The 122,326-nt window shown below is 38.5% G+C and overlaps 3 protein-coding genes across 3 annotated transcripts; all 3 read left to right on the top strand.

Annotated features, from left to right (window-relative positions):
* Positions 1-12,758: 12,758 nt before the first annotated feature.
* Positions 12,759-13,880, top strand: LOC131680527 (uncharacterized). The gene is made up of 3 exons (XM_058961242.1): positions 12,759-12,772; positions 12,830-13,714; positions 13,782-13,880. Exons 1-2 carry the CDS (start codon positions 12,759-12,761, stop codon positions 13,707-13,709), a joined length of 894 nt encoding a protein of 297 aa, XP_058817225.1. The 3' UTR covers positions 13,710-13,714; positions 13,782-13,880.
* On the top strand, positions 13,751-67,292 carry LOC131680526 (uncharacterized). Its single transcript, XM_058961240.1, has 9 exons — positions 13,751-13,945; positions 14,003-14,821; positions 34,009-34,149; positions 41,646-41,739; positions 65,566-65,934; positions 66,002-66,443; positions 66,505-66,580; positions 66,656-66,740; positions 66,799-67,292. The coding sequence occupies exons 1-9, from the start codon at positions 13,751-13,753 to the stop codon at positions 67,239-67,241; spliced, it is 2,664 nt and encodes an 887-aa protein (XP_058817223.1). The 3' UTR covers positions 67,242-67,292.
* A 19,145-nt stretch (positions 67,293-86,437) lies between these two features.
* On the top strand, positions 86,438-95,191 carry LOC131683555 (venom protease). The gene is made up of 6 exons (XM_058965617.1): positions 86,438-86,648; positions 93,755-93,844; positions 93,911-94,352; positions 94,414-94,489; positions 94,571-94,655; positions 94,714-95,191. Exons 1-6 carry the CDS (start codon positions 86,537-86,539, stop codon positions 95,151-95,153), a joined length of 1,245 nt encoding a protein of 414 aa, XP_058821600.1. The 5' UTR covers positions 86,438-86,536; the 3' UTR covers positions 95,154-95,191.
* The last annotated feature ends 27,135 nt before the right edge of the window (positions 95,192-122,326 follow it).

The following is a 122,326-nucleotide window of genomic DNA, read 5'->3' as shown; positions in this document are numbered from 1 at the left end:
ATGTAGAATGTTGTTACAGTACTGCTGATTGATTTTTATGAAGATCTGACATACTGTGTGGAAAAAAACTGCTTTTTTCGTTTGCGAATTTTGCGCATTCTCTGTGCAACCTTAAGGATTTTATAAAAGCGAGCTGCAAAATAACTCTCCCTTGTCTAACCATGTACCTAACATGAACAATTATAAAAATACGCTTTTCAACACACTAACCTTCCCGGTGTGCCACGGAACTGCTTCTTGAGGAAGCTAGAACATTTTCCATTACAATTAAGCCGAGTTTTTGATGGAATGCCATCTGTAGTTCCTATTTTATGCGAAAATATCGCCTCTTTTCTTTCTTTTCGAAATACTCTAATTTTTCTTCTTCTCATTTTCAATGCACTTTTTCAAATTTACTTAATCACTCACCACTGCAAAAAAAACATCCGCGAGACTTTATTCGGGTACTAACAAAACATCAATGTTTTGCCACTGTGCAGATTACCGAAGGAACATGTCTGAGAACTTTCATTTGTGCGTTTGAATTTTCACTTCGAATTCCATTTTTCTCAATGTAAACAAGCGAGTCGGTGCCTAGCAACTAGCGTGCGTTCCTGGCTTCCACATATTACATGAATCACACAACGAACCGCGACACAGCGACCGAAAATAAAAGTCGCAAGGACAGAATATGCTTGGTAAAACCCGTTTTAAATATATTAGAATATAAAAACCGGATATAAACTTCAACTATACAAATCGGACAGGGACTCTCCTTTGTAAGAGTTTGATAAAAAAAACTTTTAATATAAAAATCGGAAAAAATAATTTCCGATTCTTACAAAGTAGTTTTTTTAGCTCACTTTTAATCTTGAACCTTACGATATATGGATGCTCCTACGTATGATTTTTTTTTATTTGTATTCGGATTTTATGGTTGGTTCAATTTTGCCGTGTTCTACGGGTGAGAACTTTTTAAGCGACTCTTATGCTGAAGGATCTCTGTCCGATTTTTACGCTTGAGGTTCATTTCCGATTTTTATATTCTAATATGCTTGAAACAGGTTTTACGAAACATGTTCTGTCATTGCGACTTATATTTTCGATCGCTCAATACAACCACGATTTTTGAAAACAGCGAAACTCGCATTTGACCCAAACAGAGAAAACGGCAATGACATTCTCGAAGTTTTGTTTTAAATGTTATTTGAAAACTATGCCGATTATTATACCAATTATTAAGCCAAAATGCTCACCATAGGGGAGGAGAGGATAGAGAAATTTGTGACAATTTGTTACATGGGGGAGGGAGGAGTAAATTTCGGGCATTTTCGCGTTACGTAATTTATGAATGCTCCCTAATTCTGAGCACCACTCTTACACTTTCGACCAGAGTTAAACATATTCAAATTCATTGAATGAAAATTGATCATATTCAGCGGCATTCATTTTCAATATTCAGTGACGCAGCTGAAAACGTCAAACGAACAAATTGCCCATTCATTCATGCAGATTTTCATTCGTCTCCGATTATTACACGAAGCGACCGTGCAGCAACGAATCAAACGCATCAAAGTAGGCCCTGGCACAATATAAGCGATGATTATTGTTGTTTCATATACTTTACCGGCATTTGAAAACATTTTCCTAAATAATTAGTGAAATAAATATATTGTACGATGTTCAACTGAATGAATATCATGGATATTTGAATGAATATTTTTTTCTATTCACCGCGAGCAACAGGTTCAGTTTTCAGCCGTCAAAAAGAGCTTCGATTATTTTTAACTTTCGACTGCTTTCGACATTTTTCAATTAGTCAGTTTTAGTATCTCATTTGTGCTCGCATTGTCATTTAGATTTGATCTACTCTAGGATAAATTTAGAGAATTGAAAATAAAAATGATTTTTCGATCAAAGTACGCTAAATATTCATCACTCATCTTTTGGTTATGTATTCGATTTCGTGCATTACATACACAATATAATTTAACCCTAAGTGGGGTAAAAAATATTGAACATGTAAGGGTCGCTAATACCCCATATAAATCCTCTTTATTTCCCCCATGGCTAAATTGGTTTTATCACATGAATTAGTACAAAATATAATACATGGCTTCATTTAAATTCCCAAATATTCATTTATTGACTTTTTTCAACCAGATTCCAGTTTTCTGTTGTGGAAGATGTGGCAACACGGGCAACACTCAGTATTCCCAATTGGCATCGATTACAATTGGAATTCCGCATCAAGGTTTTTCTTGTAATTAACTAGTCATCTTATCTTTCATTCCAGCTTGCAGATCGATCATCCTAAACTTTTTCTTCATCTAGTTCTTAGTTTTCTATCATAATGGCTCGTTCCATATGTTGTTGAGCTGTTTATGCCTCTTGGTCCTCTAATTATTATTGAAATCTTTATATTCTAATTAACCCTAGAACGTTACACTCACTTTTTACCTTAGAAATTCTAAGTTGAAACGTTGCACTGGGGTACAAACGTACCCACGCGTTCAGGGCCGGCAGAAAGCGTGGGTAGTATGGGTAGTACTACCCACTCGAAAATAACCGAGTGGATAATTACCCACTCGAAATTTTGAACCATTTCAAAAAATTTAGATGCGCAACGCATGTATCTCGCACTACACACATTTGAAAACATCGTTGTACTACAATTCCATTTGCATAAACGAACGTGATTTAATATGAATTTAATGTAAGCGTGTGCATTGCGAAATAGGGAAAAAATCCATACTAATGGACCCCTCACCCTATGCTTTCTACCCACTCGGGCGTAAAGTGTTTCGCCGCCCCTGCACGCGTTTGATCGCAATTTCGCAGGTAAAAATGCAAACAAAATGAAATGTATAATATATCATTTTTTTTTTTTCATACGTTTATTTGACACGGCATTTGCAATAGCTTTTTACGCCAGTTTCTTTTTTTACATAGCACGTTACAAAAATCCTTAAGACTAATTTTAACTATACTAGTACTTTGTCTAAAACTAACACTGAAATCACTTTATTGTTTGCTTTTTTCCTTACATTGTTGTATTTCATACTGATCTAGTATTTTCGGGTGTATTTATTTACTTTTTTTCTGTTATTGTCTAAATTTAAAAACTAAATATTCTAGGACACTTTAATTGGTGAATGATTAGCTTTGGATGAGAGTATGAGGAGATGAATTTAATTAAATTTTGACAGACGCTGTTTTTAGAAAATGATAGATAAGTTCCATGTATAGAAGATCGCGATACGCCAGGATGTCTCTAACAGGAACATGGATTGGTCTTCCTCGGACTTGTAAAGAATCTACTAATTGTGATCTGGCTTCACGATATTCAGTGCAGGACCAAACAACATGCTCAATGTCATGGTAACCTTCTCCACAAGCACAATGATTACCCTCAGCGAGCCCAATACGACGGAGATGCGCATCTAAAGTATAATGATTGGACATGAGCCTAGACATCACACGGATGAAGTCCCGACTTACATTCAATCCTTTGAACCATGCCTTCGTTGATACTTTAGGGGTAATTGAGTGTAGCCATCGTCCCATATCTCCATTGTCCCAAGATGTTTGCCAACTAGCAAGTGTCCTCTGTCGAGAAGCGCTATAAAATTCATTGTAAGCGATGGGTCTTTCATATATTTCACCATCTAGTGCACCAATCTTGGCTAAATTATCAGCTTTCTCATTGCCCGCAATAGAGCAATGGGCGGGGAGCCACACTAGGGTAAATTTATAACATTTTCTTGTCAGGTTACTCAGAGATTCTCGTATCTTCCCCAAAAAGAATGGATCGTGATTATCAATCCTCTTTGAGCGTAGAGCTGCAATTGTGCTGAGACTATCAGTGAGGATAAAGTAATGGTTCGGGGGTAAAGTATTAATTATTTGCAAACTATAGTGAACTGCTGCTAGTTCCGCTATATAAACAGAGGCGGGTTCTGCAAGTTTGAGAGAAATTGAAAAATTATTGTTGAAAATACCGAAACCAGTGGCCTCACTGATTCGTGACCCATCAGTGTAAAACATTTTAAGGCAGTCTATGTGTTGATATTTACTTGTGAATATTTTAGGGATCTCCCGCGAGCGTAGATGATCCGGAATTCCACGAATCTCTGCTTGCATGGACGTGTCGAAGAATAAAGTGGATTCAGGAATATCTAGTATATTGACGTATGTGGGAACATACTTAGCAGGCGTTATTTCTTGTGACATGTGATTGAAATACACTGTCATGAATCTGGTTTGGGGTTGAAGCTCGACAAGTCTTTCAAAATTTTCAATTACCAGTGGGTTCATAACCTCACATCGAATAAGTAAACGAGAAGAGAGATCCCAGAATCGGTCTTTTAAAGGAAGAACTCCCGCTAGTACTTCAAGACTCATCGTATGGGTCGACTGCATGCAACCTAAGGCAATTCGTAAACAGCGATACTGTATCCGTTCCAGTTTAATAATGTGAGTGTTCGCAGCTGAACGGAAACAGATGCACCCATATTCCATTACTGAAAGTATTGTTGTTTGATACAATCTTATCATGTCACTTGGATGAGAACCCCACCATGATCCAGTTATTGTTCGCAGAAAATTTATCCTTTGTTGGCATTTCGTTATTAGATACCTAATGTGGCCTCCCCATGTGCCTTTAGAATCGAACCAAATTCCAAGGTATTTAAAAGTCAGGACTTGGGCTATCGTTCTACCAACCAACTGAAGCTGAAGCTGAGCTGGATCACGCTTCCTTGAAAAAACAACCAACTCTGTTTTCTCCGTAGAGAAATCGATGCCTAACTTCAAAGCCCAACTTGATAAATTATCCAAACTATCTTGCAGTGGTTGTTGTAAATTTAAGGCTTTTGGTCCTGTAACAGAAACCACGCCATCATCTGCAAGTTGCCTTAGAGTGCATGGGCTGACAATACAATTATCAATATCATTCACGTAAAAATTGTAGAGAAGGGGGCTTAAACAAGAACCTTGTGGGAGGCCCATGTAACTTATTCTGAATGTTGCCAAATCGCCATATGAAAAATGCATGTGCTTTTCTGACAATAAGTTGTATAAATAATTATTTAATATTGGTGAAAGACCACATTGATGTAGTTTCTCTGAGAGAACATCAATGGAGACAGAGTCGAATGCTCCTTTTATGTCTAAGAACACAGACGCCATTTGTTCTTTTTTTGCGTAAGCTAGTTGGATTTCTGACGAAAGTAGCGCCAGACAATCATTCGTTCCCTTTCCCCTCCGAAAACCAAACTGGGTATCTGATAGCAAGCCGTTCGCCTCAACCCAATTGTCGAGACGTCGTAGGATAATTTTTTCCAACAATTTCCTGATGCAGGATAACATTGCAATCGGTCGATACGAGTTATGATCGGAGGCTGGTTTTCCCGGTTTTGGAATAGCGATAACTCTCACTTGTCTCCAGTCGTGCGGGACAATGTTCTGCTCAAGAAGCTTATTGAATAAATTCAACAAGCGTCTTTTTGCTAGGTCAGGCAGATTCTTCACCAAGTTGAATTTAATTCTGTCTAGTCCCGGAGCATTATTGTTGCATGAGAGGAGTGCAATTGAGAATTCCATCATTGTCAAAGGCGAATCTATGAAATCGTTACTTGTGGGAGCATCGCGAGTGATTTTCTGCGCAGGAGCAGAATCGGGACAAATTTTCTTGGCAAAATTAAATATCCAACGATTCGAAAAATCTTCGCTTTCATTAGTCACGTTTCGATTCCTCATTCTTCTGGCTGTGTTCCAAAGAGTACTCATTGATGTTTCTCTTGACAAGCCATTAACGAAGTGTCTCCAATAACTAGATTTTTTGGCACGACGTATACTGTCAAATTTGTTTTGCAAAATGAAATAATTTTCAAAGTTCTCACGTATACCCCCTTTCTGTTTCATAATTTCTTTGTAGGCAACTTGTTTAGCTTCATATGCATCAGAGCACTCTTTGTCCCACCAAGGATTAGGGGGCCGTCTATTTATTGTCATTCCAGGATTGCATTTCGTTTGGGCTTGTTCTGCTGCTTCAATAATTAAACCCGCCAGGAATTCATATTCTTCGGTAGGGGGTAGCTCTTCTGTCGAAGCAAGAGAAGTGGAAATTAATGTTTCGTATGTTTTCCAATCAATATTTCGTGTTAAGTCATAAGGAACATTGATTGAATTCGTAAGGCCTAATTCACTGTTAATTGAAACAACGATTGGCAAATGATCGCTACCGTGAGGATCAGGTACAACCTTCCACGTGCAATCTAACCGAAGTGATGTCGAGCACAGAGATAGATCTAATGCACTTGGACGTGCAGGAGGTCTGGGGATGCGTGTTGTTTCGCCAGTATTTAAAACTGTCATATTAAATTCGTCACAAACATTGTAAATCAAAGAGGATCGATTATCATTGTAGAGGGAACCCCACAATACTCCGTGCGAGTTGAAGTCTCCCAGTATCAGACGCGGAGCAGCCATGGATTCCACTACCTCAAAAATTTGACGTTGTCCAATTTGAACTTTGGGAGGTATATATATAGAAGCGATAGACATGTCTTTGCCTTTAATGTTCGTTTGGACAGCAACAGCCTCAATGCCCGCAAACAAGGGGATGTTAATTCTATAGAAAGAATAGCACTTTTTAATTCCTAGAAGCACTCCTCCATACGGGGTGTCTCGGTCTAGGCGAATAATGTTGAAATCATTTAAGTTGAAATTAATGTTTGAGGTAAGCCATGTTTCACATAGAGCAAAAGCATCGCATTTTAAATTATGCAGTAAAATTTTTAAGGAATCAATTTTAGGTATGATACTTCTGCAATTCCACTGTAAAACAGTGATGGAATCTTTCATTGGAGGAGGTGAATTACCCATTGAAAGATACAATCGCTGCAAGGATGGGCCATTGAGCAATCAGCTGCTCTAAAAATGTTCTAATTGTTGGGAGGAAAGCTGAAAGTATACTCTTTAGTGGTTCAGAAATATTGAATGCTTTAAAAATCCAATCAACAATTTCAGAAAATTTCAATAATCCTACCCCCGGCTGAGGCTCAGAGGTAGTCGAAATTTTATTATTTCCAGTAATGGTGTTCTGTTTGGATTGTACGTTCCCAAAACCGGGCGGAATTGATTTCGGTTTTGAATCGGAATTTTTCGGTTTTGGGCGCAGTTTATCTATTGGTGGAGAAATTTTAAGGCCCTTTCTTGGCAGCTTGGGAAAAGAAGACTGTTTTCTTTTTCTGGAATTTCCGGGTAAAACAAATGATGTACCTTCGCACGCTCCGTCAGAGTCAGACTGTTCCGAAAATAGAGATGCGTAAGTGTTTTCTAAGAAGATGGGTTTAGGGGTAGCATTTTTCAACATTTCTGCATAGGAGCGCTTAGACCTCTCCTTCAAGGATCGTTTAATTTTATCCTCACGCAATTTATAAATGGGGCATGCAGAGAGCTCATGTGAGTTTTCTCCGCACATTAAACATTTTTCTGAATTTTCATTGCATGTATCCTCTTGATGAGAACCCCCACATTTGCCACACCGTGCCTTATTGGAACAGTAAGTGGCTGTGTGGCCAAGCTGTTTGCAATTAAGGCAATTCATTACACGAGGGATAAAAAGGCGAACAGGGAGACGAATCTTATCGATAATGACATAGTTGGGCAGCGCAGACCCAGCGAAAGTCACTCGAAATGAGTCAGACAGTCGATAAACTTTTTTATCTCCTTCGTGTGATACTGAATGCAATTGCTTGCATTCAAGTATTTTTACGTCTTTAAGTATGGTGTCTTTGAAACGACCAACCCCATGCTTAACTAAGTCATCAACAGTCAAACTCGATTCTGTGATGACCCCATCAATTTCAATTTCCTTTGAAGGAATATACGCTCTATACTCACGCGTAAAAAGCTCGCAAGAAGCAATTGCATTGGCTTGTTTGAGACTACCAACGACAATGCGTATTTTATCTTTATTGACTTTGACGATCTCTTTTACATCCGAGAATCGCGAAGTCAAATCTTTAGAAATTTGAATAATATTTAGCGCCTTTACTTTACGCCTAATAAATACAATCCATGGTCCCGTTGACGACTCTGGGTAAATTTTAATTCTAGTCGGATTTACATTTTCAGCATAAGGCTTAGGGGGAGGGTCTGGTACTCGTTCTCCCATCTCTTCATCCATTTTACCTAGCAAGAAAAACTATCACAAAAAGGAATGAAAAATATACCTGTTATACCTGTAGAACACACCTCATGTGTTACGTTGTAAACTCGGTGCCCGTTGTTTGACAATGTGACACTTGCTGTCCTTCTTCGTCGCGTTGCTTCTTCAGTAGAGAAATAGTCCTACCTGCAACACTTCAAAACTCTCTCCGATTAAGCTGCTCGTCGGTATCACCACCACAAGCGCGCTCTCTCCGTTTCCACCACCTCGGTAGACAAATGTGGCTACCTGTGGCTTGCTGCGAAAATCCCACTGTCGATGCGGCACTTTTCGGTGCCACTTGTTTTCCTTATTCGTCGTACCACTTCTGCGGTAGACAAATAGAGCAAATGGGTCTACCTGTGACGCTTCCCTCTCGTCGATTAGAATTGCCCGACGACACCAATACACTATATTTTTTTCTGTGTGTACAGGCACGATCACTGTCGATTTCTGCCACCGCGGTAGGCAAATTCGTCTACCCGCGGTTTGCTGTCAAACACCACTTGTCGAGGATGCCGTTGACCACGCCTCCGACGTATCAACTGTCGACTCACACTTAACAAACTGGTCTCTCTCTCTCCCACAACAACGCATACAGCGTCCCGCACTCCGTCACTCTCTCGAGAACAAAACCTTCCACCTGGAGGCACAACCGTCTCGGTCGGTTGCAAAAACTGTTATGAATATATCATTTTCTTCGTTTTTTAATTGCGAAAACGGCTATGTAGGTAAAAGTATGGAATTTATTGAATCAATGATACTTAAAATTGGCAGAAAGCGTGGGTAGTATGGGTAGTACTACCCACTCGAAAATAACCGAGTGGATAATTACCCACTCGAAATTTTGAACCATTTCAAAAAATTTAGATGCGCAACGCATGTATCTCGCACTACACACATTTGAAAACATCGTTGTACTACAATTCCATTTGCATAAACGAACGTGATTTAATATGAATTTAATGTAAGCGTGTGCATTGCGAAATAGGGAAAAAATTCATACTAATGGACCCCTCACCCTATGCTTTCTACCCACTCGGGCGTAAAGTGTTTCGCCGCCCCTGCACGCGTTTGATCGCAATTTCGCAGGTAAAAATGCAAACAAAATGAAATGTATAATATATCATTTTCTTCGTTTTTTAATTGCGAAAACGGCTATGTAGGTAAAAGTATGGAATTTATTGAATCAATGATACTTAAAATTGGCTTGAGCAAAAAAGTGAAAAAATTGCGGTTATTATTTTTTGTTACAAAAATTATAATTTTGCGAATTTTCGGTATAAAATGGAATTTTGATATTTTTAAAAAGTGCAATTATTTGAAAGAGTAAGGGTTGAAAGCCCGAGTTTCGTAAATTCGACGATATGGGGCGGAAATTGAAATGAAAAAAATATTTCTGACCGGTAACATGCAACTCTACTATTATTTGCAAGCCATTATTTTGAAAAACTACTGAAAAAAAGACATCAAAAAATAAAAATCTGTGTAAATGAGGACGAACATTTTTTCTACTTCAAAATTAAATTAAATTAATTAAATAAATGATTACATAATACTAATTGTTGCATACGTAGTAAAACAACCATTATTTAAACTAGTATTGTCACGAGTAACATTTCATTATTTAAACTAGTATTGTCACGAGTAACATTTCCACTGGCAGCACGAAACGCTAACGGCAACGGTACACTAGGGTACAAATCTACCTCACGCCAACTTTGACTCCCGCCTCCACGAAGGCCAAAAGCCAAGTGGCTTCACCACCTTTTCCTACTCTTACTATGAACTTTAAATTGAATTATGGTTAGGGTCCCAGGTCTGTAAATGCTGAGTTCTTGTTTTTACATTTTAAAGTATCGTTCTTACTCTGATTCAGCAGGAAGGTCTTAGCGAACTCCGTGAAAAAATCCTGAACTAAAAAAGGGAACCGGGGAAAAGTAGGGATTCGATTAGATTAGATATATGATATATATATATATATATATATATATATATATATATATATATATATATATATATATATATATATATATATATATATATATATATATATATATATATATATATATATATATATATATATATATATATATATATATATATATATATATATATATATATATATATATATATATATATGATGTCTGCAGCAATTTTTTGGTAGTGACATTTGATACAACTTTGCTGAAGACCCAAAGTCTATCTTAATTAGTTTGCAAACTCAATTTCGTATATATAGCTTATAGGTGAATTAATCACATAATGGTATATTTCTATAGATGCACAATCATAAAGGCAAGAACTTCTCCGAACAAACTATACATCTAAAATTAGCGGCTTAGACGTTATTAATTTTGAGCCCGAAAACGACGTTTTAAAACACTTTGCATCTGCCTTCTACAAAAAAGTTACAAAACAGCTACTTTTACAAGCAATTGAACTGTTTATGTATGCTGCAATGGCAAATTGGAAGAAACATAGTTCATGTAAAAATGTGTCAATATGGACAAGATCGAATTTAAGATTTCAATCCAGTGAAGTGAACAATCTGATTAAGTAATAATAATGCTACGTACCGTAAAACGGGGTATTTTTGATCACCAGGTTAAATTTGATCAAATGAGACTTTTTTCTGTAGCGTACGATAAGATTAATCCCTCTAACAAAATCATCGAAAGAAAATACAAACCTTATTCTAAACATGTTGAGCATCTGTCGGCTATGATTATCTCATCATTTAAGGATATTATACATGCGAGCCACAACAAAGCTCCTACGCCACACAGACCCCTCTCCCCTGCCTAGCCATGTATCTGACATGAGCAAATATAAAAATATGTTTTTCAACACACTAACCTTGCTGGTGTGCCACGAAACTACTACTTAAGGAAGCTAGAATATTTTCCTATGCAATCAATCCGAGTCTTTGACGGAATTCCATCTGTAGCTCCTGTTTTGTGCGAAAATATAACCCCTCTTCACTTGGGGTTCCTTTCGAAACACTCTTTTTCTCGTTTTCATTGCACTTTTTCAAATGCACTTTTTTCACACACCACTGCAAAAACACTCGCGAAAATTTAATCGTTTACTAGCAAAACCTCAAATTTTCTGCTAATGTACAGATGACCAAAGGATTATGTTCGGAAACTCTCATTTGTGCGTTTGAATTTTCACTTCAGATTTCAGTTTTTTGCTAATGTAAACAAGCGAGTCGGTGCCTAGCAACGTGGCTTCCACATATCTTCACCTTAATGTACTTTTTATGAACACTTTGAAAACTACATATCTATCCCCCAATTCCGGATATACCGATCTAACAGATGCGTACATACATGCACACAGGCGATATTCTAATTTATTGAGCTGAATTGATTTGTATACAAGAATCAGCCGTCCTGGCATCGGAAATAATCTTCTTAGATTGAGCGCTAGATGCAAAAGTTTATTATGTAACTAAAGGATAAAAACATATTTTTCAGATTACCTTTTCCATGACAACCCTATCTAGAATACGAGTTCCTGAATAGTGCAAATTGTAATTAGTACGTCACGGTTTCTTGCGTGTAATGAATTAACCATATCCCAGATAAAATGAATAAATTTACATCAACGGGAAATACTCTAGTGCATTAAATCTAGAATAACTGGATCCTTACGTTTTCTAGCGTTACTGCCACCCTAACGATATAAATGCAAAAAAGTTAATAGGATATTCCCTAATAATTTGATTATATTCTTTACCGGAAAAAAAATTAACTGGTGACACATTAACAGGTGATATGTGTTACGAAAATAGTCCAACCCCAGCATTGCACAATTCGACACGATATCGAGTTTTACAGTACTTACCGTTGGTTCACCACGAGCAGACTATTCGTGGGAATAATCAAATAGTCTATCAGGTTGTTGGTAAAATTAAAAATTGTCGCAGGTTAATAATTTTGATGAAATGATTATTATTGGGTCGATTTTGATCGCATTGGATATTATACAGGCCATAGAACAAAGTAAGTAAGCAAGGAATTCGAAATCGATGTACAATGTCATTGGCCATTCTACCCAAATTGAATGCAATGCTGTTTTATTATTCTATCAGAAAATAGGAGCACATTGACCGTGAACTTTTGTATCTATCCAATTCTACTCTTGACATGCAGGAAAATCACCGCGAACACCGTTTTTTGTTCAATTGTTCTGATCGACCGTTGTAAAACCACTTCACGCGCCATGTGCCGCATCATGATCATGAGCTTTATGCTCTAGTAAATTTTCCAATATTTGCTTGTTTGAAGAGAACTAATAGTGCTAATGTTTAAGCTTAAACGATTGTTTAGGAATGCAGTTTGTCCAAAATTTACGTTCGGCATCCATTTAAGTCTTTAGGTTTTACTCAGGTATGATTAATGTACCTATAGTTATTATTGCACAATGACTTCAATTGAAACAAAAAAATTGTTGCAAGTGACATTGAGTTTTTATCATAGTTTTCCCACAGCTTTTAGCATATGCACATCATTTACCATTGATGAATGGAAGCGTAGTGCATTTATTAGGTGTTGATATGCTCGGGGACCGGTTAGTTTTATTCGATTGGTCGTGTAATACGTAACGGTTGGTTAAAAGTGTGTGAAGTTTTTCAGTTATGTCAGTTGCCGAAATATGTTGGAAGCTGTTACTGTTCCCATGGATTGCCAAATTGGGACAATGGAAAGAAATTTGTCTACTGCAATTTCAGACGACAACTCCGTTTCCTTTCATCACACTACCAAACGGATATACGTTTCCTTCTTCGACAGCGTCACCGTTCACGTTTATACCTTTAACAAATAGTACCACTACATCAACGACCACTACACCAACGACAACTACGCCATTAACGTTCAGCACAGCAACTACTGCTTCAGTGACAACCAGCAGTACCACACCCCAAAGCACAACGATTAGCTCCTTCCCAACGACCTTCCCGCCGCTTACATCAACTACATTTCTAACAACACTACCGACAAGCTCATCGACCACAATTACTACTTTTCCAAATACTCAAACAATAACCCCTCCACCATTAACTAGCCCTACGTTTTCTACTTCGACTGGTTCTTCTAGCACGACATCTCGAGCCACTCAAACTATTTCCACGCCTTTCTTGACCTCTACATTTGCTTCTTCACTGTTTCCGACAGTAACGTTCACAACTCCCTTTCCTACCAGCACTATTCCTGGCGGTACACTCACGACGCTTCCACCAATTACCACAGTAACTAGTGTTTCATCTTTACCTACCTTCCCTATCTCCGTGCCTACACTCCCTTCACCTATAACAACGTCCACTTTCCTCACCACCACAAGTTGTTCCTCGGGACCAGTCACTTGTCCACCAAACCTCCAAACTACAACATTCGTTAGTACTTCAACAGTTCCCGGCATCGATCCCAGGCCATTACCCCGGCAACTGTACAATGGTTGCCCCTGCATTGATGTGAGACAGCTTTTTCCCTTTTTCTATTTTCGGTAATCTAGGTAAATTTGTTCTAGCCAGTCATTGCTCATCTTGAAATGGTGATTGTCGTTGTGTTTCTATCAACAGATGACGCTTGTTATACTCCTGGTGGACAGCCCGGAATTTGCATACCATACGCCAACTGTGATGTCATTGTGCGTCTTCTGATTCAAAACTCTCAGAAACGTGATCCCAATATAGAAAGTTACGTGCTCCAAAGTATTTGCGGGAATCGAGATGTCTCACAGATGGTAGGAGATGTGAATTAACCCGACAAACTGTCGCTAGTTAAAGTCTATATGCTTTAGGTGTGCTGTCCTGGTCTCATATTCATTCAACAAACCACCCCTTCCTCCGGATCGTTTTATTTCTCTTCAAATGTACAAACTAGTGGAGCAACCAATGGTCCTACACCGAGTAGCACCGCTCCTCAACAGGTGGGGCAGTACAAGCTACCAACGAATCCTATCGACCAGTGCGGAATGTCCAACGTATCTCATTCGCGCATCGTTGGTGGCGTAGATGCTCAGCGTGGAGCTTGGCCATGGATGGCAGTGTTGGGATACCGTTCGAGCACTTTTGATCTTACGGTTGGTCCGAAGTTTCTTTGTGGGGGTACACTAATTACGATCAGACACGTGCTAAGCGCTGCACATTGCATTCAAAATCAGTTGTACTTCGTACGTCTGGGAGAGTACGATATCACTAACAACAACGACGGAGCAAATCCCGTGGATATTTACGTAGATCGAACTTTCATTCACGAGCAGTACAATGCAAAAACGATCCAGAACGATATTGCTCTCATTCGTTTGCAGCAAAATGCACCACTGTCCGAGTGGATCAAACCTATCTGTTTGCCGGTGGAGGAAGCAATTCGTTCGATGGATTTGACCTATTACTCACCATTTGTTGCCGGTTGGGGAACGATCGCCTTTCGAGGTCCCACTGCTAGCAGGCTGCAGGAAGTGCAAGTGATCATTCTGCCTACGGACCAGTGCGCCTTCAATTACAAGCTGTACTTTCCTGACCAGGTTTTCGATGATAAAGTGATTTGCGCGGGATTCCCCCAGGGCGGAAAAGATTCCTGCCAAGGCGACAGTGGAGGTCCGTTGATGTTGCCGCAGGTGAGTAATGTGCAGTTTTCGTATTCGTACCTTTAGTACTTATAGGGAATAGGATGTGAAAGGTATAGCTCATATGTTATACTATACTGGTTCAATATTATCATTACTAATATTTACCACGTTCATTTTCTTTATACTGATCAGAAATAGGCGATTTTTACCTACTATGGGAAGCAAACGAAACGAGATCGTTTCAAATTCTTGCGACATAGCATCATAGTAGTATTAAATTATCGCGACAAGATAGCATCCTAGCGCATCTTTTCGTGGCTTGATATAAAACAATATTTTCGCGCATTTTATAAAACTTTGGGATAGCTAATGTTACATCAAATCATAAATGCCATAAATCAATACTAACTCGTAGGAACACAACGCAGCAGATGTGTGGAGAAATAAATACATCCATTAAGGTGTGGTTATAATTTTAGCAGGATCTAAGATTGATCTTTTTAACGATAGATAGAGATAACTGCTTACAACGAAGTTGTAGAACAACATATTTTAGACAATTTTGCTGAAGCCGTGCAAGCTCTATCTGTCATACTTTCCATTCTACAAGAAATTCAAAAGTACGCCTAGGGTGTTCCTTAAAAATGATAAAACCGTTCTTATTCACATAACTTTTGTAGTTTTTAATTTCTCTCGTCTATAACCTAAATAACCCAAATTGTACAGCTTTCTCGATTGAAGTAGTAACAATAGCAGCGTTGCCTAAGTGTCATGTATCTAAAATGTTATTTTAAACGCGTAAGATGCCAACGTTTGGGTGTTCACTAGTAAAACAGCTACAGCTATCATATTTCTTATAAATACACTTGGAAAGTTATATTTCGTTTGCTCAATTCATGACGAAATAGTGCTCATAACTTTTCAACGATATGTGGTTGCTTGAAAAAAAAAAAAATAATTCGCCCTAAAACAAGCTTTAAGTTGTCTGAAGATTACTTCAGTTAAAATTAATACCGCAAAATTCAAATAACTATAACGTTTTCTTAAGAAACACCATAAACCTTAACTTTAAATTTCTTGTAAAATGAAAAGTGTGACGGATAGAACTTATATGTCTTTGCTTCCCGGGACATCACTCGGGGCAAGTTAGTTGCTTTTGAAGTTCACATAAGCCGTGTGAACTGTTTGGAATTTTTTATGCCTAACTAGTACTAACTTGGGTACTAGTTTAGATACATCGTCTAGCTTGACACCCAGATGGTGCTAATTACTGACGAGATGAATTCGAATCACAAAGAACAAACTTAATTTTAAATTAGGTTTTGTGGCCTTAATGTGCAAATTGGTCTAATCCAATTTTTCCTTTTAGGAATAATTATTTCACAATGCCAGGCGTATGGCTACCTAGCCATAAGACAAGAGTTCGTTTTCGTTTTCTCGTCAGCAAACCAGAGCTTCTGATTTGCTTCCCGGGACATCACTCGGGATAAGTCTAAGGATAAGCTTTTGACGTTCACATATGGTCGGTGTTATGTCAGACAGGACTAAGTGACAATATATCGATTTCGAGAAAAACGAGTTTAAAGTTTGAATCGCAGCATCTTTTACATTATAATTAAAAAATAAATGTTTGCCCTAATTCTTGTTTATTGTTACATATTTCAAATCTGGCAAAAGTCAGATGTAGCTGAAGAAATTCTTTATCCAGTGCTATCATTATCTCATTTTTTATTTTTTGCGACTTAGTCCGGTTTGACTTAACACGGACCATATGTAGTTTGAACTGTTTGGATTTTTTGTGTCTAACTAGTGCTAATTTAGGTACTAGTTGAGATACATCGTCTAACTAGACACCCAGATGGTGCTAGTTACTGTCGAGATAGATGAATTCAAAACAAAAGTAAACAAACTTAATTTTACTTCAGAACAACTTTTAATTGATTTTCTAAACAAATGTAAAAACGTCCTCATTTGACACTATTGATCTTCCTTGACAGTGAATTTAGCCATATGGGTTAGCATTTTTAACAGTTAACCCAGCCAAAGGATAGGGGTCAAGGTATTTCAATGGAAGGTTTGGTGGTGATATTTCAATTTTATAAAAAAAAAAATTTGTTTTTTGCGTACAAAAAAGTAAAAAAAAATCGATTACGTATCTATAATGTCAGCTGCATCGGAAAAAATCAAAAACAGCATGACTTAATGAACCAATTGTCATTATGTATTTCCAAAATTCCAGTGATTTTTTTCTCTGTATAGTCTTCGAAAGACTCAAATGGTTTATAGAATCTACAATTCTAATAATCGAAATGAATTTTATGAGCGGAATACAAAACCCCGCCCACAACCGGGATCAGTGGACTACACACCTAGAAAAATTTACGTCGAATCAAAAATAATATAGTTTTACATTTAATTTTAATTTTACATGTTATTGATTTTTGTAAATCACGTAATTTCATTCAAGATTCGGAGTTGGTTCTTAATGATTATGAGGGTAATTTTATGTCACTACGCATGAAAATTACATTTTTCATATCGAATTGAACGGAACTTGGTTATATTTCGTGATATCGTGAATTGCGGTTTGTTAAATAGTGTCATTTTTTTTAAATTATTGTGCCTTTCAAGCTCGAATTGCGATTATATGACTTAACTCGAACAGGCGTGTGACAGCCGCCTATATGAATTCATAGGAAGCTTTTTCCTTGAAGCCCTCGAAAAGCACACAGCGGCTAGAAAAATAAACATTCAAAGAGAATACCTAGGATAGGAACTGCCAACTCTGTCTCCTGTTTTTGAACCAATTCTGAACCAGCTCGTGATTGGACGAAAGTGACATCGGCAAACGTTCGGCTTGGAAACTAAAAATATTAAAGGGCTGCTTGGAAATCTTGTCGTATTGTGATATAAAACATAAAACAACGATTGTTTACTGTGTTATTTTTTTGTTTTCTCGAGATACCGCTTCCTTTCCATAACATCCGTCTGTAATTATGAAGTGCAAGGCATTATTTGGCAGACGAAATCAAACATATTATCCAGAACTGAAGTTCCCGGTAGCGCGGTTATCGTGGATTCTGTTCTGTGTGCGAAATAATGCGGAAATACCTCTTTTCGAAATCAAACCGAGTAACAGGCTGTGTAGCGTAAGTATAAAAATATATTGAACTTCATGTAAAAATTGTCTTTGTTCCAGTACCGAGTAAATTGGGAGTACTTTGGAGCAAACCAGAAGAAAGTTATCCCGGAAATCGCTTATTGTTCTTCCTTTGGTATGATCGATACAGTTGAATTTTACAGTTTTCAACTGCATCGATCATCGGTGTAAATGGAAGCGTGTATTTTCTACTGCTGCTTTCTCCGAAAAAATCACATGAAGTCCTGGAACAAACCTATAAATTGTTCCAAAACAAAAATTAAACCTTGCAGAAAAGTAGTTTTAGAATATTTATAATAAATCCGAACAGAGCAGATTATTCTTGTGACAGAGGTTGCTCGATTCAGAAAACAACTTACAAAAATGAAGAAGCATGGAGATATTTTTCGTAATGTCCAACAACAAATATATATTATTTTGTTTGCTGTATTCCGATGGAACAAAACGTTATGATCGTTTAAATGCGGATATAAAGACTGAATCTTTGATTTTTCCAGAAGCGTGAATTTTGTTTCGTGATATAGAACAAGATTCAGGTTTGAACACTGCTGCTTGAAATTACCAACAAATTCTTTTTTTTTTGGCTTTTCATTAGTTTCAACAAATATTTCGTTTGAAATAATAAAATCGTGGTAAGTTTAACCGAACAAACAAGTTCGAAGAAACAAAAAATTCTTTAGTATTAACCAAAGGAGAGAACAACTCAAATTTAGTTAAAATGAAACAAAGATTCTGTTGGTTTTTAATAAACGGATCAGTTAGATCTAACAATCCGAATATTTTGAAGGAAATTCAAAAAACAACATGTTCAACAAAAATATGCCTAATATTTTGAATGGACCTCTCAAAGTTTCATTTTCAAAAGTTATCTTGTGAGAATATTTCCTTGTAATGAAAATTGGCGGCAGACCTCGACATCTACCTGTTGGCTCGTTGTGGAGGCTAGGTCAACCGCCGAGGACTAGAACGAATAGATCGCGGCGAAGCGAGGAGCTATCAGGACAAAACTGGGAGTCCTTTGGTTCACGAAACGGATATCGGTACCAAGAGAAATTCCGTCACATTCTGTAGTCCTTGACTGACGGCAAACGTGGACTGGAGAGTGTGCGAGAAGTATCCCCATATCGACCAACAGGCGATTCCAGTGGCGTAGCCAAGGGGGGGTTTTGAGGGTTAAAACCTCCTCCAAACCAAAATATTTGAATTAAAGAAAAAAAAGTTTGATGCTGACTAGTTTATTAAATATTCAAATAATAATTTTGGAAGTTTATTATCGGTTCATTACATTGAGAATTTAATGTTTTAAACGTTATGTGGACTTTTTGTAAATTTTGAGAATTAGATCTTGTAACTAATATTTAGTCCTATAGTTGATAAATCATGTAAATATCAAGCAAAATAGCTCAATGAAAACGCCTACATAGAAACTGATGAAAAATTGCGTTTTACGCTTGTCTCTAACAGGTCAGAATCGGGTTTTATATGCATTTGATTTTTTTGGGTTATAACTTATATAAATTGCCCTTAGCTAAGATTGGTAATAAAAAAATTTACATGTTTTTCGCTATTTATGGTGCACATTGAACGGCGCCAAGATTGCATAATTTGGAAACCATCAGCTTTTGGTGGTTTAGTATTTAGCAGCATAATTTTGTTGATTAATTTTTCCAGTTGGATGCATTGCTAATTCCAATCAAATTTGTTGTCTTCAGCCAAGTTTTCAAGAATGTTATTGCAAATAGTTGAAGATATGGATGCAACCCGTGTTTGTGCATTATAGGCCATATTGCACTACGAATTCCCTTACTAACGGTTATAGGCGGCAACAAAGAATTTGGGAGAAAACCTTGTAGATGACATTTACTATCCTAGTATGCAAAAGTGACTTCAACGCCACCTTGGTCAAATTTAACTTTTTCGTATTTTTAAGATCACTACGAAAATTCGCATCTTTCAGTGCAAACGACTTCAAATTAAAATAAAAAATAACCTGTTGAAATGCGAAAAACAAAGTGGCGAAAGCATGCTTTTACCCGCACCATGCAAGATTTGAAAATTGATTTCCTGAAAAATATACTCGATGGCATTTACGTCACCTTTGCATACAAGGGCAGTTCAGTAATGTGATTAATCGGTAATTAGTTGCAAAAATCCCGCTTAACACCATTTTTATAGATGGGACATACTACTCCCTACATCCTATACTTCGGTAAAATCTCCTCCTTCCAGATCTTCAAAAGCACCCAGTGGAGTGCTCTAGCTAATTCCTCTAATCTGTGTTTGAGTAGCTCACATGACAGCTGATCATTGCCGTGCGGTTCAACTGTCCTATTTTTTCATGTATTTTAGGTAGATCCGGAATCTGTCGTCGACTGCGCGCTTCGCTATTTAGGTGTTCGTCATAATATACTTATCAATCGTGAGAATTTCTGCACATTATTTATAAGGTGTATAGACTATCCTGTGTATTAGCGGGTCGGGTGACTACCCAAAGCCGTTCCCTGAGTTGTTGGTTTTTGTACATTTTTTTCCTGCTCAGATTGTTTTTGAACATTTTTTCATATACAAAAATATTCTACTGACCAACGGTTAAAAGTGCGGAGTTTAATTGTTAAAATACTCCGGAGGTCAGTTATTGCATACGTAAATTGAATATTTAGTTAAGTTTTTCATAATGTTATCTTTTGTGGACTGCAATCTTAAATTCTTTTTGTGAATTTTTGTGATGAAAGGGACGCAACACCGATTGTTTTGGTATCCTATGTGCATCTAAGCTTTATTTAAAGTTAACTCCGGAACTTGTTCCCAACAATCAACAAATATGTAGAAACAAAACACTTCGTTTCACTTTCTTATCAGATATAATTGAGTGGAAACGGACAGTGATGTTGAATCTATACTTCTTGCCCATCCGACTTTCAATTGTTACACTTACGAGCTAATTCCATTAACCAAACGCGCGATGCGTAAAATTGCCTTAATGAAGGAATAAATGCATCTCAAACACGATCAGGAAAATCTCGCAAAAAGGTGAATAAAATAACTAAAACACCATAAAGAAAATTAAGTTGCGACAAAAAGTGTTTTCCAGAAAAATTTTGGATCGCTGAACACGAAAATCATACTCAAAAATCGCTTCCAAAGAAGCATTTTCGAGTTTTTTCAATCACTTTTTTACTTTTGCTTTAATTTTTTGTTACAGAAAAACAATTTGTCAATATTTTCAAGATCTAATGTGACAGGTAAATTATTTTATCAATTGCTGCACCTGATGAAATCTTTCGTATTGTTCACCTCTCTTCGCCACAAAGGAAAACTGTTAACATGTTTTTGAGTGATTTTTAATAGCCCCCTCCCCCATCGAAGCATTTCGTCACAAACCTCTAAATACCTCCCCCTGGTAATTACGTAGTTTGACGGTAACCCTATCCCCACCCCCTTGACCCTTAAAAAATAAAAAAAAGATGTTAGTTCGATTAAACGGGTAAGGTTGTCGTGACATCAGGTCAACCTCTATTCCCTTTAAAAAAGTTACGTAGCATGACATGACCCCTACCCCCAGTCGTCACACATTATCACAAACTACAAAACTCCCCCCTCCCCCATATAATGCTACGTCATTTATGGATGGTCCCTTACTACAATATGTGAAATGAGAAAATATTAATGTTCTGGTCGATATTGTAAATCACCTCGCCGCTGACATCGAAATTAGCGCAAGTCATCCCGGCCTCAATTTTTATCTGAAATCATAATACAAGACATTTATTACTTGTTACACAGTTTTGAGAAGACGCCGTTTAAACTCCAGCCAGCTCGGCGCAGCGGCCTCTTTCAAGCGGCATACCATCCACAATTCCGAGAACAGGCTTTTGAAACTTTGTAAAAATATTCTCAAGGCTTATATCTATCAATTAAAAAACAAAAACAAAAAAAAACGATTTCTTGAAATGTCTTGAGTGAGTATCCCCCTTAAACTACTTTACTTATAATACGTTACCTGCTACTTGATTATCTGAGAACAAATGTTTACTCAAAAGCAATCGATGATCGCTTAATATAACTTTATATAATCGTGCAATCTATATTCAAAGTGATTTCACAGGTGGATGTTTACAAAAGAGTATCATTGAGCATAGGATTGTTTGGTTCCGCTCTTCGTGAGACGATCGCCCAGCCATCGATGCGGAAATAAACGACCATTCGCACATGTGTGACAAAGTTTCTGACGGGAACCCCCGGTTAGCTGACCAAACAGATTTTCGCATGAATCATGAACGTTGCGTAAAGAGTACATAGCTACCTGTACTTATCAAGCTGTCATTATTACGAGTTATGCTCTTTTGTAGTTATAACAATTACAGCAATGATGAGTTTGCCGTTTGAAGTCGATTATTTCTCGCTGTTTTGTTTTCACTTTCGAGTGTTTGTGATCGATGCGTAAAGGAAATTGTTTATATGTTTGTGAAAAGACTTATAGGGGAACATGGGGAGACTTGACCAGGTTTTCAGTTAAAACTGCATAAATATCTAAAAAGGCCTTCAATCCCTCAAAAGTCATTGAGAAATAATGTACAAAGTTATTGTGCGTCTTCATGATTTTTTTGCAGAATTTGTAATTTAATTTTCGAAAAGTTACAAAAGTTTTTCTGAGATCGTTTTTTTTTTGAATTTTGAAAAATTTTGAAAAATCATAACAAAAATAATGACATATAACATACTGTAATAATTTTTTTCATATTGTCAAGATCTTTGGGCAGCAGTAAAAAATATAAAAGGGTTTCATTTGATAAATTTTAATGCATTTCTTTTTAAAGATTAACTGTACTGCTTGCATTGCGAGTTGACACAAAAGCAGTCCTACTATAGCTAACTTCGTTTAGTAATACTAAAATATAAAGACTTATGTTTGAGGTGGGATTTTTTATGGCGTGATTAGCATTAGCAGTAGATACCAAAGCATAATAAATATCAGGAATTTTGTATCTTTCTTCAGCTAATTGCCACTTGGTCAAGTCTCCCCATAAAAACTTGGTCAAGTCTCCCCAACATTAACGATCAATGTCATTCAAATTCTAGTAATAACTATTCTAATGTTCCAATTTATGTAAAATCATTTCACTACTTCACAAAGATTAAGATGGTATATTAGTACATTAATAGTAATTAGTAGTCGAGTAGATATGTCCATACAAAGTTTGATAAAAAATTACATCACTAAATGCAAATTTATTATTCAGGTAATATTTTCTGTAAGGAAATGATTTTTTATTCCAAACTTTCAAAATTACCTTAAGGGATCGAAACAAGTATGAAAATATTTTTGAAAAAATTTTAAGAATCGAATAGAAGACTAAAAATAGAATTTTGCGCTTAGTCAAGTCTCCCCATGTTCCCCTATATTTTACCATGAATAATTTTTTGGTGGATTTGCCTTTTTAATAATATACAACTGCCTTTATAGAACTGATGATGTGCGTAATTATGAAGTAATGGTCTGAGGGTAACGTGTCAATGATTCCAATCCCAAGTAACAATTCAGGTTTTATAGCGCACTACAAGTGCAATTTATGTTTTAAGAATGGCTTCAAGAGTACCATAAAACCACAATTGTTACTGAGTTTTAAGACGCGGTGGTGCTATGATTGCGGATGCCGAATTCATTTGAACCGTTGACATTTTATTCTACATTGCGCATTTTTTAAAAATAAATAGTATTTCTTATTATCTATCATAACCTAACATAACATCTTCTCGTAGCTTTAGAGTCGAACTCTACCCCGTGATGTGTAATCTTTCAAACTGAAGTGATTGTTTAACATTAACATTGACGCATTAACAGATGTTCTGTTGGTCCACGCTTCAGCTAGAACTTGCTCAGACTTTCCGAGAAGAATTCGGTTTTTTTTTATAAAATATTTTAGCCAATAATTCTCGGGGTCATTTCACATTCAATGATTGAATGATGACAAGTTTTGATCAAAAAAGGTATTCGAAAGTGCGAACTTCAGGTATTATCAGGGATGCTGAAAATGCCCCCCAGCAAGGAAAAGAATCCAAATCCGAACTGGTAAATTGTGTACGCAGGATTCGATGAACACAAGTTGAGATTGATTTTTTATTTTATTATTTTTTTCCAAATATATTGAAAACTTCCACAACTTCAGGAAAACTTCTAAAACTCGCGTAAATACCATAAATAACACTGACTTCAAGGAGGGCCTCTTCCGGCCGAAAAAAAAGCTGAAGTGATTGTTTGACGCATTAACAGAAGTTCTGTTGGTTCACGCTTCAGCTAGGACTTACTCAGACTTTCCGAGAAGAATTCGAAACCTAGCTGAAAATCCCAAATAAAATTACGGCAATGGTCCTTGCAGAGCAGCTTTCAATGTTATTCCAACAATAACTTTAAAAATATTTTTAAATTTTATAGGGGAAAGTCTTAGCCGACCTTGCGCTTCCCACAAACAGCAAAATTAAATACAATGTAATGATACGATAACATTTCTAAATGATTTCAAATTCTTCTGAAAGATACTGAAATAATGAAGTATCAGATATACGAGCAGAACAATTTGTTTTTTCGACAGCATGGTAATGGATAAATTTTTTTGGTAGTAGAAAATAACGATTAAAACCTGAAAATCGTTGATCTCGGGAAATAGTGGGCATGAGGTACTGGGTATTTAATCCTTGAATGGCGAAAAAATACAGAAACTTTACATAATCATTCTGAAGATAGATACATTTGTTTTAACCGTTGTGTGTCCGACGCGGTACCCGGGTACCTTTTTAAGTTTCAATTAATTAAATTCCTATGTTTTATCCATAGCTGGAAATTGAAACTTTGTGACATCTTAGAACTTCACTAAGTCAAGCTTTTGGGTTAATAATATTGTTGATATAGTAAGGGTGGGAGTGAGGAGGTGCTCCTGATTTTTTTACTACGTAACAGGCCGACGTGGGTACCCGGGTACCCACAAAACTAAAATGCCCGTAACTAAAGTAATATCCAACCGATTTCGATACTTTTGGCCGTTTTGGATTCAGGAACTTATCTACTTTTGGACTTGATAAAAATGAATCGGGTTACTTCATTCGGTTCCCGGGAATCCGGGTTTCCGGAAGCAAGTTCCAGTGCTGGGGTACTATTTGCGAACTTCAATGGAATACTAGCAATATGGGTATCAAAATTCTTGGAATTGCATCAGTAGGTTGTATCTCGTGGTTTTGGAACCATTTGGTGGTTTGACCCCGGAACGGATATTCCGGAGCAGGTTCCCGTGGGGCCGTGAGTGGCCATTCCATTCCAATTCTATTTTTCAAATTGCCATAGGGTCCCGTAACAATAAAAAACAGACTTCCGAGACAATTTGAAGAGTTTTGATACTCATATTGCTAGTACATTATTAAAATTTACAAATCATATTCTAGTACTGGAACATTACTCCGGAAAATCCGGATTACCAAAAACCAGATCCATTATTCCGGTACTATTATACAGAATCAAAAAGTGGATGAGTTCCTGAATCCAAAATATCTAAAAGTGTTCAAATCGGTTAAAGGAAGCCATAGTTATGAGCATTTCAATTTGTGGGTACCCGGGTACCCACGTCGGCCTGTTAAGGCTCAAGTTACCTCAAGGCTTGGTAGTATGCGTAAGAAAAATTGTGTTCAGCTTTGCCACCAGATTATCCATTTAAACCTTTTCAAAACTCTAAAAGAAGAATATCAGTCGATTTATTAGATCATCAGGATTCAGTTCATGCAAAATACCTGCTGAAAAAACCATCGGCTTAGCTGGATGGTGCTTTTGAAAAAGTGGCTGTGATTTTTTGTCACACTACCACACCGAGCTGGGGTACGCAACACAACTGCGCAATGAAAAAACCATAGCCACTTTTTCAAAAGCACCATCCAGCTAAGCTGATGGTTTTTCCAGCAAGTATTTTGCATGAATTGAATCGTGTTGATCTAAAAAATTGACTGATATTCTTCTTTTAGAGTTTTAAAAAGGTTAATATAGATAATCCGGTGGCAAAGCTGAACACAAATTTTCCTGCGCACACTACCAAGCGTTCAATTCTAACACATGCTTAAAAAAGGTAACTTGAACCTTAAAGGTGTTTTTTGTTGGACACATAACTGTTAAATTTGTATCATGTTGGATACGACGGACACAGTAGGGTAGGGAAAGATGGACATATTTCTTACGCTAATACAAAGCAGAAAGCCGTCAAATTGCATACCCTTGGGCTGTTTTTTGTTATCGCTACATTGTGATGTACTTACAGAATACAACATTTATTGGTCGAGAAGCGTCTCACTCTGCCCTTATCCTATGTCCATCTTTACCAACGATGCATGCTCATATTACCCACCCCAGGTGCTCATCTTTCCCATACCACTTTTTAATTGACGATTTTGGGCCTATTTTTCATAACCATTTTTTTTCTGTTTGAAATTTTATTAGTGACGACTTCGATCGCAGTAGGCGACGATGACGGATGAATTTTTTTCTTTGCTTCGCGTGTGAAAACTTTCCGAGTGGAAAATAATAATTTATTTAATTGTCACCATGTGAATAGAATACATAAATGTTTTAATATCACGACATGCAATATCATGTGAATTCGAGAATACGTCTGCGTCTGAAGATGAATAAATTTATCGTATCATTATTTTGATGCCGGGTGGTGTAGCACTGAACTAGCAGTCGTATGGTGAAAGTTTAATTGAATTAAATGAACTATTTTGCTAAAAGCAGAAATCCGCTTTTGTGATAAATTGCATAATACATAAGTGAATTTGATATAAGTGCCATCCTATACTAAGAAGAAGGCTTTGACGTAATCTGAACGTGTTTTCTCGCAAAAAAAAGTTCTTGGTGCTGCAATTCTCGGCTTTTTTTCTCGCGCTGAGGAAATTTGAAAACTGTGCTGTACTCTTGCACATTCGAATCTGTTGCGTTTAGCTGTCTCCATAACAGTATACTTAGCTTAGTGAAAACGTCAGCATCGGTATTGGTCTGTTAGTGGTTTGCAGTCAAAACCAAAACCCGGATCATCATCGATGCTTTCTTCGTCAACTTCATCTGAGACTTTTTATTGTTGCGGTATCCCATCTAAGCGGAATGCTCGGAAAAAGTAGTATAACGATGGTTCCTGAAAGCTGCATCTGTTACAGATCAGCCAAGTGAATTTGGTGAGATCAATCTAATTTATAATTAATTTTTATTATCCATTTACTTGAATATTATATAAATCACTCCAAACCCAATCCCATTTCCTTCCCTACTAACCAATTCTAACATCCGTAATGCCTATGAAGATTGCGTGGGTTTCCCGCATCTTCTTAAGTAGGTATTCAACTAACATTTCCTTCCTTTTGGCGATCGTAAGGACATGGCCAGGTGTGCAGTGAACTATACTATTGTATAAACAGATTTCACTGTATCAGCCACCCATGATGAGTGCGGTCGTTTTTGCTATGCTATGCTATGTTATTTCTGTTTGAAATTTTATTAGTATATTGATGCAACATGATCTCAGAACACGGTTTACGTACAATTTGCGAGCAATGTCGAATCGAATTTGCTATTTAACCTTAAGGCTTAAGTTCCCCTACTAATTGACAGATATAACTGTAATTTAATAAATGATATAATTCCAAATGTCATTTCAAATTAAAATGCTTTCAACTTTAACTAACAATTTATCAATAAATCAATAATTACTTGGCGAATCAACCTTCGACGGTGACTAAAGGGTGTGCGGAGTCAAATTGTATCACAAGAACAGGTTTGTCAAAATTCACCCATTTTACCCATCGTTTTAAAACTTTCAGGGAATAAAATAAAACATTTCATTAAATTTTTTCGTTGCGCGTCGTTTTCTCTTAACACTGCTCATAAGGTCTTTACAACACTTATAATATAAATTCGTAAATATAATGGTTTCGATCATGCAATGCACGAATTCATTCGTCGTTTTCTGCAACGAAGTATTTTCGTGCATTGTAAATAGTAGGTTTCGTTCATTTCATGAACAAGAATGGCCGCTTGATGAACGAAAGCTTTCGTCAATTTTACACATTTAATATACACTGCACGAATGTTATCGTTGATAACAACATGATTTTTCGTGAATGAAACGATTTTTTTTGTTTATTTTAATACACGTTTGTGTATATTATGAACCATTTCGTTGGTCGCACGTATTCATTTCGTTTATTTTAGAAAAGTTTTCAGTCGATCTTTTGGGATCGATGTTTGACAACATCGATTTTTTTAAATTTTATAAAATCTATGTGGCCAAATCGATTTTATTGTAGCACGAACAAATGACCGCTTGATGAACGAAAGCTTTCGTAAATTTTACTTATTTAGTTTGCATTGCACGAATGTTATCGTTGATAACGACATCATTTTTCATGAATGAAACGAAACGTTTCGTTTATTTTACTAAACGTTTATGTATATTACGAGCGATTTCATTGCTCACTCGAAATTATTTCGTTCATCTTAGCAAAGTTTTCGTATTTATTAGCATATTATTTTTTCAATCGATATTTCAGGATCGTTTTTTGACAACAACGATTTTTCAACTAACTAAAAGGATCGATCTAGCAACATCGATTTTATTTCAACCTGCTCACCTCTATTGAGGACTAGAAAGCTTGTGGTATGAAGTAATGGCCGCTTGATGAACGAAAGTTTCCGTAAATTTTATATATTTGGTATACATTGCAGAAATGTTATCGTTGATAACGACATTATTTTTCTTGAATGAAACGAAATGATTCGTTTATTTGAATATATGATGAACGATTTCGAAGGCAGTACTAATTCATTTCGTTTATCTTAGAAATTTTTTAGTCTTTATTAGCTTTTTGTTGTTTTCTGTCGATCTTTTGGGATCGATTTTTTTTTAATCTAACAAAATTGATGTGGCCAAATCTATTTTATTGTGATACGAAGAAATGGCCGCTTGATGGAGGAAAGTTTTCGTAAATTTTGCTTATTTAGTGTGCATTGCACGAATATTATCATCGATAACAACCTTGTTTTTGGTGAATGAAACGAAATGTTTCGTTTATTTTAATAAACGTTTATGTATATTACGAACGATTTCGTTGGTCGCACGAATTCACTTCGTTCATCTTAAAAAAGTTTTCGTATTTATTAGCATACCTTTTTTCATTCGATCTATTAGGATCGATGTTTAACAGAGGCAACAACGATTTTTTTACTAACTAGAAGGATCGATCTGGCAAAATCGATTTTATTTCAACCTGCTCACCTCTATTGAGGACTAGGAAGATTGTTGATCAACAATTATCTGACGTATAGCAACAATGACTCCATATTCTACCTCTATTGAAGCTCTTTTGACGTTGACGGTTTGACGAATGGTGCTCGTAAATATCATAAAGATATTCGTATATATCAGCGAACAATTCGTTTGCCGAACGAAGCTGTTTCGTAATAAGTTAACGAAAGTCGTTTCGTGGTTTTCACGAAAAACTCTTAATAAAAAATAAAAGTGTTTCAATTAGGGTTGCCACCCCTCCGGGTTTGACCCGGAGACTCCGGATTTCGGGAGCGATCTCCGGGCCTCCGGGTTTCACATCAATTTCTCCGGGTTTGGTGGGAAGAATATTTTCATTTTTTTGGAATTAATTCGATTCTTTACAAAATATTTAAAAAGTCTAAGTTAACTATTACTCTGTTTCAGTTTTTTTAGACTAACCTTCGTTTCAAGGTGGTGAAGATGAGTTCACCAAATATAGTAGTATTTCGCTATATGCTACAATTGAAATGTAGCATCCTACTAAGTCGCTCAAAATGAAGTAAAAAAGTCATTTTGGTGCAATTTTACTAAATCACATCACTGTTAGTGGTGTTTATCGACCGCTGCGCCAAGGTATGGAAGATTTAGCCAACTGACTAGGTCAACATCAAACGAGTTATTCTGGTGTTGTTGCTACTCCTGCAGCAACCCTTAACTGTGGGCTAGGGAGGTGAGTTTTGCCATTTTGTTGTGACCTCTGGTGATGAATAACCGACACCACATAGTGCTTCCCATATGATGCCGCAGCCTCTTTTGCTCTCCTTTTCCTGTTAGTTATGGAGGAGAGCAATGCTCGATCGACTTATCCTCCACAGCGAGAGTTGGTGCTTTTGTATTCTTGAAACTTAGTCGGGGAAGTGAAATACTACACCAGATTAAACCAACAAAACCGTTCATAAATGTGAAAAATTTACAGCTTTACTGTAACGTAGTAATAAAAAGCGATTAAAGTGCTCTAAAATGCCGAGCAATCGCTTTGATTCCAATTTCCGTCTAGTTCCACTCAAAATCTACCACCCCCCAGGTCAGTGAAAATCTCCGGGTCAAAGCCTCTCCAGAGGTGGCAACCCTAGTTTCAATAGAACTACGAACGATTCATTATATGTACGAAAAATTCGTATATATTATGAAAACTTTCTGTGCGAAACTAATTCCTAGCGATTTACGAATATATTCTATCAGTGAACGTTTGGACCAAGTTGTTTTTGTGTGTTTCTTTCCTCATTTCTGCTCCCATCTTCACTTCCATAGGATGCTTCCGGAGTGCTTGTTTCATAATGGCCTTGTACCTCTCAATTGGCCGCTGTCCCGGTAACTTCCTTAGCCTTTTATCACTCTAGACCATCTTTCGAGTAACGGCACGAGGCTTAATCCGGCCAGAACAGCGTAGGGCTAACGAGACACCTCAGAAGTGGAAGTTGATACCTTTGAAGTCATCTTTCAAGTACATTTCAAGTACGGTGGTCACCAACGGGGTGCTCCGTTTTTCACACGTACAAGTTGCCTGCCAAATCATGTATCATGAAATCATAAGAACTTCAGATCTGATTTTCGAGGCACTTATTTGTCAAATATCGGAATGCTGAGGCTTTTATTGACACAAGCAAAACATTGAAAGAAATCAGTTTTTTTGACATTTTTTAACATAAATTTTTGTGTTTGTGAAATATATCACATTTATATTTTGTTCGCGCAGAAATAATCATTCACTGTAACTATTCCTCATATTCCTTTGCTGTATAAAATACGGTAAGCGAACATTTTTCTTGGAAAATACTGCATGCAAACACTTCTTTACCCTTTTAAAAAGTTGCTCTTGAATCAAAATGATCTGATTGACTGTAGATGTTTTGTCTTCCATGCCGGTGAAACGTATAAAGTTTCATCGGAATCGAAGTCGGTCACGATTTTAATGATTTTCAGACGTGTCTTGGTGGAATTCCTCAGAATCAAAATGTGTAAACCATGGTGATTTCTAACTGAATTGTTCAAAAGAGTATTCCCTTGATTACGTTTATGTGAAATTTCTGCAGTGTTGGTGGGGATTAAAAAATGATTATACGCGGAAATCCTAACGGTCATATTTCAGTTTAACTTCGACAAATCGGTAAAAAACATAAAAGATAATCCAAAAACAAAATATTGTTTTTCGTCGACATGAGATTTCCCAGAGTCACTCACTACAATTGCAGACGAGACGAAAAAATGTCAGCGACTCGTGATTCTGATTGTGATATTAAGTATATAATTCAGATGTGGGGGCGTAGGGACTTTATGGTCGCGTTTATTTGTGCTCACTCGAGACCGCGTTGATAAGCTTATCAGTGATAGAGCGTTCGTTAAACTATAAGGGCGTTTTTGTGTAAGCAAAATTTTGGGCGTAGTTGCGCGTGGATGATAGTGATTGCCTATTCGTCTTTGTATCATCGCGAAAAGCTTGGGCGTCTGTAAGGTAACGTGTGCGCTCGCGTGGTCGTTTGCATGTAGCGCATCACTAAAGTTTGCGATCATGTTGTTGTGTTGTCCTATGGCTATGAGAGTCATTTTTTGATTGGTCCAAGTGAAGGCTTGAGTCTAGACTGCTAGGAGTGACCGATTACACGGTGCCAAAAAATGAACGTACTTTTAAAGTGATTTGTTAAAGGTTGTAGGTCTGGTAAAATACAACGAAAAACCACGTTTTATCAATTTAATATACTCTTTAAAACTTGATTTATGAAAAAAAAACTATTTTTCAGGATTTTCGGCATGAACAAATTTTCTATGCTGTCATTTTTCAACCGATTTTCAATTTTTAAGTGACCTTTCCAACGGTATGCTATGTTATGTTCTTTTGTTAAAAGTACTATGCAATTTTGGTATAACAATATGAAAGTATCCTTAGGATGTTTCACTAAAAATATGAAAATTGTTGAACATTTTATTAGAAAGCGTCTTTGTTTAATAGAAATTTAGAGGGAACATTCAATTCCGCATCCAACGACCTATTTATCAATATCAGTTGCAAAATTGTAGAGTTATTAATTTATTTTCAAATTAGAAACCTGCTCGCATGACTTTTAAAGGGTCGGTCTTATATAAAATTTTCAAAAAATATTTTTTTGCTCGATTACGTATATACAGAGCCGTAGCGTGACCTTCTCGCGCCCTTGGCGATGTCTTAGTTTTGCGCCCCTTTGGTGTTAACTTTGTCATTTTTTTAGTTCGACTTTCGAACAATGATTTTGTATGTACATGGAGTATTGTCAGAGAATATGCTGCGGTGAACATCCGCCAAAGAAGGACTTCAGATGTAAAGGTTTAAAGAATTTCACATAGACTTGTGAATACAACAATCCACCAACACAATCTCGAGGAGTAGGTGTTTCAGTTCGATAGCACCAAGTTCTTTCGTGAATTGGAAGGGTCAAAGTAATTCCCATGCCTTCGAATTCTTTAATTTAGAACCTGACTCAGTTTCTCTTGGAGCAAAAACTGCATTAGTTTTGCAACCCTTTGATGTTTACATTCTCTTCTTCTTCAGTGTTCAGTTCATTTGGAAGTGGCACGTTCTCTTGACATATTTCATGATTTATCCTCACAACAATCAAAAAGCCGGTCATGATTTCAGCGCCCCTCTGAGGCTGGCGCCCTTGGCGGGGGCCAACCTGGCCAACCGCACGCTACGGCTCTGCGTAAACATTAAAAAGTATGTGTGTGAACTTTGACTTTGAAATTGGCAAAAACTAACGGAAGATATATTTATAGAATCCTATAGTGCGAAATAATACCTCACTAACCCCTTAAGAGTTCATGGGAACAAGATTCTAATTTTGAAAAAAAAAAATAAAAAGTGACATTTTTCAGCCAATTTTAATGAAAAACAGGTCGTTGGATACGAAATTGAATGTTCCCTCTAATTTTTTATTGAAACAAAGACGATTCGTTAGAAGAATGTTGAGCAATTTTCATAATTTTCATGGAAAAATCAAAAAATAATGGTAGTTTTCATATTGTTTTTCAAAAATCGCTAATGTTTTTTGGCACAGATAGATTCGAAAAATCGTTTCTTTTTGCTATAAATCAAGATTTTGAGGGTATACAACATTTTCATACATTATTTTGTGTTCCATTTGATGCGATCTACAACACATACTAGATCACTTGAAAAGTACAAAAACACTGTAGCACCGTGTTAATGATCGCGCGAGCAATGGTTTAATGGTTGAGACCACGTTGGTAAATATATAAGTTCTAAAACGTTCACTTAATTACCGGGGTGTTTTAATGTTAGCGAGATCGCAAGTGTAAGTATGTTTGAATAATTTTATGTTCCCGTTTGGTGGGGTGGGGGAGGGTGATTTCAGTGAAATTTTATGATAATCACTTTACTTTTGTTAGTGGAAGATATAGAGTTTAACTATCGTCGAAAACATGTCATACTTTTAAATGTTCTTTGCCAAAGACACCTTTTTACTGAGCGGTGATGACGGTTTCTCTACCCCTTTCCTAAACTCGCAGCTACATTTAATTTTTACAAACGATGAAAACGACCCACCTTTGCTGATTAACCGATAAATGTCCTGTATCGTACAAACTGGAGACTATAAAGATTTCTGTCATCAGAGGCGGTTTAATTTGTAAATGTCTTGCGTTAAATTTAGCTTTTAAACTAGCTATCTCATTTTCCATAAACACATTTCGTCCTCTTTATAAGTGTTATTAATCTAACATTTCTTCAACAGCGTTCATCCAACGGCCAGTACTATTATTTCAACCTGATTGGAATAGTTTCGTACGGTTATGAGTGTGCAAAGGCCGGATTCCCAGGTGTCTACGTGAAGGTCAGTCCTTACATTCCGTGGATTGAATCAAAGCTGAATCTGTGATGATGACGGCACCACCTAGCGCAGTTTTTGTCAATGACAGTGAACTGAACGGTGTGAGTAATCAAGTCACCACGAGTCGAGAATCAATAACACTAAGGACAGTGACCTTCAAAAATGTCAACAGCGACGTTGCATAGCTTAGTTCTGAATGTGTTTTCTGACGGATATGAATAAAGTAATCTATTCCTTCTGCAGCAGCGTGTGACTAAGATCGGTAAAGTGGTAATAATTCGCAACCATGCAGCACGTTTAGATATTAGTATTCTGAAATCGTTTGTAAATAAATGCACCGATGCTTGATTGTAATCATGCAGATTGACTAGCACACATTTTGGATCTATGAAAAAATAAATGTTTCCAAATTCACGTAAACAGATTGCATTACTATAGTTACTCTTATTCTAAGATGACAATATGTGATATAGCACTCAGGACCGTCTCTATCCGATCATAAATATATATTTTTCGATCATTTTGATGTCACCTTCAATGTGGTGACATATCGTAATCCTAAATCTACAAACTGGGACCTCTTTTTGGAAAACTTGGCGACTAAATTTCATGGATATTTTCCAACAATTAGTCAACTAGACGACTTAGATGACGTCGTGGATACGACAAACTCATTCATATTAGCGTCCTACGAAGAAGCTTGTCCACTTCGTACTGTTAAATCGACTAGGGGAACCCCTTGGTGGAGGGCTGAGCTTGAAAGAATGAAGAAAGTTATGAGAAGAGCTTGGAACCGGCGTCAGCGTGATGACTCCAGGGCTTTCAGGTCAGCTCGTAGTGCATATAAGAAATGTCTTAGATCTGCAGAACGGGTTGGCTGGCAAAGCCTATGCACTAATGTCTCTAGTCTGAACGAGGCTAGCAGATTAAATAAAATTCTCTCCAAATCGAATGATTTTCAGATGAACTCCTTGAAAACCAGAGATGGTGTTTATGTGACGGACGAAAAAGATGTTCTTAATTGTCTCTTCGACACACACTTTCCAGGTTGTATCGATCCGGAGTTGAACAATGTTCACAGATCTCATTCTGGTGATTCGGACTCGTGGGCGTTAGCACGCACATTGGTTTCCACTGAATCGGTCAAGTGGGCAGTTGACAGCTTTGCTCCATACAAATCACCCGGAAAAGATGGAATACTTCCTAGCACGGGATTGCAAAAGGGATTTGATATTCTTAAACATGTCTTGAAAAAGATTTTGCTTTCCAGTCTTGCTACCGGGTATATCCCGAAAGCATGGCGAGAAATAACTGTTAGATTTATTCCCAAAGGGGGGCGCTCAAGCTATGAAGAAGCCAAGAGTTTTAGGCCTATCAGCTTAAGTTCTTTTCTTCTGAAAGCTTTGGAACGGATAATCGATCATCACATCAGGAACGTTAGTTTAGTTGAATATCCACTGCACAAAATGCAACATGCATATCAGTGTGGGAAATCTACGATCACTCTGCTTCACGATGTTGTTTACAACATTGAGAAAGCCTTCTCGCTCAAGCAATCTAGCTTGGGTGTATTCCTAGATATTGAGGGTGCTTTTGACAATGTGTCCTTCCAGTCTATTCTGGAAGCGACGCGCGGTCATGGGATACCTGCATGTATCTCAGGTTGGATAAACGCAATGCTTAGTAACCGCATACTTTGCTCGTCACTGCGACAGGCTGAGATACGGAAGTTGAGTATTTGCGGTTGTCCTCAGGGCGGCGTTCTGTCACCTTTGTTATGGAACTTAGTAGCTGACGGCTTGTTGAAGAAACTCAATGAGCTTGGATTTCCAACCTACGGGTTTGCTGACGATTACCAAATACTAATTACTGGATTTTGCATCGGAACAATCTTTGACTTAATGCAACAGGCATTAAGAGCTGTCGAACAGTGGTGTCGACAAGTTAAATTATCAGTTAACCCAAGCAAAACTTCAATGGTTTTTTTCACGAAGAAGCGAATAACAACCGGGGTTCGTCCCTTGCAGTTCTTTGATTCTGAGCTACTGTGTGCAGATCAAGTCAAATACGTTGGAGTCATATTGGATTCCAAACTGAATTGGTCTGCTCACATTGAGTTCAGAGTCAAGAAAGCGTGCATGGCCTTCGGGCAGTGCAGACGAACTTTTGGAAAGACCTGGGGTCTCAAACCTAAATACATCTATTGGATTTACATGACAATTGTACGTCCAATACTGTCATACGGATGCCTTGTGTGGTGGCAGAGGGGAGACGTGGTGACAGCCCAGTCAAAGCTGAACCATCTGCAAAGAATGGCGCTCATGGCGTTGACTGGTGCTTTCACCACGACTCCGACTGCTGCTCTTGAGGCACTTCTAAATATCAAACCATTACACATACACTTAAAACAAGAAGCACTATCATGTGCATACAGACTGCAGGTTACTGGGCTTTGGAACAGTAATCATGTTGATCTTGCTACCAGTCATACACGATTGTGGTCACAAATGGTTACATGGGGTGAAGATATTCTTGCTCCCAGCGATATTACACTCACTTGTAGTTTTCCTTACAGGACATTCCATGTGAAGATTCCCTCTCGAGAGGAGTGGTTGTCTGGCTTTAGGGAAAGACAACAACAAACGCAAGTGGTTTGTTATACTGACGGTTCTCTGATGGAGGGACGTGCCGGTGCTGGTGTCTACTGTCGTGAAATGAGATTGGAACAATCTCACTCACTAGGTAGATACTGTACTGTATTCCAAGCAGAAATCTTTGCGATTATGTGCGGGGTGCAATCGGCCCTTCAACTGAGTTTGTCCGGCAGAGTTATAAACTTCTGCTCCGATAGTCAGGCTGCAATCAAGGCCCTTAGCTCAGGCAAATCCCGGTCTAAGCAAGTGATCGCGTGCCGAACCCAAATCGAACAACTAAGCATTGTCAATACTATCTACCTTGTCTGGGTCCCCGGACATTGCGGTATTACTGGAAATGAATGGGCTGACGAACTGGCCAGGGCAGGTTCAGCGATTGACTTCGTTGGTCCTGAGCCCGCGCTGCCAATTTCGACAAGTTGGATAAGGGAAAAAATACGGTCCTGGGCTTCGTCCGAGCACCGAAATTATTGGAGAAATCTACAAACGTGTCGCCAAACAAAGGCGTTTCTAGAACAACCATGCCCAGTGGTTTCGAAAAATCTCTTACATTTTTCGAAGCTCCACTGCGGCATGCTGACCAGGGCTTTAACCGGCCACTGCAAACTCAATTATCACATGGCAACTATTCAGCGCGCTGAGTCTTTTTCATGTGATCTTTGTGAATCCGACTACGGAACCTCATATCATCTGATATGCAACTGTCCAGCGGTAGCGCAATTGCGATTTCGAGTCTTCAGCCGTCCTTATATAGACGAAACCATGTTTGGTCGACTGAAACTCAGAGACATACTAAAGTTTCTTATCCAATGTGGTAAAGAGCTTTAGGCTTATTCGCAGGCAAGTTGAACTACTTGTGAGTTTAACTTACCTGTTGTTTATTTTTGTTTTGTGCTGTTATTTTTCCCTCCCTTCCAATTCTAATTCCCCACACCTCCTTGTCCTTTCCTTCCGCTCAGGAAATGATGAAAACACACGGCAAGGCACAAATCCCCGACTACGTCCGGGGAACGTGCCATTTGAGCCAATATATTCTGATTCCTGATTCCACCACGAGTCGAGAATCAATAACACTAAGGACAGTGACCTTCAAAAATGTCAACAGCGACGTTGCATAGCTTAGTTCTGAATGTGTTTTCTGACGGATATGAATAAAGTAATCTATTCCTTCTGCAGCAGCGTGTGACTAAGATCGGTAAAGTGGTAATAATTCGCAACCATGCAGCACGTTTAGATATTAGTATTCTGAAATCGTTTGTAAATAAATGCACCGATGCTTGATTGTAATCATGCAGATTGACTAGCACACATTTTGGATCTATGAAAAAATAAATGTTTCCAAATTCACGTAAACAGATTGCATTACTATAGTTACTCTTATTCTAAGATGACAATATGTGATATAGCACTCAGGATTATGCTCTTATAGCGAATAGTGTGGGTGTGATAGCTACTCAAAAAATAATGGAAATAGATCGCTTCTGAATGAAACCGTTGAATTATTATAGCTATTTATCCATGTGGAATTCGAATGTGTGTTTCTTTGGTATCAAGTGTGTCTCAAAAAGCACAAAATCTCTCTTCATCAACTTTAGAGTTGATAAATACGATAGTGTATGTTTAGTTTAGTATGGATAGTTGGCGGGGTGCAACATGAGCAAAATGTGTACATCAGAGGGTTAAGTTGTAGTCATTTAAGTCGTATATCAGTATATCTGAACCTGCCACTTCACCAAGCAAGCGAATGAGACATTCAATAATTACTGGATATTCAAATGAATGCAAATACTATGCTCAACAACCTGAACTGCAGTTCGAAGTCGGGATGCAGTGGCAGTGATCGTGTTTAATAAATCACGCCTTTATGAATATTTACATAGTTCGGCGTTAATCGATGTATGTAAGCTCCATCACTGTTTGTTGATTGATTTACGTTGCTCGCCGAGGTACTTCTAAACTAATACAGTTATTCGTTCACTCGTAGTCAGATGCATGTACAATGTTGCGGTTTGTTCATTTACGAACAAACAAAACATATTAATCTTTATTTATGTTTCTTAAAAATCTTCGTGAGCCACAGTATACGTTTAATAATGTAATTATTAATCAATTAATTAATTATTTAATTTATAATACATTTATTTTTCAATCTTATTTTTTATTTGTTTGATTGTTTATTTGTTTATGTATATATGTTTGTTTATTATTTTATATCCATTGAAATTAGAGTCTAAAGCGATACAAAGAGTTGAAAAAGGCCCGATTACAAATTGGTAATATTTCACAATTTTCCTACTTTATTCGAGAAAACAACGAGAAGAGTTACTGTCATTAAACCTAGAACGGTTTTGTGGGGTATATTTGTACCCCAGGGCTATTTGCAATTCCTGTTATTCCGTTACGGCTTATTTTGACTGCAAGCAAGGGACCATCCATAAATGACGCAGCATTTTTTAATGATTTTCAACATCTCCTCCCCCATTGTAGCATTTCGTCATAAACCTCTAAATACCCCCTGGTAATTACGTAGCTTGACGGTAACCCTGGCCCCCCTTGTCACGTAAAAATTTAAAAAAAATAAAAAAACGATGTTAGATGAAACGGGTAAGATTCTCGTGACATCAGGTCAACCCCTATTCCCCTTTAAAAAAGCTACGTAGCATGGCATAACCCCCTTACCCTCCTGTCGTCACACATCATCACAAAATACAAAACTCTCCCTCCCCCTTATAACTCTACGTCATTTATGGATGGTCCTCAATCTTTATCCTAAATCAATTTGATTATTAAACTTCCATTAAAGCAGGTGCAACCTATTTGTTTCACCTGACCAACTTAAGAGTTCCTGCTTAAAGTTTGTCTGGGGTACAAATGTACCCCACAATACCGTTTATTATGTTTTGTCATCTTTAGTGTTTTGTCATGTGTACATAATTCGGAAAATAAAGGACTTCGACAAGGACCTTTTTGTGAAAGCACTTCGTGCTGACAGCTTCGCTCCAATTTCGATTGTTGATGAGCTGTCGGAAATATTAGCGAGGATGTGTGACGTATCAGTGCCGAGGAACTGCCGGCGTTCGGCATATTGGTTGAACGATAGCCTCAGCATCCTTCGTGCTGCCTGCCTGAAAGCCAGAAGACGCGTTCAGAGAGCATGATCTGATCCAGTCATAGAAAGGTATAAGGTGACATACCGGGCGGCTAGGACCGCTTTTTAACGCGAAATAGTGCTTAATAAGTTCATCTGCTACAACGACCTGTGCAGAGAAGCAGACGCTAATCCCTGGGGCAACGCTTACCGTATCGTAATGGCTAAGACTAAGGGTTCAACGACGCCAGTTGAAAAGTGCACTGACAAATTGAAAATTATCGTGGAGGGTCTTTTCCCGAAGCACGACCCAACCGCATGGCCACCTACACCGTACGTTGATGTAGGCGGTAGTTCTACTGAAATGCCTGGACGATGGCTACTTTTCGGACAGATGGAAGATCCAGAAGCTGGTGTTGCTACCAAAACCAGGGAAGCCACTAGGAGATCCAGCATCCTCCCACGAAGTAATACCTTGACGTAGTTCCGTGGGGAAGAAGGGCGTATGGTTGTATGTATATGATTTATGGACTCCCAAACGGCTTGATCGATTATCGTAAAAATTTATACATAGTAGGCATTTGTTGTGGAGCGTATTTATGTCATATTGGTTGGGGACTATCTGCCCGCCAGCTGGCTCTTGAGAACAAATTGTATTTTTCTCCTATTTTTTTGAAAGTCACAGCAACGGGTATTATCTAGTATGATATATATTTTTTTGTTTCAAGTGTTTCTGCGTCGACACGCACCTCATCAAGTTCGTGGATGACGAGCCATTGTGTTTGTGCTCAAAGGATGTAATAGACATTTCCACAAATATGTTCAACAAAACCAGCTATGCAATCGTAGTTTGGAGAAATGAGAAGGGCACAATTGCACTACTAGGTGGATAAACACAGGTATTTTATTATGTTTTTTGCTCGAAATTAAAAGGTTTAAACTTTATTTTCCTCCTCGACATCACTGTGTGCCGTGATCAGTGGCGGATCCAGGGGGAGGGTCCTGGGGGTCCGGACCCCCTCCGACATTTTTTAACCTTTTGCGAAATTTTAAATTAGTTTTAATTTTAAACTAGTTTCAAACATAAAATCATTTGAAACCAAATTTTACCACCAAAACTGATTTTCATTGAATGAGCTTTTGACGTGTAATTTATTGTACAATGTTCATTCCAAAATCAAAATTTCGGACCCCTCCCGAAATTTTTTTCTGGATCCGCTTCTGGCCGTGATACGTAAAACTCTCCCATTTACGATGTATATGGGCCTGCGTTGTTCGTATTTTTCTGTCAGCATGATGCAACCATTTTCTCGTGACCGATATTAATTTTCAAATTTATATCCAGGCCAAAAATCAAAACTAAAACCAAAATTCTGTACTAGCTGCCACGAAGCATGGTGATATGCTACGTATTTCATCTTGACAAATACTGTTACTTTTTACTAATCCCAGTCCAACCATCTGTCCATCTATACTGTGATCATCATCCGTGAACTTAACCGGTTGTACACCCGAAAGTTTGTTTTGTGCGGTAGCCTCCGACCACCTACAGCCGTCTAGCACTTGCTAATTACTGAACTTGGCGACGATAGTGCGGCCCGCGAATGTGTTGGTGGGAAGCGTGTAGTTTGCCATTCGCGATTCGTTTATATAGATTTGCTTAAAATTGTTAGTGGTCGAACGGGTTTAATTTAGTTTCGATGCGGCTACCGATCACGCTAGAACGTTCGGGTTTTGATGTGATAGGAAAATAATGTGATATCAGATCAGGTCTTTAAAGTTTATGTTATACAGGTTAATACAAAAAAACAAAAGTAAGAAGATTGCCCATCATGTGGTTCCTGGAGTTGGTGATTTTTTCCGCACTAATTGTGAGCAGTGTACATCCGCAAGGTATTATCGTTTAGGATTATCAGTGAAAGAATCGCAACAGTGATACCGAAACCTTAAGAACGAAATAGTTACTGTAAAAGTGCATCAAACTGAATTAGCCTTGTTGTAAAGTTTGCATAATTTCATTATTTCAGTTGTGAAGGGAAAGATGAGCTAGTTATAATATTTCGTCGAACAAACTTTTCATGGAATGTCTGGTGCATTGTATTTAAAATAATAGCGCTAAAATCAACAGGATATCAGCATATCCGTGTCCCAATTCAAAAAAAAAAAAAAAATATACATCTTCTCCAATATCAGGACACCATAAAGCAGACTACTCACCTCATCACTGTGCGACTGCGCGAGGCAAGATCATTGAAAATCCTTGAAACGGCAAGGTCTAAAATCTCGATTTGGCTTTCGTTTAGTGGCAAACAACTTCGTTAATTACATATCTGCTGTGGTATGCGTAGTTATGTCAACTGGGTTAGTAGATATTCTTCCCGTTCGCCAAAAGCCGGTTCGTTTCTTTATCACGACTGGTTGATGTCTTTCGTCTGTTCTATACATATGTTTTATATGTATCGTCATCGTGGGGCATCCGTACTCGTGTTCGTCATTAACGTGTCTGGTACGCATTTCCCAAAACAGTCGCGGTTGTGCTTGATCTGTTTTGCTTGCGATGGTCGTAAACAAACGAATTTGATCATTAAAGTTTGGATTTCCTGTAATACTTATTGTCTCTTATGCACGGATATTTGTGGCTACTTAATTTAAAGACTCTATTCACGATTGAGAAATTAAATCACATACTTTTAGCAGCATTTTATTATTCAGGCGAAATCTTGGCGGGAATAATATTTGTATTTTTTCAATCTCCGAGTCAATGTAATTTGCTTACAATTTTTGAGATGTTGGAACCTATTCACACTTTCACCATCCATAAACTCACTTGAGTCTCTGTTCCTTCACTTGCCGCCCAGTAAGTCCATCCGGAAAATAAACCGGAATCGGTTGGGTCACTGGAGCCGGTCACTGGAGCCAGCCGGAATTCCGGCTGGACATACTGGACGGAAGTTACTTTAGGTAATGTGACTGCTGGGTGACCGTCCCAGGACACCCGAATGACTAATGGCATTTTGAAAGCTCCACACGAAAAATGTAAAGTGACTTCGAATCATCTGTCACTAACCCGGATATTCCAGAAGAGCATCGTTTTGATCATGAACAAGCGTAATAGGTTGAACCCACGTGTAGGTAAAAGAGTGAGAACCACTATGGTGAAGGATGATAAGAGGGTAGGGTCAAGAGGAGATGGAAAATCAGAAAACGTTATCTTTTATACATAAAATAGAAATGTACGGTATGATTATAATTATTTGCTGAAGTAGAATTATTCAAACGCTTAAATGGGGGGACCCGTTGCCAAACTTTCGGCAGGAATAAGACCCGAGGTTTTGAACTTGAATAAGTTTCGTTTTATTGAATGGTATAAGTAGATCCGCTAGCTGATCGGAAATATGCACAATTGTGTAACTAATTAAATAGAATATACGATTACTACAACTAACGAAAAAAAGATTTTATGAAAGCAGTCATTAACTGCGTTCTGATTGGTAGTCTACTGTTCGACTGGCGACCAAACTTTTATTGCATAAGCGTTCGTCTCAGGCTAACGAAATTTTTGTTTGGTAATCATTAACCCTCTGCTGTCCATCCCCGTCTTTTGGCGGAGTTCATTAGAATCGCTATAAAATGGACCATACACGATTTTGTGCTGTCAACCCCACTGAAACCTCATCAAAACATTCCCACCTGTCATACGAATAAATTATCTGCTTGTTGAAATCATTATATAAAATAATAAGTTGAAAATTTGAGGGAAACTATTCAATTGAAAAATTATCACACATATTAAAGTTTTCAAAAATTAAAAATTATTGGTAAGTTACATTACAGCAGTTCTTTGCCGTAGAATTGAAATGTGGTCGTGCACTAACTTGTAATTACACTTATGAGCTAAAGAAATCACCTGACCAAAAGACGGTTTTGGGTAGCTGAGCGAAAAAATTGCGGCTTCGAAGTACTTATCATTTTAAAATTAAGGTGTTCATGTGGCTCTAGTTCTTTCAATTTTTGACCGATTTCAATAAAACCACTTGCAAATGACCGGGAAATTATTCAAGATTTATTGACTATACTTGTTGGTCGGGTCAGAAAACCGGTTCTGGCTTTACAAAGAAATTGGTGGAGTCTGTTAGAGGGCCATGTGAGCCATATTCAATACTCATATAATTTTTAGCTCGAAGTGCGCTTTAGCATAACCAAAGTATTAATAAAAATCATAAATGTCGACCTTCTGAATTATTTTGGGGATATATTAGCTAGTTTTGGGCAACCTAGAAATGATCCCTGGTTTCGCGGTTCAGAGGGTATGTGTGGAACTTATCTAGAAATGACTTGTAGTCATCAGTAGCATCGTAGCAATAGCCTTGTAGTTGTCATGTATATTAAGAATCGGCTGTGAAGTCTGTTGAAACTGAAAGTCAAGTTCCAAAACGGAATGATAGTGTCAAAGCTTTTAGATACGGTTCCAGGAGGCATTGTAAAGGACATTCACATAATATCGAACACCATGTCAAAGTTCATAGTCATTCGTATAAAATAAATGATAGTACTCTAGATTCCATTCCTGGTGCATTCGTGATTTTTTCGAATATGCTCAGACCGATTCCATAAAACATTGTAGAGGAAACATCCAAGAAGCACAACTGGTATAAAATATTTGCACTTAAATATTACTGTAATGTCAAATTACACTAAATCGATGATCAATGAATAATAAGCATTTTAAATTATCCGAATACTTACGGAAACTTTCCAACCGAACCCGGAAATTGCGGGTTCTTCAGACCGCCTGTTTGTGGGAATATTACTGTCATCCCGAGCAAATTCTGATGGGTTCAAAAATAGAAATACCATGAATCTGGCCCGTGCCAAATTTCAAAACCATCAAAACACCGTAAAATGGACTCGAAAACTCATGAATAAATCCGAATATGGTTTATATATGGGATCTTCCGGATCATGCTATTGGTATTTTCATGGGTTGAACCCATTTCAAACACTAACAAAACACCATGGGGGGGGGGGAGGGGGGTGAATTTGGACCATGATCACGGGGGAATTATTTTCGTTTGCTCGGGATGTGCCAGATAAAATTAAATCAATGCGACGATCAATGAACAATGCAGTTACATTTGTAGTCAGCTACGTTTTGTGTGAACACAGTAAGACTGATTGCGGGAATTCTAGAATCCGGTTAAACGAGCCAACAATCGTTGATTAATATTCCTGATTGATCATTATCTTTCCATTTCCAACCGAGTATATCTGTCGATTAAAACACCAGATAAGATTAACTTGGTGCCTATCGCGATCCTATAGGAAAACATACTGGAAATCGGAAACTGAGGCCACAGACATCCATAGGTGTGTGCACAAAAACTGGACATGTTTCCGTGATGTTCATCCCAGAAGAAACGCATCTCAAACGTTTTCGAGAGAATAAAATATTTTAAAGTTTTTTTGATCCAGCTGCCAAACCCCGCCTTTTGGCGAGTTACATGTTTTGAGGTTTAACTGAAAAACCCGTAACTTTCGTAAGTCGGCAATATATTTTACGGTTTTCGCATAATAAAAACACACAAGAAAAAAAATCAGTTTACGAATTCGTGAACTGAACGATTTATGAAAATCGTGACCAAGAAATTGTGAATAATAAACATGTAAACATTTGCGATAAACTAAATATGGCCATAGATTCTGAACTTGCGGATTATAACTCAAAAACGGAACAGCAGATCAAATCTCGTCCAAAGAATTTTTTCAACTACGTCAAAACTAAATTAAAATCAGACAATTTCCCATCAAAAATGCACTTGGATGACAACGTACATGATGGTTCGGAAGAGATCTGCAACCTATTTGCAACATTCGTCAAAGAAATATATACGACTTTTTCTGAACAAGACCGTGATCGCGATTATTTCACAGTTCTTCCCGATTTTCCTATAAATATTAGTGTCAATCATGTCATAGTGGAAGACATTTTCAATGCTCTAAACCATTTTTTTTACAATGGAGAAGACCTTTACGTCCTAGCCCAGTACACGTGCTATTGGTAGGGTCCAATCTACCACACGGGGTGCACTGGGGGCATGTCGGGCTCGAATGGTGACGCTGCCATTAATACCGACTAAACTCCATTGGGCTCCGCCATCATTCCTCCCAGGAACTACCTCTCGGTATTACTTCTGGGGGGATGGCTGTACTAAATGTACTCATTCACTCTCACTCACGCGTTCATACGTCCTGTATGAGGCTTACTTGGGTGCTCTCTCAATCGCACTTTGATTCACTCTCAAACACTCCCACATGAGGCTGACTTTTGTGCTCACCTTTTTCGTTCCTTGCGAGGCTGACTTGTGTGCTCACCTTACTCATTCCTTGCTAGGCTTACTTTTGTGCTCGCCCCACCCATACCATGTGAGGCTGTTTTGGGTGCTCACCCTATCACCTGATTCACTCTCGATCGTGCCACTCTATTGTACCTCTGTCACTCCCCCTGGCATCCCATGTGGGACATTTTTCTTATGCCCCACTTCTGACATACCATGCGAGGCTGACTTGTGTGCTCACCTTTTTCATTCTTTGCTAGGCTGACTTTTGTGCTAGCCTCTACCATACCATGTGAGGCTGACTTTTGTGCTCACCCTTAACATGCCGTGTGAGACTGACTTGGATGCTCACCCTTTCACTCCTCTGCCACGCCATGAGGCATCGATAGCTAAGTCCCAACATACTACGCTACGACCCTCCCGTCTTGGCATGAGGCAGTCCATTTATACGCCTATACACTCACTCTTCTGTCTTGCTTCGGGGTGGCTGGGTTTACCCCTTACGCGGTTGCCAGTCGCTGCGCCAAACCTGCCTCGGCATGAACAGACCATTCACTCCCTTTTTTGCGCTTGGCCTTTTTCGCTCCAGCTAACTAGTTAGCCGTGCCCGTCGTCTGTTGCTCGGTTCGCCAGATTACCTGTAGCCTACTGGCAATCTGGATGGTAGCAGCCGAGACTGCGTTCCACTTCTCCACCGATTGACACATCCGCTGAATAAGGGTATCAGGGGTTGTGTCCCAGCCACAGACGTCAAGCATTGCTCTTCTTTCGACGTCGAACCGATGACATACGAACAGTATGTGTTCGGCAGTTTCGTCTACACCTGGGCAGTCCGGGCAGACTGGGACCTCCGCGTGCCCGAACCTGTGAAGGTACTGTCGGAAACAGCCATGGCCTGACAGGAATTGTGTCAGGTGGAAGTGAACTTCCCTATGGGGTCTTCCCACCCAGCTCGATATGCTAGGTATCAGCCGGTGGGTCCACCTACCTTTCGAGGAGTTGTCCCACTCACGCTGCCATCTGGCGACCGAGGCCACCCTGGTGCGCTCGCGGGCTCCCCTATTTCCACGTAGCTCAAAGCACTCCTCATCTTCCCGAATGACCAGCCCGACTGGCATCATGCTCGCTATCACGCAGGATGCATCGTGTGATACCGTGCGGTAGGCAGATATCACTCTGAGGCACATCACGCGGTAGGTGCTCTCCAGTTTCTGTAGGTAACTGGTTACCCTCAGTGCTCTTGACCATGACGGGCCGCCGTACCTGAGGATAGATACGGCAACGCCTGCCAGTAACCTACGTCTACTGGCGCACACCTTTGAGCTGTTGGACATCATTCTCGATAGAGCCGCAACAGCAGTCGACGCTCTCTTGCATGTATAGTCGACATGGCTGCCGAAGGTCAGCTTGTCGTCTATAATGACTCCGAGAGACTTCAGACTTCGCTGTGAAGTGATCGCGACTTCTCCCACATGGATAACTGCATGTTGTGCCGACTTGCGGTTGTTGACGATAACTACCTCCGTCTTATGATGAGCGAGCTCCAGGCCTCTCGCGCTCATCCATTCCTCCACCGTGCTAATCGCGTGTTCTGCGGTTAGTTCTACCTCAGGAATTGACTCCCCGTAGACCTCCAAGGTTACGTCGTCGGCAAAGCCGACGATCTTGACCCCAGGAGGGAACTTCAGTCTCAGAACCCCGTCATACATGAGGTTCCATAGCACCGGGTCTAGGATCGAGCCCTGCGGGACTCCGGCGGTAATCGGAACCCTTTTCTGACCGGCATCGGTCTCGTATAGCAGTACGCGGTTCTGGAAGTAACTTTCCAAGATCCGGTACAGACCCACCGGTAGGCTAAGCCGGTGTACCGAGAGCGCGATGGCATCTCAGCTTGCGCTGTTGAATGCGTTCTTCACGTCAAGTGTCACTAACGCACAGTATCGAATACCTCGCCTTTTCCGTTGGATCGCTATCTCGGCATTATTTATCACTGAGTTGAGAGCGTCCACTGTGGACTTACCCTCCCGAAAGCCAAACTGGTTGCTTGACAGACCGTCCGTACCTTCCGCGTACTGGGTGAGCCTGTTGAGGATGATCCTCTCAAGCAGTTTGCCAGTCGTGTCGATCAGACAGATTGGTGTGTACGCCGATGGGTCGCCTGGCGGCTTCCCGGGCTTCAGCAACAGCACCAATTTCTGCCTTTTCCATCTATCGGGGAAACGGCACTCGTCAAGGCATCTCTACATAGCTAGCCTGAACATATTCGGGTTCGCTATGATCGCTGCCTTGAGAGCGTTGTTTGGAACTCCATCCGGCCCTGGAGCTTTGTTCATTGCTTAGGAATTAGCCACTGCGAGTAGTTCTTCATTCGTCACTGGAGCCACCATTTCGGCCGTGCCCGCACTGTCTCGTAGTGCAGGTGGCCAGGGGCTTGTGGCTCGAGACGGGAAGAGTACTTCGATAATCGTTGCCAACCGGTCCGGAGACCGTTCTGGGGGTGAGGAGCCCCCTTTGGTCTTTGCCATCACAATCCTGTAAGCGTCACCCCACGGATTCGCGTTGGCACTCTCGCACAGGTTGTCGAAACACGCACTTTTGCTGCTTTTAATGGCCTTGTTAAGGGCCAATTTCGCAGCTCGAAACACTTCACGGCGGTTCTCTCTTGCATCCTCGGTGCGAGCTCTTTGCATCCTACGTCTAGCACTGAGGCAGGCTGACCGTAGAGCTGCAATCTCGGCACTCCACCAGTATACCGGGCATCTGCCGTTTCTTGGCATTGTTTTTCTCGGCATAGTGGCGTCACACGCGCGTGATAGAACAGCTACCAGCGCATCCCCGCTTAGACTGTCGGTGTTGGCCTCCAGTCACAGGGCCGCGGTGAAAGCTTCGCTGTCGAAGTGATTGGACTTCCACCCGCGTACCTGACGGGGATCTCCCGCCCTCGGATGCTGCACACCATAGTTGATCCTAAAGCGGATTGCTAAATGATCGCTATGGGTGTAGCCTTCGTCTACCCTCCATTCCATGCCTGGAGCCAGACTCGGGCTGGCAAATGTTACGTCAATCCACGCCTCCACTCCGTTTCTACGGAATGTACTAGCGGAGCCATTATTAGCTAGCACAATATCGAGTTTCGCAAGCGCCTCCATTAGCGCTTGCCCCTGCTATTTGTACAGCGGCTGCCCCACTCCGCTGCCCAAGCGTTAAAGTCTCCCGCTATGACTACCGGTTTCCGGCCCACTAGGTCCGACGAGAGCCTGTCGATCATCTGGTTGAACTGTTCTATTGGCCACCTTGGTGGGGCGTAGCAGCTGCAATAGAACACACCATTGATCTTAGCAATCGCCACACCCTTAGCGGAGGAGTGTATTACCTCTTGAACCGGGAACCGTCCCGTTGTACAGATTGCCGGCAGGGATGCGGTACGGGTCTAATAAGAGGGCGACATCTGTCCTCGACTCCGAGACCGACTGCCTCAGCAGCTGTTGGGCTGCTGCACAATGGTTAAGATTTAGCTGTGTGACGTTCACGGCTTCTTCTTATTTGCCTCGCCGAAGGGACACGAAGGTCCGCCCATAGCATGTTTATGGGCTTGCTTCTTAGCGGTGCAGATAAGGTACTTGTACGCCTTAGTGCAGCCCCGCTCCTTATGCCCCTCCTCGCCGCAGCGACGACATAGTTTGCTCCTGTCTATGTTTTTGCACTCGTAGGCTTTGTGGCCGGACTCAAGGCACCGATAGCACCTATCCACTGAAGGCGGCTGGGGTATGCTAATTGGGCATACCGACCAGCCGATCTTTAGCTTCCCTTTCTCGGTTACCGTTTTGGCATCCGCCTTCAGTAGCCTGAGGTAGGCTACTTGGGTGCCAGAGGGTCCATCTCTAAATCGCACAGAGGCTCGCTCGATTGTGACGTCGCATTGTTCCTTAACGGCTGCGACGACATCTTCTGCGGTCGTGAACTCGTCCAGATGCTTGCACTGGAGAGTCATTTCCGCCCCTAGCGACCTGACTTGGGCGCCTTCACCAAGGACCTCTTGGGCCCAAGGCCTTGTATACCGCACTAGATTATGCGCCTCGCTTCAGCACCAGAAGTATTTCTCCCGTGTTGGTGCGTCTCACGCTACGCACATCTTGCCCAAGGGCCGAAAGGCTTTCGGCCGCCTTCATCGACTTTAGGACATCGGCGTATTTGTCCTTGTCGGTTTTTAACCACATGGCCTCGCCTCTGTCCTTGGCCTTCTTCGCGGGCCGCGGTACCTCCGGTGTCGGTGCCGGCTTCTTCTTGGTGACCAGCGTCCAGGGGTTATCGCCCCCCTGCCCTGGTCGGGCCGGGTTGCTGGTACCAACGCTCTGCTCAGCGAGGTCACTCTCGCCCTCGCTTACCTCGGCCCGACGGCGTTTGGCCTTAACGGTTGCACGCCGTATGGTGTCGGTTTTTGCACCCTCGCCTGGCGACTTCCTAGGGCGCTTCGCGTTCGACGCCGTCTTGCGATTGCCCTTGCCCTTGCCTTTTCCCTTCGAGGGGAACTCGGCCGCCGCTTCGAGCGACGTGGCTGCTCCATAGAATGTGAAGGCCACTGTCTGAGTGCCCGTATCGACCTTCTCTTTTCCCTCCCTCTTGGAGGCCACTGTCTGGGTTTCTCTGTCGGACTTCTCCCGACATTCCACCCTCTTGGCATAAGCCTGCTGTTTCTGTCTTGCGACACGAACAGTTTTTCGGAGTTCCAGGAGACTCTGTTTTAACTCCTTGCTTATGTTTTGCTTTGCGCTAGTGTACTCGATTATTGAATCGAGCTGCTCCACCACTTTGCGCATTGCAGATAGTGGCCCGTCCGGTGCGTTGGTAGGGCTATTTCCTACCGCTGCTGGGGGGTCACTGGTGCTTTCAGATGCAGCACTCATCGCTCCACTACTCTCCCCACGGGAGGGAGACTTCGCCAAACCACCTCTAGCGAAGGGGTTTGGCACCTCCGACTGTTTATTGTTTTTGTTTTTGTTCTCCATATCAGATTCCACGAGTAGCGCGAGAATAAATGTCCGCCACGCCAGAGCTCCGCATTAGCGTGGTAAGGGACGCTTACTGTGGGGGTTGCCCAGGTACCCCACAGGCTCCGTTAACGATCGAGCATCTTTTTCACCCCCTCGATCACTCATCCCTCGGCACGGGTCGCTTCACGCCTTGGAATTGGGGTTATGACCTACCTTGCTTTACGTGGTGACCTCGGCCCAGATTATCACAACCATCCTCCTTTACCAGGGCTTGGGACCTGTAGTTCTGGTTCTCAATTGTTCCATGTACGTATTTTATTACAGGCATGCTACTATTGAGATCCGTCATTCGCTAGTTTGCTTTAAACCATTTAGATACATCAAAAGGTTCTGGCCCTGATGGAATCCCACTATTATTTATGAAAAACCTAGCAACCGACAGTTCCCCAAAATATGGAAAAAATCTTTTTTAGTGCCTATATGGTCGGTGTTAAGTCAGACCGGACTAAGTCGCAAAACATCAAAAAATGAGATAATGATAGCACTGGATAAGGAATTTCGTCAGCTACATTCGACTTTTGCCAGATTTGAAATATGTAACAATAAACAAGAATTAGGGCTAAAATTAATTTCCAATTATAATGTAAAGGATGCTGCGATTCAAACTTTAAACTCGTTTTTCTCGAAATCAGTATTTTGGCACTTAGTCCGGTCTGACTTAACACCGACCATATATAAATCTGGCAGAAAATCTGACGTACGTAATTAACGTGGGGTAGTCATAATCTCCTGTATTCCGAATCTTTTCGAATCAATCATTAACGAAAAAATATTTCTTTAAATAAAAAACAGAATTACTAACCTCCAGCATGGCTTATTCCAAGGTCGTTCGACCTCAACAAACTTACTAGAACTGATTAACTATTCACTGATTGCAATGGATAATGGAAACTACGTAAGGGCACTTTATACAGACTTTAGAAAAGCATTTGATCGCATTGACATCCCAATGTTACTTTCTAAATTGGCAAAGATCGGCATTGAGCCTGACCTACTTACATGGTTAGAATCATATCTCTTCGAACGTCAGCAAATAATTAAATTTAAAGGAAAGCAATCTAATCCAATTAAAGTCACCTCAGGGGTTTCACAAGGCTCTCATTAAAGCTCTCCATTGTTTATTTTATACATGAACGATATCTCTTTCATTCTCAAAAAACTGAAAATATTAATTTATGCGGACGATATGAAACTTTACTTGGAAATAAGAAACGCCGAGGATATTAATACATTTTAAAAACGAAATACAAGTTTCCCACATGTGTTGCCAAAACAAAAACCTCTTCCAACTGAACGTGAAAAATGTTATTCAATAACCTTTTGCCGAAAACGACAAACACTAAATGTTGAGATTACCTTAGGAAATTAGACTGTAGTAAAATGTGAAAGAATTAGGGATTTAGGAGTTATATTAGATTCTAAGTTAAATTTTATTGATCATTATAACACAATTATACAATAGCTAACAACATGCTCAGTTTTATAAAAAGCTTTAGCTATCATTTTGAAGATTTTTATACAATAAAAACATTATATATTGCATATGTTAGGTCGATATTGGAATATTGCAGTATTATTTGGTGCCCTTTTTCAAGCAAACATGAAGAACGAATAGAATCGATACAAAAACAGTTTTTATTATTTGCTCTTCGTAAATTAGAATGGACAACATTCCCTCTGCCATCTTATGAAGCTTGCTGCTTGCTTATCAATATTCAAACATTAAAGGAGCGTCGCGAATTTGCAATGCTTTCGTTCATTAATAATATTGTTTCGCGTTGTATCGATTCAGCTGAAATTTTATCCAAATTGAACTTTTATGCACCTTCACGATAGCTACGAAATCGAAGTACATTTTCAATAACTTCTTTTCGCACAAACTATGTAAAATATAGCCCCATTAATCGAATGATGTGTATTTATAATCAATATTGCGACTCAATTGATTTTACAATGTCTAAGCTAAAACTAACATAATATTTTATACACAAAAGAAATTCTAACGCGTAAGAGGATGATTTTATAAAAGCCGAAATTGCTTCATTTATATTAAATTTACGGTATATAAACATTAGTAATTAAGGAAGAACCGTAGTCTACATCGATTGACGAAATAAATAAATGTGATCCATGTTCATGGCAACAGCACTTTTATTCTGTGAAATATATCATGAATACGATTTATGGTTCTCAACGCAGTTTTCGTTTTCTGTCCAGACATCACATTTAACCTATTAAATGGATAACGATGTTCGAGGTCCTAATACTTTTCTCATATATACTGCTTGTATTTATGACTGGACACTAGCAGATGTACGTTACATGGAAAAGTGCATAAAATAAAAATTAATTCACGAATAATACTCCAAATTTTTTGAAATAGTTCACGTGAAAATTTCATTACCATGTTGCATGCAATTGAAAACATTTAGAATTAGGTATATTCCAAATATTTCAAGCACACAAAATAAAACGTAAATCATGTTCTAGGAATAATGCACCAGTTCACGAATCCACGAATATTACACACTTAGCCAGCCAAAAGTTGTTCAGTAATTTCTTTTGATGACTTGAACAGTAAAGTGATATTTTTACGGAGCTGACAGCAAATGGTTTAAAAAATTGCGGTATAGTTTTCATTTTTTAGCGATTCTCAGTAATTTTTCGAACAATTTGCAGAAACCCGCAATATTTTTCACTGAATTTATCAGCACTTCTGTTTTTTTCGGTACATAAACATTATCCAGTGAAATACTGACTGATTGTTCGGCAAAATTGTACCAACATTACTGAACCTCGTCAAAAACTTACAAAACAGGTACAGCAAATCATCTGTCAAGTCGCCAATTTCAGAGAAAACTGCTGACTGACCAGTATTTTTTGACGTTTGGAGAGAACGAATTGCGGAGAATTCGGTAACGGAATTGTTTTACTGAATTGATTACCGAACGGTTTGCTGTTCAAAACCCCAGCAAAATATTACTGTACCCAGTAATATAAATTAAGTGTGTATAGTTCATGATTTTATGAACTATTTGACGAGCACGAATGCACAGTGTTTTAAAATGTCTTTTTCGTGGTCAAAATTCATAGCGTCTTATCCGCAAAATTTAGAAGAATAGTTTGTTCTGAGAAGTTGTTGCACTTATTATTGCGCATCTACAAGAGTATATCGTTCAGTGATTAATTCACCTATAAGTGATATTCGAAATTTATTTTCTGAAATAATTATGATAGAGACTTTGTGTCTTCGGCAAAGTTGTAGCAAATGTTACTAAAAACAAATTGCTGAAGACACTACTAGCTTTAATGATTTAAAAGTTATGGAACATATTATATAGAAGACCCCTTAAAATTAGTTTTTTTATGATAACTTTTTTAGACATTCTCCTACCTTCTTGGAATCTTCCATAAAGTTGTTTGCGGTATTGAAACACATATTTTTGCCGAACAAAGTTACTTCCTATCTGTTGAAATTAAAAAAAATATTCAAAATTTTGCGATATTTTTGGGGTAACTTCCACCTGTATTTTTTTTTTTCAATTCGTTTATTTGATAAGGCAGGTTTGCGTTAGCTTAAAGGTGCCAATTTTGTTTTGTTGTGCATTTTAAATTACTTAAAACTAGGGGATTACATATTGATTTTGACATTAAAAATGTCTTACTCCACTATCTGGGGCTAGGTGTCATTCTAAAATCTAAACTATCTCCCATGTAACGAAACTATGTAAGGTTTGCACGCTTATAACTCCGATATTACTAGATGGATTTTAATCATTCATACACCAACCGATTCAGAAACACCTAACTTAAATATTGGTAATAATTTAATATCTCCCCAATAAAAGTAGACTTTTGGAAATTGGTAAAATTAAAAAGTTCACGAAAAACGGGAAAATTACCATTCGTGAGGCAGATTTCTCAGACACAGCCGTCAAAAGAGGGCAGCTTAGTGACTCAATGAAAGGCAAAAAGTCATAAATAGAAGCGACGCATGTCCGTTTAAATCAGTTGTTGCTCTTGTCTCATACGAACAACATCGTCTCCGGGCGATGCAATAAGCGCTATCGATTTTCGGCAACGTTGGCATTTGCACACACTCGCACCTATGTGACTAAACCATATACGGTTAGTTTATAAATAGAGGTGACGCGTACCCGTTTGAATCAGTTTTTGTTCTTATGTCGAACGGGTAAGATGCATTTTCGGCAGCGGTGGCCGTGTGCGGATTTTTCGGGTACCAGCACGGTGTCACAGAATGATTTGCAAAGTGGGTGGGCGGGGTGGTTTGGGTTTAATTCAATACGGTGTGTGCTGCTTAAGAGTGTTGCGTTTGAAAAAAATATATTTATTTTTATGCATGCGTGTGCGTTGTAACTTGTTAATACATGTTTACGGCGCTTTGTAGCTGCGTAGGGTAAGAGCCTATTGGTTTTCATGTTTCATTTTTCGGTTATATGTTTTTTTATCAGTAAGGCATCTGACAATGTGCTTCTGTCGTTATTGCGCTGTTCAGCAGCGTAGTATTTTATATAGGAGGGTACACTCAGGTTTCTTTACGCGGATTTTGAAATTTACGCGGTTTTCATTTACACGGCCTGTATCCCCTGCGTGAAAAATCTGAGTGTAATTGCATCGGAACAATCACATTCCCAGCAGAACTTTTTGTTTTCTAATTTCAAACACTTTTGTTTCGTACTGCACACAACGGAAAATTTTAAAACAGAACTTACCGTCCCAGCAGCAGTTGAAGCGGGTGTTCTTTGTCGATTCAAATTCAAGCCATGTCTTAAGCGTTACTGGACTTAAAATTGTTTTCCCAGTTTATCCAGTCAGAATATCTGTCCTACCCTATGTATTTAAAACACAGTTCTATACTATGTTCACACTACAGAGTTAAACACGTTATAATAATTAGCAACAAGAAATATGTCATCAAGATAGCGTTAAAACACGTTTTAACTCATAGTGTGAACGTAGTATTAAAGTATACAACAAATAGAACGGTTGGGTATACTAATTTAAATTTTAAAATGAATCTGTTTTAAATTATGAAACACCGCTGTACTGAAGATATAATTATGTCAGTCCTATTACCACATAAAACACCTATATAACATAAAACGCTGCAGAATTGTTTTAATAATACAATGTTTACACTACAGAGTTATAACACGTTTTAATAATTAGCAACAAGAAAAATGCCACCAAGATAGCATAAAAACCCGTTTTGACTGGTAGTGCGAACGTTGCATAACAATGTAATTTATCAAATAATTTCATTTTTCCACCACTAATCGATCAAGAAATACTTAAACTTAAGATTGTTTACTTAAGTTCATTAGTACATTATTGAAAATTTAAATGGAAAATGAAATTTCATATTTCATGGAGAATCTGTATATTTCCGTTGGCGGGCGTGGGCTTCCTCATCACAGCTCTCAATATGGAACTTTTCTTTTGAATATATTTTCTGGACAGACCAGCCTATTTTTACTAGATGGATCAGCCAAACAATTCCAATTGCCTAGTGAGATACTTGATTAATTAATAGATTACCGTTAAAAGATCTTCAATAAATTATGTTTTGATGGGGAGGGTATATAGCAAATTGTAACATATGAAAACAGGCGAGTGAACAAGAACGTGAGTCGATATGTGTGATAGATAAAATTCATTTGCACGCTCTTGAAAAAAGCTACATTTTTAATGTCACCGTGGTCGTGTCCTGTACACAACCCTTTAATTTTTTCTGGCACTCAACACATCGCACGCTATACGGCCAGAATAATCCGCTAGATGTTTGCTGCCAGCTTTTCAACAATGTTTATCATCTCTTTGATTTTAGTATAAGCAAAGAATCAATCAAATTAAAAATAGTTAGTTTATAGTTAGATTATAGTTATTTAGTCTGTGCGATGTAATATTTTTAGTCGAAGATAATATACAAATCAAACTTCTATTCCGTTAAACGTGCACCATTCTTGAATTATACAGATGTCTACGTCAAGTTTCGAAGCGATATGATGAAAGTTATTCCCTTCGCTCTAGCAGACAAACAAGGCTGAGTTAATCCTTTCTTGACCATGTGTTCCTTATCTTAAACATGCAAATATGCAAAAATAAAAAAAAATCATTTTTTTTTATTTTTGAGCTGGAAAACTATATTTAATAATTAGAAATAGTTATTAGACTACATCAAGGGAAGGGAAGTATATTTTAACAGCTTCAGTTTATTACGAAGAAAAAAAATGTCACGATTTAGTCAATGTCCCCATTTTGTCAGCCTAAAAAAATCGTCCGAGATCGTCCGTATATAACAGGTTCTCATGCTTGATACGACTATAGGGGAATTGTGGGAAAAACCGACACTGTGGGTAAAACCGACACCCCACAACATTTCCTAGAAATCAAATTTTTATTCATTTCATAATGATACATTATTATTAGTACGTTTATTTAGAGCATTTGAAGAAAAATTGGATTTATGTTAGTACGCCGAATGTACTAAAAATAAACAAAACATACGACAGCAGCGTTCATACTCGCCTGGATGTTAAATTTCGTTGGTAGATTTTAAGGTTTTAACCGAACAAAAGCTTTTCAAATCACCACATTTTTCACTACCTATTATTATCGGCCTGTCCTATGATCAACTAGGTGCATTGAAGACGAGTTTGAGAAATTCAATATTTTTAATCGCTGTTGGGGTAAAACCGACACCCTATGGTTAGGGTAAAACCGACACGCTGTTAAGATGGTTGTGTATATTTGCGATTCATTTCAAAATACTGGGGATCTTTGTGACACTTCAATTAGCCTATTAGAACACTATAGTATCAACAGAAATGCACAGAAATACTCTTATTGTGTTTATTTCTTGTAAGTCTCTTTAAAAATCGAAAATTGGAATTTTTGCTTATCTGATTCTATCGAAGCTGTTGCTATTTCTGCAAAAAGCTCATCAAACCGAATTTCTAGTGTTCTCTTGGTTTGTCATAGACGAACTTTATCACAATGAGACAGTGATCTTATGTGTACCCCAATAGATCGTTGATGATCAGAGTCCGAAAAATCAAATCTGAAAAAGATAGTTTTACTAAGAAGTGTGTGTGTCACTTATAAGTGAATGAATCCAATTAGCAGAACGTAGAACGCTTGCAAATCTTCTCTTACGAAATAATATTAAACTGGAGTTTGCAACGATGTGCGCAAGGATTATTTGGAAATAATAATAAATAATCCTATAGCATAAAATACTCTTATTTATAGTACTACGCTTTCGAACTTTCTTCCCCTCACTACATGATGAAGCAATAAAAAGCACATATTAGCATCATACATACTCACACTTTATTATTCACGCATATATCTCATGAAAATAAATTAAAGGGGGCGTCGATCTTACCCCTATAGTGTGTCGGTTTTACCCGCAGTGCCTACAAAAAGTCACTTTGTTTTCCAAGTTTTACAACCAATAATTTTTAATGAAATTAATTTTTTGAAGCGCTGAAAAAATTAAGTCTTGTTAAGAATTTTGTGAAGAAGAATTCTGCATAATAACTATAATTTTATTGGTTTGGTGGCAACTTAGAAAAATTGTTAAGCTTAAGGTGTCGGTTTTAACCATAATTCCCCTAGATATCTTTAATAAATAAAATAAAAATAAGTGAGTCCAAATGACTGCCTTGCAGGATACCTGTGAGCGTTCTGAATGTGCTTGAGCTCGTTTTTTAATGTAGAATACATTTAAGCTTTCAATATAGGGGTCCCGTTTCAAAATATCGGCTGCGGCACCGCGTCAGATTTTGAACGTTAATAACTTTTATCATACTTAACAGAATGATTTGATTTTTAGGTCAATTTGTTGAAAATATGTTCCTCTATGCTGTATTAAAATTTTAAGTATGTATAACATGCACTAATAACAAAAAATTGTGTTTTGAAAAATCTTTCGAAAACGACTCGGAAAAGTGAAAATTTTCAGCCCATCCCGCACAGAGCCGTCAAAATGGTGGACCAACCGAACAATAAAATAATGAAAAGTTTATATATAGGTCCACTACATGTTTGTTTTATGATTATTCGTATTTGGTTGCTTGACGAGAGCAGTTAGTGGGGGAAAGACGGCATACTCCTTTGGTTAGGCCATTAGAAGCCGGACGGAAAGGAAAGGCTCACGCACGGCACGAGAACGAGCGAGAAAGCGATAGTAGTGCATATTAGCGCGATTATATAAATATCTGTCGGTCGGTTTTTCTCATTCGTATTCGTTCAAGTACTAGCAAGCAGCCAGTCCACCGAAGTAAAGCAGTTGGCAATGACGACGGTCCGAAAAAGTGCCCCAGCTGCTGGTGACTCACCGGACGTGTCGCCCTGCAAGAATTTCGCCCCAACTAAAGGGCAACTAATCTGTAGGCTATCGTTCCAGCGTCTATATAAGAAATACGATGTGTGGAACGAAAGAAAGAGAATTTAAATTATCCTCTCTCGCTCGTTTTCGTGCACTGCTTTTCCATTCCTTTCTGCTGCTAATACCATCATAACTTAAACGAATGTGCATGTTCCCCCACCATCTCATGGCCAGTGTTGCCACAATTGCATGTTGCTATTACACTTTGAATTATTTTATCGATCCTCTCTAGTATTGATAAAATATAGAACGTGCAAAGTACACTAGTCGCATGCTTTTATTCGAACTTTTTGGCAGCCTCCGTTGATTAACTGCATAAATCGATTTGTTTGTGCAGCTCCTTGCTAGTAGCAAACTAAATAGCCTTTATCAGCGCTAACAAATAACACAAAAGAATTTAAATTTGTGAAAATATTTTCCTTCCTTCTTTTCAAATCTGTAACATTCTTTGAAAATATTGTTTGAATGTTGTTATTGAAAAACTGAACATGCAAGTTTGCTAGCACTGGCCACTACATTGAAGGCGATGGAAAGACAGAATATTCGTTTTGGTTATGCTAGTATTGGTAGCCGAACGGAAAGGAAAGGCGCAGGAATGGAACGAAAACGAGCGAGAGAGCGATAGTAGTGCTTTCTCGTGTGTTTATATATGAATATTGGTCAGTAGGTTTTTCTCATCATTCGTATTCGTTCAAGCACTAGCAAGCAGCCAGTCCACCGAAGGAAAGCAGTTGGCAATGGCGATGGACGGAAACAGTGCCCCAGCTACTGGTGACTCATCGGAACTGTCGCCCTGCAAGAATTTCGCCCCAACTAAAGGGCAACTAATCTGTAGGCTATCGTTCCAGCGTCTGGTTCGTGAGATTGTATAGGACTGCAAAGTCGAGCTACGCTTACAAACCTCAGTCGTAATGATGCCCCGAGAAGCCAACGATGCCTACTGGTTCGAGAATGCAAAATAGTGCGCCTGGTTTGTTCGAGAATGCAAAATACTGCACCAAACGCATAACTTTCAGGCCAAATATATTAAACTGGCTCACCGTGTCGCGGGGAGTGCGTCTGAATTATGCTCCCGCAATAAAACAATAAACGGTTCTTTTCAGGACCAATTAATTGTGTTCTAATAAGAGTTAAACTGAAATATCCATTTGAGGTGTTTAACAATTTTCAGCAAGTAGGTTAGAAATACGATATGTGGATAGAAAGAGAATTTAAATTATCCTCGCTCGTTTTCGCGCACTGCTTTTCCATTCCTTTCTGCTGCTAATACATCATAAATTAAACGAATGTGCGTGTTCCCCACCATCCCATGGCCAGTGTTGCCACAATTGCATGTTGCTATTACACTTTGAATTATTTTTTCGATTCTCTCTAGTGTTGATAAAATATAGAACGTGCAAAGTACACTAGTCGCGTGCTTTTATTCGAACTTTTTGGCAGCCTCCTTTGATTAACTGCATAAATCATTAGATTTAAATTAACGTCTCGAAGTGAAGTCACGATGCTCCGGTTATGTCACAGACATTACCCACCCATCTTTTTTTAGTTTAGTAGAGCGAATACGAATTACTATCGCTCTCTCGCTTGCTCGTTTTCGGGCTATGTTCCTTTTCATTCTTTCCTGCTACTAATACTAGCATAATCAAAACGAATGTGCGTCTTCCCACCATCCATTTAGTGAGCAGTGTTGCCAAACGCATTTTCAGTTTTTCATCAATAACATTTCAACAATATTTTCAAAGAATGCTGTAGATTCGAAAAAAAGAAAAATAGTTGGTGATGGAAAAGAATTCCCAATTAGAATTTTTAACCATAATTATAACGAATCATTTGAAAATTTCACATGCAAACGTAATTTCGTTGCATATCATTAGATTTGGATTAACGTCACAAGTGTAGTTACGACACTCCAGTTATGTCGCAGACATTACCCACCCATCTTTTAATGTAGAATATTTAGTCTAGAAATCAGAATGTTCCAATGGTCGTTTCAGGCGACTTCAACATAGATATTTCAAAACAAGAGAATTTGAAATTTGTTTATTTTATGAATGAATGTTTCAAGCTTCGTTTGATCTCTGATCCATCACAAGCAACTACACTTGCAGGCACATGCATTGATCTTGTATTTGTCAAAAACGTCAATGCAGAAACCCGAAGATATATTTCGTACTTTTCATATCACAGACTAATACTTTTTTTAATTGATCCAGTGGTTTAATTTCAAATGTAAACAACGCTTGAAAAATTATAACCGGTTGACGACCTACACCTACACCAATCATGTCAGAATCACCTCCTGGACAACAGCTAAGCCCGGAAATAGTAAGAAGTCAGAAGCATCCAACGAAAATCGAAGCCAGCGCATCTCCCCACCAAGGCCAACAACGCCAACAAAAACGGTCCTTGTCAGGACCACCATCATTTTTGTAAAGAATAATTTGAAATATTCCTCGCCCAAATCACCTTTTGTCCGAAAATTCCAATGAATATCAACATATTTGAAGAACGTGTTCCTTATGTATTCTACATCTCTCCGGTTATGTCGCAGACATTACCCACCCATCTTTTTTTAATGTCACCGTGGTCGTGTCCTGTACACAACCCTTTAATTTTTTGAAATTAAACTAAGGCGCATTTATAGCTATACATATACACAAGGCGGTAATATAATTTTCGTAAGATTAGGGGATCATTTAGTTTTTATGGCAATATGGTTTGACATTTTTAGCAATGAGATTATTGGAGCAAATAATCTTTAACTAAGGGGGAAAATTTTTACGACTATCTTAAAAGTAGAAGTAATTAGAGGGCGTGATTAAATTTTGTAAAGATTCGGGGACATTAATTAGAGTTATTTTATGTGGTAGTAGAGTTGAGCATTTTCAACGAGATCATATAATATAATAGTTAAAACTAGAAAAGGCAAGAAAAACTAAATGCTTCGTGAAGATTTTTTGGGGGGGGGGGGGGAGAAGGGGTGTTACTTCTGTGTATAAAAGTCAGGGAAAGTAGGGTGGACAAAGATGGCAGGGGGAAAACATTATTTCAGTTTCAGGCTTCGGGAGATCAACGGATGGATTACAGAATCAGGGTGGCCTTCATCAGGAAGAATCATGTACTGGGACGCCGGGTGGTCGTTCTCAAGATGGCAGGGGTTTCTCCAGACGATTTCGTAGTGTGGATCAGATGTTGATCGGCTACATTTCGAGTTGTGCGTGTGATGTTCGTGCTTTAGGTCCCGTGTTTGTTGGCTCATTCGACAGGGATGTTTTGTGTCGCCTTGGAGTCGCATCAAACCATCGTGGGTGTATGGTACAGGTGGAAGAGAGCGCTTCTGAGAATGATAAGGAAAAAGGAGCAGTTAAAGTTGGATATTGATGGTTTTTATGAAGGTGTATATAAGGGACATATAGAGGACATCACGGCTTGCCAACACATCTCGAACCGGGACGTTGGGTGGTCTTCCTCGGGCCCGGAGGATGCCCATAAGCCGAGACCTGGCGGAACTGTACTCGGTGCACGCCCAGACTATGTGCTCTATATCGTGATAACCGTCGCCACAAGCGCAGATACCACTCCCCACGAGCCCAATACGTCGGAGATGTGCATCCAGCGTGTAATTACACGAACCATTACACGGTTCGCCATCACACGAATGAAGTCACGATACCTTAGAGACTATCGAATGTAGCCACCTTCCTAGCACCCCATTGCTCCACGAGGTTTGCCAACTTTCGAGGGTTCTCTGATGAGTAATACTGAAAAATTCGTGGAAGCAAATTGGTCTTTCAAAAAAGTCACCTTCAATGGCACCACCCACCGGAATGGAGCAATGAGAAGGGACCCACACCAAGGTAATCTGGAAAGATTTGTCAGATAAAGCTCTCAGTAGCTCCCGTATTTTCCCCAAAAAATACGAGGAATGCTTTCCATGTTTCATCAAGCGAATAGCGTCAATGGAACTCAGACTATCCGAGACGATGAAGTAATGGTCTACGGGTAATGTGTCAATGACTCCAAGGGTATACTGAATAGCAGCTAGTTCTGCGGCGTAAACTGAAGCGGGGTCACTGAGTTTGTAGCAGGTGGTGAACTTTTGATTAAAAATACCGAAGCCAGTGGAGCCTTCGAGGTTTGATCCGTCAGTATAAAACATCTTAGAACAGTCGACTTCTCGGAATTTATTATAAAAAATATTTGAAACCACTTGTGGGCGTATGTGGTCCGGAATTCCATTAATCTCATCTTTCATGGATGTGTCGAAGAAAACAATAGATTCAGAAGTATTTATGAAATGCACACGGTTGGGATTGTATGAAGAAGGATTAATATTTTGCCCCATTCCACCTGTATTTTGACTGTAAATAGTATGAATTATGAAAAGTAAGTAAAAAGTTGTTGTTAGGAAAACGTTTTAATTGAAAGCTTCTTCATGATCCAAATACACTGAAAAAGTTTCTTTTACGTCTTTAAAACGATAAAAATTAGATTTTTGACATTTTATGATAGGATAACACGAATAACTTTTAAAAAGCGCACAATTACACGAATTAACTGTTTATGTTGGAACAAAACTCCAAATATCTCGAAAACTATTGCATTTTGGAAGATTTTTGTTAATTGCATTTTGATTTAAATCGATACGTAATAAAATTTTAGTTTTGTATGTCAATCACTACGGAATTTAAAAACATGTATAAAGTTATTGTTAGGAAAACTTTTTTTACCGATAAGTTCTCCATCATAAAGTCACATTCAAAATGTTTCTCTCCTCTTTAGGTTTTTGTTAACAAAATATAAAAATTAGAAATAAGAAGTTTTGGCAATTTAACTTTTTAACACAAACCATTGTTTTTGTGAAAAATGACACAACATTTTTTTCCGTGTATATTTTTTTTCGTACAGAAATATTCATTCCCTGTAACTCGTTCTCAAAAAGTTTTACTGTATAAAATACAGTAATCGAACAATTTTTTTTTTGAAATTAATGCACGTAGAAATGTTCACGCCCTTTTAAAAAATTGCTCTTTAGTCAAAATAATCTTACAGGTTGTGGAAAATGTTTAGTCTTCCATGCTAGTGAAATGTGTAAAGTTTTATAGGAATCTTAGATGGAATTTTCGGAGGATCTTCGTGGAATTTGTCAATTGTTCTTCGCCTCTTCTTTGGTCGTCCAAGGTTTGCACTTCTTCATACGCAATAGGTTTTATTCGGACGAAGTTCTGGGCTGGGTAAAAGTTCCATAATGGAAAGCAATTTCATTTTTTTTCGTTCAAGAATGCGATTTTATGATTTTCACAAAAAACTTGTTTTTGAGTACTTTTTTAAGTTTATAGTCTATATTTCTTGTGACAATCATCCAATTAATATAATCAATATGCAGGTTGAAAGGCAGTGACATGCCTTTTCAAAAAAAAAAAAAAATCATAAATATGTGGCCTCGGAAAAAATCCAGAAAGTTTGAGCGAATTCTTTACATTTATATTAAAAGAAATGTAAAAACGGTGTTTCCTGGCGTAGCGTTTTTTCTAGCTCGTTTCAAAAAGTTTTTTTACTTCGTAGGATAAGACTAAAGACGTAGAATCTCTCTGGATAAAGACTCGCCATCTCTATGTTTTTCTCATTATTTATGTATCAGTGTCATTCCAATCGAGCACGAGACCTGTCAAAAGCGCTCAATCCGAAGAAAATTGCTGCGAATCCTTCCAAGACGAGGGACATTGACAGGTTTAGTGCTCGATAGAAATGACACTTACGGGTAAATGGTAAACAAACGATAGACGTGTCGAGCCTTTATCCAGAGGGATTCAGCGTCGTTAGATAAGACCACTAAGTTTGATTTTACGAAAGTGCACACCAGTCTTCAATAACGATATAGTCTTTTTTTCCTTTTTCTCTGGATAACTTTCATCTTCAGCCCAGTCATGTTACACACCAAACGGTCAGATTGGCGTTTGTCAGTCGTTGCAATATTGCCCCACTTTGGTGCGTCTCTATGAGCGAAATCGATCGCGGCAGACTATAAATTTTTTGGTCGCTTCTCAACGCAGCTGTGGGAATCGCGTCTATGGAGGCTACCCTGTCCTGTGCTGCACAGATGGCGTAGAGTATGAACAAAATCCTTCTACTAGTTCACCTTTCATCGAGTCGACGACATCAACCACAACGACGACAACAACCACAACGACAACAACGCCTAGGCCCACCACTCAAGCTCCGATCACAATTGCTCCTATTCTCCAAGCAGATTGTATTGGACCTGATGGTAGAGAAGGGAATTGCATTAGTAAGTTATTTTATTAATAGTTTTCAAAGTTATCTCTTCTTTATGAGTATGTAATTGATTTTTTTAGGTTTACGAAGCTGTCCATCGGTGCTATCGGAATTCTTACAGCGCCAGAAAGACGCCCAGTACATTAAATACATTCAAAACTCGAACGCTATCTGCAATTACATTCAACCGAATGTTTGTTGTCCTCTGGAATTGCCAGTAACCAACGCACCGAATACTCCTCCACCAACAGTAACCCCTCCACCTGCTCCTGTGACTGACGGACCTCCAGTGCCCAAAAATAACGACATTATCCGATTACCCACACCTATTGAGGGATGCGGTTACACCAAGGTAGAACATGGTCGGATTGTTGGAGGCATGCCGGCAACCCTGAACGGGTGGCCGTGGATGGCATTAATAGGATACAAAAATTCTCTGGGAGAAGTATCGTTCAAATGTGGCGGATCTCTGATCACCAAGCGACATGTACTAACGGCGGCACATTGTATTCGTAAAGATCTGTGGGTTATTCTTACCGATAATTATATAATTCCCATATAACTCATATCCCGATGCTTTTAGTTCTTCAGTTCGCCTTGGTGAGCATGACACATCGACTGACACAGAATCTAATCATATTGATATTCCAGTTGTTAAGGTAAGCGGTTCATTGAACTTATGCCCTCCTCATTATTGATTTATTATATTTTTGATTCGATTTCATCCACATCAGATGGAGACTTACCCTCAGTACGACAAGAAGGACGGTCACTCTGATTTGGCGGTTCTTTATCTCGGAGAGGATGTTTCCTTCAATGGTAATGCGATTATATCTCATCTGACCAAGTACTTTCATTATGAGTTATTATTTTACAGATGCCATTCGACCGATTTGCCTTCCAATCAGTGATCCGGTGCGAAGTCGAAATCTAGACGGCCTCACACCATTTGTCGCTGGTTGGGGACGTACTCAGGAAGGCGGCAAGGCTTCCAACGTGTTACAGGAACTTCAGATTCCAATAATACCAAACACACAGTGCCGTGGGCTATATGCTAAAATAGGAAAAGCATTTTCTGACAAACAATTTGACGATGCAGTTCTGTGCGCAGGAGTTCTGAAAGGTGGCCAGGACTCTTGTCAGGGAGACAGCGGCGGCCCACTGATGGCGCCGATGCGACGAGATGGTTATTTCGATTACTATCAGGTTGGCATCGTTTCATATGGAATCGGCTGTGCGCGTGCTGAGGTTCCCGGTGTCTATACTCGAGTGTCCACGTTCGTGGACTGGATTGAGCAAAAAGTTGGTGAGCCAGTGTGATGGAATGATTTGTTATATACTCGATTTAGATAAAATGTTATTTTATTCCTATTCGAATGACCATAAAAAATAAACCAAGCGCGAACGAGTATGTATGGAAGGGTTGCATGTATTCCCAGTATGCTTATTGTGTGCAACCAAAACTTATACCAGGACATGTCTTGGTCTGTCCTGGTGTCCTAGGAATTCGAAGGAATGCTTAATTTGGTCTGGTTCTCCAATAAACGTAACATTATTTTCACTGCACTTTCGTTTTATTCACTCTGGTTCCAGCCGACCGCAACCATAACTGCAATGTAAAGTCACTTACGAGCAGAGTGTGCATCCCAACCTACACTCGAATCTCCCAATTCTACCATTGAAAGTCTCTTTGTAAACCTTCAATGGGGCCTCATTGTTTCTCTTTCCAATATCCATTTCTTACATGGAAATTGGGAAGTGAAACAACGAGGCATATGTACGTAACTTATGAATAAGCTGCAGTAGCATCGTGGGGTCCCCTTGCGACTATTTCGTGTTTATACCTGCCTGGTCACCCTACGTTCTAAGAACTCGCAAAAAGGTCTACTTTAGATTTTTTTTATCGTTAAACTCACACAATAGCGCTAAAGGTGGGAGGATAATGCCAGAGATAAATCAGAGGGAAGTGAAATGGCCAGTTACTTATTTTAAGTAGAATAAATATTTTAAAGAGTTGCACTGTCGCGCTGGCGTCATATCAAGAGAAAAACACAAATTTTAAAGCATACACAATTACATCTTCACCTGATTCACAAAAACCCTCAACTCGAACCATTACCCAATCTCGTTGAGTATGTTTTGGTTGCCGTATTGCGTAAATGTTTGACTGCATAAAACAAATCATTTCCGTATTTTATTAACATAGGGTGAGTGAGCCAGTCGTGGCATTAGCACCAGTGGTTCGCACTAGTGCATCCAACACAGCCATTAACCAAAATATGAGTCCATTCAGAGTATTTCGTAAATTAACATAAGTAAATAATCTTGTTTCACATTGTTTCCAAAAGTTTACCATTGAAACCTTCATGTTGAACGATGTATTGTTCATTTCAAATATAAGCTTTCAGAATTCAACACTTTTCTTAGCCGTAGGGCTAAAAACTATACATTTTATTTCACTTAATTTTAACTGAAATATGCAACCACTCAATGCAGTAAACACGTATAAGTGGTGTATAATGCTTAGATATTACTATTAAATATTTTATTGTATATGTTTCGTATATTTTAATGTAGTATTTGATAGGGCGAAGAACAGGTGCATCAATTTAGTGTGTGCTTTATTTGGCCGTAGTTTGCTCGATTTGTTTTTTCGTTGTTTCCGGGCGTTTGATCTAGTGATCGTTGAAATTTCCACACCATAGCGCGGTATTAAACTGGTAAACATTTAGTTGTGTGCCAAAGTTGTGAAATACATTTGTTTGATGCGGAAACTGTTTTGCATCAAATCCCGTTGTAAACCACAATGTATCATTCGATGGATGAATACTTATTTAAATTTACAGCAAAATGGGGAAGAGTGCCAAGATAAAAGGAAGATGCGTTACAAATGGGCATAAAACGAATTTGCAATGGAATGACGAGGTATACCACATGCAAGACCTACGGTATTCCCGTTTCTACGGAGCGGTACCGATTGAGTGGCCACTGGCAGAATAAAAATGGGCCAAGATCTATGCTAACGATGGAGGAGGAGGAGGAAAAAGTAACTAAGTGGTTGACTGACATGCAGGATAGGGATTTTCCAGTTTCTCGAACCACCTTGCTCTTTAAAGTTAACACATTTGTCGCATCAGTCCGATGGCCAACTCCATTTAAAAAAGGTTCGTCTAAGTCAGTATCTATTGCAAAAAATATGAAGCACAATATTGGTTATTAATGTTTAGGAAAGAAATGGTTTGAATGATTTATGCACAGAAATCCAAAATTTTTCCTAAGTACTATAATGGCTGCCACTGGACGGGTCAGGCCTAATCATGTCAGCATTGCATCTGAACCAACATCGTCTGATAAATGTACCGTTGCTGAAAAGCACAACGCTGTCGAGCAAACTGAAAATAGCGATCTTTAGGGTTGTGCGGGTTAAGGCATTTTCTGATGCAGATTGGTGCCGTGAGTTAATATTTCAAATCCACGAAAAATTTCGCCGCTAGATGCGCTGAATAATATGCCAAACGCCCTCCGAGTTTAGATGATTAATTTTTTTTCGGATTTTCTGAGTTTGCCACCATTAGCCGCAGTGAAAAGCACAGAAATTACAAAAAAAACAATTTCTCCCCGTTCTAAAGCTAAAAAAAGTTACGCAAAATTTACTCCCTCTCCCACATATAACGAATTGTCACAATTTCACAGTTTTCTTCATCCTTCCCCTCGAATAGTACGTAAAAAATATCTAAAAAGATATTTCGTCAGTAAAATCATGTTATGTAACTTAACTTTCTAGTTTACTCTCGCTCCCCCACATTTCACAACATGTCACATTTTGTCGTACCCCTTCCCCCTAAAAGTGTTAAGTAGACTTGTAAATCCTGGCATTTTAAAGCCGATGTCAATAGAGTTTGAACCATTATTTTGTTATTATAGTATCTGCTCGTTTACGGAAATGCTATCCGTGTGCGCACTTATCAACCTGTGCTTCCAAAACCTGAACACAGTTCCGTACAAACTGCATATATCCTATGAAAATATTACAATTTGCATAGAACTTTAAGTATTGTAAACACTGGCTAAGGCATTTCCGAAATAATAATAGTGTCAATAACTGGAGCACTACTAGGGCCAACTAAGGAACACTTGGTGCCATAACTGGAGCAAGACAAAACTTTTTGACTTCACATTAAAAACTATTTTCGATGGCAAATAGGTTGAATTCAAAACAGCTTCTTGTTAAGAACTGTCAGATCTTCCTAAAAAGATATAGATTGTAATTTAGTGTGGAATATTGACAAAAATTAAGGACCAAATTCTTTCCTAATGCTTAGCTAGTGCCATAACTGGCTCACTCACCCTACTTAACTACCCTTTAGAGTTGGATGCCAAACTGACATGTTATTTTAAGGGGATTGACAATTTCTCCTAAAAGACTGACAGTGGGTGTTATTTTGAAGATATTACATACCCAAACAATATGGATATCGTAGAGCTGCTTGACCGTTTGTCCCGTGGCTAGATGTACGTACTATTACTGGAGATGATTCATTTCACTGGATTTACGACCTTGACTTTGACTTTAACCGTGCAACTTTAAAGAAATCTATATGAGGTATTTGAGGTATTTGAAACGAGTCAACAGGAGGCTTCAAATATCCGTTGTGGAACGCTGAGATTCGCCGTTTGCGTAATGTCAAGGATGCAAAATGCCTACCTTTTCTACGGCTGTAAATTTTCTACCTACATTCTTCTTTCTCATACGACGCTGCTGTCGTTCGCTAGTGCAGGATGCCCAGCGCTGTACGGCAGCCTGTAAGCAAAGTAGTAACATGACAAAAAATACTGCCCCCAGTACAGCCACCATCCGCGAGCCGTTCAGCTTCTCTTTCCTCATTTTAAACTTTTCAATATTTTTAATTTATTCAATATTTTTAATCATAAACGACGACAATGAATGCGGTTCATTTACACCACGACCAGCATCAACGCTTTCGTGTGCGGGCCTCTCCCTTTGACTATGCAGAGAAAAGTGTACAAAGCGAGAAAACAAACTTTACTACGCCACACTCTCACCGAGAAGTCAGAGTACAGCAGCAAAACAAAAATGTATTTTACTGCTGTACGGAAAAATGTACTAGGTTTGGCTACCGTTTTGGCAAGAGCAGTAGTGATGCGTCGCTGTACGGATTGTGCAAATGTAAATATACCGGAAAAAATGTAGTTTACTGGTACCGTTCGCATCCCTGGTCCTATGTAAACAGCGCAAACATTTTTTTCACAAAAAAACTGAAAAAGACAAAACTACTATGCAACAGACCGCGCTGTAATACCGAACTGCCCGGAAGTTCGCCGTATTTGAACCGTGTGAAAAATAGCCTTCGTGATTACCCCGTAATGTTTTGGAATTTCGATCCAATAGTACTTTCACTAACGTTTTTCTTGAAAATACAAATGCGTAATCTCCAGGCTGATGCCGTGGATCTGTTTACTGGTTTATTTTACGGAGTGTTTAGAAGCGGCTATACCGTCCCTTCAGATGAGTAATTGAAAACATTTCCGTCATGCAACATAAATCTTCCCCGCCAGGTTGTAAGTCAAGCTGAAATCTTGAAGACTCCGACTGTTGTTGCTTCATCGAAAGGGCCTGGCCCCGATCAACTCTTGCCCCAATTTATAAAAAGTTACGCCCACGTGCTGTCTCCTCCAGTGTGCATCACTTTCAATCGTTCGCTCGTAGAAGACATTTTCCTATCGCCTGGATAGAATCAGCAATTGTTCCCATCCATAAGGCTGGTAGTATTCACAACGTCGATTAAACTGTTTCTGCAACGTTATCGAAAAGCCGGTCAACAACTTCTGACCTGATACATATATTTCTATGTTGTTTTCTGCCGTCGATAACCGTCATCAGGTGGAGACAATTTACATCGATTCTTTCAAAAGCTTCCAACAAAGTACCGCAAAGCATCGTAATCCTGAATTTAAAATTTTTAGAATTCACACACATTGGCTGACTAATTGGTTGCAGTCTTATCGCTCAATATTCGTGGGTATAAAAAAGATGGGTGGGTAATGTCTGCGACATAACCGGAGAGATGTAGAATACATAAGGAACACGTTCTTCAAATATGTTGATATTCATTGGAATTTTCGGACAAAAGGTGATTTGGGCGAGGAATATTTCAAATTATTCTTTACAAAAATGATGGTGGTCCTGACAAGGACCGTTTTTGTTGGCGTTGTTGGCCTTGGTGGGGAGATGCGCTGGCTTCGATTTTCGTTGGATGCTTCTGACTTCTTACTATTTCCGGGCTTAGCTGTTGTCCAGGAGGTGATTCTGACATGATTGGTGTAGGTGTAGGTCGTCAACCGGTTATAATTTTTCAAGCGTTGTTTACATTTGAAATTAAACCACTGGATCAATTAAAAAAAGTATTAGTCTGTGATATGAAAAGTACGAAATATATCTTCGGGTTTCTGCATTGACGTTTTTGACAAATACAAGATCAATGCATGTGCCTGCAAGTGTAGTTGCTTGTGATGGATCAGAGATCAAACGAAGCTTGAAACATTCATTCATAAAATAAACAAATTTCAAATTCTCTTGTTTTGAAATATCTATGTTGAAGTCGCCTGAAACGACCATTGGAACATTCTGATTTCTAGACTAAATATTCTACATTAAAAGATGGGTGGGTAATGTCTGCGACATAACTGGAGTGTCGTAACTACACTTGTGACGTTAATCCAAATCTAATGATATGCAACGAAATTACGTTTGCATGTGAAATTTTCAAATGATTCGTTATAATTATGGTTAAAAATTCTAATTGGGAATTCTTTTCCATCACCAACTATTTTTCTTTTTTTCGAATCTACAGCATTCTTTGAAAATATTGTTGAAATGTTATTGATGAAAAACTGAAAATGCGTTTGGCAACACTGCTCACTAAATGGATGGTGGGAAGACGCACATTCGTTTTGATTATGCTAGTATTAGTAGCAGGAAAGAATGAAAAGGAACATAGCCCGAAAACGAGCAAGCGAGAGAGCGATAGTAATTCGTATTCGCTCTACTAAACTAAAAAAAGATGGGTGGGTAATGTCTGTGACATAACCGGAGCATCGTGACTTCACTTCGAGACGTTAATTTAAATCTAATGATTTATGCAGTTAATCAAAGGAGGCTGCCAAAAAGTTCGAATAAAAGCACGCGACTAGTGTACTTTGCACGTTCTATATTTTATCAACACTAGAGAGAATCGAAAAAATAATTCAAAGTGTAATAGCAACATGCAATTGTGGCAACACTGGCCATGGGATGGTGGGGAACACGCACATTCGTTTAATTTATGATGTATTAGCAGCAGAAAGGAATGGAAAAGCAGTGCGCGAAAACGAGCGAGGATAATTTAAATTCTCTTTCTATCCACATATCGTATTTCTAACCTACTTGCTGAAAATTGTTAAACACCTCAAATGGATATTTCAGTTTAACTCTTATTAGAACACAATTAATTGGTCCTGAAAAGAACCGTTTATTGTTTTATTGCGGGAGCATAATTCAGACGCACTCCCCGCGACACGGTGAGCCAGTTTAATATATTTGGCCTGAAAGTTATGCGTTTGGTGCAGTATTTTGCATTCTCGAACAAACCAGGCGCACTATTTTGCATTCTCGAACCAGTAGGCATCGTTGGCTTCTCGGGGCATCATTACGACTGAGGTTTGTAAGCGTAGCTCGACTTTGCAGTCCTGTACAATCTCACGAACCAGACGCTGGAACGATAGCCTACAGATTAGTTGCCCTTTAGTTGGGGCGAAATTCTTGCAGGGCGACAGTTCCGATGAGTCACCAGTAGCTGGGGCACTGTTTCCGTCCATCGCCATTGCCAACTGCTTTCCTTCGGTGGACTGGCTGCTTGCTAGTGCTTGAACGAATACGAATGATGAGAAAAACCGACTGACCAATATTCATATATAAACACACGAGAAAGCACTACTATCGCTCTCTCGCTCGTTTTCGTTCCATTCCTGAGCCTTTCCTTTCCGTTCGGCTACCAATACTAGCATAACCAAAACGAATATTCTGTCTTTCCATCGCCTTCAATGTAGTGGCCAGTGCTAGCAAACTTGCATGTTCAGTTTTTCAATAACAACATTCAAACAATATTTTCAAAGAATGTTACAGATTTGAAAAGAAGGAAGGAAAATATTTTCACAAATTTAAATTCTTTTGTGTTATTTGTTAGCGCTGATAAAGGCTATTTAGTTTGCTACTAGCAAGGAGCTGCACAAACAAATCGATTTATGCAGTTAATCAACGGAGGCTGCCAAAAAGTTCGAATAAAAGCATGCGACTAGTGTACTTTGCACGTTCTATATTTTATCAATACTAGAGAGGATCGATAAAATAATTCAAAGTGTAATAGCAACATGCAATTGTGGCAACACTGGCCATGAGATGGTGGGGGAACATGCACATTCGTTTAAGTTATGATGGTATTAGCAGCAGAAAGGAATGGAAAAGCAGTGCACGAAAACGAGCGAGAGAGGATAATTTAAATTCTCTTTCTTTCGTTCCACACATCGTATTTCTTATATAGACGCTGGAACGATAGCCTACAGATTAGTTGCCCTTTAGTTGGGGCGAAATTCTTGCAGGGCGACACGTCCGGTGAGTCACCAGCAGCTGGGGCACTTTTTCGGACCGTCGTCATTGCCAACTGCTTTACTTCGGTGGACTGGCTGCTTGCTAGTACTTGAACGAATACGAATGAGAAAAACCGACCGACAGATATTTATATAATCGCGCTAATATGCACTACTATCGCTTTCTCGCTCGTTCTCGTGCCGTGCGTGAGCCTTTCCTTTCCGTCCGGCTTCTAATGGCCTAACCAAAGGAGTATGCCGTCTTTCCCCCACTAACTGCTCTCGTCAAGCAACCAAATACGAATAATCATAAAACAAACATGTAGTGGACCTATATATAAACTTTTCATTATTTTATTGTTCGGTTGGTCCACCATTTTGACGGCTCTGTGCGGGATGGGCTGAAAATTTTCACTTTTCCGAGTCGTTTTCGAAAGATTTTTCAAAACACAATTTTTTGTTATTAGTGCATGTTATACATACTTAAAATTTTAATACAGCATAGAGGAACATATTTTCAACAAATTGACCTAAAAATCAAATCATTCTGTTAAGTATGATAAAAGTTATTAACGTTCAAAATCTGACGCGGTGCCGCAGCCGATATTTTGAAACGGGACCCCTATATTGAAAGCTTAAATGTATTCTACATTAAAAAACGAGCTCAAGCACATTCAGAACGCTCACAGGTATCCTGCAAGGCAGTCATTTGGACTCACTTATTTTTATTTTATTTATTAAAGATATCTAGGGGAATTATGGTTAAAACCGACACCTTAAGCTTAACAATTTTTCTAAGTTGCCACCAAACCAATAAAATTATAGTTATTATGCAGAATTCTTCTTCACAAAATTCTTAACAAGACTTAATTTTTTCAGCGCTTCAAAAAATTAATTTCATTAAAAATTATTGGTTGTAAAACTTGGAAAACAAAGTGACTTTTTGTAGGCACTGCGGGTAAAACCGACACCCTATAGGGGTAAGATCGACGCCCCCTTTAATTTATTTTCATGAGATATATGCGTGAATAATAAAGTGTGAGTATGTATGATGCTAATATGTGCTTTTTATTGCTTCATCATGTAGTGAGGGGAAGAAAGTTCGAAAGCGTAGTACTATAAATAAGAGTATTTTATGCTATAGGATTATTTATTATTATTTCCAAATAATCCTTGCGCACATCGTTGCAAACTCCAGTTTAATATTATTTCGTAAGAGAAGATTTGCAAGCGTTCTACGTTCTGCTAATTGGATTCATTCACTTATAAGTGACACACACACTTCTTAGTAAAACTATCTTTTTCAGATTTGATTTTTCGGACTCTGATCATCAACGATCTATTGGGGTACACATAAGATCACTGTCTCATTGTGATAAAGTTCGTCTATGACAAACCAAGAGAACACTAGAAATTCGGTTTGATGAGCTTTTTGCAGAAATAGCAACAGCTTCGATAGAATCAGATAAGCAAAAATTCCAATTTTCGATTTTTAAAGAGACTTACAAGAAATAAACACAATAAGAGTATTTCTGTGCATTTCTGTTGATACTATAGTGTTCTAATAGGCTAATTGAAGTGTCACAAAGATCCCCAGTATTTTGAAATGAATCGCAAATATACACAACCATCTTAACAGCGTGTCGGTTTTACCCTAACCATAGGGTGTCGGTTTTACCCCAACAGCGATTAAAAATATTGAATTTCTCAAACTCGTCTTCAATGCACCTAGTTGATCATAGGACAGGCCGATAATAATAGGTAGTGAAAAATGTGGTGATTTGAAAAGCTTTTGTTCGGTTAAAACCTTAAAATCTACCAACGAAATTTAACATCCAGGCGAGTATGAACGCTGCTGTCGTATGTTTTGTTTATTTTTAGTACATTCGGCGTACTAACATAAATCCAATTTTTCTTCAAATGCTCTAAATAAACGTACTAATAATAATGTATCATTATGAAATGAATAAAAATTTGATTTCTAGGAAATGTTGTGGGGTGTCGGTTTTACCCACAGTGTCGGTTTTTCCCACAATTCCCCTATAGTCGTATCAAGCATGAGAACCTGTTATATACGGACGATCTCGGACGATTTTTTTAGGCTGACAAAATGGGGACATTGACTAAATCGTGACATTTTTTTTCTTCGTAATAAACTGAAGCTGTTAAAATATACTTCCCTTCCCTTGATGTAGTCTAATAACTATTTCTAATTATTAAATATAGTTTTCCAGCTCAAAAATAAAAAAAAATGATTTTTTTTTATTTTTGCATATTTGCATGTTTAAGATAAGGAACACATGGTCAAGAAAGGATTAACTCAGCCTTGTTTGTCTGCTAGAGCGAAGGGAATAACTTTCATCATATCGCTTCGAAACTTGACGTAGACATCTGTATAATTCAAGAATGGTGCACGTTTAACGGAATAGAAGTTTGATTTGTATATTATCTTCGACTAAAAATATTACATCGCACAGACTAAATAACTATAATCTAACTATAAACTAACTATTTTTAATTTGAATGATTCTTTGCTTATACTAAAATCAAAGAGATGATAAACATTGTTGAAAAGCTGGCAGCAAACATCTAGCGGATTATTCTGGCCGTATAGCGTGCGATGTGTTGAGTGCCAGAAAAAATTAAAGGGTTGTGTACAGGACACGACCACGGTGACATTAAAAATGTAGCTTTTTTCAAGAGCGTGCAAATGAATTTTATCTATCACACATATCGACTCACGTTCTTGTTCACTCGCCTGTTTTCATATGTTACAATTTGCTATATACCCTCCCCATCAAAACATAATTTATTGAAGATCTTTTAACGGTAATCTATTAATTAATCAAGTATCTCACTAGGCAATTGGAATTGTTTGGCTGATCCATCTAGTAAAAATAGGCTGGTCTGTCCAGAAAATATATTCAAAAGAAAAGTTCCATATTGAGAGCTGTGATGAGGAAGCCCACGCCCGCCAACGGAAATATACAGATTCTCCATGAAATATGAAATTTCATTTTCCATTTAAATTTTCAATAATGTACTAATGAACTTAAGTAAACAATCTTAAGTTTAAGTATTTCTTGATCGATTAGTGGTGGAAAAATGAAATTATTTGATAAATTACATTGTTATGCAACGTTCGCACTACCAGTCAAAACGGGTTTTTATGCTATCTTGGTGGCATTTTTCTTGTTGCTAATTATTAAAACGTGTTATAACTCTGTAGTGTAAACATTGTATTATTAAAACAATTCTGCAGCGTTTTATGTTATATAGGTGTTTTATGTGGTAATAGGACTGACATAATTATATCTTCAGTACAGCGGTGTTTCATAATTTAAAACAGATTCATTTTAAAATTTAAATTAATATACCCAACCGTTCTATTTGTTGTATACTTTAATACTACGTTCACACTATGAGTTAAAACGTGTTTTAACGCTATCTTGATGACATATTTCTTGTTGCTAATTATTATAACGTGTTTAACTCTGTAGTGTGAACATAGTATAGAACTGTGTTTTAAATACATAGGGTAGGACAGATATTCTGACTGGATAAACTGGGAAAACAATTTTAAGTCCAGTAACGCTTAAGACATGGCTTGAATTTGAATCGACAAAGAACACCCGCTTCAACTGCTGCTGGGACGGTAAGTTCTGTTTTAAAATTTTCCGTTGTGTACAGTACGAAACAAAAGTGTTTGAAATTAGAAAACAAAAAGTTCTGCTGGGAATGTGATTGTTCCGATGCAATTACACTCAGATTTTTCACGCAGGGGATACAGGCCGTGTAAATGAAAACCGCGTAAATTTCAAAATCCGCGTAAAGAAACCTGAGTGTACCCTCCTATATAAAATACTACGCTGCTGAACAGCGCAATAACGACAGAAGCACATTGTCAGATGCCTTACTGATAAAAAAACATATAACCGAAAAATGAAACATGAAAACCAATAGGCTCTTACCCTACGCAGCTACAAAGCGCCGTAAACATGTATTAACAAGTTACAACGCACACGCATGCATAAAAATAAATATATTTTTTTCAAACGCAACACTCTTAAGCAGCACACACCGTATTGAATTAAACCCAAACCACCCCGCCCACCCACTTTGCAAATCATTCTGTGACACCGTGCTGGTACCCGAAAAATCCGCACACGGCCACCGCTGCCGAAAATGCATCTTACCCGTTCGACATAAGAACAAAAACTGATTCAAACGGGTACGCGTCACCTCTATTTATAAACTAACCGTATATGGTTTAGTCACATAGGTGCGAGTGTGTGCAAATGCCAACGTTGCCGAAAATCGATAGCGCTTATTGCATCGCCCGGAGACGATGTTGTTCGTATGAGACAAGAGCAACAACTGATTTAAACGGACATGCGTCGCTTCTATTTATGACTTTTTGCCTTTCATTGAGTCACTAAGCTGCCCTCTTTTGACGGCTGTGTCTGAGAAATCTGCCTCACGAATGGTAATTTTCCCGTTTTTCGTGAACTTTTTAATTTTACCAATTTCCAAAAGTCTACTTTTATTGGGGAGATATTAAATTATTACCAATATTTAAGTTAGGTGTTTCTGAATCGGTTGGTGTATGAATGATTAAAATCCATCTAGTAATATCGGAGTTATAAGCGTGCAAACCTTACATAGTTTCGTTACATGGGAGATAGTTTAGATTTTAGAATGACACCTAGCCCCAGATAGTGGAGTAAGACATTTTTAATGTCAAAAATCATTTCTCCGAAAAGACCTTCCCGGAACGTTGAAATCAAGCTTTGCTATCAGCGCATGGGAATCTATGTTGTCTGTAAGCAAGTCGAAGATGAAGAGTCGTTGCAGAAAAATTCGCCTATTTTGCAGCGTAGGGAGATTGATGAGAGCGCAGCAATCTTCGTATGGAGGTAGCAGTAATCGATTTGGCCAGGGCAGCCGACGAAGGGCAAACCTGATGAAATTCTTCTGTACCCGTTCGAGACGATTAATGTGGACGATGTGATATGGGGCCCAAATGGTAACTCCGTATTCCAGAACACTGCGTACCAGTGTGATGTATAGAGATTTAAGACAATAAACATCATTAAATTCACGAGTGTTGCGCTTGATGAGTCCAAGTACAGCATAGGATTTAGCTATGACAGAAGAAACATGTGCGGTGAACCGTAGTTTACAGTCGAGAGTGATACCTAGATGCTTGACTGATGCGACTCGTTGTGCAGGAGCAGAACGCATCACCCGAGCAAATTCTCATGGGTTCTGACACCATCAGTGATGTACCGATGGGAAAAATTCCATCTTCCCAGGTTCTTATTTTTGGGTTTTAACCGGGTTTTTTCCCAAATCATTTTAGCTCGGACGAAATATGGGTTTTTTCGTTTTATCGAATGTATGATGTTCATTTTATGTTTTGCCTTTCTCATATAAAGAAAGGCTATGCAATCACTGTAAAAATCGACTTTTTTAACCTTTCGACAGTCGCGCTAGCGCACTGAGTGCACGCTGCTCTGAAAATCTAGCGAAATCGTCTTAGGGCACCAGCGGCTGCTCGTTCAGTGGGCCATAAGCGCGACTTCCGGAGGATTAAATAATCTTGCATTTACATTTGAGAGACCGAAAATAAAAGTCGCAAGGATAAAACATAATTTGTAGAACCCACTCCAGATATCTTAGCATGTAAAAATCGAATATAAACATCAAGCGTAAAAATCGGACAGAGATCCTTGAGCATGAGAATCGCTTGAAATATTCTCACCCGAAAAAGTCGGCAAGTATGAACCTCCAGTATAATTCGCTCACAGGAAATTCCGTACAACGTTACATTCAAGATTAAAAGTTGGATAAAGAAAAGTCCTTTGTAAGAACCGGATATACTTTTTTACGGTTTTTATTCTATAGGACATAATCGAAAAGCTCCTGTCCGATTTTGAAACTTGAAATTCAAATCCAATTTTCGCATTCTAGTATATTTATTACGGGTTTTACGAAGCAATTTCTGTTCCTGCTACTTTGATTTCGGTGCATTCCATATTCCAACTTGTTTCATATGATACTGGGAACAATAGTCATTATTACTCTGACTAGTGAAAATTAGAATAATCGTGTGATACCAGAACTACTTTTATTCTGCTTGTTACTCATTTTAGAGGTTGCTATACTTTTACCGAAATAAGGTAGGTATTCACACAAAATTTAGAAAATACCTATTTAGTTCGGTGAAAAGTAAAAGTGAGAAATATGCAAAAAAAGGAGTGGCCTTGACATTCGTCTTTAGTATGAACAGTTATCAGAACTCTCACAAATCGCCATCCAAATTCTTTCGGCATCAACTACATTAGAAACAGTAGAAAAAATGTTTAGTACGTTTAGGTGGATTCACAGTAAGAAACGCAATCGACTTAGCCCAAAACGTGTTGAAAAGTTTCATCACTTATTTAACCACAATACTTGTAAAGAAATGTTGGATCACCCCTATAACAATGATTCAATCGAGGAAAACCATTCAGAATTCATGTACATGCAGCAAAACTTTATGACAATAATGCTTAAAATAATTAAAAATGTTTGGATAGCAATCAGTGGTGTACCAAATCGGGTTTTTATAATTTTGGGGAAAAAACCTAAGGTTTTTTCCCGGTTAAAACGGTTTTTTCGCGGGAAGATTGGGTTTTTTTGCAATTTTTTGATATTTTAGTAATTGAACATTAATGTATTGCTATCCAAACATTTTTAATTTTTTTAGCATTATTGTCATAAAGTTTTGCATGTACATGCATTCTGAATGGTTTTCCTCAATTGAATCATTGTTATAGGGGTGATCCAACATTTCTTTACAAGTATTGTGGTTAAATAAGTGATGAAACTTTTCAACACGTTTTGGGCTAAGTCGATTGCGTTTCTTACTGTGAATCCACCTAAACGTACTAAACATTTTTTCTACTGTTTCTGATGTAGTTGATGCCGAAAGAATTTGGATTGCGATTTGTGAGAGTTCTGATAACTGTTCATACTAAAGACGAATGTCAAGGCCACTCCCTTTTTTGCATATTACTCACTTTTACTTTTCACCGAACTAAATAGGTATTTTCTAAATTTTGTGTGAATACCTACCTTATTTCGGTAAAAGTATAGCAACTTCTAAAATGAGTAACGAGCAGAATAAAAGTAGTTCTAGTATCACACGATTATTCTAATTTTCACTAGTCAGAGTAATAATGACTATTGTTCCCAGTATTATATGAAACAAGTTGGAATATGGAATGCACCGAAATCAAAGTAGCAGGAACAGAAATTGCTTCGTAAAATCCGTAATAAATATACTAGAATGCGAAAATTGGATTTGAATTTCAAGTTTCAAAATCGGACAGGAGCTTTTCGATTATGTCCTATAGAATAAAAACCGTAAAAAAGTATATCCGGTTCTTACAAAGGACTTTTCTTTATCCAACTTTTAATCTTGAATGTAACGTTGTACGGAATTTCCTGTGAGCGAATTATACTGGAGGTTCATACTTGCCGACTTTTTCGGGTGAGAATATTTCAAGCGATTCTCATGCTCAAGGATCTCTGTCCGATTTTTACGCTTGATGTTTATATTCGATTTTTACATGCTAAGATATCTGGAGTGGGTTCTACAAATTATGTTTTATCCTTGCGACTTTTATTTTCGGTCTCTCAAATGTAAATGCAAGATTATTTAATCCTCCGGAAGTCGCGCTTATGGCCCACTGAACGAGCAGCCGCTGGTGCCCTAAGACGATTTCGCTAGATTTTCAGAGCAGCGTGCACTCAGTGCACTATCGCGACTGTCGAAAGGTTAAAAAAGTCGATTTTTACAGTGATTGCATAGCCTTTTTTATATGAGAAAGGCAAAACATTAAATGAACATCATACATTCGATAAAACGAAAAAACCCATATTTCGTCCGAGTTAAAATGATTTGGGAAAAAACCCGGTTTAAACCCATAAATAAAAACCTGGGAAGATGGAATTTTTCCCATCGGTATATCACTGATAGCAATACATTAATGTTCAATTACTAAAATATCAAAAAATTGCAAAAAACCCAATCTTCCCGCGAAAAAACCGTTTTATCCGGGAAAAAACCTTAGGTTTTTTCCCCAAAATTATAAAAACCCGATTTGGTACACCACTGGACACCATACAACCCCTTGAAAAGACCATGAATATGGTCCGTGCCAAGTTTCACAACCATTAAAACACCATCAAATGGTCTCTATAACCCATAAATACACCAAAATATGTATTTTATATGGGATTTACCGGACCATGTTGATAGTGTTTCCATGGGTTGACCCCATTTAAAACACTATCAATACACCATGCAGTGGGGGTGAAATTGGACCATGACCATGGGGGCATTATGGGCTTTTTGTTTGCTCGGGCAGGTATCCGAAAACAATGGGCGATCGAACTTGTGCGAAAGCGAAAGTAATTATGCTGCATTTCTGAATGTTCACACTCATGTCGTTTCTGTCACACCAATCCATAACCCTTTCGAGGTCCATTTGCAATGCGCAACAGTCCACCATAGTTGTTATAACTCGATACATTTTCAAATCATCTGCAAATATGACTTTAGATGACGACAATTCACTGCAGAGGTCGTCCACGAAGAGTACAAAAAGAAGAGGTCCAAGATTACTTCTTTGAGGAACGCCCGATGTAATATAGAATGTATCTGAGAGTGTAGTTCCAAGTCGCACAGAAGCACTGCGATTTGAAAGATACGATGAGATCCAATTTGTCAGCCAGTCCGGAAATCCATTGCGCCTTAGTTTTTCTACAGCAAGTTGATGAGGAACACGATCGAAAGCTTTCGAAAAATCAACATACATCGCATCGATCTGTTGTCGTTTTTCCACCTTATCAATCAGCGACGACACATAGCTCATGAGGTTAGTAGTTGTAGAGCGTTTTCTCACAAAACCATGCTGATCGGAGCTGGTGATGTGTTTTACGGCGGGATAGATAACATCTAACAACAAGCTCTCGAAGATTAGAATTATAATTGAAATCCCTCTGTAATTTGTGACATCGTGTACAACACCGGTTTTGTGGATAGGGCTAATCACAGCCTTTTTCCACTTAGTGGGAAAACTATTTTCAGCGAGGGAACGATTGAAAAGTATAGATACCGGTAGAGCAAGCGATGAAGAGCATTCCTTGATAAGCGATGGTTGAAGTCCGTCCGACCCCGGTCCTTTCGAACCGCGTAGCTTGATATATACCTCTTGTTCGGAAAATGATGTTGCAGGCAAATTCAACGTGAACATCGGCAAACTACTCAAGTATGATTCAGACAAAGGTGGTGAGTTATTACTTAGCATGTTTTGAAAGAATGACGAGAATACATTTGCTGATTCTGCAGGTGTCGTAGATGTCCTGTCTCGATAGGTGACGCTTTTAGGGATTCCTCCGGAGGACGTTTTGTTCCGCAGGTAAGACCAAAATTGCTTTGGGTCATCCTTCATGCTGCACTCAATTCGGGAGACATACGAGCGAAAGTGAGCGGCGTTCATAAGTTCAAATTCGCGTTCCAAATCCCGCACGAACAATTTGTCGGTTCGCTTCTTGTTCTAAAGAAACGTTTTTGAGCTTTTCTCAGTCTATTCCGAAGATTCCGTAGCTCTCCAGTCCACCAAGGTCGTTTGTTTTTCGGGCGGCGCATACGTTTCCTCCTAGGCACAAGTTGTTGGAAAATTGAATCTAGTTCGCGATAAAAACTGTTCACAGATTCATCCAAACTGCCTGCCTAATATCTCAGCCCAATTGACACGTGAAATTTCCGCATTCAATTCATCATGATCGCATAGATTAAAATCGTAAAATAAATCGCCATCGCCATTCACAGCCACGGCGAACACAAAGTCGATTTTCAATACAAGTGGATTGTGAAGACGATCCAATTTCATTAATGGCACTGGTGGTTCCAATATTTTACACCCGCTTGTGTTACTAATAAACACTAGATCAAGCATCCTTCCATGCACTTTCGTCAAATAGTTCACTTGTTGTAAACCGGAGAAATATGCTGAGAAATTGCCAATTTTTTGCTTTTGCTTTTGCTTCACTGTGTGGGATTGGGTCAAGCTTTCTTGATGTATGTGTAAAACTATCTGAGAAACCCAACGGCATAATCATTTTTAAAACGAAAATGCACGAATTGTCAGAAAAATGCTGTTTAAGTTTTAAACTGGAAATATAGCATATTTGGCCACACTGCAACCAAAAATAACTATTTTTTCAAAATGCATCTTACCGATTGTTTATAGTTCAAATAAAGCCAAAGATATGAATAAAAGTTAATAATTGTTGATTTTGTTCTATGGAAAATTTTCCATGCACGATTATGACACGCCATACAAATTTTGTCATCGATACACACCTACGACACGTGTGAGTGCGACTTTTGTTTACATTTATAATAAAAATTCGCAACATAGTCAACCGATCTTCCCAATATTTCAGATGTTAATACAGAATAGATAGAAGCATCAATTGTGTTCTTTGAATTGTGTATACCATTTATAAGTTTCAAGATAGTCAACCGTTTTTCTCGAAATGTGCTAAATGGCGCTTGTCATAAGATAGCACAACAGCGACGATTTACGATGTAGTTGTGTAGCGGTCATGTCATATATAGACATGGCCGCTAAAGTTGGGCCTGTCGACATGATGTAACCGTTTTCTCGCGACCGATATTAATTTTCAAATTTGTATCCAGGCCATTGGCCAACAATCGAAACCAAAACCAAAATGCTGTACTATCTTCCAAGAAGCATGGTGATATACTACGTATTTCATCTTGACAAATACTGTTATTTTTTACTAATCCCAGTCCAACCACCTGTCCATCTATACTGTGATCATCATCCGTGAACTTAACCGGTTGTACACCCGAAAGTTTGTTTTGTGCGGTAGCCTCCGACCACCTACAGCCGTCTAACACTTGCTAATTACAGAACTTGGCGACGATAGTGCGAACCGCGAATGTGTTGGTGGGCAGGCTTGTTATTTGCTCACACAATGTGCCACAAAGAGCGAAATACACAGATTAAAAATAGAGCAGCACAAAACACTGCGATGTGCAGAACGACCGCACAAAGGAAAACTTGAAAACGAAAAAGAGTAAGATCTGTGTACCAAGAGCTGCACAATTTCATTCAAAGAGTCACCTTGAGGAGCCACTTTTTTGTGCCTCCCTTCACTGGAAAGCAGGTAGGAAGGCGAATCAAACAACAATTCAGATAAAGTTTGATCGGAAGAACATTTTAAAAATGTTTTTTTGTTGCCTTCTCTACTTACGTGCGCGTGGGACCAAGATGCACACTAAAGAGGCTCTTTATTTCTACTCTTTGTGGTGTGCAGCCATGGAGTAGAATACACGTGTGGGAGCAACACACTTCGGAGTGAAGAGGTTTATTGTGAAAGAGAAGAGCAGTGGTTCGCATGAAAAGTGCAAAGAGCTTTTGTTATTCTTCTCTTTATTTGGTCGGTGTTAAGTCAGACCGGACCAAGTCGCAAAACATCAAAAACTGAGTTAATGATAGCACTGGATAAAGAATTTCTTCATCTACATTCCACTTTCACCAGATTTGAAATATGAAACAATAAACAAGAATTATTGCAAAAATTATTTTCCAATTATAATGTAAAGGATACTGCGATTCAAACTTTAAACGCGTTTTTCTCGAAATCAATGCTCTGTCACTTAGTCCGGTCTGACCTAACATCGACCATTTGCTCTGAGGTGCATAACATCCCTGTTGGTGGGAAGCGTGTAGTTTACCTTTCGCGATTCGTTTGTATAGATTTGCTTAAAATTGTTAGTGGTCGAACGGGTTTAATTTAGTTCCGATGCGGCTACCGATCACGCTAGAACGTTCGGGTTTTGATGTGATAGGAAAATATTCTGAGATCGGATCGGGTCTCTAAAGTTTATGTTATACAGTTTAACGCCAAAAAAAACAAGAGCAAGAAGATTTCCCATCATGTGGTTCCTGGAGTTGGTGATTTTTTCCGCACTAATTGCGAGCAGCGTACACCCGCAAGGTATTACCGTATAGGATTATCAGTGAAAGAATCGCAACAGTGATACTACGCAACTTTAACCATCCGGCACTCGCGCAAATGGCTCCCCGAATGAGCAGCCGCTGGTTCCGAAAGAAGATTTCGCTAGAGTTTCAGAAGGTGTTGCACTAAATACAACGGCGCGAGTGCCGGAGGGTTAATGACGAAATGTATAATGCAAAAGTGCACCAAAGTGAATTAACCTAGATGTAAAGTTTGCATAATTTCATTATTTCAGTTGTGATGGAAGAGATGAGCTAGTTATGAGATATTTCGTCAAACAAACTGTACGTGGAATACGTGATTTAATTTCACTAAATATGTGTCATTTGTTTTACTGATAAACATGGGCATTTCGATCAAACGAAATTTAATGTATGTCTAACATTTACCAGGAAGAATGCCTGGCGCCTTGTATTTAAAATAATAGCGCTAAAATTACCAGGATATCTGCATATCCGTGCCTCAATGAAAAAATCATGCCTCTTTTCCAATATCAGGGTACCATTAAGCAGATTATTCATCTCATCACTGTGCGACTGTGCGAGGCAAGATCAATGAAAACCGGGTTAGTAGATATTTTTTTCCGTTCGCCAAAAGCCGGTTCGTTTCTTTATCGCGACTGGTTGATGTCTGTCGTATGTTCTATACCTATGTTTTATATGCATCGTCATCGTTGTGCATCCGTACTCGTGTTCGTCATTAACGTGTCTGGTACGTATTCCCCAAAATATAGTCGCGGTTGTGCTTGACTTGTTTTGCTTGCGATGGTCGTAAACAAACGAATTTGAGCATTCAAGTTTAGTTTTGCTGTTATATTTATTGTCTCTTATGAACCGATATTTGTGGCTAGTTAATTTAATGACTCGGTATAGGATTGGCAAAATAAACCACATCCTTTTATCAACATTATATTCTTCAGACGAAATCGTTGCCGCACTGTATGACCAGCCAGAAAATTAACCGGAATCCGTTGTGTCACTGGAGCCGGAAACTAACTAGAGCCAACTAGAATTCCGTCTCATTTTCCAGCTGAACTTAAGCGCGATTCAGACGATACATCAGCTTCCGTCAACGGAACGTCACCGTTCCGTCAGGATAAGTTAAATACGTTTCTCTTGCGCCCGTTCACACGTGCCTTGCGTCAAAACGTTCCGTGCCGTTGATGTTGTGTGTGAATGCCTCCATTTAACTGCATGTAACTTATCCTGACGGAACGGTGACGTCCCGTTGATGTTGACGGAAGCTGATGTATCGTCTGAGTCGTCCTTTACTGAACGAGAGCTACTTTAGGTTAGGTGACTATTAGGTGACCGTCGTCTCCCAGGTGACTAGGGTCGCATTTGATAAGCTCTACAGGGAAATTGCTGGAATCATCTGTCACTGGGCAGAAGAGCATCGTTTTGTCTAGGAGCAGGCGTAACAGTTAGAACCCATGTGTAGAGTAAAAGAGGTCGAAATGGTGAAGGGTGAGAAGAAGTTAGAGGTCAAGAGGAGATGGAATATCAAAAAAGCCAGCTTTTATACCTGCAATACAAATATAAGGCGTAATTATAATTAGGGGGAACTGGGTCAATTCGGACCTAGTAAGGGTTTATGAGCTATAGAACTGAAACGTGTCAACCGAATCACAAATACATACTTTTCCTAAAAGCCTGATCAATTGTGCACAATTTTTATAGGGCGACTTTTTTATCTTTTACCGTATTGTATACAAACGGTTCTGCGCAAAAGTACATGAAAGATCCGAATTACCCCAACCCTGTTCCAATTCGGACCACTCATTTCTTTTCGATATCTTTCAGTAGAAATGAATTCCTATTTTGGTCTAAGTAATTGATGATGATCTCGCCCAAAACAAGTTATAAATAAATAATATTATACGACAACTCCAAAATCACGATAATGCACTTGATTTAATTAATTTCAAGAAAAATTTTGTTTTTCGGTACACATTTTTATAAAAAAAAGCGCTCCAAAGCAACATTCGCTTCCAGCACACGCACACGAAAGCTGAGAACCGCAATATTTTGTGACAGAGCTGCATGACAGCCATGAAAATGATATATACGCTTTTCATAATATTGCCATAGCTGCGAAATAGCTGGGGGTCCAAATTGGCCAGCGCTCCGAATTGCACAACTTTCCCCTTTTTATTGAAGTAGAATTATTCTAACATTTTAATGTAGGGGACCCGTTTCAAAACTTTCGGTTGGAATAAGACCCGGGTATTTGAACGTGAATATCGGCAGTTCTACTGATTGGAATAATTAGATCCGCTAACTGATCGGAAATGTGTACAACAACTGTATAACTAATTCGGTTGAATATACGATTACTACAAATAACGAAAAAATGATTTTATGAAAGCAGACATTCACTGCGCCCTGATTGGTGGTCTACTGGTCGATCGGCGAACAAGCTTTATTTTGCAGAGCCTCATGGATGACTATGAACGTTCGTCACCCTTAAAAGAAAATGCCTGTTTAAAAGAAAATCATTTGATGTTTTGTAATCGTTAGGTGTGGAGCAGCAGCATTTTGCAACGGCTAATAAGGTTCACCGGTGGAATGATTCCGCGTAAGTAGTTGGCAACGAAAGCAGCTCGCACAAGTGCCCCTGCCCTGTCGTTTTCATTACGTTTTGCCTTTCTCCTATAGAAAGGATATGCAATCACTCTGAAAAGCGCTCTCTTAACTGTGCCCGGAGGGCTGAGTATCTTATACCTTGCGACTCAGTTTGTCGAGTTCGGCAAATCTGTGTTTGTATATATGTGTCCACCAATCGCACATCGGTTACTCAGAGATGGTCGAACCAATTTTTACAAACTTGATTTTAAATGACATATCTTTCATTATCATTGACTGTCATTGAATTTTATTTATATCTGACTATTGGCTTTGGAGTTATAGGTTGGTTAGTGAGGTTACACAGGAATTTCCCATTTAAACCGTTACAATCGTAATACCTCAGAGGTTCAAAATCTATTGAAATGGATACCAAATTACATTGTTTCGCAGATCATGGTCACTCACATTAGTTTCTCAGAGAAGGCTAGGCCGATTTTCACAAAATTAGAAAATTAATATCAAATTAAAGGGATATTGTCCCCATAGACTGCCATAAAATTTCGTACAGATCCCATAGAAGCCGGCACAAAAAAGTATTTCCAAGGGGGGATTACGTGATATTTCAGAAGTCGAAATCGCATTTTGGATGCCAAATGTTGAAAAATTTTGGACAAAAATCAACTTGTTGGGACTTAGCTGATTTTGCATCTTTTGCCTTTCTCTTGTAGAAAGGATACGCAATATGAGTCTCTTATACCATTCGATTCAGTTCGACAAATTGGGCCAATGCCAATTTTATAGTAAGGTTTAAAAAGCTTCAAAGGCCTGGCCTGTGGTGTATTAGCACTGTGTGGGACTCACGACTCAGGTTCGTGCCACTAAAACACTCCTACTTTTTCTTCGCCATTTTTCTCCATGGAACTACATCAAGGTATTACTTCGTCGGAGAGGGGGGTGGGGCTCGTTGCTCTTCCGTCCCACTTCTTTCTTCAGCTCATTCTCAGAGTCTCACTTGGTCCATGCAATGGCTCGACCTTTGAGCTTTGATTTAACTCTCGACTCTTCTCTTGCTTCTTGTCTCCATCTATTACGTCGCCAATTTGCTCTCGTCCCGGTGAACCGTTTAGATGTTGATTTCATGAGCTTTTTAACCCCTGTCTCAGTGAGCCATTCAGCTCCCAGCCTTATCACGATCTACTCGGATAGTCCCCGGCGGTGGACTCGCCCTACTCCGACTGAGAGTTCTCCGACGGAGGAATTACTCCCGACATCGATACCCGCTTCCTTGAGCCATTTAGCTCCCAGCTTTACCGAGATCCACTTGGATATTATCCGGCGGTGAACTACTCTCCCTTGAGTACTATGGCTCTTAATATTGAAAAATTTAATTCACCTCCAGTCCCTTGCTAATTAAATGCCGTAATAACAGTTGACAAATTGACTCAATAGGTCGTTAACAAAAAAAATGGTTAACAAAAAATGGTAAAAATACCATTGGTAGGTATTGAGGCTGTGCCGGTGATCACGATAGGGGAGAGTGGGTACGCTTGATCCCACTTTTGTTTTTTTCTCATAACTTTTCAATGAAATAAACATTTTAATTACAAAGTTCGCCAGCTTGTAGTCAATTCGTATTGTAAGAGCTATGAATAATGTTTAAATCCGAATACTATACCCTGTCAGTAATATGAACAGTTTTGAAAATCATGCCAAAACGAGGTTTTTGTAAAAACGTGTGGTAACTTGATCCCCCGTCTACTAGGGCTAAAGAAGCAAAGCACACTATGACTTTTAGGCACGAAAGTTCAGCTAATCACCTATCCTGACAAATTAATTAGTAAGACTAACTTTTTATATGCACGACAAATTTTAACCACAGTAGAAAGTCAAGTATTTGAGGCAAATCCGTGCTGTTTAACTTGCTTTTCCAATCTTTAATAACTTATACCATATTTGTTCACGAAAAAAAACATTTTAGATCAATTAATTGTGCCAGGTACATTATGTAAATGATGTTTTTCTATTTTTATACATTTCGAAAGTGTTTGAGAGAACTAACGATAGGGATCAAGAGTACCCAGTGTTACAGGGATCAAAGATACCTGTTGTATGAGGTGAACAAAATTTAATTTTTTTGTATGTGTTGTGAAACTTTTTATTCGAAAAACGTGTTTTTCTAGACAAAAGCTCTTAGTAAGTACTTGAAAATATTCAAATATAATTACTTCGACGATCACATACAAGCGTTCAAAAAATTTGTAAAAAGATCTTCGAGATCAATTTGAACACATATTTTCTAGAATATTATATAACTTTTCTAAACCAAATGTAATACATCAGATTGTTTTATTAAACATTATAAATGACCAAATATTTCATTTTCTTTTAATATTGTGATAACTTTATGCGTATAGATTATGAGATATGACAAGGGAATCAAATATACCCAAAGATCAAGTGTCCTCACTCTCCCCTACTGTTGGGAATTTATGATGACATCATTATAGTTCGTCGGTGGCGGTGTGGTTAACGCACCCAACTAGAATCTTGGAGACATATGCTCGATTCCTGCTTGAGGACATATCTTATCTCAGTGTGTCCAATAAAAGGTGAACTAGCACCGTTCTGGCCATGCTTTCGCTTTCTTGGTTGTTTGCGCGTTGTCCCCAGTTTTCGTCCAGCTTCTGGTTTGTGGTCCACTGTCATCCGTTCCTGAAACCTCTGGTGGACTTTTTAGACGGCTGAATGATTCAGTTTTCAAAGGTATGATGCGACAACCCAGGATTTTGTATGTGGATGAATTAAATCTTTTCGCAAACGGTTTGCTGCTTTTTTACTTCTCGTCCGGAATCTCACTGATAACTACACAACTGAGTCGATGTAAAAATAGACTCTAAACTGGGCAAAATTTGGTTAATTTCGGTCAAGTACGAAAAAGTTACGCTAGTTTGAAAGTGTCTTAATAATTATCGATTCACCCTCTGTTGCGGCAACAGCCAAGTAGTAGTTCTTAGTATAATAATCACAACTTACCATTCGTGTTTGTGAAATAGTTCACAAAATCATAAAATATTAGTGATGCATTGGTGAAACGATTCAAGATTCCTAGTATAATAGTCAAGAATGACCATGCGTCCCTGTAAAATAGTCCACAAAATTATAAAATATTAATGTATTCGTGAACTGGTTCACTGATTACCATTCGTGCTCGTGAAATCGTTCGCAAAACAATGAAATATGATTCATGCATTCGTGAACTGATTCATGATTTTTAGTTTAATGCTTACGCTGACCACGAAATATGTGTTAAAGAGCCACAAATCGTTTTCGTGATATAGCTTACAGAAAAAGATACTGCGAACCAGTTCCACTTTAATGATCCAATTCATATTGTCACGTTACTTCGAGGAAAAATCCGATAGTAACCAAAAATAACATATCACGATAAAGTGAAGAGAAATTACGAATATCTTGATAAAATGGCTGATTTCAAATTCGTAAGTGATCCCAAGAACAAAATATCACGATAACGTGCATATAAATTACAAAAATTGTGACTAAGATCCTGGAATCATGAACAGAAATCACACTACTCGTGACTAAGATCTTGAAATCATTAACATCAATTACGCTACTCTGCAAGAGAAATCCGATAGTAAACTCATGAATAAAATTTTACGGTAACGTGATAAGAAATAGTTTATACCAGTGTATCCCCAAATTATGACAGGGAAGCATAATAAAAATTAAACAAGTCCAGGGAACACCCACAGTAAACCAACCAAACATTCGAATGTAACGCCATGTATTTTGGTGAGAACTAGTTTTTTGGAAAAACAAATAGTTTCATGAATACAAGGATAATAATTCATAATTTCAGGAACTTGGTTGCAGTTCTCGTAAATCATTCAGATCACGAGATCGTGGTTACACACGGATTTTTTCCGTGTGATTGTTATTTTTTATATCAAAAAGTTTAAAATGTTTAAGAGACTTTTTAAGCAAATTTGAGAGCGTTGAATTATGAAATGTCTTCTCAATCAGCAATATGCTACTGTTCACATTCCAATTTTGAAGATAATTCGAGTTGTATCTGTTCAGTTATAGCCAAAACTATGAATACCCTACTCTCGATAATTTGTTGACATGGGATAAATACATTTATTGTAATGCAGAACGTTATTTCGATGGGTTACAACCGAGCAAACATTTTCAAGACATTATTTATTTGTTGGAAAATCTTTTAAAAAGGTTGGTTCTTATCCCCCAAAATCTTAAGCGACTCAAAACTTCGACGCTAAAACCCGAAAAAACGAAAAACATGCGAAATAATCTTGCCTTAAGAGTTTTGAGATTGCTGATATTATCATATGAAAATGAAGAAATACAAGCCGGAAGTATCACGAATTAGCCGGAAGAACTACGTGGCGTGGCGAAAAACTTTATGGCAATTCATGTAGATTAATTCATGCAAAAGGAGATAATGTTGCAAAAATTACTATAACATTACTTTTTCAGAATGTCCCACATGCAGAGCTCCGATCACAATTGCTCCTATTCTTGAAGCAGATTGTATCGGACCTGATGGTAGAGAAGGAAATTGCATTAGTAAGTTATTTCATTAATAGTTTTCAAAGTTATCTATTCTTTATGAGTATGTAATTGATTTTTTAGGTTTACGAAGCTGTCCATCGCTGCTATCGGAACTTCTGCAGCGCCAGAAAGACGCCCAATACATTAAATACATTCAAAACTCGAACGCTGTCTGCAATTACATTCAACCGAATGTTTGTTGTCCTCTGGAATTGCCAGTAACCAACGTACCGAATACTTCTCCACCAACAGTAACCCCTTCACCTGCTCCTGTGACTGACGGACATCCAGTGCCCAAAAATAACGACAGTATCCGATTACCCACACCTATTGAGGGATGCGGTTACAGCAACATAGAACATGTTCGAATTGTTGGAGACATTCCGGTAACCCTGAACGGGTGGCCGTGGATGGCATTAATAGGATACAAAAATTCTCTGGGAGAAGTATCGTTCAAATGTGGCGGATCTCTGATCACCAAGCGACATGTACTAACGGCGGCACATTGCATTCGTAAAGATCTGTGGGTTTTTCTTACCGATAATTATATCTTTCCCATATAACTCATATCCCGATGCTTTTAGTTTTTCAGTTCGCCTTGGTGAGCATGACACATCGACTGACACAGAAACTAATCATATTGACATTCCAGTTGTTAAGGTAAGCGGTTCATTGAACTAATGTCCTTCTCATCAGTATTATTGATTTATTATATCTTTGATTCGATTTCATCCACATCAGATGGAGACTTACCCTCAGTACGACAAGAAAGACGGTCACTCTGATTTGGCGGTTCTTTATCTCGGAGAGGATGTTTCCTTCAATGGTAATGCGATTATATCGCTTCTGACCGAGTACTTTCATTATGAGTTATTTTTTTACAGATGCCATTCGACCAATTTGCCTTCCAATCAGTGATCCGGTGCGAAGTCGAAATCTAGACGGCCTCACACCATTCGTTGCTGGTTGGGGACGTACTCAGGAAGGCGGCAAGGCTTCCAACGTGTTACAGGAACTTCAGATTCTAATAATACCAAACACACAGTGCCGTGGGCTATATGCTAAAATAGGAAAAGCATTTTCTGACAAACAATTCGACGATGCTGTTATGTGCGCAGGAATTCTGGAAGGTGGCCAGGATTGTCAGGGAGACAGCGGCGGCCCACTGATGGCGCCGATGCGACGAGATCTTTATTTCGATTACTATCAGGTTGGCATCGTTTCATATGGAATCGGCTGTGGACGTGTGGAGGTTCCCGGTGTCTATACTCGAGTGTCCACGTTCGTGGACTGGATTGAGCAAAAAGTTGGTGAGCCAGTGTGATGGAAAGATTTGTTATGTACTCGATTTAGGTGATAAAATGTAGTTATTTTATTCCTATTCGAAAGACCATAAAGATAAATCAAGCGCGAACGAGTACGTATGGAAGGGTTGCGTGTATTCCCAGTATGCTTATTGTGTATAACTAAAACTGCATATCATTCTGGTAGGCTGACAAGACGACATATTATACCAGGACAGGTCTTGGTCTATCCTGGTATGCTATGAATTTGAAGAAATGCTTAATTTGGTCTGATTCTTCAATCACTTAAATCATTATATCACAACAGGCGTCTACTTATATCCGGAAACTTCTTCGAAGAAGTCTAATCTCCAATTCCAACGTTTCAGGAGTTATTAAATTTTGATCGTGAAAATGGCGTTTTGAGACACTGTGCAGCGCAAACGTTTTTTTCGCAAAAAAAAAACTTACAAAGACAAACCTACTATTCAACAGACCGCGCTGTAATACGGAACTGCCCGGAAATTCGCTGTATTTGAACCGTGTGCAAAAAAGCCTTCGTGATTACTCCGTAATATTTTGGAATTACGATTTAATAGTACTTTCACTGGCGTTTTTCTTGTACAACAAGTGCGTAATCTCCAGGTGGATGAAACTGTGAATATTTACTTACTGCATACAACGATTTTTGTCACCGTACCTACGGCGCTGACGGCGTTCAAATCACTGCAATACCTAAAACAGAGGATAGAAAATATTTTAGAATGCATATAAAATTAATTCATTCTTAGCATAGATAACCTGTCCAGAAAACTAAAGGCCTAGCACAGATTGCAATGCCATGGTGTTACCTGACGCTGCAACTTTTTGGGCAGGTTATCTAAGCCTCTATCAAATAGATTAACGACACTGAATCCCTCTGGATAAAGACTCGACACGTCAATTGCTTTTTTTACCATTTATCTGTCAGTGTCATTCCAGTCGAGCACGAGACCTGTCAATGGCCCTCGTTCCAGAAGGATTCGAAGCGATTTTCTTCAGATTGAGGGCTTTTTGGCAGGTCTCGTGCTCGATTGGAATGACACTTACTGATAAATAATAAGGATAAAATAGAGTTGGCGAGTCTTTATCCAGAGGGATTCAGCGTCTTTAAAATAGATAGTACTCAACTCACCTTGATACCTCTGTGACACCCAAAGAAAGCTCTTCAAGTCAGTAGAATCCATCAATAATGCCCTTGAATCGGAATTTCCTGTCCGAAAGTTTTATGAAAGAACCTTTTGTTTGCATTCGAATCGGCAACACTATGGAATTTGTGGTTCAATATTGAATCTTCAATATTGAATCTTTTGATACATGAATTTCGTAACATTATTAACTTTATACATGGACCAATGCATCGACAGTACATTTTTCATGAAAAAACAATTTTGATGCGCATTTTTTTCAATTTACGTACAATTAATGAATGAAACATTGTTCGTTTATTACAGTGTGAAAACACGTTACATAAAAATTATTGAATACTTTACACTGACGTCACAAATTAACTTGATGTTCATTTTTGACAGTTCGCTTGTACTGTTTACAAGGACTTAGATTTTTTTAAACGATTTGCTTCGAGCGAATCTAGTCGTCCACAAATTTTTCTAAGTCCATGTAAACAGTACTAGTGAACTGTCTAGAAAAGTGAGGTTAACTGCGTCAGTAAAAAATCTAATATCCCATTGCCATCTACCCATAGTTTCGCTTATTTGTTGACACACTTTCATCGCTGTCAAACGATTTATCTATTGAGCTAATTGGAAAGGGATTATATCAAATTTATGGAACCGATGTGGCTAAAAATGATTAAATGCAATAGTCGGTATTTCCGGTTCTAGTAAAACTTTATATTCAATAGGAAATAAAGACACTAAAGGTAATATACAATCGAAACCTATGCCTGAGGCAGACATCATTTGGTCGGTGTTAGGTCAAACCGGACTAAGTGACAATGAATTGATTTCGAGAAAATGTGTTTAAAGTTTGAATCGCACCACCCTTCACATTATAATTGGAAAATAATTTTTGCCATATTTCTTGTTTATTGTTTCATATTTCAAATCTGATAAAAGTGTAATGTAGCTGAATAAATTCTTTATCCAGCGCTATCATTAACTCATTTTTTGATGTTTTGCGACTTAGTCCGGTCTGACTTAACACCGACCATTTATCTCTAAAAAACATTTGCAATATAGCCAATCGTTTTTTGGTGTGTCTAAATTTGTAATACTATCCAACAAAGAATATATTTTTTCTACATTAAGTCTAATAACTGATTGCAACCGACGTAAGGTAATAATGATCGCATCCGGCGATGGCTTGTTAAAAATATATTGCAATCGTCGCTAAAAGTTCAACGGCGATCATTTTAGCGAGTTCATGTGCAGCATAACAAGAGTGGATATATTGGAGTATTTCTTCTATCTAATAGCGCTGAACAGTTAAACGAGAATAGCAACACCTCTAAAGGATATGGGGGGAGCTTAGATGCCTTGGTTTTGTTCCAGGAATATCTGCTGTCGGCAGTGAATGACGACTGTGTGCTGAATGTCTTCCAGTGGTTCCCAAAAACCTACGATCATGCCCTGTTGGTTAAAACTACTTTCTTTACTCAAGTGTAAGGGGAGCAGCAAAACGTAAACTCTTACGTGCAACTAACAAGTCCACTTATCACAAAGAGTGGCGTACACTTTTAGATGAAACGCGTCGTTTGTCTCAATTTAGATTTGTAATTTTAAAATCGGCACTTAAAAATTTACTTCTAGTTTTCGAACAGAATGCTTTCTCACTGACAAGGTCAAACTTCATAAATATTGGAACAACGGATCATCGTTCGAACCCGACAGACTGATGTTTCAAATTGTGTTAGACGATGCGTTAGTGAACGAAGTATTCTGTTTAGGACTGTAGTCATAAATGCGTAAGCAACTATAAATCTCTTTGTGCTCTTGGATTCAATCAATGCCGAAAATCTGTCCCTGTGTCTGCCTTCTTCGGTGAAAGATAACATAAAGAATCACCACCACAAGTATCTAATATTAGGTAAACAAGACTCGATATGTGTAGTGGAACGACACTGGTGCTTACAGGAATATCCGTTCCAAGCGAAAACCTGAACGTCTTCTACTACGCACCAAAGGTTTCTTCATCAAGCCTACGCATGATCCAAAGACCGTTCCATTGGGATCAAATAGCGGATTCATGCAATTCGTAACTGGCAACCGATGAGAAAGCTTTGTCGATCACAAACGACCGCTCAGCCATACCGGATATTATACTAATAAATTTCGGTTTGGAGTGCAGGCGTTGGATGATTAAAATTTGCGCTTCCACTGCGAGTTATATATTGCTACTGTTCTGAATTTGACACCAACAAATAATTAAATGAAATTCCAAAAAGTTTTACGAAAAAAAGAACTAGGTTTACAGTGGCGTAGTAGCGGGGGGGTTTTGGGGACGAAACCCCCCCCCCCCGAAATATTTTGGAGAATTTTGAAAAAAATCAACATGTTAAACAAAAATATGCCTAATATTTTAAATGAAATTCTCAAAGGTTCATTTGCAAAAGTTATCTTGTGAAAATATTTCCTTGTAGTGAAAGACTGCAGACTCGACACCTACCTGGTGGCACGTTGTGGAGGCTAGCTCAACCGCCGAGGACTATAACAAGTAGATCGCGGCGAAGCGAGGAGCTGGGAGCTTATTGGTTCACGAAACGGATATCGGTACCGAGAGAAATTTCGCCACATTCTGTAGTCCTTGACTGACGGCGAACATGGACTGGAGAGTTTGAGAGAAGTATCCCCATAGAGACCACCGGGCGATTCGCTACCGCATCGGCCAATGGAACCCAACTGCAGCACGAAGAAGGTCGGGCCGCAAGCTAAAGTGGAAGACGAAAGCCTTTAACGAAGACCTCTTTGTTGAGTTACTTCGGCGAACAACGGAATCAAGTACGTTGATGCGGCTGATCTAACAAGAAGGATTGTGACGGCTTGTGACGTTACAATGTCATGAAAACTAGGGCCATGCAGTAGACGGCATGCAGCTTACGGGTTAAATGAGTAGCTCAGTACGCTACACGCAGCTTGTCTTAGATCCAGAAGGCGGGCTTAGAGCGTAAGATCGGAGAGTGAGAGAGGAGCGCAAGCAACGTTTCGAGAAGGTAGGTACGGGAGATCAAGCTTAGCAAGCCAATTGCAATAAGCAGCTGTGCTGTGAAATAAACGCCAATCCCTGGGTGACGCGTACTGAGTCGTCATGACGAAGACGAGGGTCCGTCGACACCAGCTGAAATACACCCGGGTAAGATAAAGATAATCGTTGAGGGTCTCTTCCCGAAACACGATTCAACTACCTGGTCACCGACACCGTACTGCGAAGAAGAAGGAGGTAACACTGCCGAGTGGTAAGTGACTAACGACGAGCTCAAAGAAGCGTCGATGTGACTAAAATAAAAGAAAACCCCCGGTCCGGATGAAATACCAACCGTGGCACTGAAAGCAGCGATCATGGCATATCCGGACATGTTCAGGATGCTATTGCTGAAGTCTTTAGATGATGGTAATCCGCGAAATGAGGAAGGTGCAGAAACTGATGTTGCTGCCAAAGTGTGGGAAGTCACCGAGCCATCCAGCCTCGAATAGACCAATGCCGCAGCGTGGCATAAAAGAATGAGCCAGATCCTGAAGAGCTACTTTCAGAGTAGAGCACTGCTGTACCAGACAAACAAACGGGCAATAGGCAATGCGAGTCACAGCGGGCGTTCCTCAGGGCTCCATTCTCTGTCCAACACTTTGAAATGGGATGTACGATGGGGTCTTAACACTGCGGCTTCCCAGGAAAGTGAAAATCGTTGGTTTCGTGGACGATGTGTCACTAACGGTGAGACACTTGAAGAAATGGAGGTGTCGGTGACGGAGACAACGAAACCGCGAAAAACTGAACAAGACGCTTCGACTGCTGGTCGTACGAGTTGCGATTGCGTACCGGAGGCAGTATGCCTTGTCGCCGAGATGATCCCCATCTGCATCACCCTGACGGAGGATATCAAGTGCTAAAAACAATGAAACGCCAGAAACGTGAGGAAAATGGTGAGAATCGATTCGATGGTGACGTGGCAGCAGGAATGGGACAATACGGAGAAAGGAAAGTGGACCTACCGGCTCATCGAAACCTGTCGGCGTGGGTCAATAGAAAGCACGGAGAGATGACCTTCCACCTGAAACAGCTCCTACCGAGCCACGGCTGCTTAAGGAGTATCTTCATAGGTGTGGGTACGCAACGTCAACACTGTGCTTGGAGTGTGAGATCGTCGAGGAGACACCGGAGCGTCTTTGAATGTCCGAGGTTTGAAGTCTTTGAATGTCCGAGGAGAGTCTTTGAATGTCCGAGGTTTGAAGTGACGTGCAGGGAGCTACTTAAAACGGGAGGACCGGACATCAACCCGGATAATGTAGCCTACAGAATGACAAGCGACGTAAAGACGTGGAACGCAGTAAACAGAGATATGATGTAGATCAGTGATTCTCAACCTGGGGTCCGCGGACCCCTAGGGGGCCGCGAAGTCATTGCTGGGAGTCCGCGAAGAAAAATATATTTTCCGAGTGCATATTGAAATTTCATGTCATGTTTCCTAATAAATTGAAAATAACATATTGATAGCATACAAAATTGATGTTTATCTATGGGGGTCCGCAGCAACCCAGTGTGATATCTAAGAAGTCCGTGGTACGAAAAAGGTTGAGAACCGCTGATGTAGGTCACGACCGTCTTACAATGGAATGGACATCGAACAACGGTTTCGGGAGAGCAATCACCGCCAGGGAACTCTCCGCAGGAATAAGCTAGATTCACCGCCGAGGACTAGTCGAGTAGACTGCAACAGAGCAGCGAGTATGAGTCGTCGAAACGCCAGCGAACCGGACATCACGCTCCATGCGGATTCGTCAGACCGACCACGGAACCCCACCGGTTGCTCCGACAGAAAAATAGCGAAAACCAAAGAAGAATAGATATTGGGAGAACTTTTTACGACAGGGAACTCTCCGTTAGCGTAAGCTAGATTCACCGCTGGGGATTAGACTGAGTAGACAGCGACGAGACACCACTAGTCGCGGGTCATCGGCGCACCAGTGCACCGGACACCCTGCTTCACCAGAATCACCGAACTGACCTCGGTACCTAGCTGATTAGCTCGATCTCGGGAGAACTTCTCTCGCCGGGGAATTCTCTGTCGGAGTAGGTCAGGTCCATCGTCAGGGAATAGACCGAGTTGTTCGCGAACAAGTCGAGGTGCTGAATGGATCATCAAGGAAGTAGTGCCAAATGGCCCAAGAAGAGAACTAAAGGGCTTAAAGGAGTTGCGGTGCTAAATGGCACCGGTCACGGAGCCAAAGGGCTCAAGAAGTTGTAGTACTGAACCAAATCGGTATCGGGAGGTATCGGGAGAACTTCTTTCGTCTGGGACCTCACCGTCAGCGTACAGTCCGATTCACTGCCGGGAACGAGACCGCGTAGATTGCAACGATACACCACCAGCCGCGCCGGGGCTCCAGCAAACCGGATGCCCTACTCTACCGGAATCGCCGAACTGACCGCAGCACCTGGCTGGTTGGCTCACTTTCGAACTTCTCTCGCCGGGGAACTTTTCGTCGGAGTAAGCTAGATCTGTCGTCGGGGACTAGACCGAGTAGTTCGCGTACCAGTCGGAAGCTCAACGAGGAATGGTACTGAATTGCACAAGGGAACTGAAGGGCTCAGTAAATTAGACAGTCGGAAGTTTGCCGCCCAGATTGTCCTCGTAGGGGAAGAGCATTATTTCTATACCAACAGCTAGCTTTCCTACCTTGACTACCCAAACCCGTTCCCTGAGTTGTTGGTTTTGAACATTTTTTTCCTGCTCAGAATGTTTTTGAACATTTTTTCATATATATACAAAAAAAATTCATATCCCCCCCGAAAAATTTTCTTACTACGCCACTGTAGGTTTATATTTAACCATAGATCTGTCGAAAAGCCGTATGAGCAGAGCAGATTGAAAACAAGGCTCGTGTCAAAAGCCGCAGTAGCACAAACTGTTTGTCAAAGAACGGTAAAGAAGGGTGTTACGTCGTACTAACATACAAAAATGGCCTAATGCATATATACGTGTCTTTCAAAGTAGAAGAAGGCCTTTTCAATAGGTTGAATATTTATAATGTTGCATTCGTGAACATGTTTGTTTGGTGTTTTAATTAGGTTTTCAGCTTTTTGCGTAGAAAACTAGGAATTTAATACGTTCCGTAAAATTTCAATGTTGATTTTCTCTAATGGCGATTTCGCTTGAACCTGAAACTGAGTCAGGTTCTAACCCCAATCGCTGTCAGTTCATACATTTTGACAGCAGTTGGGGTTAGGAACTGACTCAGTTTCGCCTCAAACAAAAACCACATAAGGAATACAATTGCTGTAACGCCCTTCTGAAAAGTTGACCTAGATATCTGCTTGATAAGTTTGAAGCATTAAAAAAACATAAATAGCAACGCAGTTTACGATATCCAATCAAAGCAAGCCATCCAAGAGGTTATTTATTGACAACCTAATTCGCATCTTATCTTATTTTTCATTGTTGCCTCACGGCAACGAAAACGTACAGAACAATAACCCACAACGATAAGTTACAATTCATTAGATCTGTTGCAATGATTTTATTACGATAGCATTCCATTTCTTTAAAGGTGCATACAATCCAAGATGAAGAGAAAGAAAGGTGGGAACATTTGACGCTTTTAAGTGTATTAGTTTTATACTTGCAAAATTAAGCATGGCGTCCGAGGTCCTTGTAGTAAACATAAGCATCTGAACGAGCGTCCTGATTCTTTGGCGCACGATGAAAAGTGAGAAAAGGCCGAGCTTGAACTAGGATCTACCGATTTGAACACTTAGAGATTCTTTTTATCTCGAAAATACCGATTAAAAAATTATGACCCAACCGAAACAAAACTTATGGAGACAGAAAGGCCCACTAAGTCACTTTTTTGTGTTTTTCTTCTTCATATCCTCTTGTTTTTTTCGGTTTCATCGAAGAAAAATGACAACCGCACTCACACATAGAAAAAATGTGCACACGTGTATCCGTCTTGCAATCACTGTTAGAACAGTTCAATGAATTATTTCACAAAGCTTCCGAAACTCAAAAAACATTTAGAACCGAAGCGTTCGCATCAATGAAGCAGCATTGCTTATAACACAAACTCTTGGTGAGAGATAAATCATATATTTATGCATCTAAAGTCTGACTATCGCAGATGAGTGTCACGGAATTTCTCCGTGGATTCATGTCGTTTAAAAAAACACTTAAGTATGATGCGAAAACATATCGAGCTCACTCGGCAGCTTCACTGAAAAAAACGACACGCTTTATTCAAGTGTTTCTACACATGTTGAACTACCATCTAACATCATAATGATTTTAAACATCTTCTATTCACATTCCTAAATGTAAATCTTTACACTTCCAAAACACATGATTCGTTACACCAACACTTTAGATCCCACCGCCGTGCGCTACGGTGTGATTTCCTTTCAATTTCATTACCATACGATTTGTAAATCATTTTTCTTACTTTTCGTCTTGCACCACTGTTTTGTACCAGTGTATTTCAAGCGATTGACACTCGAAAATCGATTGCAAAGGTATTCGATTGAAAAGAGTTAGGACACAGTAAAACTATTATTTGGTTTCGAAAGGAGTTCTTTCTGCCTCTTCCTGGGCGGGTCAAATCCACCAAATGTCCAAGCTCCATTGTAAACAGTTTGAAATATCCTTTTCAATGCTTTCGCGATACGCACCGGCATAGACGAAAAAATCGTTCAGTCTACCACCCATGATCGCAAACGAGTCCTAAAAAGATAGGAAATCCCATAGAAAACGGGACAAATATGCGATCATGAGCAGTCTAGTAATCATTCAGTATCCGTCAAGTATATCGTCAAAATCATAGTTTGGTATTTTACCGGTCACTATCGAATAAAAATCAAAACAGCTAATTCGGAAAAGATCGGAAGCAGAGAGTTGTCATCTTCTTTCAATTGTGTAATGGGCTACACGTCGCTTTCTCTCTCTGCAACTCAATTTGATGACCGAAACGCACCTTTTGCTTGACTTTGTACTACGAAGCGAATCGTACTACGATGAAACCGGATTTGGAATTGGATGTTCTATTATTTAATCGGGAGGAGATCGGAAGTGGAGACTTGTCATCTTCTTTCAATTGTGATTTTCGATATTTTGGACCATTTGTAACCATTTGCGTACCAATCGAGTCAATATATACTGATTCCAATTTTCAGAGCAGTTATAAAATAAAGATCGTATCATCCAGAAGGGAAAAGTTCTACTGTTTCTTTGCGTGTACCTGTCGAACCATCTATTCTGTGTACCGTTACCTTGCCTTGTATAAATTCGAAAAAAGCTATTATAAAACTAATGGCACTATCATAATAAATGAGCCAAATGATGCTTTGACCAGTCCGAGTTACGCAGTACTCAAATTATAGGATATAGTCTTATTTTCGCACACCGAGTTTGTTGTTGAGCATGTTGTAAACATTTGTGAAAAACGACTTTTTCAAATGAAACGCTAGATTTTTGTGGGGCATGTCTTGTCAAATCAATCAAAATAACCAAAAGTTTTCTTAGAATATTTTCACTGTCAACACATTTTTTTCTATTGAAGTGGTCCCATAAGGCTGGAAATATTCACAACATGGATTAAACTGTAACGTTCTCGAAAAGCAGGTCAACAGTTTCTAACCTGATACTTACATTTCATGTTGTTTGTAGCCGTGGAGAAGCTTCATCAGATGGAAGCAATTTACATCGAATTTTTCCAAAAGTTTTTAACAAAGTACGGCATAACATCGTAATCCTGAATTAAAAATTTTTAGAATTCGCGCACATTGGCTGACTAATTGGTTGCAGTCTTATGTTTCCTATTGCTCAATTTTCGCGAGTTTAAAAAAAAACACGAGCTCAAGCACATTCAAAACACTCACAGGTGTCCCGCAAGGCAGTCATTCAGCCTCGCTTATTTTTATTTTATTTATCAAAGATATCTATAGTCGTATCATGCATGAGAGCTTGTTATATACGGACGATATTCCGAACTATCGCTTCGAAACTTGGCGCCGTAGTGACGTAGACATCTGTATAATTCAAGAATGGTGCACGTTTAACGGATGCAAAATTATTAGTTTCGCACGCTTGCTTCAGTAATCAGTAGCTCAAATGGCAAGTTCTCCATGTTGATCGGAGATTTGTGCCTTACCATGATTTGTCTTTTCATCATTTCCCTGATGGGAAAGATTGGGGGAGTGGTATGGTTAGGGTTAAGAAAAATAAGGACACAGAGAACATAAACAATTCAGAAGTATACTTCACTCAAATTCGGCATAAACCGATCTTGGTTCATAAACTTTCGCCGTGACTTGTTGGAGCCATAGTTCAGTTTATAAACCGTTATCGCCACAAATTACAAAGATCGGTCGTCGATAATTCAAACATTCTGCTGTTTTTTCGCGGCAATTGACTTGGTTTTCAAAACTTCCAAGCAAACTGCCCGCGAACAAGGATTATAGAAATCTAGTCTTATCAAAAAATAAGAACTTTTTAAACATTCACATGGATTCCACGGGATATGAAGGTATAGGTTATTCTGGTGAAGGCTGTACGGTTCGACTATAAAACGGAAATTGCCTGCCCTTCCACTTATCTCCTCCAACTTTTGTTTCAACCAGGTACAGCTTCGTTGGTTATCCGAAGAGAACCAAATAACATCATACGTTAAGCCAAACCCATTTGAACTGGGGATGATAGAGTTAGGAGGGATTGAAAAGAGACACACGTGAAGATCTTTTAACAGATTATCCACCAACGCAACCGAAAAGTGACATTTCTCCAACCTTGCTTGTACTCGATTAATATAGACTCTATACAATGAGCCGAAGCATTGTTCGAGCGAGCACCTCTGCGATGGTACTTTTTTTCTTCGATTTTGATAAAAAAAAATATTTACCCATTCGAAGCGCGCTTCTCACAACTGTCAGTGTTCACACCTGATGTTGTGGGAAGTGACTCGATTTTCGATTTATGGAAAATCCGAAAGGAGTGGAGATGATCTGTACGAATCAACGGTTTGATCAAAAAGAGTTGTACTCTCACTAATTAAAAATGAATTATCGGACAGTAGAACCGCAAGAGGGTGCTACATCTAGACGTTTAAATCATTGAAGACGATGTACTTATGATCATATAACGACGGTTCGAGCTCGTTGGGTACGAGCCTGTTTCGTCAAGTCATTCGTAATACAATCAGAGCAAAGAGTTATATGTAACACCTCTCAACAGAGAACCCTCGAAAGTTGGTAAACTTCGTGGAACAATAAGAAACTATTCGATAGTCCCGAAGGTATCAACGAAGCCTTGTTTAGAGGGGATGGATGTGGGTCATGACATTATTCGTGTGATGTTCCGACGCCGGCGTATTGGGCTCGCGGATAGCGTTATCTACGCTAATGGCGACGGCATATCGACCACTTTGTCTGGGCGTACACCGAGTATAGTTCTGCCAGGTCTCAGCGGAAGAAAACCACTCAGCGTCCCTGTTCGAGATGTTATGGCTCGCCGCGATCTCCCCTGTATCCTCTTTAATAATCTTTTCCTAAAATAAATTAATGTAAGAATTTAGCCCCTCTCTTTTGCTTGTTCTCGTTCTCAGAAGTCCCTTGTACTACTTTTGGGATGCCGACTCTCATCAGAGCGCTATTACGCGATTGTCTTCATTCTCACCACTGTGATTGCATAAACCAAAATTCGAGGCGAAACGGTCTGTAGATCTGGTCTGATTTGGAGGAGTCCCCACTGGTCCGATGAGGACTACCCGCCGTCTCGCTGCGTGCTGTCTTAGAAGTACAAGGCTTTCATAATCGTCGACAATCTGCTATAAACTGCTAGGTTGATTCTTCTCTTCTCTGTCATCGTTGTTTACCCTCTCTCTGATGTTGTTACTACTATACTGAAATTAAATCCTTGTTAAAAAATCTCTCATTTTAACACTCGGAATACCAAGGGGGTAAAAAGTTACGCGGACTACCAAGGGGGTCTAAAAAAATGGGAACGCTTATTTTAACCGGTCATATCTCAGCCGTTACATGATCGATTTCAAATCTGTCTTCACTAATAGAAAGATATGTCTTTTGTGAATACGTCAAATAAAAAAAATAGAAGAATAGAGTTGTCTACAGTAAGTTACAGTAAAAAGAGTATAACAAAGTCAGTGAGAAAAAAAATGGGAACGCTTCTTTGACTTGCCATATCTTAGCTGTTTGCTCACCAATTTTAATTCTTTCTTCACCATTGGATAGGTAAATTTTTTATAAAAACAGTGAATAAAGAATGATGGAAAACAAATTTGTATATCTGAAGTAATTGTAAAAACAGTAATTGAGATTCAGTACAGACGAAATGAGTTTTTCTGTTCAAACAATCGTATCACGACCATTTGTCAACCAATTTCAATTTTCCTTACACCAATGCAATCCTTAGAGCTTCTAGACTTGTAATATATGCAATAAATAGTAGATTTTCAAAAATTACTATACTTTTTCGAGTTTATAGGAGATTGGATTTTTACAATGTAGGTGGCATACGGCATTGAAATTCTTTGCGACTTGTTAGTTTTACGGTTTGAAAATTACCTGGTTACTCAATAGTTCTACATAATATACATGGATATTATTATATCAAAATGTTTGCACAAATGTGGAGAAACACAATATTGTATGTAAGCTACTAAATAATAGAGTGTGTTAGGACGATTCAGTAAATACGAAGAAGTTCAGAATTTTAAAATATTCGTCATATAACTTCAAATTTGAAGCGATGACCTATACATTTTAATACACCAGTCGATTGTAATTGATGGCGGCTACAATTTCTGAAAAAACACATTTTTATATTTTCTCAAAAAATAGCCAAAAGTACGTAGAAGTACAGAAATTTCATTTAGTTCGCAAATAACGTCGAATTCAAAGTGATGGCCTATACCTATTTATATACCAATCGATTATAATTGATTTTGGTTACAATTTCTGGAAGAACGATTTTTATATTTTCTCATAAATAGACAAAAGTACGTAGAACTACAGTAATTTCATTTAGTTGACAAATAACTTTAAGTATTCAAAGCTATTACCTATGCAATTTATACACCAATCGATTGTAATTGATTTTGGCTACAATTTCTGAAAGAACATATTTTTATATTTTCTAAAAAAAAGCCAAAAATACGTATAAGTACAGAAATTTCATTTAGTGGGTAAATAACGTCGAATTCTAAGGGATGATTTATACCTTTTTATACACCAATCGATTGTAATTGATTTCGGCTACAATTGTTGCAAGATAAACTTTTTATATTTTCTTTAAAAAAACGACAAAAATACGTAGAAGTACAGAAATTTCGTTTGATTGGCAAATAACTGCAAATTAAAAGGGATGACCTACACTATTTATACACCAATCTATTGTAATTGATGGCGGCTACAATTTCTGAAAGAACAATTGTTTATATTTTCTCAAAAATTAGCCAAAAATACGTAGAAGTACGGAAATTCGCAGTTATGTGCCAATCAGACGAAATTTCTGTACTTCTACGTATTTTTGTCGTTTTTTGGGAAAATATGAAAAGTTTATCTTGCAACAATTGTAGCTGAAATCAATTACAATCGATTGGTATATATAAAAGTGTAGGCCATCATTTTGAATTTGACCTTATTTGCCAACTACATCAAATTTCCGTACTTCTACGTATTTTGTCTATTTTTTGAGAAAATATAAAAATGTGTTCTTTCAAAAATTGTAGCCGCCATCAATTACAATCGATTGGTGTATAAAAAAGTATAAAAAATCCCTTAGAATTCGACGTTATTTACCCACTAAATGAAATTTCTGTACTTGTACGTATTTTTGGCTATTTTTTTGAGAAAATATAAAAATTTGTTCTTTCAGAAATTGTAGCCAAAATCAATTACAAACGATTGGTGTATAAATTGCATAGGTGATAGATTTGAATACTTGAAGTTATTTGTCAACTAAATGAAATTACTGTAATTCTACGTACTTTTGTCTATTTTTGAGAAAATATAAAAATCGTTCTTCCAGAAATTGTAACCAAAATCAATTATAATCGATTGGTATATAAAAATATAGGTATATATAAAGTATAGGTATAGGCCATTGCTTTGAATTCGACGTTATTTGCGAACTTAATGAAATTTCTGTACTTCTACGTACTTTTGGCTATTTTTTGAGAAAATATAAAAATGTATTTTTTCAGAAATTGTAGCCGCCATCAATTACAATCGATTGGTGTATTAAAATGTATAGGTCATCGCTTCAAATTTGAAGTTATATGACGAATATTTTAAAATTCTGAACTTCTTCGTATTTACTGAATCGTCCTAACACACTCTATTATTAAGTAACTTACATACAATATTGTGTTTCTCCACGTTTGTGCAAACATTTTGATATAATAATATCCATGTATAATATGTAGAACTATTGAGTAAACAGGTAATTTTCAAACCGTAAAACTAACAAGTCGCAAAGAATTTCAATGCCGTATGCCACGTACATTGTAAAAATCTTATCTCCTAAAAACTCGAAAAAGTATAGTAAGTTTTGAAAATCTACTATTTATTGCATATATTACAAGTCTAGAAGCTCTAAGGATTGCATTGGTGTAAGGAAAATTGAAATTGGCTGACAAATGGTCGTGATACGATTCTTTGAACAGAACAACTCATTTCGTCTGCACTGACTCTCAATTACTTTTTTTACAATTACTTCAGATATACAAATTTGCTTTCCATCATTCTTTGTTCACTGTTTTTATAAAAGATTTACCTATCCAATCGTGAAGAAAGAATTAAAATTGGTGAGCAAACAGCTAAGATATGGCAAGTCAAAGAAGCGTTCCCATTTTTTTCTCACTGACTTTGTTATTCTCTTTTTACTGTAACTTACTGTAGACAACTCTATTCTTCTATTTTTTTAATTCAACGTGTTCACAAAAGATATACCTTTCTATTGGTGAAGACAGATTTAAAATCGATTATGTAACGGCTGAGATATGACCGGTCAAATAAGCGTTCCCATTTTTTTACCCCCTTGGTATTCCGAGTGTTAATATGCATGTGTATTGTATATAAAAAGGTGATATTGGCGTATTGTTACGAAAGTTTTCTTTTTTTCTAAGGTAAAACATATTTTCACCATATCATGAAAACTGAATATTTTTATATTTTATTTTCTAATTAGTGAAATTAACGCTCTTTTTTGCACTGCTGTTATAATATCGCTTTTGCTGTTATGCACTCATTAATACGTTGCCTCTATGTCGCTTACAGTGACATAGCTGTATGCAGGCCTTAAACAAATTTCGGAATTGAGACAGTCGTACTCGTGAAAGGTAGAGTACACATAAAGAATTCTTATCTCGCTCCATCGATTTAATCTAGAGCACGCGATTCGCAATGCGTAGCGATGTACAAGCTACTCCACATGTCAATCGCCGCAAAGATCCTTGAAAAAACAGGAAATTCTGTAAATATAAATAAAAAATCGGTCGTAGAAGTGTTTAAAGTAAATAAGGCTTTGTGCAAGAATTGTGCACCAATATTTTAGGACAATAGTTCAAAGCTTTCCACCTATCAGATTCGACCAAATCTTTAAGAACTGAGAATAAAGTACTTTAACTCTGCTTTTGCACACTACAAAAATAAATGAACAATACATTACTATCAAACTGACGGCTCCCATCAGTGTTGCTTTCAGGGTGACATCTAGGTCGGATGGAAAATTGATGGTGATGTCATCGAAGTCGGTAAGTGTCTCGCGAACAAACCCCGTGTAGTGTTTCGTAATGCTTCCTATTTCATATCCCTCAGGAGTAATAAGCTTATATTGGATATCGCCAAAGCATGCAGAGTTGTATCGAGGACCTTCGATTTTCAACACCACTTTACCATGACCATTCAAAACACTGAAGCGAGATGTCCAAATAGATCAGTCCTGTTGTACTACACCGAGGAATACGCCAGTTGGCGTTTGAACGGTCAACCGTTCTCTACTGAACGGCAAGGGATAGCAACAGCATGGCGTGCAACAGTTCAACACACAACGTCCTTCCCGCTTGAATTGTAAAGCCAACACACCATTCGGTTTAATCATTTTTGAGCTTGTCCTAAAGCCGTGAGGAATAAAATTTCTTTTACAGAATCCATCATTCTCTTCCACACGGTAGATCGCCATGCCATGTTGATTCGATAGTTCAAAATTTATGGGCATATCGCATCCGCAAAATATTTGCACTAAATTGATTTCTTGTTTAAACATTACTAACTCTGTGTCGAGTAGATATTCCAGTCCCGCTGGACAGTTGTTAAACTCCAGCTGGGGTTCAATTTCGGCCGGAAAGGGCTGCTTCCTGATTGGTTCCCAATTTGTTGAATATGGTGGTGGAAGCTGAAAAAGCGTGCATAATTAATGTTTGAGTCGACTGTGAAAGCAGAAAGGCTTGTGTAACAGCAGACCAATGGACGCTTGAAACAGTTCTGTGTACGGACACCATAACAATAATTGAATTGTGACCAGCTAAACAGCGAAAACTATTCACCTGATTTTTTAATTACCTGATTCACCACATTCATTTCATTATCAACTTTTCCCAATTCCATACTTGAAATCATCTCCAGGTAGCTCTTAATAAAATCACGTTCTGTACTGCACGCTTCTGAAACACTTTGAACATTGAATTTATCTGCACTTGTCAACACGGTCACGAACGGACAAGACAGTCGATCTTGGTTAATTATAGGAGTAGATCAGCAGATCTATTGTAAATAGATGATGAGGATTATAACTCCCAGTAGATAAGAGAGACCGAGACTAAATAGTGCTGATTTTTTTGTTTGGAACCATTGTTTCTTTGTTTGTATTAGAGATATAGTGCTGTTTCTTGTTGTGCAATTCAATCGGTGTGAATTACACATTCTTCAAAGTGTCCCAAAATGTTTTATTGTCCATACATGGATGATATCTCATCACAATCAAACATTGTATTTTTGTATTTGTGGCTTTCTCATAAAAAGAAATGCTATGCAATCACTTCAAAAATCAATTTTCCATTAGTGGCACAGTGCGCAGTGATTCTACTTCATATGAAAATCGGAAAAAATTAAAAAATGTGTTAAATATTTTCGAACTATGAAAGCACGTAGCCAGAAAACAAATTCGGGAGGGGCCCAAGAGTTTTCAAAACATATACCAGAAAAAATATTTCAAAATGCACTGCGTTTTTATTTTTCAAGTAATATGGATTTTTATGCAGAACCATAGCTACCGTAAAATGGGGTATCTTTGATCACTGGGGTAAGTTTGATCAAATGAGACTTTTCTCAGTAACGTATGATATAATGTTTCCCTCTAAAAAAATCGTTGAAACAATACACAAATCACATTCTAAGCATTTTCAGCATCTATCGGCAACGATTATTTCTTCATTAAATGTATCTTCAAAAACACAAATTCAAATTAAAAAAAAATACAACTCTCATCGCCGTTTCAATCTGTTCAAACAATACCTTGCATATTAATGAAATTCAATTGAACTGATCACTTTTTCAGAAACCGTAAATATTTTTGTCCAATAATTCATCTTAAAAATCCGATACTTTTGTAGTTAACTATTTAAACTCGACTATTTTCCTGAAAAAGTTCGAGAAAAGTCAGGTGTTTCCTCATAGGCAACTTTTTTCTCGTTCGAGTGGTCACAATATCGATTAATGAAATTGCCTACAGATATGCAATTTACAAAACATTTCGAGCGTTATCTTTTATTTCGATACACTTGCTGATCAAAGCTATCCCGAGAACATAGAATGAAAATTTACAACATAGTAAATTGTAAGTAAAACGAAATAAAATACGCAACATTTCGAACACTTTCAATCTATGGGAACCAGCACTTATTTTAAAAAATGTAAAGAGTACATCTACTTGATGATAGGCATTCGAAAAACTGTTGAAAAATAATCAATGTTCCCCCATTTTATGGTAACTGTTTGGATGTAACAGAGATTTTACTCCGGGGCTATACAACAAGACCGTTCTGGGAAGAGAGTATTGTGAGCTGTGTCCTGTTTGTATTGCATCCAAAGTAGTTGCTGCTGCATTTGTAGGTTTTAGGGTTGCCACCCCTTCGGGTTTGACCCGGAGACTCCCGGTTTCGGGAGCGATGTCCGGGTTTTACATTAATTTCTCCGGGTTTGGTGGAAAGAAGCAAAATTTCATTTTTTTTAATTTAAAATTTTAAATTTAAAAAAAATCATTTTTTTTAAATTTAAAATTTTAAAGTTTATTATAATTATAAATTATAAAAAAAAGCCGAAGTTTACTCTGGTTAAGATTTATTTTGCCCGACCAACCCTTCCTTTCTCAGTCTATTTGCAACCATGAAACACATCGGTCACGATATTCAGTGCGCTCCTGCTTCTGTCCAAGTCAGTGCAAAGCGAACATAAAACAGTTACTTGTGTGCATTGTCTGAAGAACAAAGGATACCGTTATTTTTATTGTTGCGTGATCTATCAAGATGAATAAGTCTCATCAACAAAACGTGATTATTCGGCCTAACACAGTGGCCATTGACCTCAGGTCTTTTCGCATAACATCAAGTATTCGTGATGTGGAACATCTGCTGAAGGTGAAAATGCAGCTTCGGTTTTCGGAAGTCACCTCCATACAGCTTGAGCACGTCAAGCATGCGGTGCTGATAACCTTCAACAAATTCGCCCAGGCGAAACGATTCATTTTACAGAACAACTTAAAACACGTGCTTGTTTGTGACAACGCTGAAATCAAGTTCCTTATATACTTGGATAATGGAAATATAGAAGTTAAATTACACGATTTATCTCCACTTACTTGCAAAGTGGCAATTAAAATATTCATGTCGTATTTAGGAGCAGTCGAATCTATTACGGAGGACACATGGAGAAACTACTTCCCAGGTAGTTCAAATGGTGTCTTTGTGGTGAGAATGCGGGTAGACCAACCCATTCCCTCCTACCTTACCCTGCAGTACAAAACAGAATGGGGGGAAACCATTACACAGCGGACTCTTTGTATATATCAAGGACAAACTAATACGTGCACCCAAAACGCGAACCGTATGAATTACATGCGAATAAGCATGATTCTAATGAGAATTTTGCATTGTAACTGGTATAATGCATAGAAAGCGATATTGGTCCGGGACAAAAATACCTGTTTCCATTTCGCCTCTCTACTGATCACATGCTGCATATTGGAGAGAACAGTTTATAGCATCATCAAATTGATGGGGTGTGGGTGATGATTATGTGTTGATTTTATGTTGAGCTTTCAGCGTTCTCTCAACCCGGAATTTACCAGCGATATGCGAGTTGTAGCCACTAGATAGGTTCATAAATGTTAATAATGATTAATGATTTTTCTAGCGCACTATACGCAGGAGAAAGTTACCTATATGGGAACATTGGGCTAACAAATTTCAACATTTGTCTGATAGAAGCCGTCCGCCAATCATTTCTGGCATTCCTCATATCAACAGTACTTTCAGGTGATATAATATCAGTATTTCGCAGTAAAAGTATTTAAGTTTAAAGTATCATAAACTATAAGGGCAGTGATTACATGGTTTTGCGCTTTCAAGCAGCAGTGGCAGTTACTCATTTCAGTTTGTATTATTTCCCGAACATGCGAATCCAGCGCACACAGGTAATTGGCATCCCTATCTCTACATACAGAGTTTGACAATTAGGTTTTACATAACCCTACAAAATGAGCCGGATGAACTTTGTTTGACAATTCTCGATGGTTTGTTTACATGGGAGTTACGTGAGTTCGAATGTAACAGATGAGCACCCGTTGCACTCGCACTCACGCAATTGACAAAGTAAACAAACCACCGAGAATTGTCAAATATGAACTTCATTCATCATAAGTTCATTCGTGTCGTCATCTTGTAGAACTCAATACGTAACATCGTTTTTCAACCAATCAATGGGGGTCAGTTTGACAATCGCTTGAAATGTCATCAACAAATAGCAGTAGCAGTATACAATAGAAAACAACGCACACTTTCTCTAATTTGATCGAAACTAAAGTGCTTCCCGTTTGTAGACAAATTTCGTTATTTTGTTACAAACAAAGTTTTTTATGTTGACTACGTCTATATGACGCCATGTCATCCTCTTGAGCGCACATCATCGCCCTGGTCAACGATCACCGCAAATCAATCTGAGCACAAATCATTTTCTACCACTCTTCTCTGAAGCGTAGAATGAGAGAGCGATGATTTTACTGCAAAAACCATTCGCTATGGAAAAATAACAACGTGTATATCACACACTCTCGTGAACGTAAACTGTTGACGTGTTTAGTGTGGTTGGAATTGAGCTGTTCGCAGATAAAAAGCGTAACTGTGTATGAAAACAGAAGTTCTTACAAACACCACAGAGGTATTCATGTATTAGAATACACAACCTTTTTGGCAGACTCAGCAAGCAAAACCAACTAATACTTTTACATGCGGGCAGATAATATGGTAGCGTGTATTCTAAATCAGTTTGTTTCATCATGAATCAAGCTGTGTTGGTATAATGCCGTAGCTATGCTTGGTTTACAATGCGAAGAAGGCATGATTCTAATTCGGAATATGCACGAAAGGATGTAATGCCTTTTTTGCATTGGGAAATTGTTTTGGGTGTGACAATTCTGTGAACGAACGGCACACTACGGACAACCCTGCCCAGAAACTGCTGAGGAAAGCTCAGTTGCAGAAAAAATGCCAACACCCAAGCCCCAATATCTTTACCTGAACCACAATCGGTTGCCAAATTTGTGGCTGCAGTTAAGGCAATCATGACAACTGCAAACGCTGCTTCAAGTACTTCAAACTTAACAACTAATACCACCAGTGAAGAAGCTACCACCAAGGATGGAGTGTTCACATTCGTGACCCGCAAGGGCAAGAAGCCAGGAAGAACATGTGATCCCGAGTATCAAGGCAGTAATCAAGATGGTGATACGGACGTAAACGACAACGAGAGAGACATGGTTAATCCTGAAGTTGACGAAAGAAGGAACATCTTCCCGACGCGAAAAAAGATCGCCGCTCGCAATAGCAAGTTGCGCGCACGGGATCAGGCATTATGCATTGTAATTTTTATTTTTTACATATTGTAAATATATAAAAGTCCCATGGCTCCTCTAAGCTAACGCACTGAGCCGTGTCAAATAAATGAATTAAAAAACCCTTCCTTTCAAGGTGGCGAATATCAGTTCACCGAATATTGCTGATTTCTTTCGCTAAACAATGAAAATGAAAAATAAATTTACTACACGTTAAGGAACGCAGTGAAAAACAGTTTCTCCCCAGGCATTAGAACTAAGACGCATCATTCACGAACAATGAAATTAGTAACGTACCTGGTGTAGTACCTAAAAGAACTCCGGAGTTATTAGAAAAGGATGCAGATACATTGTCACCAATTTGCACGACGTCCACGCTTTGTACAAGGTAGGATCGAAGCCAAATGAAAAACAAATCAAATTTACTACAAATTAAGGAATGTAATATTTCGTTATATGCTGTAATGGAAATTTTGCATCCCACTAAGTCGCTCAATATGGTGTAAAAAGTTATTTTACCAAATCACTTCACTGTTGGTGGTGCTTATCAGCAACTGCACCAAGGTGTAGCAGATTTGGTCTAATCCATCTGGCTAGATCAATATCAAACGAATCCTTCCCGTGTTGTTGCTACTCCTGCAGCGACCTCTAACTGTTTGCCAGGGAGGTGAGTTTTGCCCCTTTGTTGGAACCTCTGGTGATGAATAATTATTCATAATAATTATAATTGACAGTTATAAAAACTAGCTTCCCATGTGATGGATAAAAATAAAATAGTAAATTTTGGTTATTTCTTAACCAACCAGTGCTAAAATCCATGACGACTTACAGAAGAAATGAGAGTACTCGCTTTGATTCCAATTTCTATCCACCTCCCAGGTCAGTGAAAATCTCCGGGTCAAAGCCTTAGCAATATTTTTATTAAAATAATTTTTATTGGCGAAGTGCCCTAGAGGTAGTTCATACTAGGAATTTGATATAATGCTATAGAATAGATCTGTTAATAGCACGAATATAAAAACTACGATTATCGTATACTCCATAGCATTAGATTTTGCGACCTCCCCGGGTTCCAACTTAGTTGACCAGGACTAGCTGAAAGTGCACTTCGTATTCATGACAAGAACATGAAAAACTTTTGAGCGGCCTTAATTAAGCATTAACCGTAAGTCAAAACATTGCTGTGCATGATGAAAGCACTTGCAATTTCACGCGCACGTTGTTTGCTATTATCCTAACTACTAGAAAGAGAAGCACGCAGCTTTTTACACATAGATAAGAACAAATATAATATTAAAATATACAAATTTAAAACATAAAATTAAAAAAAAAGTCGAAAAGAAGCAGGAAATGGAGATTTGTTGCTCCTTACGACATGGAAGCAGAAACAAGCAAGATAATACTAAAATCAACCTCCTAGTGGACACCAGTACCTCCTACGATGATCGGATGTCCAATAAATGATAAAAGATTAGGGGAAAGAGGGTAACAGTGGAACTATGGAAACAATACGTTTTCATAGTTCCACTGTTACCCTCTTTCCCCTATCCAAGTATTGTATTGTGGGAAATGATATCAAAATAAAATTGTTAAATGCAAAGCCGATGAAATCCTCAGGCCATTCGACAAGAGCCATCCATGTTGCGAAAAAGATAAAACTAAAACTCAATTAATTTGCTTCTTTATTTGCTGTTGCAGCTTTGGCTTGGGTTCGTTCGCTGCGCCAGGATGCTTAACTTTATTTTATATGCAAGCAGAATGCTTCATAGGTGAAGAATGCTTACTTGTAAATGGTGAACGGATGGATCGAGATATAATTTTTTCCATACCTGCGACGAAAGACATTATTCCGTCCATTCTGCATCTGAAGAAGCTACTGGATTGTGCTAAGAGAAAAGTAAGTCCAGTGATTAAAAAGTAGAACGAACCTCTCATAACCGCCCGCTACTGCACTTTCCGAAGAACCGGAAAATTAAGGATGACCCCAAAATAGCTGATAATAATTTGGTGAAAAAACTGAACATTAAACGCAGTACTGTTGGAGAATCCGTCTCCGAAAAGGCTAGTATTATCGAGAAAATAAACAACCCAACCGAAGTCTCAAACAACAAACAGCTGTCAAAATCCGAACCCGTATGGTGTACGACTAGGTGTTCATGAAGCTCAGGGGCGGATCCAGAAAAAAATTTCGGAGGGGGTCCGAAATTTCGCTTTTGAAATGTTCATTGTACAATAAGTAATATGTAATAAACTCATTTAATTTTTGGTGGTCTAATATTGTTTGGAAGGATTTTGAGTTTAGAACGAACTAAAATAAAAATTATTTTAAAATTTCTCAACAAGTTAAAAAATTTCGGGAGGGGTCCGGACCCCCAGGACCCTCCCCTTGGATCCGCCACTGATGAAGCTCAATAGATGTGTCTTATTCGACGATGAATCATATGCGAAAGTCAATTTTAATCAAATCCAACAGCTCTAGCTTTTTTAATCCCGCCGATATTGTGGGTTCGATTCCCAAGCCCGCACATAGGGTTAGAGATTTTTCCAAAGGAGATTTCTCTATCCCGAAAAGAGGCGAATGGTTAAAACTTCTATAATCAAAAAATAAAATAAAAAATAAATAAAATCTAGCCAATGGGCCCTGCTCGAAAAAGAATTATGATTTGGCAAGGGATCTGTTCATCTGACATGCAAATCAGTGTTTTTGTGACGAATAAGACTACGGATTTGGAAGTGTTAAAAATGGAATGTCATAACAGATTTCATTCTTAGTTAAGCCCAGTGATAGTCAACATACGTTTTTTGATAATTGTAGCGAAAGTACAGTGACACAATCTCATTTTCGTACACAGTTACGCGGTATGTTTATATGCATTTTACAAGTAAAAAATTAGTTTACGAGACATTTTATTTATGTAGAAATAGTTTACTAGACAGCATAGAGAAGATACAATAATTATCTTTGTACTACAAATGCTCATTTTTTCAAAAATAATCATAATTCTAAAGATAGTTAAATATACACGCAATCTCATATTCGTACAGTACACATATTTTTTCAAAAATCAATTGAAATTTCTATAATAAATATTCAATCTGGTAGCTTTAATTTGTAATTACAGTTTTCAATCGTATTGGAATGCTGACCACTAGTTCTTGTGCGTATTCGACTTAAATTTTATCCTATTCTTCTAAATAGTAGTTTCTAAGATTATTCTCATTATAATCCGGATAGTTTGGCACATTTTATCCAAATACTTCCATTTATTTTTCTAATCAGTTAATAAACGGGGTCCGCAGTGGAGAATCCATAACATTTAAACAATTAAAAATTTGCTCCAAAGGTTTTTTGCAGGTCTTATGCTTTAGGTTCTCTGATCGAGTTTCCAATATCCACCATTCCTAGTAAAAGTGCCATTTTACGGAAGCTTTGCTTTAAAATTTATTTTAAGATATTCATATTAAAATACACATTCTGATCCATCACTCCATCAATGAAGCCCAAATTTTTAACACTTCTAGTGGACATATATTTAGTTAGCGCAGGGACTGGAGTTATTATATGGGGTCCACGTTCTACGTTCCACGTTCATCAAGGTAGGGGAGACTGAGGAGACTTGATCCCTTTTTTATTTTTCATTCCAACTCCGTGGAATGATAAAAAACTATGTGTTTTTTGTAGTTTTATATTGTTTGTAGGGATGACTGATAATCATAAAAAAATAAATGGAAATATTATACTGGACGTGACCTATGAGCATTTTAGGAACACAACAAAAAATGAAAAATTCTTAGATTAGTGGAGACTCGATCCCTAATTTGGGGGCACTTGATTCTTTTTTGAAAATGTATTTAAAAGAGCATATAGGGTAATAAGCCAATTTTTATCCTGTTTTTATTATCACTCTACCCATCTGAAGCCTTTGGTTAGAGCAGCGTCTGCCATCTTTGCTCAACGCATTGGCTCAAATTGTATTGCGATAATTGAAGTACTCGATTAAAATTTTTGCTGCGCTCAAACAGAAGATTTTCACCATTCTCAAGACAATTTTGTTATTATATTGGCTCTTAATAAGAGGCAAATGACCTAGGTAGGAAATCCACTATAATCGGAATAAAAAATAATTGGCTCTTAATAACAAAGCAAAGAAGCCGAAATAATAAAATTAATAATGAAATAATGTTGTACCCTCCCTAATAGGGCAGGTACCCTATCCCATTCAATGTTATAAATGGATTGCGGTATTGATTAAATTGTTGTGATTATACATTGTTATTACTGTTACTACATCTTACGCATTTCTCACCTGATTCTTTACGAATTTCCCAAATCTCCGTGCAATTATTTGAAAGCTGTCTTTATTGAGGTTGAGGAATATCAAATGTGGGATGCATGGTTGCTACGTATACTGTAGTAAACAATTACAGCTAATTTTCTGTACGATGATGCGTTCATTTTGACAATTTTTTTGTTATTTTATGGCACCAATGACTTCAAATGTTCTGGCGTGAATTTGGTGGTGTGTATGAAGCATGGTGAAGGGGATTAAATCTCCACGAATTTGAAAGGATCAAGGGGACCCATAGCAACTATTTCAGCAAACTTTAGTAAAAATATAGTTGAACAAAAAATCAGCTCAATCATAACATATTCATACAATTGACATTCTCCTGTAATTCCGCATACAAAAGTATAGTATGTAGCGGGTGATTTTATCAATTGTATAACAGTTTGAAAATATTGCAGATAAATCTGCTTCATTTCTTCTGAATTTTTTTTAAATCGGTAAAAATTCGGTTACACATGTCAAATTTCTCTTTTTTGTGTTAAAGAAATTTATGTTTAGATAAAACTACGCAACTTTCTAGTATATTCGATGAATGTATTTCTAGTATATTCGATGAATGTACCTTTGAGCTACAATGATGGGATCAAGTCTCCCTGGGGACCAAGTTTCCTCAGTCTCCTCTACAATTAATGAAAATTGAATGAAGAATAATAGAGATATATGCACGAGAAAATGATAAAACTTAATATGAATGACAAAAAGCCCTATAACCCCAACTTTTTTTGCAATGCCCTATTAAACATATACACTAGAGGTGTACGAATATGAGATTGTGTCACTGCACAGTGGGGCCTGGCTGGTCAAAACCTCCAAAATTTATTGTCGATATTCATACCTTTTATATTTTTTCCTAAATGTACATTAACTAAAACAGCTTCGCAAAATTCTCGAGTCAATCGATTGAAAAATATAAGTGCTACATTTTACATACCGTACAAGGTCTTGAAAATCTGCATGAATTCGAGTGACAAAAAGTTTTTGTTCATTCTAATTCATCTCGCTTTAATATGTACTACAATGATAATTTAACAATACGTATAGGCGTTTCTAATACAAAATCATCTCAGAAATTCAATGGTGTATTTCGATTTGAGAAATAATGAGTATTTAAAAAGTTACCAATAAAATCAATATAACTAAATTGTTTAACGCGGACTTATTTACATTCAGAGTGTCATCTCTTTATCGGTAAAAGCGTGTTGAAGGATCTCATCTAATACAACTGACGTAGAATTTTATCTAGTTTTAAAAAATCACAGTGCCATCTTGCGCCGTTTTGCGCCAAAGGTTGATATTTGAACATTTCTCGACAAACATATGATTACGGCCTAAAAGCCAACTGTCAAAATCCACTTTGAATGGAAATTCTGGACAAATTGTTACTAGCCGAGCACAGCTCACAACAGTTTATGAAAAAGAAAACTTTTCTCTTTCGATTACTATAAACATCTGTGATTGGCGCGTAACGGTTTGTCCGGAATTTCCATTCAAAGTGGATTTTGACAGTTGGCTTTTAGGCCGTAATCATATGTTTGTCGAG

Source organism: Topomyia yanbarensis, chromosome 2 (genome assembly GCF_030247195.1).
Source record: "Topomyia yanbarensis strain Yona2022 chromosome 2, ASM3024719v1, whole genome shotgun sequence".
Classification (NCBI taxonomy): Eukaryota; Metazoa; Arthropoda; class Insecta; order Diptera; family Culicidae; genus Topomyia; species Topomyia yanbarensis.
Note: the sequence above shows the minus strand (reverse complement) of the source record. Positions and strands in the feature narration are given on the sequence as shown.

Bases quoted from the DNA above. Each gene is read 5' to 3' on its own strand.
- LOC131680526 (XM_058961240.1), top strand. From the start codon at position 13,751: ATGGTGATTGTCGTTGTGTTTCTATCAACAGATGACGCTTGTTATACT. The intron at 14,822-34,008 runs GTGAGTAATGTG...TTTCTTCAACAG, and splicing joins GTCCGTTGATGTTGCCGCAG to CGTTCATCCAACGGCCAGTA. The intron at 66,581-66,655 runs GTAAGCGGTTCA...CATCCACATCAG, and splicing joins TTGATATTCCAGTTGTTAAG to ATGGAGACTTACCCTCAGTA.
- LOC131683555 (XM_058965617.1), top strand. From the start codon at position 86,537: ATGTTATACAGTTTAACGCCAAAAAAAACAAGAGCAAGAAGATTTCCC. The intron at 94,490-94,570 runs GTAAGCGGTTCA...CATCCACATCAG, and splicing joins TTGACATTCCAGTTGTTAAG to ATGGAGACTTACCCTCAGTA. The intron at 94,656-94,713 runs GTAATGCGATTA...ATTTTTTTACAG, and splicing joins AGAGGATGTTTCCTTCAATG to ATGCCATTCGACCAATTTGC.